We start from the raw sequence: 128,446 nt of genomic DNA, 5'->3' as shown, positions 1-128,446 counted from the left end.
ATAATCTAGATAAGTATTTGAAAGAAATAATCATTCCAAACTTACTTAAATTTCACTATGTACTCATGTTTTGACACTTCCCAAAAGTTCCTGGGGGTATTTAAATATGGGTCCATGTAATCTTCAGACACTCCATTAAGAATCTCTGGTGATTCAATTGACTTCCAGTGTCTCTCCAAAAAGGATATAAGGGGGATCTGAGGTAATTTTTACCTCACCCGACCACTTACTTAGCAAAAACTCGATAACTGTTAAAATCAAATACTTTGAAAACGATTGTTAGAGATTCAGAATGACCAGCATTGAATAGAAGCAATTTATTGAGCATTATTTTCATCACTGATCTTTTCTTATATATGAATAAAAACCTTTCTTGCAATAAATTTATCGTTTCTATTATTATAACATTATTTCTTGCCAGAAGGGTAACTATTTTTATCCTGTTTTCTGTTTCTTTCACTTTTCTAGGGAGTCAATATGAGTAGCCACAAGCAACTAACTGGAAAAGAAGTCACGAGCTTCTTAGAAAACATGAAGATTTACCAAATCTAAGAGATAATGATAACGGCCGAAGATGAGGACCCCGATTTTCTGGTTGTAGAGGACATCGAAGATGAAGTCAAAGAACGTGAAACTGACGGAGAGGAAAAGGTACAAGATGGTCGAACTAAACCTACAGATGAAGTGGAACCACATACCTCGAGTACATTAGACAAAGATGACGTTTGTCTAGAAAAGCGGCGGAAGAGGCCCGTTGCTATGTTCATCAGTAGAGACGACATATTGAAATGGTCCAAACTGCCACCGTCAACTTTACATACTTGCTTCTCCAATATAATATCAGAATTACCTGGTATTAGAGGTCATCTACAGCATTATGAGAGCTGTTCCCGGAAGAAGCCTGGAACAGCCTGTTCTTTAAGAAAAGAAATTGTTCAAGAAGCCAGTAGACTGGATCAAAATGAGAGCCTATATCAACTGCTTTACAAGCTGTAGTGTCCAGATTTAGATATAAGATAGATAAGGTCTCACACAGATGGAATATATAGTAGTTGATTGCGGTAATGCCAATAAAATAAATTTTGTCCAATTTGAAAGCAATTCAGAGTGGCAGTCCAAATAGTTCTTGGCTTGTGCAAATAAACTTTTAGTGATTGTAACAGAAAACTAACAGGAGTTGTATCTATAAGTGAGAGAATAGCCAAAGCCACTGCTAAATATTATACCAAGATTCGAGCTTAGGGGATCAGTATCTTATTTTTGCTCTTTGTCATGGGAGGACTAAGTGACTGAATCAAATCGGGATTGCATCTTGGCCAGAATTCTCAGAACTTTGTCCAAAATTGTCATTGAATAAAATTCAGGTTGTTTCTTTTAATTTCCCTCCTCTATGGAAATTTCATCCACCGAACGTCGGTCTCAAGCCTATACAGGAAAAAAGGATAATATCCCAAATCAACGAATAAAAGCTGAATTTCTTAGAAAAGAGCTACAGAGCTCAAAGATCGACATGTTTACACTGATGGAATAAACCCCCATCCCAGAAATAATAAATCGTCATACCTCTTTGACTACTCAAAAGCCTTTCCACTGGACTTCAAAGTTTTGACGGCTGAACTGGCAGCAATAGTTGAATTACTGAGAAGAACCTGAGAAGGCCCTAATGGTCAACAATAAAACCTTCCAACTTATGTAAGGTAGTAATCTTTTCGGATTTTTAGACTGCTCCTAAACTTCTAGAAACTTTAACCTGGAACGTAAAGGACACTGATTTGCAGAAGATAAGAGAGCTACTCGGTTCTTTATCCAAGATTAACATACCAATGGCTTTCCATAATATTCCTAGCCATGTAGGCATCCGCTATAGTGAAAAAAAGTGGACTATCTTTCTGCAGAGATAGCAAAATCTATCAACCAGCAGCTTGCTCAAAAGCATTCAATCACACTCAGGGATGCAATTAGAAACCATCCTTACAGAAAGCCTCCCCCTGGACTCATATCAATATTCAAAAAGTCTGAATACCATACAGACGGGATCAACATAGTGACTCAAATTGCACACTCTGCAACTTGACTGAAGAAACCTTGCAATGCCTTCTCTTCGAATATACGGACAGTATTCCCGGAATTTATAAACCGTGTGCCCTTTTTCAAAAGCGTCAACTTCCACCAGACATTAACCTGATCGTGGGTGCAACTTTACCAGCTTTGTCTGAAGAACATTTTTCTGAGAGGCAATTGATATTTTCAAAAAGTTAGATGTGCACGTCTGAAAGTCTGATATTGAAGACCTGTTCTGTGGAGGTTGAATGATAACTTTGTATCTTTTTATGTTTTATTATTTGACGAAAAACATGTGTTTATTATGTGCATTGTTAATTTATGCAGAAAAGAGCTTGAGGGAGCGGGAAGAGCCAACTTGTTTGCTGACCGACCAGTAGGCCTTAAACTGCACGGAACAGGTAGCTCGAGCACTTGGACTTTCCACAAGTCAATCAAATTGTGCATTATGTCTTGAAATGTGTTCGAATGTTGTATTATATGTTTTATGCAGTACATTATGAACGTGAAAATGTCCAATTGGAAGTCAAAAGGAGCACGTTTAGAATTCCTGGTGCTTTTCTTGTGATGAAGAAGAACTCCTTTTTTCAGTGGATAGGACCAGCTAAAACCTAAGATCCATTACCCAGACAATGGGGTTAAGTTGACCCCCTTTCTATCAGTCCTTTCTCTCTTTTCTCGTTATGCGTGTCTTACAGACACACACCACACCGCCTCACGACCACAACCCTGAGTAACAAATGTTTTCTGTTTATCTGTCCTGTTCAAGAGCTGTTTGCACTTGGATGATTTTCAGAATCAACTCTCACGATCGTTTAGCTCCAATCAGAGATATACTTAGTGCTTTAATTACACAGTATAGGACGAACTTCAGCACATTTTGAGTATTTGACAATCAACAAAATACCTGAAATTCTCTTCAGGGGATCGACTTGTGTTCAGAATGCAAATCCTTTCGAAGCCAGCCAAGTAGATGTCCGCACCTATTACTTATTCGATATCTTCATATACTTTGGCAAAATTACCAAAAAGTAGACACACAGTCGATTTCTATTCCAACCCAAGCCTCTTTGACAATGGCTGTGCCATCACAAACGACTGGAACTCTTTGATTGAGTTGGCTAACGAGCAGCACGGACAGAGGGCTGCCTACTTTAAAAATCCCAGAAACAACAAGCGCAAGCTCCCAGCAGCGTTTCTTACACATAGGAATCATGAGCCTTGTTCCTCGGTCTTCAATTTTGCTCAGAAGAAGATTATTGCATTGAATGCGCTAAAAAGAAATAAGCAGTAGCTTTGATCTCTTCAATACGAAACGCAAACACAGCAAGCCAGAGATAGTCGTGTTTGATAACATAAATAACTGTGGTGTGTACAGTTTGGATCAGAAATGTGCTAACTACACTAGAAAACCGTTGCTGTCAGTACTGGCTACTTGCAACTGGTCAGTGTTAACCCATCCAACCAGTTATGTAACAAAAAATAAACAAGCAAAACATGTGACGAGTTGAGAGTTAAGATTAGATTTTTATTTAGATACAAGATGCAACATGTTAGATCCTTATAGAGCGAAGCAATCATAATCAGTTTGGGAACATTATTAACATGAGACTTCAGTCTTTCAATTTACTTGCTTTTTTTTACAAGGGTATCCGAGATTTTCCACGAACTTTGGTAAGGAAGGCCTCATCTGACGTGAAAAAATCACAGTTTTCGAATGATTTTATTCGGTAGTGCTATTTTGAGCTCAGAGAACTGAAGCTCTGCTCCTACACTAGAATGGAATAGTAAACGTGTGACTGTCAGAAAATAGAAATCGGAGAAAATTCGAAGGAAGGATTTTCAGCAACATTCTTTAAATTCGCAACACGCTTCCAAGAGTATCCACAGACTGGTTAACATCTGATCCAACCTCACTTACTGTAAAAAGAAGACATCTCCACTCATTGTTAGATATCTCAAAATCGACATGGGGGAAACATTCTTTAAACATCTTAAACGGAGGAACATTAGACCTTACTTGCCAGCACTTTCCGAAGATTGAAAGAAAACTTTTAACTAAATCAAATAAAGCGTCTTTTAAGTTGATTCAGAATTATATCTCAGTTTGGAGCTTGACGTAAAACGCTTGGGAGCTTTCTTTTACCTATTAGGCCAGGTACACACTTGGCGTCTTTTTTACCGAGTTTTCCTCAGAGACGCATAGGACTGTATTGCGACACACCAATGGGAGGGTAAAAAAAAACTTGGTAAATACTTTGGAAGAGTAAAAACACTAAATATATTACTAAAAAGGTTGCAAGGTCTTTGGTTACAGTACATAAGAAACTATAAATGATGAAAATAGTGCAACCATGTTTTACCCTACCGAATGTTAGTCATTCAAACTTTCAAACAATAGTTGTTCCACATATTTGACCCTAATAGTTTTCAGTTTTTTGTTACATAAGTGGTCGAATGGGGAAAAAAAACTATCCCAGAATAGCTGGGATGAAAAAACTATCCAGAACATTCTCGAACTGAATCAGGAAGGATGGTTACCTGCTGAATCATTTGTTTCTTGGATTGTATTTTGGGCCTTTTCATAACTGTTAGAAATGAGTTTAAGAAAAGAAGGAGAAGCAGACATCCAAATTACTTGGCAATACGACACATATTACCATGGCTTTATCCGTGATTTTGGTTCGGAAGAGGAGGGTTCACAAAAAAAGTCTTCCCGTGGACGTATCCTAACTGTCAACCGTGAATACCGCCATGCCAAACCTTGCGAACGAGGATACATCCACTAGAAATACATGCGTATCTTCCAGGGAACTTCTTTTTAATGACACCTTAGCAAACCAAGCATTTAAGTATTTGCACACACAGGTTAATATATTTACAGAGCCAACCAAGAGTTTCTGTAACATAAACAAAGTACCAACAGAACAAATCCTAAACTACCTTTTTTCATCCCTGTTAAAACGTCTGTGACTTTTTCGGGGCAGACATCCATACCTCTGTGGACGGAAACCAAGACTAAATCAATCAGCCTTTCCTGTCCTGTTGAATTTTGGAGTCTTGTTTTTAGCCTCCTAATTGTAGTTTGGCCTCTTTCTAGAGAAGCAGTACTGACAGGCAAGAACAGCCAAGAGAAGAGAAATATTTGGCAAAAAGGCAAAGCTGCATTTGTGAAGAGAAGATACAACCTAAGAAGGCCTTTATGTCATCAGGAAATGAGGTCATGTTGTCAAGTTATTTGTTCAACAGATACAGTCTTCAAAGAGACAAGGATGCAAGGATGAGACGATGGATTCTAGGTAAAGTTCTACTTCTTTTACTTGGGTGAGTCATCTCAAGTCTAGAGTAATTACAAAAGGCAGAGCTTAGCAAAAAATAGGAGCAAAGGCAGCGGCAGCATATTGTTCCATTGTCATTGCTGGGGAGAGAACACTATTTATGTGACAAAAAGTGGCAGCCAAATCGCAGGTAACCTACTGAAGAGTCTTGCACAAGTTTTTCACGACACTTTAGAGACATTTAATGAACTGTGCCTGGTTCATGACGTCCAACATTCGCAAGACTTTTGCAAAAGTTTTTGTGTTGCCATTTCCACCAAGAACTTCAAGAGAAAGCTAAATTAGTCGGTTTAGCTCAAAAAAGCACATAAAGGAATCGTGGCACTCTACTCATTTTGTTTTGCAGTCCGGTTCAGTTCTGTTAGGTCCGGATCAGGTAGGTTGACGAATCTGACAAGATTTCTCTATCTTTTCACTTATCTTATCCGATCGGCGAAACACTGTAGAAATTACAGATTTATAGAACCCGAGATAGTGTTCTGAAGAAATGATTAAAAGATGAAACATAGCAGACAGTCAAAATGACAAGGTTGAAGCAATTTCCACTACAGTGGACATAAAGTGTCTTCAGATACTGTTGGCATATAAGGGCCTGAAAACTCCATAGATGGATGCTCTTAGTTGACGCCCCATCATACCCCCAAGCTTGTTTATTTTAAGCCCAAGGCTTTCAAGAAAATGAAGAGTTTACGAGACGAGACTCTATTCAGCTAGATCCGCAAATGGGATAAAGCCAAGAAAATACTCATGGAGATTTCTAGCAGAAGCATAGTGGACGCAAACACATAGCTGCTCTATATTGGACGTCTGCCATTTCGTCCGCAAGCGCTAAACAGCATAAGCTTACTTTACTTTTTCAATGATGTACTGTTGAAGAATTCCTCCAAAAGGTACAATCGTTATGTTCTGAACCATTGGAGAAACATATGTAGCATTTTGTGCGACAAAAAAATAAATATTTTGCCAGATTTTCGTCACCATGCCTTTCTTCAATCGCAAAAGAGCTCAGAAATCAAAAGAAATGAAGTTGCTTGTGGCTCCAGTACTTTTTTTGCGAAAAAGTTTGTTGGTAATTTGTACAGAAATTAATTTATATTCTTCTAGTTTTTGAAGGGTTTGCTGAAAAGGTTACCTACACACTGTTGGCTGTGGCTTGGTTTTGGATGACAAAAGGAAACAAGATCGTCAAAACCACGGTCTTAAGAAGGAGAATAGGAGAACCAGCTGAAAAGAATCAGCCAGCCAAACTTAAACTTCAACTTTCTTTTCCCAGAGACTGGAAAAGCGCATGCAATATTTATAGTCCAAAGGCTTTTTAACAGGCAAAGAGTTTAAACGCTCCGTCAAGTGACAACGATTGCTGGACGTTCCGTCTAATGTTGTTTAGAGCCGAAGAAAAATTGTGGAATTATGTGCTGTGAAGTGACTGTATTGAGGGGACTGGAATGAGAATCAAGTTTGTAAACAAATGTACCAACTTCCATATTATTTAAGCCTACAGGGGTAGATAAACAATCCGTAGAAGACCCCACAACGGCACCGTCACCATTAAAACCTGTTTCATAACTAAATGTTGCCCAACCCTTTGACTCCAATATATTTGTGAATATCAAAGTTTGTGTATGCAAAATTAGTTTCTTATTTCACTATTAGAAGTTGTACAACGCAAGACCCGTTTACTACTCTTCCTCGCAAGAAATGTCAGTCCAGACAAAATTTCACTCAATTTTGTCGGACCGAGATTTGCCCCAAAGCACCGCCTCCCCTTGTTAAGAACTTAACATGCCACGCAATCTTGCCGACGATCAAATCTGAACGTCTCAAACCAGGGACTGTCTTGTGGATACTGAAATCAGAAATCAGAAGCAAAGCTCAGCAATTAACAAGCCCTTACCTGTTATCAATCCTTGCCTTTTTTTTTTAAATCAGCTTCCACCCAATGCATTTGGACATGAACTATCCTCCTCATTTGGAAATTGTATCTAATCTCACAGAAACGTTAGTTACCACCCCTCCTTCTCTAAACTAAGAAAAAATCCCTTCTTACCACATACTTTCTCCTCCACACAGAAAGGGGTTCTATAGCCTCCCACTCTCCCATAAACTAACGATTTCTTGACAGACCTGAATCATCATTCCCATAATGGAAGCCACAAGGTATCAGTCGTTTAACAGACTATTCCTATGACGCAATTGCCACTTACCAAGTTAATAGTATCTCAGAAAACTATATGCTGTCCTCCTTTTCTCTCAGGCCCTGTCCAACCCTCCCTCCTCTTGATCCCAGAAAAGATGGTTCACCTCCCCCTTTTTTACGTTCCTCTCATTCCCATCAAGCTCCAAAAACCAAAAAAAAACAAAAAACGCTCGTGTTAGAAATTGTTTTACTTCCCCGAAGTTCCTCGTTACGAACGCAAAAAGTTTGAATTTCGACTAATTGATTGAACTAGAGGTTCACTCTCAGGTACACAAAATTTATATTACTGCCGTAACAGAGGCCGAAGAACAGAATCTTGTCTTATAAAAACTATTAACCACTCCTAATTCATAGAACTTCACCCTCGAATTAATTCTTAAACCTTTAGGTAAAATGGGAGGTGGAATATTATTTTTTGTACGAAATCATCTTTTCCCCAAGCTAATTGATACCCCCAACCTTTCAAATTATGATGAAATCGTTTATATAAGTTTAAGAATCCGAAACTATGTCTGTTTAATTTGATTGTGTTTCCTGTTTTATTATTCCCCAAATCAAATCGCTGCACAAAGACAGTGATTCTACCAGTAACTGCCAGCAGTACAGTAGTGCCAGCAGTACCAGTAGTGTCGACTTTATCATCTCTAGATTGCCGAATGCCCCTTCTACTTTTTAGTAGATGATGCTAACGATCAAAAATTAATTCTCTTTGTAATTCCCTTAATTTAAAATAGCTAGTAAAATACCAAAAATCAATAGAAAGCCTACCCTTAATTTGATTTGCACAAATATGCGAAGTTTCTGTTGCCCACCAGTCCCTTTATTCCTTTTATGGGGAAGCAACCAATTTTTTTTTAATGAAACTTTTCTCCAGTTTTAATCCAACATTTTTGTTGCTCAATTCTCTTGTCGGCTAATTTCCAATGATGGCCTTTCCGATTTTGAAAAAAAAAATGAAAACTAGCTGTCATAGGGAACAATGACATTAATGATAAACTCTATAACTTCCAAAATCTGATTAAAACAAAAGAGACAAATTCCTTTTTATTTGAGGAAATAATTAAATATGTTGTGATGGCAAACCGCAAAGTTGAAAAAGGATAAGAATTAATTAAAACATGGTAAAACACTCGAAACAAACTCACCGCATAAATATATTAAAAAAAACACTTTAATCTATCTCTTCATATTATAAGTACCGAGCCAAGAATTTATTTCCATTAGGCCAAAACAATGGTATAATAGAATAAAGAAATGGATGAAAACTCAAAAGAATATTGAGTTTTACCCAATTTCGTAACTTTCCCTCAATTTGAACTCTCTCAATTTCTCCTTTAATTCGTCCTTACACGCGGAGAAAAAAATAAAGAACAAAAATTACAGCAATGGTCTGCTTGACTTTCCGATTGGACTAACTAAAGCCTTTGCTGACAATCTTTCAAAAGCTTTGTCCTTGTTTTTTAATAAAATCACTTCTACTGTGTAATTTCCCTACGACTTTCATGGTGTCCGATCCATTACACTTAAAATACATTGGTAGAAAAACTATTCAATGAATTTCAAGTTGACCAATTTTTAATTAAAATAATTGCGCCTTTCCTATATAATATAACACTAGTTGTCGAATACCTTAATGTATATTCTGATCCCCTCATCATTTGCTATGATTTGCCCAGGAAACTCTCTTAGGCACAATTTAATTTTTCGAAATGATAAATAAACTTCTTGTCAATTTTTGATATTGATGGAAATTTGTTGATGACTAAATAATCGTAGATATGTGTTTCAAAATTTTAAAAAGTAGCCCAATGGATATCCTGGAACAGATATCCGATGAAGCTGTTACTAATGGCATGGCACCAAACCCTCTAAAGCAAACATTTGTTTTGTTACTTTTATGTGAGTCAGGATTTGTTAGGGGGGGGGGGGGTCAACCGGGTATTCCCCCTCCCGGATATAGCATTGCACATGACTGAATTGAATTGTGAAAGAGGAATCGCAAAATTGACCAAGAAAAATATATTTGAGCTTTCTTAGAATACGTAGGCTTCTCCTTATCTTCATTTTTAACAAATCAATATGGGGCTTCAAAGATAAGTTTTCATCAAGGAACCTTAACAAACAGACATGGTGATGAGCTGATCTACTAATAGAGCGTTTGGACAAATGAATTTCAGATAGTTGAGGATAAACCTGAGGTACGCGAGAAAAAACTAAAAAAACTAAATTTAGTAACCTTTAGGGCAAGAGATTCAGCTTTAAACAGTAGTAGAATTCTCTCAAAGAAGTTCACTAGATTTGTAGGAGCCTCAGAATCCATTCTCTCTGAACTAACAATGGTGCTATTATTGGCAAAGCCACAAGAGAACTCAAAGAAAACAAGCAACGATTATGGCCCCAGGGAAATGTTGGATAACACAGACAACAACATTATAAAGCTTTTTTAATTTCTAACAGTGAAAATTAGAACAATAGCACAAATTGAGCACAGCAGTGGCCCTAGTTTGTCACTTGATACCCTGGTCAACTTTTGAGAACTAACGATCAACAGAAATTATTCTAGCTGAGGAATAAGACTTCAACTAAAGAACTTCACAACCTCTTACACAAAAATGCGAAAATTTAAAGAAGAACAGCGTGTTAACAAATCAAAAGTTTTTCGAACATAAAAAAGCAAAGCAGCACGAACCAAATGTTACTACAGTGCAGAATGAGTATAAACAGAAATGTATGAATGTATGAATTCGTGATTCAGGTAAGCCAGAAGCTGTCTTATAAGACAGACTAGTAGAAATTATACTGGCTAGTTGCAAATAACGAGCGAAAAAGCAATTCATTTAAAAATTGACCATACTTAAACTATAATTTTGTTTGTATAAACCAGGGTTAATAATGGCTTTTCGAAAATATTATTCAATTCCTGAAGTGATTGACGATAAAATTAAGGGAAAAATTCTTCGTTAAAGTCATGAACGTGATAACTTGAATTTGCTGCTATAAACCATAAGCCAGAAACGCTTTCAACTAGCGTGCTGGATTCACATCTATTCTTTTTAAACCGAACCAAAATTGATTTTCATCACTGACAGCCAACGCCAACCATTCCCTTTCAGAGAGAACGGTTTTCATTGCCTGTTAGTGATGAAAATCAATTGTATATGTAGGTCCTAATTATATTATTCTTTTTAAGTTGTACGTTAGTTTTATTATACAAAAGAGGTTTGTAAATTATCTCATTCGAACAGCCCTTGTGAAGTGTAATAAACTTTCTAAGCTAATCTAACACACTAATTTATTCTACTTGAGTAAAAACCTATCTCCAATGACCCCTCAAGTGTCTTTGCTCCCTATCGAGAATTTCTAAAACCCTTATAGTAATTCCAATTTCCCAGCTTCATTCAAAAGATGGAAAAAAAAACTTCCAAACGATGATCTAGACTTTGAAGAGAACAAAATTTATTAGTCTTCAGCTTTTACCTTCCCCTTTGCAAAAATTTCTTGTTTACTACTTTTAAATGATTAAGGAGACAAGGAAATTTGGAGCCCTACTTTGCTCTATGAAGTGTCAGATGGTCCAGTTCAATCGGTCCTGGGTAATCACGGACAGCGTTTTTTTTTCATTAATTTACAAACATTTTCAAAGAAGAAGTTTTAAAGAAAAATTAAGGAGCTGCACTAGACCGAAGACAAGTATAAATAAAGTATAATAATAGCAAACCACAGAATAATATAATAAAATTAGTTTTCAAAATAAAATAAAAGACATATAACATTAAATGAAATCAAGCAGTGTGTTTTTATCTGTCATTAAATAAAAAAACAAGTTTTTTTAAGTGAAAGTAAGGAGCAATATTAAAACTTAAAACGAACAGAAATTGCTCCGTATACAAAAGGGACTGTTCCCTCCTCAATGCCCCGCTCTTTACGCTAAAGTTTGACTCTTTCTCTAAACTCTACTTTTTAAAACAGTAAAAACTTTAGTGTAAAGAGCGGGGCGTTGATGAGGGAACATCCCCTTTTATATACGGAGCAATTTCTGTTCATTTAAGTTTTAATATCGCTCCTTATTTTAAGTTAAAAAACTCATTTTTTTTAATTTAATTTCTGAACGTTTTAAATTAAGGCATGATTTGATTTTGGCTCTCCGCGCATGAATAATTAAAACTTAATTTATTTTTATTGCATAATTAATAATTAATTTTCTTCCTGCATGACAAATTCCTCCATTGAAAGATCCCCCCGCATAACCCCCTCACCTCAATCCCTTCCCCCAGCCAAAAAAATCCCCTGAAAGTGTCTGTACACTTCCCGGTAACCATTACTATGTGTAAACACCGGTCGAAGTTTGTAACTTGCAGCCCCTCCCACGGGGACTGTGGAGGAGTAAGTCATCCCCAAAGACATAGTTATTTGGTTTTTCGACTATGTTGAAATAAATGGCTATCTCAGAATTTTGATACGGTGACTTTGGTTTTTCCCAAAAACCAAAACTTTTTTTTTTTGGCGGGGGGGAGGGGGCCAAGGTAACCTCCAATTTTTTCGGTCACTTAAAAAGGGGACTAGAACTTTTCATTTCCGTTAGAATGAGCCCTCACACGACATTCTAGGACCGTTCGGTCGATACGATGACCCCTGGAAAAAAAACAAAAAACAAAAAAAAACAAACAAACAAATAAACACGCATCCGTGATCTGTCTTGTGGCAAAAAATGCAAAATTCCACATTTTTGTAGATAGATGCTTGTAACTTCTACTGTAGGGTTCACTGATACGCTGAATCTGACGGTGTGATTTTCGTTAAGATGCAATGACTTTTAAGGGGTGTTTTCCCCTATTTTCTAAAATAAGGCAAATTTTCTCAGGCTCCTAACTTTTGATGGATAAGTCTAAACTTAAAGAAACTTATATATTTAAAATAAGCATCAAAATGCGATTATTTTGATGTAACTATTGTTATAAAAATTCCGTTTTTTAGAGTTTCGGTTACTATTGAGCCGGGTCCCTCCTTACTTACAGTTCGTTGTTTGAACTGTTTGATAACATCAAAAAAATATATATCATAATAACCAAGATTACTGAAAAGAGCTAATGAGCGTACACTGACTTTTTAATATAGAATGATATTCATTCCTGTGCGCCTCAGCACTTTTATATTTGTTAACGTCATAAAAGAAAAACAAATTATAATACATTTTGCTCTCACTAAAGCACAAATGACACATAGATCTTTAGAAGGCGTTAGCTCTAGTCCTGTTTGCAGCAATTTTCGGTCGTTTTAAGTTTGACTTGATTATTCGTTTTGAGTCTCGTTTATTCATTGATAATGATTTCTGTTCGTTTCAAGTTTGAATTAAACTTCTACTTCATTTCTGCATCTTCAGTTTAATGTAGCTCTTTTTTTTATTTAAAAAAAAAATGATTTCTGTTCGCTTGTAATCATTTTTTTATTGGTTAATAAAAGCAATATTTGTAAAGTTTTTTTTTCAGTTTTTTTTTTTTGCATAAGGTTTGCATATGTCAGGTTTCGGCTTTCATGTTCAGGAGAATATTTTGTAACAAATTCTAATAACAGTCGTCAAAGAATCAAAATTTTTAGCAAATCCACACTAAAATACAAAAATTTCACGCTCAGAATAAGTACAACCACAACGTTTTTCAAACATGTATTGTTCTTGATAGGCTCCCCTTGGTCTTTCCAAGTAAAATTTATGAAATGTACTTTATCTACCTATTCAATATTCCCTCAAAGTTTCAAATGGGGCTATCGACCGGTAATTTATACCCCTGGCAATAATTGAGACACTTCAGATACGCCATTTTGGCAACCTGTATGCACATTGTGAGTTTTGACTTGGTTCAGATTTCCTTCTCAAAGTTCCTTAAAAAACTTCAATTTGATACCCTTAGGCTTTTCTAGGATTTTGCATATAGGATATTTTGACACCCTGGATGCATATAATACCTCCAGATTTAGTTTAACATATCCCTAAACCTCCCCTGAAAGTTTTAACTTAATATTCTTTGGGGCTCCTGGGATATTATTTACACAAATAAAAATTTGTTATTTCACGAGAGACAGAAAAGCATAAAAGTAACAAATTTAATGAAATGAAAAATTACAAAAGAAAAAATCCAGCAAACTAATTTAAAAAGGTCAAGTAGCATAGGACCAAAAAATAGTCAGACATAAACAACGCCATTTTTGGCACTTGCAAATATATTACAAAAATATGCTTCTGATTTATATTCTCTAAATTGAATTAAACTAATTTTGCACACTTATTTCATGGACACTGAATACTAAAAATAAAATCTTCTTCGTCTTCACTAAGAGGTTCTACAAAATGAGAAATTGAAATACTTGCATTTATGCAAGCTGAATCTAGTGATTCTCCTTTGGTCATCACATAGAAGAAGTAATGGAAATAGTCACCATAAGTTGAGTAATTGAAGCTCCAATTAAATTCTGGTTTAGCATAAATTGGTTTCCTGAAATGTGGCTGAGTGAAAGACAGGGATATGAATTTACCACCCTTGACTAGTATACGCGATATCTGAAAATATTTCAAATAATAAAATATTAATAACAAAATAATTACGAAGATACTAAATAATGTTAAAACTTTTGGGAATTCTTACCTTTCTAACCAGTGTATTTAGAGCACTTTAGAGTCAAACATTTCTTTAATCTTTAGCTTTCTACAAATTATCTTAATCTTATTAGTTTCGGGTGCAAGTATATGGCAATCAAAAAATATGTTTTGGGGAGTTAAAATTTTAACTTCAAAGTTTAAGCTTCAGTTTTACTTTTAGTTAAAAAAAACTAAAAGTTTTTTTTGGACCCATTATTTTCAAATGTATACAAAATCAATTAGCTAAATCAAATTTTAACTTGTCAATTTCGCCTCAGCCAAGCACCAAAAAGATTCTTATTCTTTTGGGCAGATTAGGGGGTAGCAATATCGCACTTATTTGCGATGAAAAATGTCTTTTCATTAAACCTTTTAAAACTTATCAAAAAACTTATTTTCAACAGCTTTATTTTTAATCCCGCCCTTTTGAATGTATGGAAAATGCAAGTGGCTAGACAACCTTTTCGATTTAAGCAATCAATTTTAAAACAACCACCTTGAAATTCATCCACACTTTTCAGCGTTGAAAAACTGTAAAATTCAAGTTAAGGCAAATCTCAAAACAATACACATAAACATTTGTTACATTCAGGATTATCAAAAGAGAGGACTGGGCTAAGGGTAAAACACTTCTCCCTCCGCCCCTGTATGATATATGCATCGACAAAACAGAAATGAATTACAGCTAGTCCCAAATGGTTTTACTGTACTTGATTGTATTCTATTTTACTTGACGAAAAAAGACAATATCATTGAATCCAAAAATATGAGAATCTGGAGACTTTTTAGTCTCAAATCATGGACAATGTGAAGATAAATCGTATTTCAGCCCGTTTTTAGATCATGCTTACAACAGAAAAAACATCTTGTAACACAAAGTTTAGTAAATGCTGCTGTTACTAAATATATTTATTAACTGCTATATGCATTAGCCATATATACAGGACTTTATTTTAGAAGGCTCATCTTTGGGAGGAAGGATGGAAAATCGTAGTATTTCTTTGAATTAACGAGGGGTTAATTGTTAAATATGAATGAAGGAAGCATGATAATAGGAGGACAATTTACAGGGACTAAACTTTGATTGAAAACAAGCAACAACAAAATTACAAGAAAACCGGGATACATCATAGGAAAAGCCAAAAAGATTTCACGTGAGGGGGGGGGGAGAAAGGTGTGGATCTAAGGGCATCATATAGCTTAGATGCTAGGCCTAAACAATTTCCGTGTCAATAGTTCCAACTTTGTTTTTAATATTAGGATACATATTAAGAGCAAAACTAAAAGTACTGGAAGTTAGGCCCATATCTGCTGCCCTTAAACCAAATGCATCGAAGCGTAATCCTCCCTAAGAAAGCATAAATGTCGCATAATCTAAGATAATGTAGAACAGACTATAATGTCACATCCAAAAATAAGACGAACACCAAAGATGTTTTTTTCAAATTTTTCAACCAAACTGAAGAAAAAAATTCCGCACAACAACGGACTACAGACCGTCTGGTGTTTTTGGCTACAATCCTTTGGCATGTGGTGAAGAAAAGACACTCACAAGACATTTGAATTCAAAAGTACGTGGTAACGATTTCCTTTTTTAGATTAAAATAAAAAACTTCCTAATATAAAATAAAAAAATCAAGAGAATGTATTCAACGGTTCGTGGTAACGAACTATAAATAAGGAGCAATGCGTCTCAATAGAGACCGAAACTCTACAAAACGGAATTTTGATAAAAACAAATAAAAGGATTGGCTTATTATATTGCTTCCGAGTACATAACGTTCGTTAAGTTTAGTCTTACGTACCAAAAGCTAAGAGACCTGAAAAAATTTACCTGATTTTCGAAAAAGGGGCGAAACACCTCCTAAAAGTCAAGAAATCTTAATGAAAATCACAACATCAGATTCTGAGTATCTAGGAGCCCTAACACAGAAGTTTCAAGCTTCCATCTGCAAAAATGTGGAATTTTGTATTTTTTTTTGCAAGAAGAAAGATCATGGATGCGTGTTCATTTGTTTTGTTTTCCCCAGGGGTGGTCAAATCGAAACAATTGTCCTAGAATATTGACAAAGGGCTCGTTTGAACGGAAATTAAAAGTTATAGTGTTTTTTTTCAAGTTACCAAAAAGAATAAGGGGCCACCGGTCCCCAGCCCACATTTTAAGGGGCAACTGGCCCCTCTCCTGCCCACATTTTCCATAAAATTCCTATGGTCAAAATTTTGAGATAGCCATTTTTTTTCAACATAGTTGAAAAACCCAGTGACTATGTCTTTGAGGATAACATAAACCCACCCACCCCCACAAACCCTGAGGAAAGGTTTTTAAGACACAAAATTTGCCCATTGTTTACGTCTAGTATCTCTTATTGGGAAGTATACAGAGGTATTTCGGGGAAGGGAAGGGGGAGAATTTTCTGTGCTCAGGAAATTTCCAACGGGGATAATTTTGCGTGGGGAGGAAAGTCTCCGAGGAGAGGTGAACTTTCCTTAGGAAATTTTACACTGGGAGAAATTGCCAAGATTCCTATAGACAAGTCTTTTTATTTGTCTTAGTTTCTATTTGCCGACTCAATTTTACATGTGTAGATATAGAGGAGAATTATCAAGGCAAAATATTTACCGAGCTTGAATTGTCTAGAGTATTTTTCCCTAAAATATTAAATACTTATTGGTTATTGGGAAGTATATAGATTGTTTTTTCGAGGGAAGCATTTTCGGTGTGGGATTGGTTATTTTATACGGGGAGATTTTCACATTGAGAAGGTAGTTTATGGAGGCGAACTTTCCCGAGGAAATTTTTCATGGGGGGAAACTTTGCCAAAATTGATATGCAAATTCTGTTTGAATTTTTCATGAATGATGAGCCAAAGTCAAACTTGCTTCAGTTGAAAAACATCGAGAAATTAAATTGATGAAGAAAAGCTTTTCTTACTGAAAGTAAGGAGTGACACTAAAATTTACAACGAAAAAATATTATACCGTATACGAAAGCAGTTATCCCCTTCTCAACACCTTGCTCTTTACGCTAAAGTTGACTCTCTGTCACAACTTTTTTTTCGAAGATTATAAAAAACTTTAGCATAAGGAGCGAGGTGATGAAGGGGGGAGAGCCCTTGTCAAATACGGAATAATTTCTTTTCATTTTAATGTCGCCCCTTACTTTCACATAAAAGAGAACGGATATATAACGGCAGGTACCTGGGACAGTATTCTATTCATTTTTATCAGAATCTCCGAGTTATAGTGCCAGGGGTCTTTTTCTTTGACAAAAAAAGAATCCAAAGTTGCCTTCTCGAGAATAACGTCAAAAGACTCAAAGCTGAAAAACTCTTCGAGTTTATTGATATCAGCAACAACCCATTTTAAATTGGGATACTCTTGATTCATCTTACCAATCAGAACATCTGAATAATCGGAATTCAAAACATATGTATACCCATTAGCTGAAAGATCATTACCAAGTGAACTGTTGCCGCACCCTAAAATAAAAAGATGACATGATTTGAGAAGCACCAAATATAACTAAATACAAATGTTCTTAAAGCAAAAGCTTCATTTACAGTAATATATTTAAATTCATTTTGACAAACCAATATTTAAACTTACTTTTACATGAAGTAATGAAAAAAACTAATTTTTGGGCTCGATACGATCATAGGAGTCTTTTCTCATCAGTCTCTTCTAGAGACACTGCTGAGGCGTGTTACTGGTAATCATACATACAGTGCCTTTTGATTTAGTTTTATAAGCAAAATCTAGTTTTAAAGCTTAATGAACCAACTGCACAATTTTGGGGGGCTGTCGGGTCCAATATCCACACAGACTCAGTTACTGGAACGTTTTACTGAACGTTTTACGTTTTACTGAACGTTTTACGTTTTACTGAACAATTTGACTGTCTAAAAATTTTGACAGTTTGACAGGATATGTTTGGAAAATGAATGAGCTTGGGAGGATGGCTGCTTGCCCTCTAATCTCTTTTTACTCTTAAAAATAACACTAAACCTTTATGATTTAGTATTATGAGAGAAAAAAAGAGTTTACCTGTCTCAGATACAGAGACAGGCAAACAGGCGGTCAGACACAAAAGCACACAGAGAGAGAGAGAGAAACACAAACATACGGAGACAGACATTGAGACAAGCAAACCGACTGTAAGACACAAAGACACAGAGAAATAAACAGACAGAAACATACATAGACAGGCGAACAGACGGTCTGACACACGGGGACAGAGAAAGATAGAAACACAGACAAAGACAGGTGAGCAGCCGCGTGGCGCAATCTACACACACAAGATAGTAAATTATTTTTACATAGATTGCAGTTTCGGCCCATACATAAGATATGGCTTATGATGTTAGTGCAGGAGTATGCCTTTCTTTTCCCCTTTGCTTCCATTTGAATGCTAATACCAGAAATATGGTGTTACATCAACGGGTAATCTTTAAACACCATCAGTAGGAAGCAGTTGGCCTTCATCATCAGCTAATTGTTTTGTGTTTACATTCTCTTTGAGCACTATCATGTCAAGAAATATTACTCTCGCATATCCACCATCATAACAGTTGACTTTTTTTGGTGCTTCAAAGAAATTTAAAATCTCACTGTCATGAAAATGCACCCATACATTTCCAACAAGATCTCCATTATTTTTTGTTTCATAGTTCAAATATTTGTTTTTGTCAGCATTCAACACTACAATAACTTTATCATGCGCACACACTTTCTTAAATTATTTCGTCTTTACTTTTTCTTGTAAATATGATATAAGAGTTTATCCTTTCAGTTCGCAATTAGTTTAGATCAAAAACATACAATAAACCAACTACTCTCGATGACCAACCATAGAATACCACAGGAGCCGCCGCATAAAACATTGAAAAAATAACAAGTAGTTCAATGAAATATTCTTATTAAAATAATGGCATGTACAATACTATACATCTACATAAAAATAAATATGGCGTAATGTAGTACTCCACAAGCTCTTATCCTACTCAGATTACGGTTCACTTTCCTGTGATTAACATTCAATTTCTTCATGATGTACAGTCAATAACAAAAGGGCATATTCAAATATAATTACACAAGATGATTTTCTTCAAGCAAATAGCAAGAAAAAATCACACGTAATATTGTTGAAATACAAAATGAAAATGGTATACATACGCTACTCGTGATTTTTATTTTAGAAAAACAACATTTATAGTGAATTTTTTTTATAGTTTACTTTTTATTTTTTTTAATTTACTTATTTTTTAATTAAATGATATTTAAATGATTTTATCGGCACCGTTTAATATAATACATTTAAAATCCTTACTTTACATTCACTCAGTGAAGGAAACCTATGATTATGTAAACCATTTTCATTTAACCCGCAAATAAAATTTATTCATAGAATTGTCATGAGAATAGGGAATATTAAGTAGGGGAGAGCAGAGTGCATTGAACCAAATTTCAGTTTTGATTTTTTTTTAGGCAAACCAAAAGACCTTTCAGCAACTTTTTTGCATCAAAAGATAGCTTATTTATCGAGCTACCTCTGAGTAATTTTTTCTGTGTCGTGGGTTAATGCTAAATAATGCACCATCGATTTTACGAGACTTGATTTTTTGGTTCAAACTACCCCACTCCCTGGGTACCGTGAACCATCCCATGGGGCATGATGAACCAGTATGATTTATCTTTTTATTGATTGATCTCAGTTATATAAAAGAACGAAATTATAAAAAATCATCTATATAAAAGTAAAAAACACAAAACATCTTATTTAAGTGAAAATGATGCAAGGTTTATACCAATAGCAAACTTCTCTGATTGGAGGGATGTTCCACCGACAGGAACTGGTTTGGGGAGGCGAAGCACCACGTCAGGCTTCATAACAAATGACACCTCATCCAGTGCTCAATTGCTTCCAACACTTCACTTCAATGTCCAAACTGTTGATGAGCAATACCTTAGCAACAAAGTGTGCCGCCAGTGCCTTTTTCAGAAGTGCAACAAGCACTTAGTTCCGACCTCTATCTCAGCATTTCGCAAACTGTCAATGTCTTCTTCTTCGACATCCATTGTAAGACTATCTTCATTTTCACAATATTCCGGTTCATCCCGTTCCTCTGAACAGCTGTCGGACATATAAGAGATAACTTTTCGTGCTTTTACTAAAACTCTGAGTAAGACCCAGCTTACTATGCCCTTATTTGCTGATGATACAACCTTGGTGTATGTTGCCCCTACAGAGGAACTGCTCATGTCAACGATAAATGCAGCAATGAGCAGGATATGTACATGGCTTAAAATAAACCACCTTGACCTGAATATAGATAAGTAAAATTTTGTTATTTTCTCTCGATCTCCGAATTTTTACCCTTGGTTTACAGAAATAATTTCGGAGCGGGGAATTATTAAACGAACAAGATTCACCAAATACCTTGGAATCAATGTTGATGAAATCCTATCATTTAAAGATCATGTGAAGTCAGTTTCGAAAATATTGTCACGTAACTTAGGTATCATGCGGAAATTAAAACATATTTTTCCCCCAAATGTTCTACGATTGTTATATTTTTCCCTGATTCACCCTTTCATTTTGTATTGCTCGTCGATTTGGCTTGGTGCTTTCCCTTCGATAGTTCGTCCAATCCGTGTGATCCAGAATAATGCTATCCGAGTTTTTTGTGGTGTTGGGAATCAGGAGTCTTTGAGGTCTATGTATAGAGATTTAAATATAATGCCTGCGGCTGGATTACGTGATTTTTATACGTTGATTTTTATATATAGGTATTACAGAGGTACCCTTCCTGATTGTTTTACAGGAATATTTTGTGAGAGGTCTGATGTTCACCACCACATTACTCGGATACGAGGTAATGCTGAGGTTCCTCGATTAGTTTCAAGTAGGTCTTCTTTTTCACTTATTTACAGAGCTTCAAAACTTTGGAATAAACTGAGTATAAATATCAAGGAAATAGGTAGCCTTGACCAGTTTAAGTCTGATTTACGTGTGAAGTTGCTCGGTAGGTATGCTTTTGAAACAGATTAACTAAAATAAATTTTACATAGCTTATTCATATGTAACATTTATGTATTTTTTTGTTTTTTTTTGTTGTTGTCTTGGGGTCACGCAAGGGAGTGTATTGTTTATGTTTTTTTTGTTTTGTTTTTTTGTTGATTTCGGTATATGGTCTCATTCTCCATATTTTCTTATTCTCCGTATTGTCTCTTTATTTTCTTTGAATTTAGCACAGCCTCGCAAGCTTCGCTTATGGTGTGCTATTCATTAAGAAATGTTTATTTCGAATAAAATTGTTCTACTACTACTACTACTACTACTCTAAGTGGGCAATTAGCACGATCACTAAATGTGCTCGTGTTCTTACTTCCTGCACTTTTTCTTACTTTTTCTTCTCCCTTTCAATCACGAAAGTAAAACAATTCAAAATAGGGATGATGATGATCTCTATTTTGAACTGTTTTACTTTCGTCATGGAAAGGCAGTGTGGTCTTCGAAGTTACCCTTTCAATCATGTCTGCCATAAGCTGATTCTGAACAGTATCGACTTAACTCTCTTGGAAGCCTTCCCTGGGGCATTTTTCTTAGGGAGAGCTTTGGGATGGGGATGAATGTCTTTAGGAGTCAACATAGTAGCCCTTCCGCTACTACAATCGACAGAGGACGTTGAAGCATCTTAGGCGAAGGATTCAGAAATTCCTTCTTCCTGTAGAGGATCAACAGAATGAATTGCTGACTCACTTCAAGAAGGGTCATCTCTGTCTTTCGTGTGGGCTGCCAAAGAAGAATCTTTGGAGAACGATTCCGGGTTGAAAGACTGGATTCCCGTCTTCTGGAAACCACTCTCGATGTTTATGGGTTGAAATTCTTTTGGGAAAGCAGTTCCTACAATCTGAGCAACGGTATAAATATCAATTACTCTTCCAGGATTGTTTATCATTCAAAAGTTGCAGGCCCTGTTATAAGCTGCTTTGAATGAATAAAAGAACAAAACATCTAATGTATGAAATTTGTTGCTTCTGTGGGGAGGGATAGTGAGTAGATCTATGCCATTGTCTTTGGCAAACTGAAGAGAAGAAAGCGAAATATGGTAGTCGTGGTTGTCCATAACTAGTAAAATCTTCTTCTCTCTGCTACAACCTCAGAACTTCTTGATGTGGGCCAGAAATATAACGAATATTTCTGAAGAGGTCCAGCCACTAGGATTTGCTGCGCCATTCGACCCAGTTGGGACTCCAGTGAGCAAGATCAGCCTGAAATCAACCCACAGGAACACAAGCATAGGGGGGATGGAAGTCCCGAGTGCACTGACAGCAGCAATGACTGTTACCAGAGGCCCACGTTCAGCTCAGGTAGCCTATTCTAACTGCTTAGCTCCCTTACTTGCAAAAACTTTGGGAGGAACGCGAACTGTTGTAACACCGGTCTCAACCATATTCCAAATTTCATGTAGCTCTAAGGTGTTCTTCGAGTAGACTGACCTCAAGCTATGGAAAAACTCCCACACAGTCTGCTCATTAAAACTGGTAGCCCTTTCTAGACTGGTAGCCTCAGGTTTTCTAAGGGAAATCTAAATGTTCCGTTATCTGAAGGCTTTCCCCCAGTCCATTCCAGAAAACTCGTTTTCCTCCCATGTTTCGAGCACCGTTGCACCAATACAGGAAGCAAACTCAAAAGCTAGCCTCCTTGCTTGTTTTTTGTCATACCCTGATGCATCTTGGATGTTGTTAGTAGGTACTTGCTGAGCAAGCCTTTTTGCTCTTTGGTGAATGTATTGTTGGTTTTTCCATAGTCTGGGCAGAAATCATCTTCAGCCTTGTTGTGCTTCTTAAGGTACCATAAGAGAGTAGAATGACTTATGCAGTACCAACGAGCTGTTTCATGCAGTTTCGCTTCTTCAACAACTTATAGGACAACCTTCTTCATCACATTTGCAGGAACCGGGCCTTTAGTGGTTTTCCTTGTAGGATTTCTCACCATAAAATCAACAATTGAATATATGATACAAATTCTTCAATCGTCTAAAAAAAGATAATTAAGAAGAGTAAGTAAAAGGTAAGTTTATAGGCCTATCAGTAAAAGAAAGGCCTAAGGGCAAGTAAGTAAAAGGTAGGCCTATCACAGTGCTAAGTAGGTCATAGGGCACGATCAACCACTGGTTCATCGCTCCCCATGGCCAGTGGTTCATCGATCCCCTGTGTCATAAAAACGGCTATCTAAAAAAGGTTTAAATAGAATGTAAATCACGAACCACAGTCTTAAAGTCAAGGTATCAATTCATTAGATATCCGATAATCAGAAAAATCTAACAAAATCTTCCCTGGAAAAGTAAACCGCTAGTGAAAAACAAAATTTTTACTTTGCCTGCAGAAAACAATCTTTTAAGCATCACAAACAGAGTCCTGATCCAAACTGAATAAAAGTACATCAGAAGGTAAAGAGAATGGGTGCCGATATTGAGTAAAAGGGAGGAGGAATTTCAGCAACAGGAAGTGGGTGATATGCCTCTGGTTTATGGTACCCCTGGTTTGAGGTACCCCACTCTCCCCTACATAAATTATAGTATAGGAGTACTGAGACGTTAAGGTTAAATTTATGATGTCCTCACTCAAATATGCAAATGAGGTGTACCACTTGCATCCATAGGAGATCTGGTTGTTAAGGAGCGTCATGACCGGGTCTGGTCGCTAAGTAAACCGGTTATGTAAATTATGTTCTCACGAGAGTATTGCATTTCATACTACTACTCAAGTCCTTAGTTTTAGTAGCAACAGTAGTAGTAGAAGCAGCAGAATTAATAATAGCAATCTTAGCTTAAGTGCAATTGGTGTCAGCAGAACTAGTATTAACAGTAGCAGTATAAGTTGAAGCAGTAGAAATGAGATGCAAATATTTTCTTTTGATTAGTTCAACCCCCCCCCCCCCAAAAAAAAAAAATCCTGTTAATTTCAACTTCAGGCGACGAACTATTACTAAGATATTGCTGTTATGCCCTTTTGACAACCTGCAAACAGACGGCGTGTTGTGACTAAGCTCACCTCCTCCGCCCCCCCCTAAAAAGTCCTTGAAAATTTCACCTTCACAGCCTTAAGGATAGTTGTAATGGGATTCATAGTTGTAGTCTTTGTATTACTAGCAGTAGTATTAGTAGTAATAGCGGTAGTACTAACAGCAGGAGCAGTATTAACGTAGTGCCTTCACAGGTAGTTGTAACAGAAGTAGTAGTTGAAGCGGTTGCAAATGTAGCACCGATTAAAGTAGTAGTGGTAGTAAACGTAGCAGAAATAGAGGTATTAGTAATAGCGTGCCCATGTTGCCATTTTGTCAGATGATTTTCCCCATTTAGCATTCTCTGAAAGTTCCAACTTGATTGCCAACTAAATTCTTGAGATATGGTCTTTTGACAACGTGCATGTATATAGTGTCCTTTGATTTAGTTCAAATTCTCCTTCAATATTTTAAATGGGTTAGTCTGGTTGTAGTAGCGGTATGATAGCATATAAATATTTCCTTTTTGATTATCTCCCTTATCATTACCTGAAGGTTCCAAATTAATATACCCAGTCATTAATGAGTTATAAGCTTTTGACCATCCGTATACACATTGCAAGTTTTTATTTCGTTGAACCCCCCCCCCTTCAACATCCTATGAAAGGCTCACCTGAATTCCCTTAGTCTTCTTGGAAAATAAAGTCCAATTAACCATACCTCACTCAATAATATATACTATATATAAACAATAAACAAATTGCCTAGCTTACAGCCCTTAACCAGAGGACTATGAGGAGGTTGACATCAAGAAATACACAAGTGCTGGACCATTTAACACTGATAAATAAAATAGTTCTCTTAAAGTTCAGGTGTGTTTTGGGGAATGATAGGCTTATCGGGGAGGGGCTGGTTCTACTCGATTCACTTTTGACTCCTAAAAAGGACACTAGATCTTCCAACTTCCAATCAAATGAACCCCATCCGATTCAAAATTTACACAACCATCCGTTCCATAAAAATTTATATGGCCGAGGCATAACTTGCAACCCTTGCTTCTGGGCTCTGGAGAGTTATGTCCACCCTGAAGGTATTTGTATATGCTCTTTGGACTATTGTGAACAAAATGGATATCTCACTATTTTGATCGGATGCGCTACGGGACAAGAAGGGGTCAGGAAGGGTGGGGGGGCTAGTTGCCCTCCATCACTTTTGATTCTTAAATCAGGATTCTAATCAAAAGTCTCCACTAAAGTTGACGCAACCACCACTAGAATAAGAAGCTTATATTGCCATCAGACTCTAGGGGGGTTGTATCAACCCCAAAGGCCTTATTATGTGATTTTTGGACTGTTTTGAACAAATGGCTGTCGCAAAACTTCTATCGGATGTATTTGAGGAAAATAAACGGTAAGAGGGGGAGGGGGATAGTTACCCTTTAATACTTAAACTCTTAAAAAGAGTTAGTTTAAATTTTCCATCAATATTGTAAGTGGAGTAGTGTGGTAGTAGTAGGATTGTTAACTGTAGTAGCATTGATAGCATACAAATATTCCCTTTTTGATCATCTCTCTTATCATTTCCTGAAAGTTCCAAATTGATACACCCAGTCATTCATGAATTAAGCCCTTTCGACAATCCGCATTCACATAACGTGTTTTCATTTAATTCAGCACTCTCCTCAAAATTCTCTGAGAGGCTCACCAGGATCCGCTACGTCTTTTTGGAAAACAAAGTTTAAACATGCATGCCTTCCTCAATGACATATACTACATGTAAGCAATAAATGAACTGCCTAACTTACAGGCCTTAACTTACAGGCCTTAACTTGAGGACTGTGGGGAAGTTGACATCCCCATAGACATAATTACTGGACGTTTCAATGATACCGAACAAAATACTTCTCTTGAAAGTTTTCTTGGATGCGTTTTGGGGGAATGATAGGCTTGTGGGGGAGGGGCTGGTTACCTTCCATTCACTTTTGACCCTTAAAAAGGACACTAGATCTTTCGACTTTCAATCAAATGAGCCTCATCCGATCTGAAGTTTATATGACCACCCATTCTGTAAAAACCTTATATGTCAGAGGCATAGCCTACAATCCTTGCCTCTGGGACCTGAAGGGCTGTGTTCACCCTGAAGCTATTGTTCAAATGTTTTTTGGACTATTGATAACAAAATGGATGTTTCGAACTTTCGATCAGATGAGTTTGGGAAGAACAGGGAGTCATGGAAGGGAGGGGGGCTAGTTGCCCTTCATTAATTTGACTCTTAAAAGGGAACTATAACTATACATTTCCGATCACGTGAGTTTCCTATGAATTTCACACAACCATCCCTTCCTTAAAAAGCTCATAGCCCACACAGCTTACAACCCTAGCCCCTAGACTCCGGGGAGTTACGTCAACCCCAAAGGCCTTGTTATGTCATCTTTGGACTGTTTTGAACAAACGGCCATCTCAAGGTTTCCATCGGATGTGTTTGGGGAAAACAAACCATAAGGAACCTCTGATCCTACCCTCTGGTCCTTTTGACTCTTAAAATAGAACTAGAATTTCTTATTTCCAATTCAATGAGCCCCCTCCGACGTGTATCCCATCACCCTTTTTATTTCAGCTCTATATGTCCCCAGGGCATAAATTAAGGGCCCTTGCCCTGAGGACTGTGAGCGTGTCGGAGGGGGGGGGATATCCTTAAAAACATATTTCCAGACCTTTTGACTACGCTGAACTAATTGGTTATCTCAAAATTTTGATTAGATATGTTTGGGGAATTTATTGGCGTGGGGGAGTAGCTTCCCTCAGATGACTCTGACTCTTAAAATGGATACTAGAGCTTCTGATTAACAATCCAATAAGCCCACTATGAAGCTTTTACGACCACCCTTTCTAGAAAAAACATTATGTGCCCCCAGGGTAGAACTTACAAACCTTGTCCTGAGGGCCATAAGAGAAGGGGGGTTGTCATCCTCAAAGACATAATTTCCGGACCTTTCAACTACAGTTAACAAAATGGATATCTCAAAATTTTGACAGGATGTATTTGGGGGAATAATAAGCGTGGGAGGGGTAGCTGCCTTCCAATTACTTCTTGACAGGGCACTGGAAATTCTGACTACCAATCCAAACAAGCCACCTCCGAAGCTTATATGACCACCCTTTTTATATATAAAAAAATAATATGCCCCTAAGGCATAACTTACAACCCTTGCACTGAGGGATATGGGTGGTGTCATCCTCAAAGACATAATTTCCAGACCTTTCCACAACTCTAAGCAAAACTACTATCTCAAAATTTGGACTGTATGTGCTGGGGGAAACGATGGGCGATGGCCACCACCCTTTCCATTTAAACCTTATATGCCCTCGGGGTATAACTTACAACCCTATGATTTCCTCTGTATTAATTTGTCTCTAGTTATAAACACTTTGAAAAGGATACTGAACTGAAAATTCTCCATCCTTTTCAGGCAACAGCCTAGTGTTGCTTTTGTCATCTGAACCCTCTAATACCACAGAATCAGCACCACAGATCATGAGAGAACTGAGTTTCACCCATACCCACCATAGGACCTCACTAGTACCATTAAATACCTGCAATTTATTCTTCATAAACAGCTGTTTCTTCATTTTTAGCAAATGAAAGCGTTTGTGAGATGATTGGTTCAATGTATTCCAAGGATGAGTCCGAGACAGTTACTCTCAATCCCGGGGTTTTAGTTTTTTAGCTATCAAGTAAAAGCCCAAGAGTAACAGCCGTCCATGGATACTGAGCAAACATAATCAAGAGCTTTAGTTTCTATGGACTAGGCTGTATTTTCCCACGCGTTTCTAAGGTTGTTAAAAAAAACAATATCTGTTATTTCTATGTTTGCTGTGATTATTGATATTAATTTTTGTTTGTTTTGTCTTTTAGTTAGACTATTCGTTGATAGTTATTTTCATTCACTTGAAGTCTTAGTTATTGATGTCTGAAGTATTTATCTTGAATACCATTCAAGGATAATCCCTTCAGTAGAGCTATTATATTAGCTGAATCAAACTTTTGTTCATAATCTATAAAATTGAGGACTAAAAGTGCCAAATGACTCGGACGCTTCTCAATTAGTGGTATAAGAGCGAAAATTTGATTGACACATTTTTCCCCTTCCTAAGACTACACTGTTCTTTTAAAACTTTATTTACAGCACCTCTAACTCTAAAAAGTATCCTCAAACTAAGTAGTTTGTTTCATACACAAGTAAACTTAATGCCTTTATAATTACCACACCACACATTCAGATCATCTTTCTTATAAAGGGGTGTAATTAATGTTTTCCTCATATTGCTAGGTCTTCCTCTTTTTCAAAAATCATATTCATAGTCTCTTCTATACCATTCATTCTTTTCTATACCATTTCCTGTAACCCTATAAGAGTTTAATACTTTCCCCAAAAGTTCTACCTGTTTCTCTTTAGCAATAGATTGATTACTAATTGAGGTCCCATTTCTATATTTAACTGGGGCAGGTTGACATTGTTGACTCCCTCTTAATTTCTTATCATTGCTAATACGGTATTTTATAATTATGCTGTCTGATTCCATCTTTCAGGTATTTGGCAGCTGTGCTGATTCTTCGTGCAAATTCTTCTTTTTATACTGTGTAAATTTGAAGCCATGGATACACCTGAATTTAAGTGACAGAACCAAGGAAACCATTGCATTGATTATCGATGGTCTTACTAATTTTTAATAGCTAGAGAGGTGAGGTTCAGAAGGTTCTTTAAAAGGCAAGCCGAAAATATATTTATTTAAGCAAACAAGTAGTTAAAATAAAATACAATAGTGTATATAAGATTCTTATAGTAAAATTGTCAATCAATATTCGTTAATATGTAAGGTTGCAACTAGATAAAGGATGGCTTCTGCCCTAAAGAAAGCAAGAAGTTACACAGAAATTTCAATCCCATTATTTGAACAATATTTCCACTCCATGTCCATTTAGGATTCTATAATGGAAAAAAAATCACCAGTGCAACAGCACAAGCACAGAAATAAACGCACACCATAAAAAAATTACCTTATAAACAAAAAGAAAGACAGAAGGGGAAAGGAAGACTGTTTTCCTACTTTAGTAATTAATATAAATCAGTACTTGACCTTACTCATCCATCCAATTACATAGGTCAAACAACATAGCCATACACAATCAACCGCATAGAATAATCCATGGACATGTATAATTATGACATGATAATCATGGACTAATTTTTTTGTGCAAAATTGAGTTCAAAATATAAATAACAATAAGCAATGTTATAAAAGCAAAGAATTGAGGAAAACATCTACGGCATAAAATGAGGCAAAAGAAAATTATTTCAGGCTTCACACATATACTTAATCTTGGAAAACAAGTTTAGCAGTTTCAAGACATATACCTTGAAACCAAACATGGAATTCCAAACACAAGTCTTTTCTGAATAAAGGGCTTTGTTTAGAAATGACCATGCAAAAGAGTGTTGTCAAAAAGGGTAAAATTTTAGGCAAGGTGCATTTATCTATCTTGGAAAGTAGCAAAGAAAGGCGAATGAAACTCTCAGGAATTAATCAAGAGCCTAAATAATTGCCTTTGGGATATTAAGCTTGTTCCTATTTTATCTGGTTTTTTGATGATACTGGACCTGAGGACTCTCCAGGGTTCTCGGTATCTTTTTTTTATCATTATTATTTTATATATATTTTTTATGACTATTTCGCTGAACTTGTCAACGGGTGGTGTCAAACATGCTCCAATGGAATTCCTTATCACTAGTCATACATGAATGGCATGTAGTGAAGTATGGATGCTGTACTTATATAATGATGTTTTTTTTTCATCCCGTACATTGCGAATTTGTCTTGTCAGCTGGGCTCTTGACCTTTTGTTATTTATTTTATTACTAAAAAGAACCTGGGCCTGAGAATGTATTTTGGAATACCTACCTTAAGCACTTACCACCTCCAGAGGGTGGTGATCTATTACAATCTTTGTGGTATTTATAGCAACGCACCCACCTCACACCCCTGTTGGTCCCAGATAGTCTATAGTTCTTCTTCACACCATTTTATAATGGAATTTTTTTGTTAAAATGAGTTTGCTATAATCTTGATCTGTGAAATTCGCTAAGTTGATGTGCTTTTAAAAGAACTGTTGGGTGATATTTAATTTAAAAGTGATTTAAGAATGTAGAGAGAGATGGAAAGAAACATAATAGTCTGATTAATAACAAAGTTCTAGTTTCATTGTTGACCTTTTCAGAGGGAAACACTATAGAATTCTGAAAACTATTTAAAAAATTGTAAAATGATCACCCAATTGTGATGTTCTTAAAACAGCTTTGCTTTACTTTACACCCCCTCCCTCCTAATGGTCAAATATAAAACCTAAATTAAATATTGGCCAAAAATTTCCCCATTCCACAATGCCATTGATGTTGCTTATTTGCCATTAAATTAATTCAAAGAAAAGAGTCAGATATGAAAAATTCGTTGAAAATATATAGGTTGGGCTATATATTTGACAATTAGACAGGGTGGGGGGTAAATAAAGTGAAGCACTTTTAGGAGTGATATAAGTGAGTATTTTATAATTTTGAAGTAGTATCTCCTTCTGAGGAGCTCAACCATTAAACTAGCTGAGTACCAATAGAAACACCCTGCATATTATAAGGTAACAATGTCATTGTTTAAATATTTCTGTTTTTTGTGTTGTATATATCCAAGGGCTATATCTGGGATCGTCAGGAGGGATTATCACAAATTTAACTATTACAGTATACAACAGGACAAAACTAGATCTAGGTTGCATGGGCAACGTGAGGTGTTGCGGCGACCTTTGCTCGGCTTCGCCGAGTAAAGTGTTGCGAGAGCAACACTTTGGTTTTGTTTCCTCGCTGCGACTAAACGCTGAAGTTGTTAATCTGTAAGGATGCTAAAATACATACTAGATACACCAACTCGTAAAAGTTGCAAACTCCTCATTGCTAAAGATGATTGTAGCCTTACAGCCGATTATTACTTACAAGTCCCCTACATGTCTTACCACTGGAACCAAATTGGTCTTACCATCAAATACAACAGAAACAAAAAATAGGTACACCAACTAGAAAGAGTTGCGAACCCCTCATTGCCGAGGATGATTATGAGCTAACAGCCGACTGTTGCTTACAACTCCCCTATGTCTCACAACTGGTATCGGCCTATTTTTGGTTTCAGTGTGTACCTTACTACTGAAGTTGTCAACCCCTTTAAACTTTCAAACTGGTATATCTCATGAAGGAATTTTTGTACAAAAAAATGGATGACATATACTTTGATCAGCTCATCAAAAGCTATCGACTGCCGTCGAAAAAAAATGTATCTGTCTTAGTTCAAAAGTTGACTTTTTTGCCGTAGGCCAACTTTCTAACGTCATTACTTAGAAAGGAGCAAAGGATAAACTCTAATTTCTATAGAAATGAGAGAACTTTTAAAGTTTAAGAGGCACATCTGATACCATTTCTCTACCGCAATCCCAAATGTGAAAAACCGAATGATAAACTCAGCTGAAATCACGAACAGAAATGGGTAGAAACAATAGATGGCAGCACTTTCGGACCCGTGGGAAACTGCCGCTTTTTTGCTTCTCTAAATTTTTCTATTTATCACTCAAAGAAGATATATTGGCTGTGGGGCAGGGTAACTGTCGCATATATTTAACACTTATAGATTTTAGTCCATCTTCAATTTGAAACTGGTGCCTGCCTGCTTGCCAGCTAGAACGGAACTTCCCACTCGAAAGCAGAAACATGGTTTGATGAAACAAAAGCTTGGCTGCATAACTTCAGATAGTCCTCTGTGACATAGGCTATACAACTCCTCTTCACTTCACACACTATAGGCTTTGGCTAAAGGACAAGCAAAAACCATCCTTTTTGGCCCCAGGCAAGAGTTCTACGAAGCTTTCCAAAATGTAAACTCATATTCATCAATCCGGCCTAAGGTCCACACTTTCCGTAAAACCGCAGAGGTTAGACCCTTACCACTTTCTAGGAATAAGCTGAAATCGGGGCGCTAGGAACAAAAAAAAAAAAACACGACAAAACCAAAGTGTTGCTCTCGCAACACAATAAAGAATCAAATGGCACTGCTTATTTTTAGATTTATAGTGTTTCCTCCAGAAGAGCCTTAGGTACCCTTTCAGAGGTACCTTAAAGTGAAACCTTGCCAAAAATAGGCGTCATAAATTCCCCTTGTTCGAATAATCTGAATAATTCAACTAGTTCAGGATTATTCAACAGTTCAAACAAGTTTTTCATGTTTTAGATCACTAATCATGCAACAAAGAAGAAATCCCCAGAAGTCATATGAAACAAGAGGACTTGGCCGAATTCAATTCAGAAACGACATATCCAGCAGATCAAGGAGGCACACTCGTGCCTCTTTAAAGAGGCGAACCACGACAATGTTAAGCGATCTTCGGTTCCAGTGGTCGCAGAGGGATGGGGAGGGATGCATTTCGTAGCCCGAGCTCCAACTAAGAAACCTGCCAAATTTCATCCCCCTCCAACTTTTCCTTCATGGGGAAAATCTGGCCGAAAGTTTCGACCCCCCAACCCCAGCCCCCCCCCTTTAACGTTGTCCGATCGGGCTGAAATTCACAAGTTAAGGTCCCCTAAGGCCCAGGAGCTTATCCGCGAAATTTCAGCTCGATCCGATAACTCCTTCCCTGTTTTCCAGAAACCACGCATAGCCACTTATTGTTCATGTTCTCCTTTTGTTTTTTTCTGCCACGCCTACAGGTCACAGCCGACATCGGATCTGGGTGTACGAAGACTCATTCGACGCGGAATTCTCCGAGTAATTGCCCTGGAAAGTTTCGTCGGAAAATCTTAACCCCCCCATTTTCTAGCTTAGAAAAACCCATTTCCCCATTGAAGGTAAAATTTTCTCTTGTAATAACATCACTTGTTTGAAAAATTCTTACACTAACACCAGCTTGGCGCAGCGGAAGCGTGCTGGGCCCATAACCCAGAGGTCGGTGGATCGAAACCGCTAGCTGCTAACTTTTTAAAATTTGTAAAATTAGGTAATTTTGTCAGTTTGAATTTATTGATACAGAAAGGGAGAAAATAAACATGGAAACATGTGATCAGAATTACATACTGGAATGTTCACAAGAATTTATACTGAAGCGGGGGTAAGGCTTGATGGAAGCAAGTTAAAAGAACCATTTAAATTGATTTCCTAATTGAAGCCGTTGGTGAAATTTTCTATTGTAATAACTTGTTTGATAACAAGCATAACAGCAGCTTGGCGCAGCGGAAGCGCGCTTGGCCCATAAACCGGAGGCGGGTGGGTAAAAACCACTAGCTGCTAAATTTTTAATTAAGCTGCTAAACTATTAAAATTATCAAAATTAGATAATTTTGTCAGTTTGAATTTATTGATACAGAAAGCGAGAAAATAAACATGGAAAATTATTATTAAATTACATCCACCATGGATTGTAGAAAAACATGCAGAAATAATATGAAAAAAAAATTTGTTTTCTTAAAGAGTTAAAGAGGCTGCGTCCCAAAGTCGAACCTTAAAACGTACAGGAATTAGGAGAGGCAGTTGGGGGGCTGCCGCCCCCAAGCCCCCCGCTTTTAAAGACTCTTTTGTACAGGTTTTTTGTTGTGGGGGGGACTTCATTGTTACTAATTACTAGTTTCGGCGCAATGGTTCTCCTTTCCTCTTGTGTTCAACATTTTTCGAAGTTATTCCATTATTCATTCATTTCAATTTTTTGTTAATTAAAAGAGGGCCTTTCTGAAGCCAAGAGCGGGTGGTCAGGGGGGCGGCAGCCCCCCACAACAAAAAACCTGTAAAAAAGAGTTTTTAAAAGCGGGGGTTTGGGGGGCGGTAGCCCCCCAAATGCCTCTCCTAATTCCTGTACGTTTTAAGGTTCGACTTTGGGACGCAGCCTCTTTAACTCTTTAAGAAAACGAAGTTTTTTTCATATTATTGGACAAAAAGCCAAACTGCACAAAAATTTACAAGCTTTGCAAACAAATGGAGAAAGAAATATTGTTATTTGGGGTGACCAAATTGAAAAAAAAAGAAGCTAAATCCCACCCCTCCAACAGAGATGGAACTCAGTGCTTTACAAGTACTAGTGATAATTTTGCTACATTCTCAAGATATTATTATACTATTAGATCAGGGAAAATTGGTTGCTCATCTTGTTCTTAAATATCATCAAATTTCTCATCTCGTAGTAGAATTTGTGGGAAAATTAGTAGACTTAGTGTTGTTTTCAGCAATGTTGACTGCCTAGCTTCAAAGTTTCAAGAAATCAATAGTTATATTAAATAAAAAGCTTCAGACATTTATACCTTCTGTGAAGTAAAACCAAAAAAGACCACTGTGCCTCTGACAGAACAGCACATATGCTAGGATACTACCTAGTCAACAACCTATGAAAAGAGGAAGGAAGAGGAATCCTTGTATATATCAGAGACACTTTCAGGTGGGAAATATTGGTATTAATTCTAATTATGTGCCTTACTTGAATAAGTGTTGGTATTAATAAACATATCTGGTGATCTAATTCGTATTGGTGCAATTTATAGAAGTCTAAGCTCCCCTACTTTGGAAAGATCCCCTTGAAATAATCAAATCTATTAATAGAAAAGCAGAACTAAGCAGAAACGTTTTCATAGCAGGAAATTTGAACCTACCTTCTATCAATTGGATTGATGGCTATGGTTATTTAAAACAGGATTTGGTTATACTGTTTCATGAGGGCCTGGCTAACCTTCCATCTTATTATCTTAAATCATACTTGCCAGCAATAGGATGATCTTATAGTCAATGGTCAGTGAAGATAGTGTGCTGACTTATCATTATCAGGTGAGTCCCAAACTAATCCCCAAGGCTGTTGCACCATTCCTTGTCAGCTGATGATTTGAATGACCTAATACTGGGAAAAGAGACTGTTTTCTGGTCTAACAAGTTCCATAGACTCACCACCCAATTAGAAAAGAATCTAATCAAGCAGTAATTTCTCTCACTAGGTATCAGGATGACATGTTCCTATCATCACTAGACAATGTAACAATCAATTATCTTGAGATGCTCCTAGATGTGGCCCCACAACTACCTTTTGTTGGAAGTGATCACATTGCTATGCAAAACAGTAATCAGAAAAGTCACCCTTAACAAAACACATGAATAGAAATTACAATTTGATGAGGCAAGAGATATCAAGACAGGATTGACTCTTTGTTAGCCTATTGAAATAATGTTGATTGATCCTGGAATATATTGAAGGAAATGCTGCTAGAGGTCTCAGATAAACATACTTCAGTAAGATGAACTAAAAAACTAAAAACGTTACCATTTATGACCAAAGAATTAAAGAGAGTAATGAAAAAAAAAGAAAATACATTGCATATTACAAAGCACAATGTAAACAATAAGAATCACTATGCAAAATATACTAAGGTATGTAACCAAGAATGATATCTATCAATAAGATAACAAAAAAAGCCATGAGGAGTATGTAGAAGATGCAAGCAAGTAAAAACCCCAAAAAAATTGGGATTATTCCTGAGTTTGTAAACATGGTAGACACTCTGTTATAATGCTTGAAGAGAATGACCATGTAGTGGATAACCTACAAAAAACTGCTGATTATTTAAGCAGGCAGTTTACATCTGTATTCACCCTGCCTTAGACTGCACCTCCTTCCCAACTTATGTCTCCAATTACAATCATTAGAGTATGTTGTCATATATATAACATATATATCAATATATGTTGTCAAGACTTTTTCAAAACTCACCCACTCTTCTATTTCAAAATCCACAGATGGAAAGTGTAATCTGCAGACCTGGAGTATAGCTCACCCCTAGATAAAAGGGTTGTACCAAAGAGAACACAAGCAAATATTGACCAATCAGTATAACTCCTACAATCTATCTATGCTCACCCCTAGATAGAAGGGTTGTACCAAAGAGAACACAAGCAAATATTGACCAATCAGTATAACTCCTACAATCTATCTAGGCTCACCCCTAGATAGAAGGGTTGTACCAAAGAGAACACAAGCAAATATTGACCAATCAGTATAACTCCTACAATCAGCAAGCTAACAATAGACACTATTAACACTAAAATTCTAAAAGACTTCACAAGTTATAAACAATTTGTCAATCAGTTAGAAGTTGTGTCCTCCAGGAGACAGTATGGGGTCTCAACCCATTCAACACATATACAAATGGCATGCCAAAAGTCCCTAAGAACAAAGTAAGCCTCTATGCCAATGACTTTTAACCTATCACTGATGTGGACACAGCAGAAAACATTTTGTCAACAAAAAGAGACCTAAATGCATTCACTTGCCAGACTGATACAAAAATTTAAGGATTCAAAATGCAAGACCATATATATTGGAAAGAAAAATTCATGTAACCAGTACTATATGGACTGTAGTGATGGATCCTGCAAAGCTATTAAATAAAAAAAACAAAAAAAACGGGTGTTCTAACTGAAAATAAGGAGCTACATTGAAACTGGAAACAAACATAGATTATTCTGTTTATAATGGGGCTAATCCCTCAACAATACCTTGCTCTTTATACTCAATTATTTGAGAATCTCTAAAAAGATTCTTATACTAATTAAAAAGCCCTTAAATTAAAAGAAAAAGTTTTTTATTCAATTTTTTATTGTTTTTCAAACAATGTCGGAAAATCCAGCTCCCTTCCATGGAAAATTCTTCGTAAAAGTAAAGTTTCTCTCATGTAAAATACTCTTACCCCTCCTTAGAATTTCCTCCCAGACAATTCCATCCTTGCTAAAAAAAGAAAAAATTCTTGCAGACAATTCATTCTAAAAATCCTCCTTACCATACTTTCATTTGAAAGACTAATTTCTAATTGTTTTTCAAATTATACTGGAAATCCTCCTGTGGATAAAATTTTATCCAGAAAATTTTATGCCACACCCATTGGAAAGTTGCTTCCATAGAAAATTCCTCAATGGAGAATTTTTCTTGCAGAAAAATACCCCATGTAGAATTTCTCCTAAAAAAATCCTCCAGACAATTCCAACCCCATTAAAAATTTCCCCCAGAACATTTCAACACGTTAAATATAGTGTGCAAAGACAAACTTAGACAAACAACAAGAATTTTATATAGGATATCTGATAAGTTCCCCCAGTGTAAAATTTCCCCTGAAGACGTATGTCCCCATAAAAATTCTTACTATGGAAAATACCTCCAAGAAGAAATGCCCCTCCCCCCAAAAGAATATGTCTGTATGCTTCCAAAGAAAAAATATAATATAAAAAAACAATGGTAAATTTTTTAACTTACAGCCCCTTTCCTATGGGCTGTGGGGTTATGTTATCCCCAATGGCATAGCTATTGGACCTTTCAACTATGGTGAATAGAATTGCTACCATATTTCAAAATTTTGATCAGATGACTCTGGGGAAAAAGGGGGATGGGAAGGGGCGAGCTGCCCTACAATGTTATTGGTCACTTAAAAATGACATCAAAACTTTTAATTTCTGATCAAAAGAGCCTTCTCCCTATCTTCTAAGATAACAGGTTCAATATGATCAACCCTAGAGGAAAAACAATTAAACATGCATCTTTGATCTTTCTCCTGGCAAAAACTACAAAATTTCACAGTTTTTTACATAGGAGCTTGAAATCTCTATAAAAGGGCTCATTAATTTGCTGAATTTGAATTGATTTTCAATGAAATCACTAGACATGTTCAGGCATCCCCTTTTTCAAAATTGGCTAAATTTTCTAAGACTTGTAACTATCAATGGGTATCATTAAACTTAGTGAACTTTATGTAATTTGAATCACCATAAAAATTCAATTCTTCTGATGGATCTATTGTTATTGAAACTTTGTTTCTAGGAATGTTTACTTACTATTTAGCTGTATTGCTCCTTCATTACAGTTTAAAACCAAAAACTATAAGATCTATAAGATCTCAATAAGACATGCAGAGAGACATTGGTGTAGGCTACAGGCTGATGACAAGATGAAGTTTAATTTCCACTTTAACTTGACAGCTCAAAGAAAATAGGCAGTCACTTCCAAAAGTTTTTCCAGAAATGAGCAAACACTATGTTGAGAAAAAAAGGCTTCTCCATTGGAGTTACCAGCCTTTAGAAATCTCTTAGTGAAATAACAGTGACCTATTCTAGGGTGGATGCATTCAAGTCATAAGGAGTGGCTGATTAAGCAGAACACAATTTTTTGTTTGTAAATTTATACACATTCATATAATTTAGCTTTGAAGCAACTGAATACACTGCTTGATACCTTTTTCATGCTCTTTCCAAATTCAATAATTGCTTTTAGAGCAAATTCCATCTTGAGTCCTTAAAGGGGCTTAAAACAGCTCATTGTAACCAAATTTTAAAAATGTGTTTCTAAAATGAAACTGTCTAGTCAGAAAAAAGTGCTATTTGTAGCCTCTTTGAGAATGATAGTTATTATTTTTCTTAGTCTTATCTATGTTGTCACAAATTCAATTTTAAGCCCTTTCAAACCCTCAAAGATGATACCTTATTTTACCTGAAAGTTGATTCAATGGTGACAGCAATGAGAACCAATAAATGCATGGGAAATACATAATATGGGATAGGCTAGTTTAGAAAGTATATTTGGATAAGTTTAGTAAGGTTAGATTAAAACTGAATTTGTGACAAAAGCAATTGTTATTTTTAGAAAGAATCACCAAAAAGAATAGAAAAGCCATTGAGCAGTATGTTTACTTTATTTTTAGGTCTGAAATATAGAATGCTCTATATTTACCCTAATGTGTTCTCTTTTTCTTTCATTAGAAAAATAGATTTATCATGAAACAGTAAGTTTGAGACCATTGTTACACAGTCTAGTACTAAATTTTTAAGCTTTTTTATACCCCATATTTTGGTCATTTTCAAAAGCTCAAAAAGTGCTTAAATTTGAATTTAAATTCAATAATATGAACTGCAAAAAAATTACCAAGTTTTGTTGTACTTCATTAAAGCAGATCTGTTTTGCAAGGTTTAATTTTCATAACATAAAGATTGCATGCCTAATACATAGGATTTACCTTTGAAACATCATATTTTCAGGAAGCTATAAGCCATGACCCTAGGATATAGGCTACAGAACAAACCTAAAATCAGTATTCTGGCTTTTTTAGATGGAACCTCCCTTTCAAAGTTCAGTTTGAAAGAACTGTATCCCAAGCACCATTCATAATGCTTTTCTGAGGCGTAGCGTTGATTCCAATATTCTAACTTCGAATAGTCAGAAGTCATCTTGATCTTAAATGTAGTTGCCTACTAGTAACTATGATTTTTTATGGATTCTGTCTGTTTCGAATTTTTTAAAGGACTGTTGCAAGGTTGCCAAAACTTTTTGGGACTAAAGTGTCAAATTCAGCAAAAAAGGGACACTTTTAGTGTCCTCCAAGAAAATTAGCCAATATACTTTAGAAAATGACAAAAAGGCTTTAAATGGTTTTCTCGCAACTCAAGGGCCAGATTTACATTCTTCTTTTTCAAGTAAAAGCAAAGCGGTTCTTCAAATAAGTAAATCCCATGTAAAACCTCAAATCGCCTAATACGCGAAGAAGAAAAAGAATTCAGTACAATTTCTCAGGTTCTCTCGAACCTTCGGTTGTACTAGTTATTCTTCTTCCGAAAACTCAGTAGAGCCCTGTTTTTATTATGGTGTTTTCTGGCACCAGAACTGGCTTTGGCGCTTTTTGGACGACAGTTTTCATTTTTGTTGTTTTTGACAAAAAATTCGAAAGCGCAGTCTTGTTTTAGGAACTGCAGAAGATTCTGAATCATATGTGCTGCGTTTGTTTGTGTTACAGGAACGTAAAGAAAAGTTGGAGTACAACTAAGATGAATGACAAAATGTGTTGTTTAGTTTTTAAGTTTTCAGCCAAAATGTCTACTCTGTACGGTGAGAAAACGAAAACGGCGATAAAACCTGTCTTCACTATGAGCCTCCCCAGCCGTCTCGGCCGGAAAACGCCATTATGAAGACAGGGCTTAAAAGCTTAGCGCCAGCAGACCACAGATACGATGTCTGTCGCTGCCGACACGGCTTAATTGCCCTTGCTCCCTCTTTTCCTTCATAGCATATCAGATCTTCTGCAAAACTTTGTCAACAATTTCCCGCAGACTGATATCGAAAAGCGGGTGAAACGCACTTGGCTTGGAACGTGCTTCACATCCTTTTCACCTGGCTTTCGCCAGCGCGTTTGGTAACGCTGCTCTCGCAAAAATACACAACTACATCATTATTTCATCTGAACATTAATGTATTCATGAGACCAATTAACTAGGAGATCAAACTTGATAAGGAGAGAAATAATGACAAGACAAATATCACTTGTTCTGTATAAAGCTGATTTATTCTTCAAAAAACAAAGAAATGTCATATTATTTGCAAATGGTGACAAGATAAATATCACATGTGCTGAATCAAATGTTGAAATAAAAAAATAAAAAGCACAGACAACCAAAGAAAAAGGCTTTTTGGTGTCAAGAATAGCTACGGTTTCTTGAGGAAAATTCGTTTCTCTCTGCCCACTCTCTTTCTTCTGAGAAGAGGTCGACGGCATCTATAAGAGAAAATGGAAATGCTTATTTAATCGCAATCCTTTTTCACCAAAAGCAGAATGGTGCAAAACAAATGTCTAAGCAAATCCGAAATATTTTGCGTTAGGCTTTTGCCATCTTCGTGGCTCAAGATGGATTGAACCAAAAAACCTAGACAGCATGAAAAGACCTTTATAAGGGAAAGACTGTGCTGGATTTCACATACGCTGCATTCAATGTTATGAAGGCCTACGAAAAGTTAGCAGATACAGAATGAATCGGATTCCAATTCAGAAGCGCCCAGCCACACCCTGGGTTCAGAAAAGGCCAAGTTTTTCAAGAAAGAACAAGAATGTGAGAGTATGAAGGGAAACTTTAATGCAGAATTCCTGTACAAGAAATCTGTTTAAAGCTTCAGCTTTCGTTTTTGAAAAAAAAAATCAATTTTAAGTGGTTAACCATTTTGGAGAAAAAAACTTCGGCTGCAATCTGATCATCAGTTATTTGGTTTTCTGATTGGTCAGTCAAATAGGTCAGGTTCAGATTCATTCTCTATTTGCTCATCCTTTTCGTCAGCCTTGCAGTACCACCTCGAAAAATTGTTAAGTGATATTGGCGGAATCTGCCACCGATCCACCGACACAGCACTACGAGTTACCATCTGCTTTACATGGATGAGGGAATCCTCAGTTTTCACTTCCAACCAATTTGGCAACTTAGTTTTAATGTTTGTTAGTTGAGAAAACTGTCTTTCAGCACCAGCACTTGAGTGAGGTAACGTGCATAAGTTCAACAAAAAGTTTGATAGTTCAAAGAATTTGGGAGTGCTGTTGGGAAACTGCACATCTAGCAAGAGCTTCCAAAAATAAGATGGCGAGGACACTAGCTCTTCACCACCAGACTTCAGGATCATTTCTTCTTTGAAATCTGGCAGGCTCAGCCACTGGTTTTCGAGAGTGTCTCTAAGAGACTCTATCTTGCTCTGACTTTTCCCAAGGAGCTCGCTAAATCTGCTGGTCAAAGGACTAATCGTTTCAACAGTTCCATTCACAGCAACTTTCGGGTCTAAGTACTCGAGAGCTTATAACATCTTATCTTTATGATTGACCCACTTTCTCATCTACTTCGCCAGTTCAATGTAGGATCCAAACACGTCAGCCTAAACTGTTCAACAGCTTTCCCTGATGCTCCTTCTTCATTTAGATAAGCTTCTGTGTTGGGACCACACAACACATCTTTGTAGTTTTGGGGCTCAAGAGGCAACTCAAAAGCACCACTTCTGTTCAAGATTTCTAGTTTCACGAAGCTCTTGTTGACTTTCAATGTCGATCTGAAGCTTGTTATCAAAGTGTGGATCATTGTGTCCCAAGACTGGAACTGTACATTCGAGGTATTTACCTTACCAAGCAAAATGGTAGATCACCAGACATTGGCTGTCAATTGACACTCAGTTTATCCCCAAAGGCTGTTTATACAGTACATAGTGATGTTTCCAGTTCACAAAAATTTGTTAAGATAATCCATAATGTTAGATATAAAATTCTGTACATTGAGGGTAGATTTAAACAATGGCACAAGAGTCAGAACTTTTCATAACCATTGTCAGAAAGATGAGAAAAACCAATGTTTCATCAGGTCAGCAATAACCACAAAAAAATACTGTTGATGTGTCAGATTTTACAGCTGAACTAGCAGGCCTTCCTCAGCAAAATTGAAACCTCACTTTTTCACATCTTCATGATAATAGTATAAAGAGGTCAATACAGAGTTCTTCCACATTTGAACTTCTTATGTTTAGGGGTGTCAGAGAATCACAACTGAGACATTAAGTGGTTACACAGCTACTTCAATCTGAAAAGCTGTCCTAACTGAAATAACTGTGTAAACATTATGCTAAAAAAAAGGGTGACCACATCTTGGCTAACTACTAGGTTTATAGGCATAGAATCTACATTACTCATACAATGAACATCTGGCCTATACCCTCATGTAGAGATGCATCAAACTGTGAAATGAGGAATAAACCCAAGTATGTCAAGTTAGCATTGACTTCGCAAAACCTGCTTGTTTACATATCTGTGGTCGACTTTAGATGCTTCATGACTTGTTTTGTGTGCATAATCTTGGAAAGCTTGGTTGGTTAGTGCAGATACGATAAAAAAATCTCTAAAACGAAAATGAACCTGAAAAAGACAAAGCACAAATTAAAAGCAGTTGCAGCTAAGAAAAGCCTGAAAACAAATACATATGGTGTTGATTTTGAAAAAATGCCTAAAAGTGTCCTTTTTTCCAAAAAGGTGCCTTTTTTCACCCAATAGTGGCACAGTGTCACCCAGAGTGAAAAAGTGTCAAAAAAGCACTAAAAGTGTCCCTTTGGCAACCCTGGACTGTTGTCCAATCGACCTCGAGATCAGTGTTTCCGCTTAGATGGGTTTTTCCGTAAAAAAAACGGGTTTTTTGGGTCTTCGGCGGATGCGAATTTCATCTGTATTTCCGGATTTTTGACGAATTTTCTAAGATTTCACGTAAGAATTGAACTTAGGTGTTTTTATTCTCTAATCACACCGATCTTTTTAACCAAAATCACATAGTAGCAGTTAGAAATTTGATTTTAGCCAGTTATTTGATTTTATCAGTGCCACTTGATTTTAACCATACCGGCAGAAATCACCTTTTAGCCGGTATTAACCGGCTGGTACTTTTGCCACTCAGGAACTCTGAACTACAGAGGCTGAATATATTGTTACGGTGGTTGACCAGCTAGTACCACTTGTGAAAAGCCTGCCAAATAAGTCTGTAACTGAAAAGATTGCTCTTGGAAAACAGAAAGCAACTCACATTGTTCGTCAAAGGCTACGGACTTATTTTGATGATATTCTTTGCGAAAAACTCGAGTCAACTCAGTTCAAGGTTATTATCGATGAGACAACCGATGTCAGTGTGGTGAAACAACTTGCTGTTGCCGTCATATTTTGCAGCTCAGAACTTGAAATAGAAGTTGACCTGCAGGACATGGTCGGAAGCCCTGAGTCAAGAGCAGAAACAGTCTTTGAGCTTGTCGAGAAAGCTATCAAAGATAGAAACATACCACTCGAGAACTGGATCGGCTACTGTTTGGATACCTGCAACATCATTTTTGGCTCTGACAATTCTGTTGTCAGCAGGATCAAGGCACAGTATCCTTGGATCACCTGTGTAAAGTGTAGCAGTCATATGATACAGCTAGTAGCATCTTATGCCTGTAAGAAGCTAACAAAGAGGTTAGAAGATTATGTCGTACCATGTATGCCCATTTCAACAAGAGTGCTAAGAGCGACTTTGTGTCCTTCCCTGGCACGTACACAGGGGGGGGGGCCTTCGCGCCCGAGCCCCCCCTAAAAACAATTTTTTGTGAAATGTTTAATTTCCCCATGGTTTCTTGGGATTTTTGGCAAACGTAGGACATTTATTAAGAATTTAGATAAATGTGTGAAGCCTTTTTTGGGGGATTTTACAGCATGCAATTATCCGGTCTAGTTAGTGCCCAATCATTAACCCATTTTCTATCTAATTTTTTACCCTCTTTGAAGTAATTAGCAATTGTACTGTTATTTTTTTTGTAAAGAGAGTTTGATTTCCACACCAACATAGAATTATCCTTGATATTAGGGCGTTTATCCCCCCTTTTCAGGACAAAGTACAGCTTTTAATGGATCAATTTTGGAAACAATCATTTTTCTTTAAAATATACGTTTTTGCAATAGAAGAACTACCCCCACAGCACCCATATTGCACTGTTAACCCTAAAATTTCCCTTTGAGTGGGATACAATAGATTAATTACTGGTTCTAAATCGCTATGAACATAACCTGAGCCTAAAACGTTCTTTTGAGGCTTTAGTCTTCTTTCCCCCATCCGCTACAATACTACAGATTAAAGTTATTCTGTATTTTTCGATATACGTGCTTTTTGCATTACTAAATAAAAAAGTGCTACTTTATATCTGCTGTTTTGAAGGTTTTGCCCCCCCCCCCCGAAAAAAATTCCTACGTACGTGCCTGGTCCTTCCAAAGATTTACTGACACAGATATCCATCGAATGCTCTCGCCTGGGCAGACGTGTTGGCTTTCACTTAAATTGTGCATTGATAAGATTCTCGAACAGTGGAGTCCTTTGCAACTCTACTTCCAAGGGCCAGCTCTCGAAGACTCTACTCACGCTAACGATCGAGCTGCACAAGCGTTGGCTAATCCACTTCTGAAAATCTAGTTGGAATTTAAAAGCTATGTTCTGGAGTTATTCAATGATTTTAACAAAACCTTCTAGAGCGAAAAGCCGCTCTTCCGTCACTCAGCCAGAAGTAAAGTTGCTGATCCGTAAATTGTCAATAAACCTTATAAAAGGAGCCTACGTCAGAGGGACGTCTGCGCTAGAGTTGAACCCTGAAAATGTCAGGGAATACTTTGCTTTGGAAGAGTTATATCTTGGGATACTCGCCTGTGAATCTCTGGAGACGTTGCAGTCAAACCAAAGAACTCGCACTGAAGACCTTTCTGTTAATTTCGTATATTTGTTAGCCCGTTGTCTTTACGTCGAGGCGATTAAGCAGATACAACAAAGATTCGTATTTGACGACGAAATGTTCGTATACGCTGATCTGTTAGACCCTGTGATGGCCACCGACTCGACAGTTCCAATAAAACTATCAAAATTTCTTCTCAAATACAAACTTCTGAACTGGAGTGCTAAAAGCATTCATGACGAGTGGCGGGAAATGCTGGTCTCAGACCTTCCCAAAAGTACTGAAACTTTGGGCTTCTGGAAAAAGATTTCCGAGATCAATACTCCCACTGGAAGTCGAAGGTTTGCAAACGGGATGGTCGTGATTTGGTATTTGCTTTCACTACTATTCTTATATGCCGTCGTTGAACATTTTTTTATTGTCCTAAAAACATCAAAATTGATTCTTGGAATCGTCTCTCATCCATCTCGCTAAGGACTGCGATGCAAACAAATGCATGGATGAGAAGGATAAATGTTCACTCCGAATCGATCATCCTGAACCAAAAGCGGACCAAAAGAATTATGTCGGTCAAGGCAAACATGACGGTTGAAGAGTGTCAAACACTAACTAGTTTACAACGTGAAGCTCTTGTTTCTGGAACTGATGCCGGCGCCGACATGCAGTGGTAGCTGATTCCATTGTATCCCAGTACCCCAGAAAATGGTTGTTTTTTTATACAGCATTATATATTATAGTTAATCGATATCTGTATCCGTTCTAGTCACTAAGCGTGCATTTTCTCAAAATTTAGAGGCTTTCAAAGGAGTTAGCTTCCGAGTTATTGGCCTTCATGAGTTTCCGTCGAGCTCTTTTAGCCCAAAGTAACTGCAGATCGTAGTCTTTCACGATAAAAGGGCAATTTTTATTGAGTTAGCCTAGCTGTCTAATAATTTAGACAACAGGCTGATTTGTATACCACATAACAGAATATTGTATATTTGAGCTGTACGATCATATAGGAAGTGTAGTCTATAGACTGATAAACGAGCGTTCTGATATATACTCTAGTCCAACTCAAGCAGAAGTGTCACTGACGCATTTGGTTTCACGAAGTTGTGTTCTTTTTCACAATGAGATAGTTGCGGGATTCATTTAACAATTTACAGGCAACGAGATACTCGGCGACATTCTGGACCATATTAAAAATATCCATGAACTGTTAAACATCGGTCTTAAAACTCTTTTGGTATCTTTTTGGGAGGGGGAGTCATCAGTTACATTAAAAAAACAAAAAGGGAGAAACGTGATGTGAACTCGAAATCTTTAATTTCTGGGAGGGGATTAATGATGGGAGGCGATAAATTTTTGGGGAGGGGATTTAAAATTTACAATAGAATTAGAAGAGGATAATAAACTCCCTTTTCTGGATGTCCTTCTTTTAAAAAATTAAAATAGTCTGGATTTTAAGATTTACAGAAAACCTACTAACAATAACAGATTTTTGTCGTTTTTCTCCGGTCATGCTCGCCAAGCAAAAATTGGTTTAATCATATCTTTAACTGACCGCATTTTTAGAATTTCTTCTCCAAAATTCATTGAGGAGGAATTATTGTTATTAAAAGAGATTTTAATAAGTAACTATTATCCGGGTTGGTTAATTGACCACACTTTTTCGAAAAGAAGGAAAAAATTTCTAGAATGTTCTGACGATATTTTGGAAACAACAGAAAAGAAAGATATTTTTTGTTCTCTACCATATGTTCCAGGTTTGAGTGAAAAACTTAAAAGAATTTTACAAAATAATGGTTTAAAGGTAGCTTTAAGAGGTAGTAATACTTTGGCTAGTTTTTTAAATTCTAGAAAGGATCGGACTTCCGTAGAGCAACAAACTGGGGCTTATAAAATCCCATGTACTTGTGGAAGCTCTTATGTGGAACGTACTAACCCGAATTTAAAAACGAAATTGCTACAACATCGTAATTCTATTTCATCATCTTTAAAGCAAAATACCAAACCTGAAGATTTCGCGTCGGCCCTCTCGGAACATATCTTTAATTTCCAAAATCATTTTATTTTGTTTGAAAATGTTTCTTTGATTTCTAGGAACTAGGGTTTGAGGCAAATTTTCAGGGAAATCATCGAAATTAAAAGATTCTCTTCAAGAATAATTCCATAAACAGAGATACAGGAGAATTTGGATTAAACTCAATTTATGATAATTTACTGAGGTCAAATAAAGTAAATATCACCTCACCTAAGAGCTATGACCTCTGTCCACGTAATATGTCAGATAATTCTAATGAATCGGAACCGAAAAGGTCAAAGAGATTAGCCTCCGCTGTTGCATTGAAAAAAAAGAGCAATAAACTATATATAATTAGTTTATTAGGTATATATTTTGTTTATTTTTATTCATGTCTTTTAGTTTTACTGCTGATGATGAACACTGTATATGTGTTCGAAATATCCAGTTAAAAAATTTTATATCTATTCACTGTCAATAAAAAGGTATCATCCCTATTTTGAACTGTTTTACTTCCAGGAAGTGTTTCAACAGAGCACACTGTTCTGTTTGTAACAACTGCTTACCACAAGAGTTCTATTTGAACATATTTTTTTGTGGATTTTTAGGATTTGTTAACGGAAATTTTGAAGGATTTTTCATTCTCAGTCGTCAGAATTTTATGGATTTTCGGTCTACCAGAACGGAAAAATTGCCATGATGAAGTGGAAACACTGCCTACATGTCTCGCAATCGGTATCGGCTTATTTTTGGTTTCAGTATGTACCCTACTACTGAAGTTGTCAACCTATCTCATGAAGGAATTTTTGAATCAAAAAATTGAATGACATATACTTTGATCAGCTCATCAAGAGCTATCGGTTGCCGTCGAAAAAAAGAAATTCTATCTGTCTTAGTTCAAAAGTTGATTTTTTTTTGCCATAGGCCAGCTTTCTAACGTCAACACTTAGAAAGGAGCAAAGGATAAGCTCCAATTTTTTTTTTAGCAATGACAGAACTTTTAAAGTTTAAGAGGTACATCTGATAAAATTTCTCTACCTCAATCCCAAGTCCGAAAAAACAAATGATAAACCCAGCGAAAAACACGGCAGCACTTTTGGACCCGTGGGAAAATGCCGCTTTTTTGCTTCTGTAAATTTTTCTATTTATCATTCAAAGAAGATGTATTGGCTGTGGGGCCGGGTAACTGCCGCATATATTTAACACTTACAGATTTTAGTCCATCTTCAATTTGAAAGTGGTGCCTGCCTGCTTGCCTGCTAGATCGGAGCTTTCCCCTCCAAAGCAGAAACATGGTTTGATGAAACGAAAGCTTGGCTGCACAACTTCAGATACTCCTCTCTGACATAGGCTACATAACTCCACTTTACTTCGTACACCATAGGCTCTGGCTCGAGGACAAGCAAAAACCATCCTTTTTGGCCCCAGGCAAGAGTTCTGCGGAGCTTTCCAAAATTTAATGCTATATTCATCAATCCGGCCTGAGGTCCACACTTTTCGTAAAAACCGCAGAGGTTAGACAGTTACCAGTTTCCAGGAATAAGCCGACATCGGCGGCAAAGAAAAAAAAAACTGGACAAAACCAAAGTGTTGCTCTTGCAACACAATTAATTGATTCACCAGTGATTGGGACAAAATTCTGTAGCACAAAAAATAACAATATGCTGACTAGCTAATACCATCTTTACCTCTTGCAGTTTATTTGTAATATAGTCCAGATTTGAATGCATCACTTTCAAAAATCTTGTATTTCTTCCTGGATTACTTATTGCCTCGCCGCACTGGGGGTACATTTCATTTCCTTCAATCAGCGGCTCCGCAGAGCGTGATGCCATATCTGCATTCATGGATACTGCAGTGTGGTAAGAGCAACTTAATTCAGATAACACACCACTATCGGATTACTACTGGTAACAGTAGTAATTACTAACATAGTGGTAACACACCACTATCGGACCACTACTGGATATTCCGATTTATTTTTCCTATATATGTCTAAATTTGCCACTGCTATTCCACCAATGGAGTGTGGTGAAATTTATTATATGGAAAATATGCTCAAAATTGTCAAAAAACGAAGACTTACAGGCCTGGAAGTATTAAAATGACCCCCCGTCATCATCAAGATGCAGTATGTCTGGTATTCGAATTTCTTCTAGCTCTAGGCTTCTTCAAGCTGGGAAATTAATATCTCTTTCAATAACTTTGATCCAACAAATTTAGCCAGTGTTGTCATCCAGTGTTGTCATATTGACAATTCTAGATTTTTTGGACCTAATAACTGCTTATCATACAATCGGATTTATCCAAAATTCAAACGTGGGCTGCAGACCAGCAGCTGGAATTTAGCTATACAGTCCTTGGCTTTGGTAATAGTAATCCTTGTTATTTACACAATATGTTTAACTTCCAGTAAGACTCACAAATCTATTGGAAACCAGTCTGGATGGAACTGATAAATGAGTTTTGCATTGATGAACAATTAAAATTACATTAGCACTGGTAGCTTAGGGTATAAACTGCCTTTTCTACTGTTGTAAACAACTTTTAATCACCTCCGCAACGTCAGCCATTTATTATGAGCTGGTTTTATTAAACGAATTCCGAATCAATAAAATAGTCAAAATGAACAAAAGAAATAGATGAAAGGAAGTGGTATTTGTACTGGCAAGAGTAGCGTAAAAAACAAATTTTTAGAACTCTATTATTCGAACTTTTCAGGGATTGATGATTTACATAGAAAATCAAAAGAACATGATTTTACTGTAACAAACCTAAAATCAAAGAATTGTTGCAAAATCGAAATATCTATTCTCTACACCATCCAGCTTATCATACATTTAAAATTCACAGTATTTAAGACCAGTGGCAAGCAGATTTGGTTTATATGCAGCAGTATAAAAGTGAAAATAGTAATTGTAGTTATAGTCTTACAGTCATCGATTATTGTAGTAAATACGCTTGGTATATTAATTTAAAGGATAAAAGGGATAAGGAAATTATTAATGCCTTAATTGGTTTATTTAGAAATAGAAAACCTCTAAAGTTACAAACAAATAAAGGTAAAGAATTTCTTGTGAAAAATGTTCAAGTATTTTCTAGGAGTCATGATATTTATTAGTTCTCATCTGAAAGTGGATTGAAACCTCCAATTTTTGAACGGTTTATTAGAACAATCAAATAAAAATCATGGAAATATTACCATCTTTCCTTGACAATTATAAAAATTCTTATCATCGATCAATCAAAATGAAACCAATAGAAGCGATTAAAAAGGGAAATGAAAAAAGGGCTATATTAATTTATTTCCTGACGTCGAAGTTCAAAACCATCCATAACCAAATTCAATGCTGGTTCTTCGGTTAGAATTAGTAAAAGTAAGGGTGTTTCTTATAAGGGTTACTTGCCAAATTATACAACTGAAGTGTTTCAAGTAGCTGCAGTGAAACATACAACCCCAATGACGTATGAACTCGAAAGTTATTCTATAAAAACCTTCATTCTATAAATGGATCCTATACAGTTAAATAAATTATTAGCGAGTATAGTGAAAAATAGAGAAATACAAAGAAATATAGTTCAAGAATGTTTCTTAGAGCAAGCTGGATTTCGTGACTATACTGAAAAGTTGGGTGCTCCAATCATTGAAGCAGAACATAAAAATACCAATATGATAACTGATAAATTACATAAACATTACTTAAGTTTAAGAATACGATTACAAAGATTGGATCAATCTTTAAGCAGCCCATTAAGCTTACAAGTAAAAAATCAAGCTCACTCAAGTCAACGTACTTTACCCCAGAATAAGAAAAATTTCATTGCTAATGTCGATTATGGGATAGATGATGAATTTTTTTAAGACAAATTAATAAGGACTATGATCCTAAGGAACCCTATTTTGAAATACCTAGTTTTTATTTAGACAATAATCAATATTGGAAAAAGGCAATAGATAAATCAGGAACACTTAATCAAAGATAATAAGGAAAGCTGAAAGGTGTGAAGTTTAGTGAATTAGAAAAAAAACTCTCAGTTTATAAAAATCTACAGAAGGAGGTTATAAGTTATTATCACAATTAGTGTAACTAATCAAACAGTTCGTGGTAACGAACTGTAGTAAGGAGCGACCTGGCTCAATAGTAACCGAAACTCTAAAAAACGGAATTTTGATATCAATAGTTACACCAAAAGAATTACATTTTAATACTTATTTTGAATATATAAGTTTCATTAAGTTTAGTCCTACCCATCAAAAGTTACGAGCCTGAGAAAAAATTTGCTTTATTTTAGAAAATAGGGGGAAACACCCCCTAAAAGTCGTAGAATCTTAACGATCACAAAATCACAAAATCACACCATCAGATTCAGCGTATCAGAGAACCCTACTGTTAAATTTCCAAGCTCCTATCTTCAAAAATAGAATTTGTATTTTTTACCAGAAGCCAGACCACGGATGTGTTTTTTTGTTTTTTTTATGGCACTTGGTATTAACCAAGTGACATATAGCAATCGCAAATTATGTCGGTATGTCTGTCGGTCTGTCTGTCGGTCCCGGTTTTGCTACTTTAGGCACTTCCAGGTAAGCTAGAACGATGAAATTTGGCAAGCGTATCAGGGACCAGACCAGATTAAATTAAGATCGTTTTCCCGATTTGACCATCTGGCGGGGGGAGTGGGGGGCCGGTTAATTCGGAAAAAATAGAAAAATGAAGTATTTTTAACTTATGAGCAGGTGATGGCATCTTCATGAAATCTGATGTTTGGAATGATATTGTGTCTCAGAGCTCTTATTTTAAATCCCGATCGGATCTGATGACACTGGGGGGGGGGTTGGAGGGGGGAAACCTAAAATCTTGGAAAACACTTAGAGTGGAGGGATCGGGATGAAACTTGATGGGAAAAATAAGCACAAATCCCAGATACATGATTGACATAATCGGAACGGATCCGCTCTCTTTGGGGTAGTTGGGGGGGGGGGTAATTCTGAAAAATTAGAAAAAATTAGGTATTTTTAACTTACGAACGGGTGATCAGATCTCAATGAAATTTGATGTTTAGAAGGATATCGTGTCTTAGAGCTCATATTTTAAATCTCGACCGATATCGTGAAATTGGGGGGGAGTTGGGAGGGGGAAACCTAAAACTTGGAAACACTTAGAGTGGAGGGATCGGGATGAAACTTGGTGGGAAAAATAAACACAAGTTCTAGATACATGATTGACATAAACGGAACGGATTCGCTCTCTTTGGGGTAGTTGGGGGGGGGGGGGGTATTTCTGAAAAATTAGAAAAAATGAGTTATTTTTAACTTATGAACGGGTGATCGTATCTCAATGAAATTTGATATTTAGAAGGATATCGTGCCTTAGAGCTCTTATTTTAAATCCCAACCGGATCTCGTGACATTGAGGGAGAGTTCGAAGGGGAAACCTAAAACTTGGAAAACACTTAGAGTGGAGGGATCGGGATGAAACTTGGTGGTAAAAATAAGCACAAGTCCTAGATACATGATTGACATAACCGGAACGCATCCGCTCTCTTTGGGGTAGTTGGGGGAGGGGTTAATTCTGAAAAATTGGAAAAAATGAGGTATTTTTTACTTACGAACGGGTGATCGGATCTCAATGAAATTTGATATTTAGAAGGATATCGTGTCTCAAAGCTCTTATTTTAAATCTTGACCGGATCAGGTGACATTGGGGGAAGTTTGGGGTGGGGGAACCTGAAATCATGGAAAACGCTTGGATTGGAGGGATCGGGATGAAACTTGGTGGGAAAAATAAGCAGAAGTCTTACATACGTGATTTACATAATTGGAACGGATCCACTCTATTGGGGGGGGGGGTTTACTTCTGAAAAATAAGAAAAAATGACGTATTTTTAACTTACGAAGGAGTGATCGGATCTTCGTGAAACGTAATATTTAGAAGGACCTCGTAACTCAGATCTCTTATTTTAAATCTCAACCGGATCAAGCGTAATTGGGGGAGAGCAGTTGGGGGGACCGTAAGCCTTAGAAAATACTTAAAGTGGTGAGATCAGGATGAAACTGGATGGGAAGAATAGAAACCGGTCTAAGATACGTGACTGACATAACCAGACTGGATCTGCTCTCTTTGGTGGAATTAGGGGGGTGGGGTTAATTTTGAAAATTGAGGTATTTGTAACTTAAGAAAGGGTGACCAGATGTTAATGAAATTTGATTTTTAGAAGGATCTTGTGCTTTTAAGTTCTAATTTTAAATTCCAACCTGATCCTGTGACATTGGGGGGAGTTAGAGGGGGAAACCGGAATTCTTGGAAAACGTGAAGATTGAGGTATTTTTATCTTACGAATAGATCATCGGATCTTAATGAAATTTGATTTTTAGAAGGAATTCATGTCTCAGAGCTCTTATTTCAAATCCCGACCAGATCTTTTGACATTGGGGGGCAGTTGGAGGGGGAAATCTTGGAAAAACACTTGGAGTGGAGGAATCGGGATGAAGGTTGGTGGATAGAATAAACAAATGTCCTTGATACGTGATTGAAAGAATCGTACTGGATTCACTCTCTTTGGGGGGTTGGGGGGAGGGGTTCAGTGATTTGGCGAGTTTGGTGCTTCTGAACGTGCTAGGATGATGCAAATTGGAATGCGTGTCAGGGAGCTGCCCAATTTGACTTGATAAAGTCGTTTTCCCAGATTCGACCATCTGGGGGGCTAAAGAGAGAGGAAAAATTAGAAAAAATTAGGTATTTATAACTTACGAATGGGTGATCGGATCTTAATGAATTTTGATATTTAGAAGGACATCTTGACTCAGAGCTCTTATTTTAAATCTTGACCAGCATTAAGCCTCTTATTTTCCTTTTTAAATCAATCTATTGATTCATGGAATTTTGCTAGAGCTCATACCATATGATCTCTTGGCTCTTAGCTCTTCTCGCCTCGTCACAAGTGCCATATGAGCTCTTAGCTCTTGTTTTCCCAGGGGTGATCGCATTGACCCAGTGGTCATATAATGTTGTAAGAAGGCTCATTCTAATGGAAATTAAAAGTTCTAGTGCCTTTTTTAAGTAACAAAAAATTGGAGGGCACCCATGCCCCCTCCCACGTATATTTTTGCCCTAAAATCACTTGATCAAAATTTTGAAATAGCTATTCTGTTCAGTTTAGTCCTAAACCTAATAACTATGTCTTTGGGGACGACTTAATCCCCCACAGTCCCCAAGGGACGGGCTGCAAATTACAAACTTTGACCGTTGTTTACATATAGTAATGGTTATTATAAAATGTACAGAAGTTTTCAGGGGGACTTTTTCACGCTGGGGTGGGAGTGGGTCGGAGGAGGTGTTTATGTTGGAGGGGGTTACATGGGAGGATCTTACCATGGAGGAATTCATCATGAGGGATGAGAATTTTCAGGAAGGGGGCGCAGGATTTTCTAGCATTATTAAAAAAATAACACTGAGAAACTAAATAATTTTTTTTCTCCGGGTAGTAATGAGTAGCATTAAAACTTAAAACAAACATAAGGTATTACGTTTATAAAGGGTGTTGCCTTCCCCACAATACCTTGCTCTTAAGTATTTAAGTAATCTAAAGTATTTCTAGTAATTTCAACTATTTATTCTACGGCATTTGTGATTTAGGGGTCATTCTTAAGGATTTGGGATACAATTCAAGCCTTAGTGTAAAAAGCGAGGTATTGACGAGGGGTTAAACCCCCTCATATACGTATTAAAAATACACAATATATAAGTTTGTTACGCAAGTATATTCGTAAGGTACGTATGTTTATTACTAACAAAAACGTTCGTACAAAAATTTTTTTTTTTGCATTTTTAAGTAGCCAAAAGCAAGAGGGCAACTAGGTCTCCCCCCCGCCCCTTTTTCTTTATCAAAATCAACCAATCAAAACTATGAGAAAGCCATTTAGCAAAACAATTAATGTGCAAATATCGTTTTAATTATTCATGTGCGGTGAGCCAAAATCAAAACATGTATAAATTCAAAAACGTTCAGAAATTAAATGAAAAATCAAGTTTTTTTTTTAACTGCAAGTAAGGAGCGACATTAAAACTTAAAACGAACAGAAATTACTCCGTATATGAAAGGGGTTATCCCCTCTGCAATGCCTCAATCTTTACGCTAAAGTTCTTTTATTGTTTTAAAAAGTAGAGTATTGACAGAGTCAAATATTAGCGTAAAGAGCGAGGTGCTGTGGAAGGGATAACCCCTCTCATATACGGAGTAATTTTTGTTCGTTTTAAGTTTTAATGTCGCTCCTTGCTTGCAGTAAAAAAAAAACTTGTTTTTTTTTATTTAATTATATACAAGCCTCAGCAAGGATCCGGGATTTAAATGAATGCAAATGATATGATTGAAAAATTATATAGTTTGCTGGGTAGCAGAGCTGCTATGGAAATACATCTGATGAATAGAAAATAAGGCTATTGACCAGATCAGTTTATTAATCAAAAACAAAATTATTAAGAAAAATTGCTATAATACTATTTACAACAACTATCTCAGAATATGAACTTTATGAAGAAAAATACTTTTCTAATTAATAGCTTTCATTATTATTAGTGGTAACAAAAGTGAAATCGAACAGTCTTATACGAGTAATATGATCACTTTAGATCGAAACCGGGATTATAAAATAGCTTTTACTCCATGTACACTATGGTACTCATGGTATAATTTTAGTGATCAATTTAAAAACATTACGTTTAAATACAGGGAAAAAGATAAGGATGATTGGGTTACTGTTGTTATTCCAAATGGGTTGTATGATCAAGAGGGTTTAAATTACTTCTTAGTTCGTTATTTCAATTCATCCCTAAATCGATGCCCATTCAGTATATCATCCAATCTAGCAACAATGAAATTTGTTATTATTTTGAAATAGAACTGTTAATTTCGGTTCAATAGTGATCTATGTTTTATTTTAGTATTTGAAAATGAAACTGAACTAAGTAGTAAATTCAATGAAGATACTAAAGTTCCTAATATTACAAAAAATGTTGAGGAAATGCATATGCACTGCTCATTAGTAGATAGTTCAATTGTGAATGGGAATGCGACCTCTGATGTGGTATGGAATTTTGATCCAAAAACAGAACCTAGAACGCTTCTTCCAGAGATTCCCACGGAGAGGTAACATCTTCTAATTAATCAAAACGAATATATCAACACCCTAAAAATGACTATAACTGATCAATTAAGTAGATTAATTAATCAGAATGGAGAGAACATTGAATATGTTGTGAATTTGAAAAAAAAAGTTTAATGCAATTATTTAATAAAATTTATCTATAATAAATGTTGATCAATAATAAACAATTATTGTATACAAGACAGTTTGGCAGCGGGATTGGCAGTTTCTTTAAAAATATCGTCAATTCTCAATTGTTCAAGAAGTTCATAAAAAATATATAAGATAAAGCTCGTTTCATGTATAACACTATGATTAAACCTCAACTGGAATTATTTAAAAATAGAACGATTGAACATGGAAAAGATAGGATAGATTATAAGCAAAGAGATTTAAATGATTTGAGATCTCTAAAAGATATCATATAATAAGTTTCAAATAATAAGAGATGTTTCAATAGACATCTTGATGAACAGAGGAAAGGCTTATTGGATACGATAATTATAGGGAAGGGAATTTAACTACATCCCCGATGATGCACTTAATGCCACCCTCAGTGACAATGGAAGATCCACCTCCCCGGTTTAAAAACCTTTTAAAGTTTATTTGATATCTTTTTCCGTATAGAAATGACAGTGAATCAGGCTGTCGCTCTTTATTGGGAAATTTTTAAAAAGCCTATAATTGATAATTCTACACCCACATATGAATATATAGAAATTAGAGAGAACAGTGTGAATTTATCTCAACAATTAAATTATAACTTCATTTTAAAAGGTGTGGAACCGTGTATTTTTCCAATTGATTGTTACTTTTATGCAAAAGCTAATATAGCACGACTGGAAGGAACAAATATACGGAAGGATGAAGCTACTTTAACAAACAATGGATTTAATGCGTTTAGAAATGCTGAATATATTATCAATGGAAAATGTATTGAAAGTATAGATTATTTAGATGTTACGACTACTGTTAAAAATTTATTAGACTGACTATAGTTGAAGCGCAGCTACTAAAATGTTTTGGTATGATGATAAAACCCAATCCGTTGATTCTGTTACAAAAGAAAATGGGTTTGAAAGCACTTTTAAACCTGCTACAGCAGATGGTGGAACCATTACAATAAAACGAATTTTTAACCATCACAATAAAACGTTTTTAATAGTGGTTTATTAAAAAGATTGAATAAAACCAAAGAAAGTCATCTGGTTGGAATGACTTTACCTTTATTATGATTATTTGGATTTTGTCAAGATATTAATCGTGTTTTTAAAGGCGTTGCACATCAAACTATATTAAAAAGAGGCGATATTTCGAATACGATTATAGAATCTGGAGCTCAAAATTTTAAAGTAGGTGTAATGCAATTATACCAACCTATAGCGTCCATTAATCCATAAAAACCATATAGCAGCAATTAATTTAAGGATAAAAGACCAAAGATTGTTTAGGATTTCCACACTAGTTTTTCTTGGTCAACACTCTTTGTGTAAGCCTTTGTCTTCCTCTACTGCCAAACAAAGTTTGAATTACAGAGAAAATGGTAATATATATTTTTAAGAAAAGATTATTTTGCGCTGACGCATATAGCAGATGTTTCATGTTCTTGGAATTCGCAATATTAAATTTTCAAGTAAATTTCAGTTTTTTGTATAAGATTCATATTCAATATTCCTTAAAAATACATGCAAATCTAGCCGCTACTTGTATTTCTCTGGAAAAAAGTTCAAAATTTTAAAGTCTAAGTAATACATTTATCATGGATGTTACCTGTATTACATCCACGTTTACTCATAGCGACTCAATTTGTTGCTGGATTAACGAAGAAGGGAGAACAATTGAAACCTGGATTAGGAAAGGGCAGCTCACTTGAATTAACGTGGGAAGCGTGTAACACCTATAAAAGGGATAATAAAACCGATAAGGATTTTTTACCCAAGACCAGTTTTGATCTTAAAGCTCAGGTTTGGAGACTGTAAAAATGTTAGCAATTTTCATCTAAAATGGGTGAATTCAATTGAAAATGGGACAAATTGATTGGGATGATCTAGGTAGAGTCTAGAACCCGTGTTTTTATTGTGAAAAAGAATAAAATGAGACCAAATTTGATTTCCGAGGACCTGTTTTTGTTTTGAATGTTGAGTTGGAAGATTGTAAAAATGCTGGAAATTTTCGTTTAAAATAGTGCAGATTCGATTAAAAAAGCGGTAAATTAAATTGATTTGATGATTGGTCCCAAACATACATTTACTATACTACTATTAACTAAAAATAAAAAAAAATTAATTTTCGAAAAACCCCTCCCCCTGGCTGTTATCTATTTTCTGTTTTCTAATAAATTATTTAGGTTTTTTTCAATAGATAAATTAGTTGAATATACATAAACTAAAAATTTAACATAAATATTTTTTTAATTTTCATAAAACCCTTCTTCCAGGCAGTTATCCATTTTTTTTCATTTAATAAATAATTTACATTTTTTCAATAGGTAAATTAATAGGATACACATAAATTAAAAATTATATATACATTAACTAAAAAATACTTTTTTTTGTAATTTTTGCAAAATCCCTCCTCCAGGCCTTTATCCAATTATTTATTTTGCATTTTTTTTTGGTATTGGTGATCTCAAATCAGCCTGGGCTCTGAGGCAAACCCTGCTGGGTTTTTTAGGGATACTGGCTGCTTCTTACTCCTCTATCTAGGCCCCCTGGTCCGATCGTTTTGACATCATCAGCTGCTGCACCACGTAACAGCGAGAGTCAGGATTGAGTTGATATTTATTGATATTAGTTGATATTTTAATACTTTTTCCAAATTCTTTACACTCCTTTTGTTTTTATATGATCTATTAGATAATTATTGTACAAGTCTCTTCTCCTTTCTATTAAGATACAGCTTTTCTACTAATATTCCTAGCTACAATCTTAACTTTCTTGCCTAAGACACCATCAGCAACTTCACAGATTGTTTTTATAAAGTTATTCCAACCATCTTCCACATTTTCAAATTTTAAGCTCTCAAGTTTAGTTTTCATCTGTTTCTGGAGAGTTTCTCTCTAGTTCTCATACTAGACTCTAATAACATCATTACATCCTGGAAGATATTAACCCTTCCATAATTTCAGCTTTGACTTAACCCCAGACACTACTAAATGGTGATCTTTACTTCTGACATCTTTAACAGCACTCCTATATACCCTAGCATCTGGTATCAATGCTGCCGATCTTCGGTTTACTATAACATAATCAATAAGGTTTGCTCTCTTGCCATCACGTGAATACCATGTCAACTTATGGGTCATTTTATGACAAAACATCGTACTGGTTATAACTAGATTGTTATGCCTACAAAATTGCAGAAATCTGTAGACATTACAGTTTTCTTTATTTACACCAAATTTATCTAGGGTAGGATAACATATATCCCTATTTCTATGCACCTGGGCATTAAAAGCTTCTAGTAAAAACACCGTATATCTACCAGGAACCCTGTCTATTTGCTCCTGTAACTGTAAGTAAAATTCAGAGTCACTAGTAACTCCGTCAGTCAGCTCAACAGGGGCATATACTACAATAACTGATAATCTGAACTTTTTAGTCTTGAAGTATGCAATTCGTATTTTATTATTACTACCCTCCCAGCCTAAACAAGACTTAGCTGCTTCCTTATTCATAACGACCACTACTCCTTTTCTATGTACCCCATCCTTCCTGCCTAAGTAAACAAATGCTGAATCACCTAATTTCATGTCTCCTGTCCCTGAGTCATGAGTTTCTTAAACTCCTAATAAGTCCAATTCAGATCGTCTGAATTTGTCAGTCAAAATTTCGGTACAATAGTCATTTTAGATAACTTCGAAGACCACACTGCCTTTCCATGACGAAAGTAAAACAGTTCAAAATAGGGATGATACCTTTTTATTGACAGTGAAATATAAAATTATTTAACTGGATATTTCGAACACATATACAGTGTTCATCACCAGCAATTTTACTGCTGATGATGAACACTGTATATGTGTTCGAAATATCCAGTTAAATAATTTTATATTTCACTATCAATAAAAACGTATCATCCCTATTTTGAACTGTTTTACAATAGTCATTTTTTAACGTCGCAACATTCCAAGTTCCAGGTTTCATGTTCTTCAAATCATTAAAGGTGTTTTGGCCTCAAGAAAAGCAATGATCCGGGATTCCAGTGCAGGACAGGGATCAACATTTCTTCTCAAGTCTATACCGAAGCGTTTAAACCTGCTTAGAACCGGACTCCAAAAAGCACCTGGGACCTCCAGCATGAATGGAGGCTTTATCTAATCCTGGGCCGATCTTGGTCACGACATGGTTTTCAGCGCTTGGCGACGCTCTTCTATCAACAAGATTCGAAATCCTGCACAGACTGTCCCTAGCCTATTACCTCTAACTCACTATATATTCATGCCAACAAATATCATGCTACTATCGGGAAATGTGGGGAAATGCCGAATCGTAAACGGACCAGTTAGAGATGCAAATGGCAAAATTGTCTCTGACCCAGCAGGAATACCCGTAGTAAGGGCCTTGCATTTTGAGAAGTTTCTGAAGAGACCCCTCCTAGTGGATCTGTCAGATATCCTTGCAACCCCCTTTTAAATCTTCAAATCAGCACCGAAGAACCTTGTGATGTAGAATTTCGACAGGCAGCCCGCAAGCTTAAGAATGACAGAGCAGCAGGAACTGAAAGAATAACAGCCAATATGATAAAAATACCACTGAATACCTGTATGGATGTGTGGCTTAAACTTTTTGCTAGTATCTGGAAGTCTGAAAAGGTACCAAATAATTGGAGAAAAAGAACGCTCATTAAAATTTTCAAGAAAGGAGACGCGGAAAATTGTGATAACTAGAGTGGTATCAGTCCCCCTATCTATTCCAGATAAATTCTTCTTACAAATTATTCTTCAGCGCATCCAGACAGTCTTATATAAATACCTACAGGACGAACAGTACAGTTTCCGGCTGCCCCGTTCTTGCACGGATCTTATCTACCCACTATGGATGTTGACTAAGGACTGGAATGAATGACGAAAAAAAATGTACAGGATTTTTGTACACTTCGAGAAAACCTTCGACTCCATCGACCAAGACTCTCTATGGAAATCCTGTGATACTATGGAATTCCTGATAAAATTGCGGCCCTAATTGTTGCATTATATGAAAACACAGAATGCTGTGTTCGGACCCAAGAAAGAAATACTAGATATTTCTGTATCCATGTGCAGCGTAAAACAGTGCGGCATTCTTTCTCTGTTCCTCTTTTCTCTCGTTATCAACTAAACACTCCTTGATTGTACAGGGTTAAGTATACTCCTATTACCGCTACTACTACTAATACAACACTAACTATCAAACAGCTACTTCTAATATCACCACAACTACTCTGTTACTATTACTTTTAATAATAAATCTATGAAGATAAAATTTAAGAGAATATTAATGGCAAATTCGAACTAACAAAAGCCCCTATACGCCCTTAGACTGTCAAAACAGCATATCTTAACAATTGATTTGTGTATTAAGTTGGAACATCGAGTGTTGAAGGGGATGTTGTAAATATTGCCACTAGAACTATTGTTACTACAAAAGTCAAGGCTACTAAGGTGATGCTTTCAAGGAATATTTAGGTTGATGTTAAACTAAATCAAAACGAACTATGATCATTTAGATTGTCCAAAGGGTGACAGAGTAATATCACAATAACGGCGGCCTACATTATTAAGTTAGACCTTTCAGGGTGAGTTGAGGTAGATTTTGAACTAGCCAGAAGTCTCTATGTATACTTTTAATACTACTTCTACGGTTACTGTAATTTATTACACTATGGGCAATAAGTTGAAATGTTTAGGAGGAGTTTTAATTAAACGAAAAAAACTATATGCATGCCTGTATTAAAAGGACATATGGACAATATCATAGGCAGCGCTGCTCAAAGGTGAACCTCCAGTATTTTTATTGGAGAGAGGGGGCAAGAGAGGTACACATCCGGATAGTCAAGGGGCATTAGATATATAATATTTTTTCTCCACATCATTAGGGGTAATATACCCCCCCCCAAACTCCGTCCCTGGCCCTGCTCTATCTTATCTATTAATATAACTGATATTTTAAAGGAGCTAATTTGATAGGAAATTAAAAGTTTTAGTGCCCTTTTTAAAAGTCAAAAGTGATTGGAGGGCAATCAGCTTTCCGATCCAGTTTCCCTGAAAAAGGCTATTTCAATATAAAACGAACAGAATTCATTAAAATAAAATTTCCACAAAATAACTGTTTCAAGTAAAAGTGAAGAACTCCATTAAACCGAAAATTAGCGAAAAAAGAATCAATTAATCTACCAAGCGCAAAACTACCATAAATCAGCATAAATAAATGAATGAAACCCAAAATTAACAGAAATTACAGTAAATAACAGTCAAACTCAAAACGAGCAGAAATTAACATGATTAGGGCTCACAATCCCTATGCCTTTTTAAGGCCGGATCATAATTTACACTTTACTGAAAAATTCAAACATTTTTAACTTTTATATGTTTAATGTATCAAAAATTATTAAGATTTTAAATTATCAGAAAAATTTCTTTAAAAAAAAAAATACCACTTTCTAAATGTCATTTCAGGCCATAAAACAAAAATTAGAAACAATAAGAAAATTTTGACATACAGTGGAATTCAATTCAGTGAGTATTCTGATCTTATGTCAAAGAATATAGAAAAACGGCCGCACCAGCATAAAGACGACATAGCATTCATTTCTAATAGTTCTAATAACCCCTTTGATTCTGCTTTTGCTTGCCATATATTGAATAATTCCAACCACACAATACTTTTTGAAAAATCTTTTCTCATTAGTAATGATTTTGGGACAAAACAGATGGTTCGGGAATCAATTGAAATTATTCTCAAAATGAATAATAATATTTCTTTAAATAGGGATATTGTGGAATATTCACTAAATTCTTTATGCTCAAATTTAATTTAAATGATCTAACAAAATATTTTATTAATTCTTAAATATATATACTCAAATTCTACTTCCCCTGAAACTCGCCATGATTACTTGTGAATACAGTCACTACGCGCTATTGAACTTAGGACTTCTATATGACAGTACGACTACAAGCCCGACTTTATTACTAATCTGGTTATATTTAAGGCTTGAAAACTTAAATTAATTTGTTTAAAATAATTTGTGAACTCTCTGGCCCGAAATAGATAGTTGCATTCCTATCCGCAGAAAATCTATGTTTTACAAATTTATATTTATATTATGAATATTTATGTTTATGACTATGTGAAGACATATTATCAGTCATACAATGATAGTTGATGAACCAAGAGTCTTGGGTAACTGAAACATCTGCAAACTGCATCTGTACCCCAAAAAGAACAATTACTTATGCTGCTTCATTTGAGATAGCGCAGAATGTTATATAATTAATTTTTGTTTAACGTTCAGTAGGAGAATCGATGCCCCTAGTAAATAGCTCAAACTTCGGTAGAAACCAAAGAACGGTTAAACAGTATACAATAGATAATAAGATTAACCTCATGAAATAACCATCTAAAACAATTAAAAAGGTATTTGGGACAAAGTCTTAAAATAGCCATATGGGACAGGGCAAAATGAGGTAAAATCTGTTCACTGGAAATGCCCCCATCCATTGAAACTCTACAGGTAATTTCGTAAATTTAACCGTTAAATTTCATTTACAAACTATTTGTGCAGTAAGGTAAAAGCTATCCTCCGCAGGGATGTACTTTTGAAATAGAGGACTTGGGGAATAGCTTAAATATAACCACATTAGAAATAAAGTCGTGGTTGCAGTCGTACCGTCATGTAAAAGTCCTAAGTTCAATAGTAAGTTGTGATTGCTTTCACAAGCAATCATGGTGAGTTTCCGGGGAACTAGAATTTGAGTATTGTCACTTACATATTGCCAGAAGTATGGAATATATCTGTAAACTGTAACCTTGTACCTTTCATGTATAGTAAGTCGCTCTTTGCTGGGCAAGTCTTGCCATATCATTGTTCAAACCCACCGCCTACATCTCGGCCTGTCACTAACTGGTACCTGAAGATACATTCCAAGAACAAGCATCGGTACATAGTATGTAAATAGCAGACTGCAAATACCAGTAAGTTAGATCTTACTCCATAATCTGAAGGACCTTTACGAAAACCTGAACGCTCCGGCAATAAAATGTGCCTTTTCAGGTTTGAGGTTTTCCCTACCCCCAATCAAGATTCACTGAACTTTTCTGTGTTATTTCCAATTCAACTCTATAATGATGCATAATCGGTAGCATTTTTGCATGAATAGTAATTATTTTGCGAGAGCAACAAAGTGGTAAGGGTCTAACCTCTGCGGTTTTTACGGAAAGTGTGAACCTTAGGCCGGATTAATGAATATGGCTTTGCATTTTGGAAAGCTTCGTAGAGCTCTTGTCTGGGGCAAAATAGGATGGTTTTTCCTTGTCCTTGAGCCAGAGTCTATAGTGTGTGAAGTGACTTGGAGTTTTATAGCCTATGTGAGAGAGAACCATCTCAAGTTATGCAGTGAAGCCTTCGTTTCATCAGACTATGTTTCTGCTTTCAAGTGGAAAGCTCCGTTCTAGCAGACAAGCAGGCACACACCAGTTTCAAATTGAAGATGAACTAAAATCTATAAGTGTTAAATTTATGCGGCAGTTACCCGGCCCCACAGCCAATATATATTCTTTGAGTGATAAATAAAATTTTTTACAAAAATAAAAAAGTGGGGACCGAAAGTGCTGCCATCTATTGTTCCTACACATTTCTATTCGTGATTTAAGCTGAGTTTATCATTCGGTTTATCGCACTTGGGATTGCCGTAGAGAAATGGTATCAGATGTACCTCTTAAACTTTAAAAGTTCTCTCATTATCAAAGATATTGGAGTTTATCCTTTGCTCCTTTCTAAGTGGTGATGTTAGAAACTTGGCCTACGACAAAAATGTCAATTTTTGAACTAAGACAGAGAGATTTTTTTGACGGCAGTTGATAGCTCTTGATGAGCTGATCAAAGTATATGTCATCCATTTTCTGGTAGAAAGATTCCTTTATGAGACATACCAGTTTGAAAGTTAAAAGGGGTTGACAAATTCAATAGTAAGGTACACATTGAAACTAAAAATAGGCTGATGCAGAAATGGTATCAAACATGCCTCTTAAACTTAAAAAGTTCTCCCATTGCTACATAAATTAGAGTTTATCCTTTGCTCCTTTCTAAGTGATGACGTTAGAAACCTGGCCTACGGCAAAAAAGTCAACTTTTGAACTAAGACATAGATTTTTTTTTCGACGGCAGTTGATAGTTCTTGATGAGCTGATCATAGTTCATAACATTCATTTTTCGGTAGAAAAATTCTTTCATGAGAAATACCAGTTTGAAAGGGGTTGATAACTTCGGTAGTAAGGTGCACACTGAAACCAAAAATAGGCTGATACCAATTGTGAGACATATGGGGGAGTTCTAAGCAACTGTCAGCTGTTAGCTCATAGTCATCTTCCGCAATGAGGGGTTCTCCACTTTTGCTAGTCGTGTACCTATTAATTGTTTCCGGTGTTTGATCGTAAGACGAATATGGTTTCAGCGGTAAGATATGTAGGGGAATTGTAAGTTATAATCGGCTGTTAGGCTACAATCATCCTTAGTGATGAGAGGTTTGCAACTTTTGCTAGTTGCAATGAGGGGTTTGCAACTCTTGCCCCGGGCAAGAATGCAAAGAAACAAAGAAGAAACAAAACAAGAGTTCAACAAGTACTTGAACAAAAGTTCAAGAGTATTTCACTGTAATTTTATTTTCATTTTAGATGCTACAATAACCGGAAAAGAAAATATTTGTAATATAATTCGTTTTCAGTGAAGCACCAATGACGTAGTAGGCTTTAGACTTTTTCAGTTAGGGAAGGGGGTAGCATCCAAACTCTTGGCTGTAGTGAAGTTATATCTTTGTCTTGAACAGTCTTGGGAATAACTAATACAATTCAACAGAAACTTTGATACATAATGGTTTTAATAGCTGAAAGCTTATCAGTTCAAAATTTAGTTTTACAGTAATTTTTGTGTTTATTTTTAATGTTGCAATAAGTGCAAAAGGAAATATTTCTAACATAATTCGTTTTCAGAAAAGCACCAGAATTTAAGACTTTTACAGTGAAAGAAGGAGGCAAAACCCAAACTATTCTTTGTAGAAATTTTTATTTGTTTCATGCTGGATTGGCATATTCAATTTAGGCTTCACTCGTGTTAAGATTTATTTACTCATTTATATTAATAACTATTGTTTGTTTCTTAGCAATGATTATTTATTTAATTTCTAGTCGTTTTGGGTTTCATGGATGCTTCAATAGCAAAACATTTTGTTCGTTTAAGCTTGATTTGCAAATTCAACGTAAGCTCGTTTTGATATTTATTTATTCATTTATATTGGTACCTGTTCTATGTTTTTTTGTATGTTCTATGGTCGTTTATTTAATTTCTGTTTTGGGTTTCATTTATTCTTTAAAAGTAATTCCAGGTTGTTTTAATTTGAGTTATTGTAGGGCTTCTATATATTCGATCTTAATTTAATACGGCCTTCAATTTTCTTCAATTTTCAAACTTCTATTTCGAAAAGTTTTTTTTTTTTTTGCCAAAGTTTCAAGTTTTTGAAAATTCGCCATTTCAAATTGTTTATTATTCCAAAATAAATTAACAGTTTTGGTAAGAACTATTAAATTAAACTGATTATTGGATATATAATGCTATTAATTGCTGAAAGCTCACCAGCTCAAGATCTTGTTTCACCCAGGACAGATTTAAAGCTTTGGCGCCTATAGACCCAAGCATTTTTGCCGCTCCGGTTTTGCAAGATTTTCGGGTAAATCCCCTTACCTTTGGAAATTACGAAAGCCGCAGGGCCTAGTTGACTTATTGGTAAATCCTGGTCTGGTTTCATTGAAATTTTCATTTGATTTTCAGTGTTGTAATAAGAGCAAAAGAAAATATCTGTAATATAGTTCCTTTAAGTAAAGCAGTAAATACCTAGTAGGCCTTATGCTTTTACCGTTAAAGAGACGGGCAGCAACCTTGTTCTTGTCAGTAGTGAAGACACCGTTCATTAGATGTACATAGCCCCATCTCCCTGAATACGACCGCGGTCCAAAAACCAATCTTTAATCAAATTCTCACTTGTCTTTGAATTCTCTTCTCTAAATTACTATAATAAAAAAAAAAAATGTTAAACTAATTTTGCAGAGCTTTCTAGCCACTTAAGTAAGAGAATGATAATTCTAAGCAAGAGAATTGGTTTTTTTCAGTAAGAAAATAATACGTTTACTGTTTAGTAAACGGGCAGCAGCCATGCTCTTATTTGTAGCAAAGACACTACTCATTAGAAGTACATAACCCCAATTCTTTCGAAAAGAATAGGGGAAAAAACTTATGGAAAGTTTTTTTAAATTATTTTATTTGTTTTTTGATTGCAAAAAGTTTCAAGTTTTAAAAAACTAATTATTTCAAAATATGATTTTCTTTTCAACATCAAACGTTCATCAAAGTATCAAAACTAGTATCAAATTAACAATGCCAAAGCACCAAAGTATAAAACTAAAGAAAGGATTAAAGTTAATAAGGTATCAAAGTAAACAAAGTAACAATAAGTAGCCTGCACAACTTACCGCCCTTGCACAGTAAATCCAAGTTACCACCTAAATCAATAAATCCAATAATCAAAGTAACAATAATTAAGTTCCGTAGGTCAGAACCACTCTCCTGATGCTGGGAGGTTAACTCCGGAGGCATAGTTATTTGGCCTTTGAATTATTTTGAACAAACTGGCCATCTCTAGATTTTGATCAGATGCCCTTTGGGCAAATGGGGCGTGGGCTAGGTGGCCAGTGATCACTTTTGACTCTTAAAAAAGAGCTAGAAGTTTCAATTTCCGATGGAACAAACCCTCTCCAAAGTTAATACGACCATCCCTACCATAAAACCTTCTATTCTAATAAAAGGCAACTTACATAAGTTACAATCCTTTCCCCAGAACTAGGGAAGATTCTCAACCCCTAAGTAATAGTAATTTAAATTTTGGACTATTTTGAACAAAATGGCTATCTCAAAATTTCATCAGATTTATTTGGAGTAAAGGCGTGAGGGGGGGGGGGGATAGATACCCTTTGATCACTTTTAATGACTTTTAAAAAAGTAACTAGAACTTTCAATTTGCAATCAAACGAGCCATCTCTGAAGTTTATGCGACCACCCCTTACATAAAACCTTATATAACCTTGGAGCAGAGCTTATAACTCTTGCGCCCAGGCTCTGGGGGATGTATCGACCTTGGAGTTTTTGTTATTTGATCTTTGAAGTATTTCGAACAAAATGGTCATCCACAAATTTGAATTGGATGCAGTTGGGGAAAAGGGGCCTTGGGGGAGGGGGTGCTAGTTACACTCCGATCACTTTTCACCCTCGAGAAAGGCACTAGAAATTAGGATTTACAATCGGATAAGCCCCCTCCAAAGTTTATACGAAATCCCTTCCACGAAAACCTTATATTCCCTCAGGGCACATTTTACAACACTTCCCCCCGGATTCTTGGTGGGGGGTGGTGGCTGTTTTATCCCTGGAATTTTTGTAATATTATATTTTCTCTATTTTGAACAAAACGACTATATACAAAATTCGATTGGGCGCATTTGGGGAAAAGAAGATTGAGGAGGGGGGCTAGTCACCATCAGATCACTTTCGACTCTTGAAAGGTGAATTAGAACTTTCAATTTCTAATCATTTGAGTTCCCTCTAAAGTTTATACAACCACCCCTTCCATAAGAACCTTTAATGCCTCCGCGGAATAAGTTACAACCCTTCCCATGGCTATAGCGGGGTTATGTTGACAACTAAAATTTTATTATCTTATTGTTGAACTATTTATAATAAACTCGCTATCTCAAAATTTTCATTTGATGGATTTGGGGAAAAGAGGTTGTTGGGGAGGGGTGGCGGTTGGAGTATATGCCCTCCGATAACTTTTGACTCATAAAAGGTAATTAGAACTTTCCATTTCCAATCAAATAAGCCACCTTCAAAATTTATACGACCATTCATTGCATAAAAACCTTATACGCCTCTGGGGTATAGCTTAAAATACTTGCCCCCAGGCTTTGGGGGGGGGGGGGTGTCGGCTCCTGGGTTTTATTTATCTGATATTTGAACAACATAAAAATGGAAAATCTCAAAATTGAAGGGAGGGGGGGCTAGCTGCGCTTGGATATCTTAAATCTTAAAAAGTTACCTAGAACTTTCAATTTGTAATCAAATGAGCCACCTTCAACGTTTATATGACCAACCCTTAAATAAAAACAATTACCCCTGGGCCCGGGGGGGGGGGTGTCGACACCGGAAGTTTTAGTCATCGGATATTACAACTATTTTTAAAAAAATGGCTATCTCAGAATTTATGTCGAATGGGTTCGTGGAAAAGGGCTAGGGGGCTAGTTGCCCTCGGATTTCTTTTGACTCTTAAAAAGTGAACTAGAACTTTCAATTTCCAATCAAATGAGCCCTCTCCGAAGTTTATACGAGCATTTCCTCCATAAGAACCACATATGCCCCTGGAGTATAACTTACAACGCCTGCCCCCAGTCTCTTGGGAGTTGCATCGAAAAAGGAGTTTTTCTTATTTTTAACAAAATGGCTATCTAAAGATTTGTATCAGATGGGCTTGGGGGAAAAGGGCGTAGAGAGGCTAGTTGCCCTCGGATCTCTTTTGACATAAAAGTGAACTAGAACTTTCAGTCTCCAATATAACGATCTGTATCCAGAGTTTATACGAGCATCCCTTCGATAACAACAACATATGGCCCCAGAGAATACCTTACAACTCTTAAACGCCTGCCTCAGGGCCCTGGGGGATTGTGTCGACCCCGGTGTTTCCGTTATCAAATATGGATATCTCAAAGTTCTAATCGGATGGGCTTTAAGAAAATAGGGCTTAGAGGAGGCTAGTTGCCCCCCTATCTCTTTTGACTCTTAATAATTGAACTACAAGTTTCAAATTTCAATCAAATGAGCCCTCTTTGAAATTTATACGAGCATACCTTCCATGAGATTCATTTATGCCCGCAGAGCATAACTTAAAACGCCTGCCCCGGGCCCTGGGGGGCTGTGACGACACAGGAGTTTTTCTTATTTGACCTTTGAAACTGTTTTAACAAAATGGATATCTCAAAATTATTATCAGAAGGCTAGTTGCAATCTGATCTCTTTTAGCTCTCAAAATTGAACCTAGAACTTTCAATTTCCAATCAAATGAGCCCGGTTTGAAGATTATACGAACATCCCTTCCATAAGAACCATATATGCCCCCAGAGCATAAATTACAACACTTGCTCCCGCTCCTTGGGGTTGGTGTCGACACCGTTTTTTTATATGATATTTGAACTGTTTTTAACAAAATGGCTGTCTCAAAATTTTTGTCGGATGCATTTGGGAAAAAGGGGCATGGGGGGAGCTAGTTGCCCTCCAATTACTGTTGACTCTTTGAAAAGGACACTAGACCTTACGATTATCCATCAAATGAGCCCCCTTCGAAGTTTATGCGACGACCCCTTCAATGTGAAGTGCTTCTGGATAAAAAAAAATAACAATAAAACATTGGAGCCATATGGCCTTTACAATAGCCAGCGCTACCTCTGATCTCTAACGTAGCCTCTGATATTAATATATTACACAACTTTATACATTTTTCTGTTGGCAGGGATCAAATATCATATAACAACGACAAAAAGGAAAAACAATGCATCATATTACTGAAATAAACACAACTATTCTTGTCTGCATTTATTATTAAAGAAATAACAGACATATCACTCCAACCTTCCGCCAACACACGTTCATTACGAGACATTACTATCTTAACAATACCAATTATCAAGCTACAGTGGGGAGGGAGTGCAGAAAGACCATATCCAAACAATCACAAAATAATACAAATAATAAATACACGACACCATCCTTCACCAAAATAAGTTTTTATTTTATTTTTATTTTAAACCATTCAATCAACAAAGTTCATAGCCGATATCTTATGACACTAAGAGACAACGTTAGATCTATAGATGCAACGAACTTCGACCAAATCAAAGGAACCATATACCGCGCTTTAAATCTTGACTTCTCACATTTTAGCAAAGGGATTAAACGACGAGGCCCAAATCAAGTAGAAATAGGTATTGTGGAACATGAAGAACACGGGTTCATTTGATAAAAATATTTAGGCAGAGCCCCACGGTTGAACTTAACTTTAAACACAATTATAGAAAAAAAAATTGTCACAAGAAAAGTTGCTTTCCAAAAAGAAAAAATCACGAGTAAGATACTTATACCATTTTCATTTCATGCTCCAAAAAGTTTTTTAGCATAACTATTTTATAAATATACACAGTGTCATTTAAAGATATGGCAAAACTTGGAAAAATGCTCAAGTTAAAAAAGGGAGAATAGGGCAAAAAAGTTAGGGCTTATGGGGCCCATGGAGGGGGATGAGGCTCATGGTGGTGGGGGCATGAAGGATCAGATGCTTCCTTTCACATTCCCATACTAACTCTTCATCAAACTTTTTTATCCTAAATCAAGGTCAAAGACATCAGTTCAGCAATAGCGCCAAGGCTCCGAGTATTCATACGGAATCTTGCGCAACAGGAGAGGGCGCCATTGTATGGATAGAAACTATAAGTAGGACGCGCTTGTAGTTATTATGGCCCTAGGTAAGGCGCACTTGCAGTTATCATGGCCTTACAACTTATACTTAGCCATATTGTAGACTTATAAAAGTTCAGAAACGAAACGTTGTCACTGTTTTCCGGAGTATAGACAAAGTCTTCTGCGAAAAAAAAAATTGTAATTGCACACCATCTAAAACGATATGGTTGCCTTTTTTTTTACCACAAACTAACAGAGTGAAGAAGAAGCATAAAAAAGGAACAAAAACATTCGAGTGGAGAAGGTAATTTTATTTAAAACACAATCCGCAGCAACATATGCCAAAACTGTCATTAAGCATACCACCAAAATTAACGATAAATATAAAAAAGATGAAAACAGAAAAAAAGATGAAAGACAACAAATTATGGAATCACCGTCTTAGCTTCTTGAGATTCTTCTGGCTTCACGATCTGATAGGTGATTAAATATTCTGGATAGGCCTATAACAAAATAATTTCTGAAAACTAAGTCGCACAAACTAGATCTGCACAAAATAAATGGTTTGGACAATTTGTAGCTATCAGCATTCACAATATACCACACTTTTGTGAAAGCTATAATATTGTGACTATAGTGATGAATAGAAATAATATTCCTTTAGCTTTGAATTTCACGAATAGAATATAAAATGATAAAAATTTGTATCATTTTTCAGAGACAATAAAGTGCAGGTGAAACTGAACGAAAAGTCCTAAAATGTGGTGAGAAAAAGTTGTAATAAACAATTTAAGGAAAATACATTTTGTAGAAAGGGGCAGAAAAGAGCATGGCTCCAAATATAAAGGAGGAAGGTGCTTGTGAAGCTCTTTTGAGCTAAGGAGGTTTAGTGTTGCAAGGAATCATTAGCAATAATAGCAGCAAAAAGTGCCCCCACAAATGTAAAAAGTCCTACGATAGCTCAAAAAGTGACATTTATTGATAGTCTGAAACCCTTGAGTTACAACATCTTCGATCAAGTTTTGCCACAATCTTTCACATATCATTACTTGTATCTTTAGCTATAAAAACAAGTCAAAAATGTAGCTTAGTTAAAAGCAATGATATTTTCAAGAAAGTGCAGTTGAAATAAATCAACTTCCTTTCTTTTTAAACCTAGGGCTATACTTCTTAATATGATTTGACCTTGTCCAATTTTGAATGGTGCAATTTAGACAAAATAATACAAAGTATTGTGATAGTTTCAGAATAAGAAACTATTATAAACCTTCATGAGCAAATGCAATAAAAAAAAGATTCAACAACAAGAGCTAAAAGGAGCTCTGAGTCAGGAGGTCCTTCTAAATATTAAAATTCATTAAGATCCGATCTCCCACTCGTAAAAAAAAATACCTCAATTTTTCTAATTTTCCTCTCCCTTCAGCACCCCAGATGGTCGAATCGGGTAAAACGACTTTATCAAGTTAATTTGTTCAGCTCCCTGACACATCTACCAATTTTCATCGTCCTAGCGCGTCCAGAAGCACCAAACTCCACCAAAGAGAGCGGATCCAGTCCGGTTACGTCAATCACGTACCTACGATATTTATAAGCGTTTTCCAAGATTTACGGTTTTCCCCTCCAACTTCCCTAATGTCAAAAGATCTGGTAGGGATTTGAAATAAGAGCTCTGAGATATGAGTTCCTTCTAAATATCGAATTTCATTAAGATCTGGTCACCCGTTCTTAGGCTAAAAATACCTCAATTTTTCTGATTTTTTTTCAAATTAACAACCCCCAGCTCCCTCAAAGAGAACGGATCCGTACCAATTATGTAAATCTCGTATCTATAATCTGTGCTTATTCTTCCAATCAAGTTTCATTCCGATCATCTCCACTCTAAGGGTTTTCCAAGATTTCCGGTTTCCAAGATTTCTGTTTTCCCCCTCCTACCCTCTATGTCCCCGGATCTGATTCGAATTGAAAATGGATCATCTGAGACATAAGATTCTTCTATATATTATCACCCGTTTGTAAGTTACAAATACCTCATTTTTTTTCCGAATAACTCCCCGTCCCCAACTCCACCAAAGAGAGTGGATCCGGTCCGGTTATGTCAGTCACCTATCTTGGACTTGTGCTTATTCTTTCCACCGAGTTTCATACTGATCTCTCCGCTTTAAGCGTTTTCCAAGATTTCCCCCTCCCCTAATGACACTGGATCCGGTCGGGACTTTAAATAAGAGATCTGAGTTTCGACGTCCTTCTAAATATGAAATTTCATTAAGATGGCCTATAATAACTCTTCCGTAAGTCAAAAATGCCTGGTTTTTTCTAGTTTTTTAGAATTAACCCTCCCCGCAACTCCCCCAAAGAGAGCATATCCGTTCCGGTTATGTCAATCCCGTGTCTAGGACTCGTGCTTATTTTCTCCACCAAGTTTCATCCCGATCCCTCCACTCTAGACGTTTTCCAAGATTTTAGGTTCTGCCCCCCCCCCAGCTTCCCCTTCACCGGATCCGGTCGGGATTTAAGATAAGAGCTCTGAGACACGATATCCTTCTAAACATCAAATTTCATTAAGATCTGATCCCTCCATCGTAAGTTAAAAATACCTAATTTTTTTATTAATTTTTCAGAATTAACCCTCCTCTCCGAACTCCCCCAAATAGAGCGGATCCGTTCCGGTTATTTCAATCACTTATCTAGGACTTACGATTACTTTTACCACACAGTTTCATCCCGATCCCTCCACTCTAAGCGTTTTCCAAGATTTTAGGTCCCCCCGAACTCCCCCCAATGTCACCGGATCCGGTCGGGATTTAAAATAAGAGCTGTGAGACACCATATATCCTTCAAAAAATCAAATTTCTGTAAGATCCGATCACTCCTTCGTAAGTTAAAAATACCTCAGTTTTTCTAATCTTTCAGAATTAACCCTCCCCCCCCAAACTCCCCAAAAGAGAGCGGATCCGTTCTGGTTATATCAATCACGTATCTATGACTTGTGCTTATTTTTCCCACCAAGTTTCATCCCGATCCCTAAACTCTAAGCGTTTTCCGAGATCTTAGGTTCCCCCCGAAATTCCCCCCAATGTCACCGGATCCAGTCGGGATACAAAATAAGAGCTCTGAGACATGATATTCTTCCGAACTTCAAATTTCATTAAGATTCGGTCAATCCTTCGTAAGTTAAAAATACCTAATTTTTTCTAATTTTCAGAATTAAACCCCCCCCCCCTCCCAACTCGCCCAAACAGAGCAGATCCGTTCCGGTTATGTCAATCACGTACCTAGAACTTCTGCTTATTTTTCCCACCAAATTTCACCCCAATCCCTCCATTCTCAGCGTTTTCCAAGTTTTTTGCCCCCCCCCCAACTCCCCCTAATGTCACCAGATCTGGTCGGAATTTAAAATAACAGTTCTCAGACAAGAAATCCTTCCAAACATCAAATTTCATTAAGATCCCATCACCCATTCCTAAGTTAAAAATACTTAATTTTTTCATTTTTTCCGAATTAACCGAATTAACTTGGTTAATACATAAAAAAAAGCTGACGAACAAGAGTGAAAACATACAAGCGAAAAGCCTAGGTAATTTAGAAAAAGTTTTATTCCGACTTTTAATGTATCGTATATAAAATTGCGTCTTCCAAATACTGATTATTGAAGCAAAATATTACAAAAAACCCAGCGCAAGAATAACATTGACTGCTACCTTTTGATTACAGCAACAAAAACTGTATTTGTCACTAAAGTGGAACAAAACAGAGACAAAACGAAATTGTTGAGCGTTCATTTTCACCAGAAAAAACTCAGGGTAAGATTTAGTTTTTCCACACAAAAATAAGAAAACAAAACAAAACGTACCTTCCTCGGTTAATCCTTAAACACATTTATTAATTTTTTCTTGTTTAGGATTGATGGCCTCGGTTTGGATTGACACTCATATGATGATTCGGTGTTTTTTAAATAAAAAAAAAATGTATTTTTATCTTTAACCAATTAATTATTTGTAAAGCTTCCACCTAAAATCGCAGAAATCAACAATTGTAGCCCCCAAAATACCCCTAGTATGCAAAAGAGGTTAACAGTGTGGTTCATTCTGCTTTTATTATATTAAAAATTGCTTATTATTTGAAATTATCCCCTTGTCTTGAAACAAAATGGTATCCCACAGTTATCAGTGATGACAACTAAATTGTTGAGCACATCTAGACGGTTCTATTTTGACTAGAATTAACTTGACAATCCAGTCACTATCACTGGACAGAACTCTACCTGTTTATTTTTTCCCTTAACACCAAATTTATCAAAATTAAATACATTTTTACACAATCCGTGCATCTGATTTGTTTTCTCATCTCGTACAAAAAAAAAAACAACTTCATGGTATAAACTATATTCTTGAAAGACATGCAAAATCTTTTCTAGATGCAGATACAAATACAAATTCGTCGATATGTATTGATTGCAGCAATGGAAGGGAATCTAATCCTTTACTGATTTAACTTTTCAGTCAATATTTCTGGTAGTGTTCATACTATGCAGTATTATAAGCCAGTTTCACTTTCCATAGATATTAGCACTTATCAGTTTAAAAACCCCTAAGATAAAAGTTATCGAAGATATTACCCTATAAAGTAATAGCAGAAAAAAACTCCAACCTTTTTGTTTCAAAACTGCAATGTAATCTAAGTAATGCCTAAGATATAAAATTGAACTCCTATGCTCAAATGAAATTAGATAATTAATTTTCTGAACAAAATATTGAAAAAGACAAATGTATGTTCTTACTCAAAACTCGTATGCTCAAATGAAATTAGATAATTAATTCCATGAAAAAATACTGAACAAGACAAATGTCTGTTCTTGCTCGAAACTCGTATGCTCAAATAAAATTGGATAATTAATTTTGTGAACAAGATACCGAACAAGACAAATCTCAAAGACGATTTCATGCTCAAAACTCGTATGCTCAAATAAAATCTGAACAAGATAAACGTCTGTTCTTGCTCAAAACTCGTATGCTCAAATGAAATTAGCTAATTAATTTTCTGAAAAAGACAAGTGTCTGTTCTTACTCAAAACTTGTATGCTCAAATGAAATCAGATAATTAATTTTCTGAACAAAATACAGAACAAGACAAATGTCTGTTCTTACTGAAAAATCGCATGCTCCAATGAAATTAGATAATTAATTTTCTGAACAAAATACCCAACAAGACAAATGTCTGTTCTTGCTCAAAGCTCGTATCCTCAAATGAAATTAGATAATTAATTTTCTGAACACGATACCGAACAAGACAAATGTCTGTTCTTGCTCAAAACTCGTATCCTCAAATGAAATTAGATATTTAATTTTCTGAACAAAATACTGAACTAGACAAAGGTCTGTTCTTATTCAAAACTCGTATGCTCCAATGAAATTAGATGATTAATTTTCTGAACAAAATACCCAACAAGACAAATGCCTGTTCTTGCTCAAAGCTCGTATTCTCAAATGAAATTAGATAATTAATTTTCTGAACAAGATACCGAACAAGACAAATGTCTGTTCTTGCTCAAAACTCGTATGCTCCAATAAAATTAGATAATTAATTTTCTGAACAAAATACCGAACAAGACAAATGTCTGTTCTTGCTCAAAGCTCGTATCCTCAAATGAAATTAGATAATTAATTTTCTGAACACGATACCGAACAAGACAAATGTCAGTTCTTGCTCAAAACTCGTATGCTCTAATAAAATTAGATAATGAATTTTCTGAATAAATACAGGACACGACAAATGTCTGTTCTTTGGTGTTAATGCTATTGAATTTTAAATTCTGGACATTGACTAAAGGCACTAGTTTCTATCCTACACTAGGCCACACTTACCTGTTCTCCCCGGTATACTACATATTCAGGATAAACTAAACCTCCGTCAGTTGGTTTGCCCACAATAGAATGGTGTCCGGGAGGTGCATGCGCCATTCTCATAGCACTGGATTGCAGAAATTTTTTCCCGAGAGCCACGCGGCAAAGTATTAACTGCCTAGAAGATGGTGCTATTCAGCTTAAGATACATAATTTCTTACACTACGCTGCTTTTCCGTTTACAAAATTTAAGAGAGAAAAACAGTATAGTGTGAATAAAATAGTGGAACAAAAACAAACCTTTAAATAATAAAAATCCGAATATTTTTACTTTACGTCTGGGACATGAATTAAATTAAATTTTGATTTAAAAAGAATAGTTGTGGGCATCACGTCATGGCTAATTGTATAAAAAGCCAAGACAGATAATCCAATTGAGTGAGAAGCAAACCTGGCATTAATCCCTCTCCCCCTTATTAGGATTGTATAAAAATGATGTTAGTTCATGTGTTAATACAACATATAACGAAAAGAGAAATCACCAATGCAACAGCATAAACAAATTTAAAAAAAAAAAAAAAAGGAGAGAAGGAGAAAAGGAAGAAAAAAGACAAATAAATCAGAGGCAACAACCCAACACAAGGGCTCATCAGGAGAATACACACTTGCCTATAGGGTTTCGGCACTTTAAATTCCCTACCCAGGCAAGTGGCGTGCCTACCATAAATTCGCTATGGTATCCCCGTGCTAGGTATCACCCCCAAAATATATGCCTATGAAAAAACAAATGTAAAACAACCAAGTAACACCAAAACAAACTTATCATACCTTGGTTCTGGCCCTCGTATATTTATATTACGAATTCACAATCTATATTAATACTAAACAATTATTAAAATTTTTTCACTATATCAAATATTCTCTATTGATGAAAATATGACCTAGATAAAAATAAAGGAAATTAATGCAAAATAAGATATATGCAAAATCCTCCGGAAATCCACTGTCAAATATTAGGGACACGCCAAACTCAGAAACCTCGACAAACTGATACCTAAGTAACTTAGTCTAGGAAATTGGTATGATATAGCAGGGATCTGCACATCAAGATATGCACATCTTAATGGGAAACAAATATGGATTATCTGATTCGCACAATCTCTCTGGCCGTAAAACATGAACATTATTCTTCTAAAGACAATTTTCAACGATCGATTTAGCTGGTGAACTATAATACTATTTAACAAAAATTTGAATACTTTGGTATCTACATTGGAAGCTTAAAAATGTAATGCGCTGGGTTAAAAAATTAAATAATAATTGAATTATTAATATGTACAACAAATATTTACTAGCGTAATTCAAGTATGTAATTTACATAAAAAAAATGCAGAACTGTAGCCTAAGATTTGAAGTTCTCAGTCCCTGTCTAAATCAACGCTACTCAACTCGATCCTCGTTCAGCTCATCCTCCGTTTAACTCAACCATTATACAATTCAACCCCTGTGAAATCAAACCCTCATTTAGCTCGACCCCAATGCATCTCAGCCACCATTCACTTCAGAAGCCGGAACAGGTTAGTTCGTATTTAGCAAAAAGTAAATTCGGAGTCATTCGCCAAATCTAAGGGAAACACGCTAATAAAATGAAAATAATATCGTTAGATTTCTTACTTTATGCTCAATCCAAATATCTTGGTAGCTTTTCTGGCAATGTGACCCATTTTCCCGATTGTATTGAATCTCTTGGCAGAAAGCCGCTGAGAAGGAAAAACCAAAGGAATTTATATTAGGACTATACTTGGAACCACTAGCTGGGGGGGTAGCATTGTTAGAAAAGGGGCCATGATACTTGGGAAGAGTATAAAGTAAGGAATTCTTTAGTTGAACAAGAGTTGAGTTGGAATTCAATAAAGCAAAAAAAAAAAAAAATAGATTTTTACCTATGACAAACATAGCAGGATCTGTCTTTGTGAGAGGGGCATCCAGTACCTCCACCGATTCCATAAACGTACTGATTACTTTTTGACGAATTTTCAGCAAAATAAATCCCTGTAAGAAATGACAGCTAAAAGATTTCTAATTAACATATTTCATATTACAAATACAAACCAACACTTCCTGAAAATTCACTAATGGTAACAAAAGTCAACACTAACAATTTATTTGGTAGAAATAAAAAAATTCTTTCTACACATGCTTAATCTATCCAAATGGAGCTCCCAAGTTCTAGATACTTCGATAAGCATGTGGCTAGTAAAATATCAAAAACAAAAGAAAGCGTTTTAATACTTAAGCTAATATCGCATAATACTATTTACAATCATAGGCAGCGCAATAGCGCTACCTAAGTAAAGAGCGATGTGGGCACAGACACAATGTATTATTTTTTTTTGGGGGGGGGGAGTTTGTTTAGATCAGGCATTTTGTATCGAAGGAGAAGTCATAGAAACTTCGGAAAGGACTTATTCGGTTGGAAATGAAAGGGCTAGTGCCCTTTTTAATAGTCGAAAGTGATTAGATGGCAAATAACCCCCCTCCCACGCCCACCGTTTCCCCAAACACATCCAATCAAAATTTTGAGAGAGCCATTTTGTTCAACATAATTGAAAGGCCCGTAAATTATACATTTGAGGATGACACCCCCCTACAGTTTTTTTTTAACTGAACAGTTTTTAGAACTGACCAAGGAAGCCTCTGTTTCATATATGCTATTTCCGTTATTTGGCCCTTTTATCCCTGGGATTAATATTATCATGTCGCCTCCATAAGCATAGTTCTGCATACTTTTGGACTATTCTGATTAAAAAAAAAGTCTTGAAATTTTGATCCTCTGCCTTATAGGGTCGGAGTGGGGGGGGGGGATCGGGAACTGCGGTATCTGGGACGTACGCAGGGGGGAGGGGGCCTTCGGGCACGGGTCCCCCAAAAATTTTTCGAAATGTTTAATTTCCCCATGGTTTCTTGGGATTTCTGGCAAAAGTAGGGCATTTTTTAAGAATCTAGATACATGTATGAAGCTTTTTTTGGAGATTTTACAGCATGCAATTATCTGATCAAGTCACTGCCCAATTATTAACCCATTTCCTGTCTAGCTTTTTACCCTCTTTGAAGTAATTAGCGATTGTACTGTTATTTTGTTTTGTAAAAAGAGTTTGCTTTCCACAGCAAAATAGAATTATCTTTGATATTATGGCGTTTTCAGGATAAAGTACTACTTTTAATGGATCAATTTTGGAAACTATCATTTTTCATTAAAATCGACGTTTTTGCAATAGAAGAACTACCCCCACAGCACTCATATTGCACTATTAACCCTAAAATTTTCCTTTGAGTGGGATATAATAGATTAATCACTGGTTCTAAATCGCTATGAATATAACCTGAGTCTAAAACGCACTTTTGAGGCCTCAGTCTCCTTTCCCCATCCGCTACAATACTACTGATTAAAGTTAATCTGTATTTTCCGATATACGTTCTTTTTGCATTTATTTAGTTACTATATAAAAAGTGTACTTTATATCTGCTGTTTCGAAGGTTTTGCCCCCCCCCCCGAAATAAATTCCTGCGTATGTGCCTGTGCGGCATCTAAGAGACGGAAAATTGTTCTATCATCAGTTTTACATCTTTTATGCCTTTTAGAACCCTTTTCTTTAAGTGATAATAATTGAAAGATACAAAACAGATAAAAATAAAATCCTTACTTCTCTTTTAAAGCATGCTATTCTCTTTTTCTTCTTCTTTTTTTTTACTGCTTTGCTTAATATATTGAGATATTCCAACCCCGAAAGCAGTGTCTGTACTAATACAGAGCACAGAATGATGCCGGCAAAGCATAGCCTAAGCACAGGAAGCATGTGCTTATACCTATACTAAATCGAAGAAATAGATTCAAAAAAAAAAATAATTAAAATTTAGCTTATTTAAAACACGGAAGCTATTTTGCTCCTCAATCATCCGAGCACTCTAGCATAGCTTGTCCTTTTCTTAAGACACTTAATTCAAACAGAAAATGGGATGGTTTTGAGCTCAAATTCACAAGCCACAGTAATTTTCGTTTTGTACAGGTACTTGTATGGAAATATTAGATAATCATTCTCTTTATTTGTAGATAGATAGTAACGTAAGCAATCAGTAACAATTAGCAATAAAGCTAATCTTGTTAAATGAGTCTACAAAGCTCATAAGTTTCTAATACTAAAATTTTGATGCTCACAAGTATGTAAACCGATAGCACAAAGCAGAAATGTTTGTCTCATTAGCTCCCTTCTGTTTGAATCGCAGTCGAAAAAGGAGATGGCACTAAAACCTCGGGTTTTTAAACAAGATAATTCTAGGTTTGATGTCCTCATGATTGGTCTACTCCGTCTTAAATTACTGGAGCTTTTATTTAGTCTAACCATATGGCGCAATTTCAAAACGATTGCAGCTAATTCCAGACCAAGATCGTTTCCCATTGTTTGATTTTTACTGTGTTATTCTCAATTGTCGTAATATGAACGCAAATATGTTTTGATATCGTTCACAGCGTTTTTGGAATGCCTGAACCTCACTTTTCCCTTTTTTCTTATTTCATCAAAACAAATCACACGAAACCCTTTAAAAAACCTAGTATTTTAAGTTCTTATTTTAGTACCTGCACGATTTTATTGCTGAAATTTTCTTCGTTTTCTATTTTCATTTTTCAAGTTTTATAGTTTTAAAATAGTTTTAAATCTATTTCTTAAATAACTTTGATTTTGATAGTAAGTTGTTTTTTTTTAATGAACATATGAAGAAGTGTCTCTTGACAACACATTTTTCCCTCCCAACTCTCAAAATATCACAGTTTGTAACATCGGTGACACAGGAAATACCTTGCTAGGCGTTAACCACTATCATATACAAACAAAAATTCAACAATTCTTGGCTATTGTTACAAAAAAAAGAAAAAATACTAGGGATATTCCTCAATGTATTCTCGTCTTTTCCGAAAATTCCTCCGTACTTCCCAAAATGCGATGGAAATATACCCCCCCCCAGACAGCGTTATTCAACAGAACTCAGATCCAGCTATTTCACTAAATAAAGAGGTATACGGACCCATTTTCTGATGGAAAAGTATGCTAGCTTTTCCTTAAGAATACTATTTTATAGGAACGTTTTTTTTTCCATGAGCGTCAGTCAATGTTTCCCTGCATTCCCAGGAATCAAATACGAAAAAACTCACCTGCACCAAACATACCACCAATGTAAGCATGCCGTTCATCGAAACCTTTTTGAACTATAGCATTAATAAAAGGCGAACCATGAAAAAGAAGCTTTTCGTTAACTTGTCCTGTATTTTCATCACCAATCTCTTTCCTCCGATGCATATACCGTTCCCAAACACGACGATTTTTCACTTTTTGTATCTAAATTAAAAACAGTAGCCAGTTAAATTAGATCCTTGATGGCGTGAACACGTCCAAAGTAGGTAAAACAAAGTATTCCAGAGAATGAAAAAAGTATTCTTAGTACATTTTGTGTCGAGATAGCACAAAAGGAGCGGTTTAAAATTATTTTTCTCATCCTGTCATGCTTAGTCAGTGTAGTCTCAAAAACTTTTTACATTTTGTGTGGATCATGGATTTGACTTTTGAATGATTTGAATTAATATATACAAATTTGAATTAATTAAATTATTTTGAATTGATAATTATTTGAATAATAAATAAAATAATTATTTTAATAATTATTTGAATAATAAATAAAATAATTATTTTAATAATTAATTGAATAATTTGAATTAAAATTATTTTGAACATGAATAACTGAATTCATATTAGATAAATTTGAATTAATATATACGAATTTCATTATCATTTTCCTATGGCAGAATAAATAGAAAGCAAAATTAGAGTAGTCTTGAATTAGCCTCTGATGGAAATTTAGTATATTATTCTGTTAATTTGCCAGGTCTTCAACTCCAGCACTTTGGAGTTGGATATTAAACAAAACTCTAAACTATTTTATGGATTTGAAACCTCAAATTGTAGTTTAATACTTAAGAAGTTTGAGAAACAAGAACATTCTAATTTACTAATCTAGAGCTGGTTATAGCATCCTTTTCCTTTCCCAAAGCCACGCTGTTCATCTCCTGAGACTTGATCTACGTCGTATCATCATGCTTAGTAATTTATTTCCTTCCGAGAGGAAGCGAATACCTTTATAATTACTACATGCACCCACATGACCTTTCTTATTTAAGGTTTCAACTAAAGTTTTTCTAAAATCCTTAAAGACCTCCCTTTTAAAAAAATCGTATTTTTAACTTTAAATAGCTAATCTCTAACTTTGCAACCGCCATGTTTCATAAACTCGATTATATGTTAAATAATAGAATTATTTTAAATATAACTTGATTATACTCAATTCAATCTTTTTATGTCGTTTGCAACTCCTCCGTACTAAATGCATCTTTCTTCCCCTTAAGATAATTAAACAATCTTTCATTGTCTTTTATATTACTTCCTATAAGTTTACCACAGTCTGACAAAATACAAAAAAAAAACTCAATCCGTTTCTCCCTAACACCCTCATTTTCAAAAATGGAGATTGGGACTAGCTCGGATATACTACGTCCCGTCCGTTTCTTGACATGATAGTAAAATATTTTGCTGTTATGCCTTCGGGCATAACATCTCCCAAATTCCTACTTGAGCATATTTTCTACTTCTCTCTTATTCTCACAACATCTACCCCTCAGCAACTGCTTACGAACCTCTTTTTCACCAGACTTAAAACCTTTTCACTAATACTCCTAGATTGTTTTTCAACTTTCCTTTCTAAACATCCTTAGCTGATTTGCAAATTAGTTCCTGTGAAACCATTCCATCTATCTATTAAGATAATCAAACCCCGTCCTCTCAATCCAATATCCAACTTCATTGGGAACGTTTCTCTAAATTCTCCTTATATTTCTATCAACGTTTAAAGCCGTCTGTTAATTATTTACCCTTCCTGGATTTCAACTCCGAGTTATATGTTCAAAGCTTTCAGCTTTGAGTTATATGTCCTAAGTAAAAAAAAAGAAGGTAAAGAATGCGACATTGGACCAGTGCTTTCGCACACTCTTATTGTTTATCCTCTCTAGATTTTCCCGGTACCCTTGAAGAGCTGGGTTAACTCTGGCTTAGCTTACAGATTAGTTATAGTGTCAAGCCATTGACCCCTGTTCCAAACCAAATAGCCACTGACACAAGGACTCGAACCCACTTTCCTCACGGACGAAGGGTTTCAAGTCTAGTGTGCAAACCACTCGGCTAGGACGGCTTATATGTCCTTGACTTACTTTTTAAGCCAATAACAGCAGCAACATTTTAAAATCAATAGCAACACTCACAGATCCAGCCACTTTTGATTTATAAACACATAATCGATAAGTTAGCCGTTTTGTCATCACGCGAGTGTCCCGTTAACTTATGAAGATATATTGAATTTTTGATGTCAAGACTCAACGAGAAGATGTTAATGGTTTAAATGAGCCTGACATTGATTGATCCCCAAAAGGTTACTTCAGAATTATGATAGTTTCGGTGTATTTTTTTATACAATTTAGAAGGCAAGAAAAAGTGATTCTACCTTTTTCCTAGAAAACTAGTAGAAATTTAGCAAGCATCAGAAGAACTTCTGCGATTTTCTTTCGAGTTTCAATCTCTTAAAGGTACCGATCGATAGACCAGTAAGGCAGTAATTTTTGTCCACAGCAAATTGTCACGTTTTTCCCCCAGTTATTTAAGGTTAATCGAAAAAATACAGGAATAAGAAAAAGTTTTGCTAAATACCAGAAATTCCACCATGTTTTTACCTTCAATATGTGATATCTATTGAAGACACCACCAGCGTATCCATTATCTTTATGTTCCATAATTGTTTTCTGCATTTCTTCCTCTACTGCTAGATATTCTTGGTCTTCGGCATCCAGGTCAACCAGTAAAGGATTGCTGCCAAGAGACGAGGGTGCTGGGTTGTTTGAAAAATTAGGCCATACTGGAATTGATCAAGTAAAAGGTAACAAGTGTAAAAGGTACACAAATCAGTAATAGGGATGCATGACAACGCAGAAACGACCTTCAATTTGGTATAAAATTTTCAAGCTAACATAGTATTTATTTATTCTTTTAGAACAGAAGTTAAGGAGAAAAAAGTCAAACTCTCAATGATGTTAACACTGACGCACTAAAATAAAATTTCCCAGTCGGTGTCAACAGCCATATGGCCTGACAAAACATTACCGTTAACTCTTTTCTTCGCAAAGCTGCTCTTGATTCGGTACGGTGGTGTTTGCAACTTCGTCCATTCCACAGCGTCATTTCAAATAGAGTTTTGGTTTTCAATAACATCTTACCTTATTTTTACATGTTACAGTTATTCCCGTAGTTCAGATATTATTTTGAAAAATATAATTTTATATTCGTCAATAGCCAAAAAGGTCCGCTAAGCTTGACACTTTAGGCCAACAACCTTCGGTGAGTTCTGGTCTTTAGCCTTAGCCCTCCCCCCCCCCCTGTTACGAGAGATAATTTCCACTTATGTTGCCACTGAAAACAGATACAGGGCTTTTAAACCTTGAAAATATACCCCCGTGTCATACCCTCCACTCACTTCGCTCGCTTTAGTCAAGAGTTCTGCCCTTGATACAACCTTCTCCTATTGTGACCTCACATTTTCATTCTTACGATTCTCAGCGAATAAGTATGTGTTTTTTAAAACCTATATTCTTTCCTCTTAGTCTTAAAATAATTCGGGAAACATGTCAGCTCAATTGGTCCAATCGTTTTGGAGCACAGAGTAAATGATATAAAAAAAATAAACCCCTCAACAGTAGAGTCGGCCAGCTTGGCTGGTATTTTTTTAAGCCCTTCATTCACCCTGACCTTCAGTCCTCAAGAATGCAGCATGGTACCACCTCTCTTCGTTCATTTTACCCAATACGGTTAACCACTAATGCCTTTTGCTCCCACACGAATTTGAAGTCATCCTGACTTCAAATTTCTACTTTTTATTTGCATTCTCATTTTTTATTTTCTAGCAACACGTTCGAAGGAAACATTACTTGAGAGGCGGTTAATTTTCATTGTATAGATATAATATATACACATTTTTACTAGAAAAAAAATCAGCTTCAACCGGCTTTCCATTATCCCCCTCCTCTCGGTAGTTTTTGTTCAAGAAGCTAGACTTGGCAGCTTCGGCCTTTGGCCCTCTCAAATGTAGCTAGACGACATCTCCCTCCACTGATCATGGTCAGCAACTCGGGCATTTCAACCCTCACTCTATGGTACATATCTTAGACATCTCCCTATGGCGTCAAATTACCTTTCTTTTCTTGAAATACTGATCAATAATCTTTGAAGAGAAGACAATTGTATGAGCCCATTTTTCCTGTATAAAAAATTATTTCATGAAGCATGTGATTTTGAAAATTTTAAGAACCCCTAACATCGCTCTTCAAAAGACAACTTTATTGGTTGACGACGTAGAGGCTAGTATTCAGACCAAGGCAACAGAAGGAGAGGGTTCTAAGAAGCATTTGTCACTTCCGAGCCCAATCCACCTTCAAGGCTAAAGTGAAGAGTTAACAACTAGTGTATAATCGATGGAGGAGGTAAAAAAAAAACGAAAAAAAAAACCCAAAGTGTTTCTTCCGTCAGACTTCGGTTCGCAAAGCGGATCACAGATTGCTGCAACACTGTACGTTGCACAAGCGACGTAAATCTAGTAATTTTTTTTCGAGGGTACTATTAAAGCTACTATTATCACCTATGTATCGCCAAGCGACCTAAGATTTTCATCCTAATCTATTTAAAGCCCCACTATTTATCCCCTCCCTCGAAGCTCCATTTTTTTAAATTCTTTCTTTTGAACTCTCCCCCCCCCCAATTGGGGGACGACCTGCATTTCGTTCGGCCCCCGGAAAGATGACCAATAAGCTAAATCTTCGTAAATAAATAATTAATTTCCACAATCTTCATGACAATCTGTCATCCTTTATCCATGAAACATGGCCTAGCCATATAAACCTTTCTTTCTTTATAGCCCTAGACAGGGGGATCATACAACACTTTTTTCGTACAGCTAGTTGGTTGATGTACGGTCAGCCAAAGGAGAACCTAAAACTATCCTTGGACTTCTTCAGAAAGTATTTGAGAGGTCTTCCTCTGCCGTTTGAAGCATCCGCATTTCAGAGCCATACATGACCACTGTCATCGTCGCAGCTTCAATATTCTAATCTTGACTCACAAAATTATGTTCGGATTCCTCCAAACCTTTTCCAACTGAGAAAAACATCCTGAGCCTAGGTTATTCTACTTTTTACATCTTAACTACAACTACCATCTTTACTTAAACTCTGATTATCGTCAAAAATCATTAGTTTTGCCAATTTTTATCTAGGACATCCAAACCATTTGTACAATCTAAGACTAGGAGAGTTTTACCTTTCCACAGGACGAATTTCCATAGGACAAAGATCATCAAAACAATCAATATAAATGGCGATACGACACAATCCTACTCAACTTACAATTTAACATCGAACCAAGCATTAATCTTACTTTCTAACTTCATTACAGTAATATCATTCTCGCACATAACGTTAACCAATTTAGTGTATTTATCTGGTAGACAGTACACAGACCTAAAACTAATCTAAAACTAAGAACTAAAGGGTTTTGATGACTCAGACACTTCTGAATTATTAATCTATGAATGAAAATTCAATCGACCAACCCTCTCTCTTTTCTAAGACTATACCGTTCTTCTCTCACAAGTTTATCGGCAGCACCTTTATCTGTATAAGTATTATTATTCAGGAAATAGTTTGCTTCTTACAAAAGTAAAGCTAGTGCCTCTAAAACTACCACACTCATTCTCCTTTATAAGGGGCTTTAATTAGACTTTTCCTAAAACCCTTATGTACTTTCAATTAAATGATCCAAAACAAACAATAACATATTCATAATCTTCAGTAATTTATTCCTAAAAAACCATTATCAGAAACTCAACAATCAGCATTAGAGGCCTAATTATTATAATTTTTCTTGTACTTCAACAATTGTCCTTTGCTCCTGTCTGCAAAATAAACCTTTACTCACTTTCAAATTGTCGAAATTTTCAGCGTTGAGATAAAAAAAAAAGGAAAGTTGAAGATGTTTATCACTTTTAGTAAAAGGCACATGAAAGAAAAGCCTTTAGGGGTTTTAGGGGATGGTAGCCCCATTCTTAATTAATGAAATTACTGGTTTAAGGTTGCATATATTCATAAATTGTCATTTGCGATTGTTTTGAGTTTGGTTAAATTATTCATTTTTATTTCTGTTCGTTCTATGTGTCATTTATTAAGTGATTGCAATTTCTGTTGGTTTTAAGGATGACTTATATTATGACTTTATTCTTGCTTGTTAAATATTTTATTATGACTTTTTTACTCTGGTTTTCTCTCCTCTTTTTTGGGGGGAGGGAGTACGTTTCCTAAATCAAATTAAAAGTAATGGTGAAAAAATTAGAAATTAAGAGGCAAATGCAGAACTATTTCCGCAAATCTAAAACTTTCAAGTCAACTTGCAGCAAAAACAGTGAATAATCATTGGATAATTGCGACATCAGTAGCTAGTTTTAGCATCCCTTTTGATTTTTACTTTGAGTGGATTTTTTTTATATTCTTAATAAAACTGTCTGAAGTCTACTCAATCATGTAGGGGGGACCTTCACATCAACTAGATACACCGTCAATGATTGATTCCTCTAAATTAGGTTGTCGAGCCAAATGAGGAGCGGTAGTTAGGACCGTTACAATTAATAGGAGGTAAGAGTCTACCCCCCACTTTTCTCAGTTTTACATATACTTATATTTTCCATATATTCAGTTAATAAAGAATAATCTACTCACGAGGTGAGCCAGGTCCACCCAAGGTATTGAATAGTTTTTCTATACCCTTCAAAAGTCTATGTCTATGGCCATATGCATAGACGCCTATTTGTTTGAGTTCTTCGTGACCCATTTCTGAGAGTATATCCAAAGTTATTTGTTCTCGCTCAAACACCTCTTGAAGCTGATCTAACCCAAGACTGAAAGACCAAATCTATGATTAAAAAAGATAAAACAAAAGAGGCTGATAAAAGCAGGATCATACACAGGAATTTATCCTACAAAGTAACTTCGATATTCTAAGAGGGAAAATTGAGATTAAAAAGGTAAGATATTTAATTAGCGCCATCTCAGGAAAATCAGAGTAATGGGGACAGTTTACCCCCACAGTCTGTAAGTTCTGAGTAGGGGGAGGGAAATATTGTAATAATAAAAGAAACACTTGAAAAAGCCTTGACCATATTTTTTTTCTGAGAAGACATGGATACTTTCAGGTCGTAATAGCTATAAAATAAAAGGTTCCACAAACAGCACAAAAACTGATACCCATTATGGCTCAATCAACCCATAGTACACAAGTTAACTGTCTAGCTTGAAATGCTAACGGTGGTCTTACGAAAAAAAAAAATGATTCTAAACGTGCATCACTCCGCTCTTTAAAACATACGATCATACCCAAAAACGCTTGTTATCAAGCCATAATCTAAGCTTATGCCCAGTTAGCGACAAAATCATGTGCTTTTTGTGCCAGCTAAACGAAGAAATAATTAAGGTGATAAACCCTCTGGTGATATCGTGGCTTTGGTTGCATTTTCCTTTAGCTTGTTTATAGTTGTGATTGTTTAATTACCGTTTGAGTCTAGGATTATATTATTTTTATTGCATATTTTCTCACCAATTACCAAGATAAACATTCAGAGTGTAAATCTACTCTGGCTTCAGAAAGGCTAAACAATTGCACTGAAAAAGCAGCAAGTCTTGAAATTCCTTATTTGCTAAAGGATGACTTCAATTGCCTTCCTGCAGTCACCCAGTCTGTCACTTAGAGCGCATTTTCTTTCTGTTGTTTTTGAAACTTACCTCGAACACAATCTTACAGAAAATCCCAAAGTAGTTAAAAAGAATAACAATTTCGGGCAAATAATTCCAGCATAGCTTCAGATCCAGATAATGTAATTCTACCTCCTCGAAAACAAGCAACTCCAGTCAAGGACGTTTCGACTATTAGCATCTGATCACTTTCCAATTATAACCTTGATTCTTCTAAGTGGTGTCAGCTTTGGGTAATCTCTGGCTGCTCCCTATCACCATAAGTTCCTATGCGATTGGTCCAAGATTAATTGTAGGCTCTTTTCAGTCATATCTTTTTCAGTCCTTGCGAAAAATTGCCATCGCGTCTTTTTTATTATTTATTCACCTCGAATGGGTTCACTTTCAAATCAGAAATCTCTCTTTCAATAGCGATTTCTCATACAATTTTATCTACTAGAAAACTGGTATTTCCTAAGAAAGAAATCCCCAAAGTTCCTGTCTATGGTTGGCTTGCGATTTCCACCTTTCCCCAAGTCTTTAATTCTGCAAAGATTTGGCTAACCCTTTGAAAGGAATGTGGATGATGAATGCATGACTGGTGGCAGTGAATCGGGAGTGAGTCATTTTACAAAGGGAGATTTTTTTTTCAACAAATAACTCAGAATTTTTATTATTCACTTTATAAGATTTCCTTTAAAAGTACATTTCCCCGGAACCTCCTCTAGAAAGGTCATTGATTACCTATAGCCTAAAAAGTATTCCAGGACTGACGGTCAATACTCTGCATCTAAAAACAGCGTCGGTGCTTTGACAGAGCATCTGACTTTAGGAAGCCGAACCTTTGACGTTAGAATATTGGAGATCTTAGTTCCATCCCAAACGAGGTAAATCAGTATTATAATGTACTTACGTCCACGCTATTCTGGTTTTCACAGCCCTTTATAGATTTTTAGAGTCACAATTTGTTGATGATTTGGGTTGAAAAGGTTACATAGCCCCCCTCAACTTGTGTTTCAACGCAGTATCGGGTTCATTAAAGCTTTATCAGCATTTGCAAATGCATTGATTGATACCGATGCTTCTTGTTCTGAATCGGGCCTGGCTGGACACAACCCAAAGCATACTTTCGATTCCGTTATTTTCGAAGCTATATTGCTCTAAGGTGCAAAACATAGTATCATTCATCCAATCCTTAGACCAATAAAAACAATGTATTTGAGTCTTGGTGTCTCAATCCAGAAATATTCCTTCAGTTGCAAATAAAAGACACCTTTGTTTGCAAACCAGCCAGGAAGGGGGCTATCACTTCTTCCACTCTGTTTAATAATTATATTTTCGATACACACCCGAAATGCCACACATATTGCATTTCTAACGTCATCAAGATGTCTGAACTTTCATACGCTGGTAATATTCCCGACTTGGGTTGGAATATTGCCTGTATCTCCGATAATTTTCCATCATTCCTGATAAATACTGTAATCCAAGCTTTAAATTCAATTAAGAAAAGTCAAAGGTTATATTTTCTTTTGATAATTTTCATTACAGGCTATAGGTCCCTTTGTGCCTCCGTTTTTCCAAAAGCTGACTGCATATAATGCTTCGGCCTTCTTTTCGGCTCCTCTACCCACCACACTTTCAGTCTTTTCATCGCAAACATTTCTCACCAGATATCTACCTTCCGTACTTCAACTGTTTCAGAGAAACTCTTCTTCAACCGTTTTCATCTCCACAGACTTTACAACGCTGTTGCGCCATCTCATATCCACTATTCTAGGCATTTTTGGAAGATATTTACTAAAATTGACAAAGCAAAAATTCGTTAATTTTTTTTTGTTTTGCTAGATATTTGCCCCACTCACACTAGTTCGAACACGAAGCAAAGGAATCACCAATACACGAAGCATCACATATGTAACAAGCGCAGTATCACTTTATTTAACATATAAAGAAAACCCCAGGTCACTGGTGGTTCAGTTTCCTTTCTAATTTATAAACTAAAATAAATTTCGTCGTTGTTTTTGTTAATGTATATGTTCGTTTTTTTCTCCTTTCGCATCGATTCTTCATCCTCTCTATGTTGCTGGAGAGGAGTTTGCAAAGAAAACAAATAACAGTGAATGAAGGAAAGATTCAAAAAGGAAAATAAAAAGATGATAAAACAAGAGCTAAGAGCTCATATGGCACTTGTGACGAGGCGAGAAGAGCTAAGAGCCAAGAGATCATATGGTATGAGCTCTAACAAAATTCTATGAATCAATAGATTGATTTAAAAAGGAAAATAAGAGGCTTAATGCCGGTCAAGATTTAAAATAAGAGCTCTGAGTCACAAAGTCCTTCTAAATATCAAAATTCATAAGATCCGATCACCCACTCGTAAGTTATAAATACCTAATTTTTTCTAATTTTTCCTCTCCCTTTTGCCCCCCAGATGGTCGAATCTGGGAAAACGACTTTATCAAGTCAAATTGTGCAGCTCCCTGACACGCCTACCAATTTTCATCGCCCTAGCACGTCCAGAAGCACTGAACTCGCCAAATCACTGAACCCCTCCCTCCAACTCCCCCAAAGAGAGTGAATCCAATACGATTCTGTCAATCACGTATCAAGGACATTTGTTTATTCTATCCACCAAGCTTCATCCCGATTCCTACACTCCAAGTGTTTTTTCCAAGATTTCCCCCTCCAAATCCCCACAATGTCAAAAGATCTGGTCGGGATTTGAAATAAGAGCTCTGAGACATGAATTCCTTCTAAAATCAAATTTCATTACGATCCGATCATCTATTCGTAAGATATAAATACTCCAATTTTCATGTTTTCCAAGAATTCCGGTTCCCCCCTCCAACTCCCCCGAATGTCACAGCATCTGGTCGGAATTTAAGATTAGAACTTTAAAGTACAAGATCCTTCTAAATATCAAATTTCATTAAGATCTGGTCACCCTTTCGTAAGTTACAAATACCTCAATTTTCAAAATTACCCCCCCCCCCAATTCCACCAAAGAGAGCAGATCCGGTCCAGTTATGTCAATCAAATATCTTAGACAGGTTTCTATTCTTCCCATCCAGTTTCATTCTGATCTCACCGCTTTAAGTATTTTCTAAGATTTCCGGTCCCCCCAACTGCCCCCCCCCCAATTACGCTTGATCCGGTTGAGATTTAAAATAAGATATCGGAGTTACGAGGTCCTTCTAAATATGAAGTTTCATGAAGATCCGATCACTCCTTCGTAAGTTAAAAATACGTCATTTTTCTTATTTTTCAGAATCCCCCCCCCCCGCAATTGAGCGGATCCGTTCCAATTATGTAAATCACGTATGTAAGACTTCTGCTTATTTTTCCAACCAAGTTTCATCCCAATCCCTCCAATCTAAGCGTTTCCCATCATTTTAGGTCTCCCCACCCCAAACTTCCCCCAATGTCACCAGATCCGGTCAGGATTTAAAATAAGAGCTTTGAGACACGATATCCTTCTAAAAATCAAGTTTCATGGAGATCCAATCACCCGTTCGTAAGTTAAAAATACCTCATTTTTTCTAATTTTTCAGAATTAACCCCCCCCCCCCCAAACTACCCCAAAGAGAGCGGATCCGTTCTGGTTATGTCAATCATGTATCTAGGACTCGTGTTTTTTTCCCCACCAAGTTTCATCCCGATCCCTCCACTCCAAGTGTTTTCCAATTTTTAGGTTTCTCCCTCCCAACTCCCCCCCCCCCCAATGTCACCAGATCCGGTCGGGTTTAAAATAAGAGCTCTGAGCCACGATATCCTTCTAAATATCAAATTTCATTGAGATCCGATCGCCCGTTCGTAAGTTAAAAATACCTCATTTTTTTTATTTTTTTCAGAAATACCCCCCCCCCCCAACTACCCAAAAGAGAGCGGATCCGTTCCGTTTATGTCAATCATCTCTCTAGGACTTGTGTTTATTTTTCCCACCATGTTTCATCCCGATCCCTCCACTCTAAGTGTTTTCCAAGTTTTAGGTTTCCCCCTCCCAACTCCCCGTCCCCATCACAAAATCCGGTCGGGATTTAAATAAGAGCTCTAAGACACGATATCCTTCTAAACATCAAATTTCATTGAGATCCGATCACCCGTTCGTAAGTTGAAAATACCTCATTTTTCTAATTTTTAAGAATTACTCCCCCCCCCCCCAACTACCCCAAAGACAGCAAATCAGTTCCGATTATGTCAATCATGTATCTAGGACTTGCGCTTATTTTTCCCATCAAGTTTCATCCCGATCCCTCTACTCTAAGTGTTTTCCAAGATTTTAGTTTTCCCCCTCCAACTCCCCCCAATGTCATCAGACCCAGTCGGGATTTAAAATAAGAGCTCTGAGACACAATATCATTCCAAACATCAAATTTCATTAAGATCCAATCACCCGCTCATAAGTTAAAAATACTTCATTTTTTCCGAATTAACCGGTCCCTACTCCCCCCCCCCAGATGGTCAAATCGGGAAAACAACTATTTCTAATTTAATCTGGTCCGGTCCCTGATACGCTTGCCAAATTTCATCGTCCTAGCTTACCTGGAAGTGCCTAAAGTAGCAAAACCGGGACTTTAGGTTTCCCCCCTCCAACTCCCCCCAATGTCGTCAGATCAGGTCGGAATTTAAAATAAGAGCTGTGAGACACAATATCATTCCAAACATCAAATTTCATTAAGATCCAATCACCCGCTGATAAGTTAAAAATGCTTCATTTTTTCTACTTTTTGCGAATTAACCGGGCCCCCACTCCCCCCCAGATGGTCAAATCGGGAAAACGACTATTTCTAATTTAATCTGGTCCGGTCCCTGATACGCTTGCGAAATTTCATCGTCCTAGCTTACCTGGAAGTGCCTAAAGTAGCAAAACCGGGACCGACAGACCGACAGAATTGGCGACTGCTATATGTCACTTGGTTAATACCAAGTGCCATAATAAAAACAAATAAAACCACCTAACGGTGTTGGCATTCAAAATTAGCTCAAGAGACAAATGAAGGTGAAAAGAAGTAACCTAAAAAAGATGTAAGAGAGGTTTTATGTTTCCAAATCGAAATGAGAAAAAGTTAAAAACGATAGCCGTGTTCAACTTCATACGATATAAATTTTCTGTCCACTCTATCCGATAGCATGATCACATTGACAGATGTTATAAACATTCAAACTTCCAAGTAAACTGACATTGAAAATGGACGAAAAGAGGTTGCGCAAGAGCAGAGTTTTTTCGAAATGAATCCACAACCGAGCCCTTCGAGTTGGTGACAACCTTTAGATTTACCCCAAGGCCAACAACAATCTGCGATATAAGAAGAAAAACACACACATCCAATTATTTCGTTTTTTGCAAATATGTTTCTGTTTCAAGATAATTGGTTCATTATGTATATCTTACAAATACACAAAATAATCTGTCCGAGTGCAATACCTGCATATATTTTACAGTCATGCATCAGTGCCTTATGGGTGTCATTACCATATGCCCAATTATATTTTCTAGAGTAATAACAGCAGAGCAATGTATTAGGGAACTGAAAACAAATTAGCGAGAAAAGAAAAAAAAAGAAAAAAGAGGGAACGGTACCTTGTAAGAAAAGATTTCATAGTTAAGATGGCAGCACTACAGCTCATTGTCTGCATCACTGAAATGTCTGTAGAAACACTAACATTGTCCAAATCATGTCGAGGATGCGGTAAAGGTGCAACTAAATTAGGTACTGTCGATGTAGTGGGCTTTAGTATTAATGCTGCAGGAGGAGGTACCGGCAATACTGGGTGGGCTGAAACTGTGAGAGTTGAACTGGCAGGCGCTGCGATAGGTAATGGCGGAGGGATAAAATTAACAGCCTGGCCAGAAGGCAATACTATGCAGTCAGAAGTGTGGGTAGAAGCTGGAGGAAGAGACGGAATCGGCGATACTGAGGCTACACCTGTTTGTGTCATTGCATCTTTAAGAAGACTGATAACATCATCGGCAACAGCCAAATCAAGAGGAGTTTGACCATCCTGGTTTCTCATGAATGGATCTGCTCCATGATTAAGCTGCAAAAGGACGAATTAGGATAGTTAAATAAATAAAATAAGAAAATAAAGAAAACCTGAATATAGAAGAGTTTGAAAAAAAAATTATAATACATCAAAAATATAAGTATGAATAATAAGTAAATCTAAAGAAATAGGCATCCGAATTTGCCATTGCCACAACTATATATTCATTTATGTGGTATCCGTTACATCTAGAAATACCAACACAGACTTCTTATTCAGTAGAAATTAATAAGCTAATTTTCATTGGTTCCCCTCCCTTCTGGTTTGACATTTGATTTAAATTCCGATGGATTGGTATCATGTCAATACACATATGAATGTAACATATTCCAATATGATATTTGTACTGAAACGAAGTAATTTCCAGCAGTAATTTAACAGTTAATTTCAAGCAGAACTGATTATGAGGAATTTTTTTTAGCATAATTATCCTATCCGTGTTTTTCTCTTTGACTAGATTATGAGCTCTAGTACAAACTCTTAACATGATTTTTTTTAAGCATCAGCTAAGTTACTCTTGGAAAAACCAGAGAGAACTACTTAGACCGTTAGTTCACTTTTTGATAATCATGATAAAACTGTATAAAACTCACCACACCACCAAGCCACCTGTGGCCAACACAGCTACACACACTCCTTCTCCATCACAATCCTTTCAAAGCCTCCCTCTTTACACCCTCCTAGGAAAATCACATTTCCTTTAAATCTTTATTTATGACATCCTCCCATCCCAGCCGAGGACGACCAGCTTTCTGTTTAGCCCTAGATGGATGGTCGAAAAGGACAATCTTAGACAATCTAGGAAGGAAAAATGCTAAGATTTGTTGAACAAGGAATTAATGGCTGATAAAGCATTGCTTCTTGGAAGTAACGGCGGCTTGATTTACTTTGTGAATCTAGGTTACCCCGAAGCTTTGTACATTTTTTTTTTTCAGTTAGATTAATTTTACTCCTCTAAAACATCAATGTCTTGGTTGCAGTCCTTCAATTGATAGAAATGGCTCATCAAAAATAAATATTCCTCTTCTAATGTCAGATCCCGTTTAAAACAAACCTTGTGCTCCAAGAGGGCTTTTGTGGACACTTCTCCACGAGAAATTTGACATACCAGTACTTGGGCACTGCGCACTTATTCCTTTAGAAAATCGATACAATCACAATATCTAAATGATTTAAGATGATTTTACGGCTAAAGTCAACAAAATAAACAATGTAAGTGAGTAATTTTCATAAACTGCACATCACAAAGTTTTTAAAAGCTGCCAGAAAAGAAAAATAAGCACTCCCTTTGAGGGCTTGACTTGAATTTCGTTGGACATGAGAGTTGGCTATACAGTAGTAGGCTCAATAAAGTCAACTAAAGGAAACATCAAAGCCCATATTTCTAAAGAGGAACAAACCAATATTCCTGTCAAAATGGCTTAAAAAGTCCTATTAGTCCTAGTAAAAGACTTCAAAGCTCCACCTCTATCTGTGAAAAAAGTTCCTATAGAATTCTAAAGTTAGAAGTAACTAAATAAAGCAAAATTCACTCATTCAAGTTCTTTATGTTTGAGCAGAACCCTATCCGATGGAAACGGGATTTTGGTCTGTTTTGCAAAAGATAAAGATTACTTTTAAAAACAAAACTTTCGAATCTGTCTGTAGAAATAGTAAAAGAAACGTAGATACTCTTTGTCATTTGATATTTTATTCTCAGAAGAGGGCCAGCTAACCATTGATTAAGCAACAGATGGACATGCGTATATCTAGCATGAGCTATACGTTTTTCAAATATATTTTTACTGATAGTCTCTCAATTGATCTATTTTTTCAAGTAAGTAAAACATTTTTAGCATCCATTATGGACCAAAAAAAAATCTTTCATATTTATAGAAACCTTCCTATGATGACACCACCGTTGTAGCTCGATGGGAAGTATTGGAGGTTCAAACGGTGCAGGTATTCCCGTACCATAGCTATCTGTTTAAGAGCGTAAGCTACTACCCCCTCAAAATTCCAAATACATCTTTAACATTTGCTATTAATCATAAATTCTCCCCTGGTTGCGCTACTGATACGTTCAGCAGTGAGAGGCTTTGAGGTTGCATCCTGGGTGGAGATTTGCCCCCACTGGGTGGGAGTTATCATCTGTTCCTTTTTTTATCCCTATCTTAAAATTTTAAGCATTCTTTCTCAACAACTTATGGCTCTTACCACCCTCTTCAAAATTCTGGCCTTCTTTCTTTTGGTATATTGCGACAAGCTTGAAAGCTTACCGTATTTGGTATTAATAAATAAATAAATAAATATGGACAAAAAACTGAAGATTGGTCTGACATTTACGATCTACCAAATCTTGATGAAACAATTACTTATTTCCACAAAAAGCTTATTGATAAATATCTAATTTGTTTCCCAGAAAAAAAGATTTAAAAGGTGCTCCAGTGATAAACCCTTCATTAGTCAACCCATAAAAACATTAATTAGAAGCAAATTCAATCCTTTTAAAAATGAGAAACCGGATGAAGCAAATAAACTAAGAAAAACAATAAAAAGAGAAATTTGTAAATCGGCTCGATCCTACTACAAAAATAAGGTCGGAGAACTGTTTACTAACAAACCAAAAAATTGGTATTCCAAGAATAAAGAGCTGTGTGGCAGGAGGCTAGATCAGCTTGACTTGAATCTACACGAGTCCCCTGACATTACTGCCCATAATCTTAACAAATTCCTCGCTTTTATCCTACAGAGCCTTCCAGCATTGCCTTAACAATTACCAACAGGCGATGTTTCCCCTTCTTTTCCCTCTGCTTCCCCGTCTGAGATAGAAAGAAGAATGGGAAAACTAAGAACAAGAAGTGTTGTCCTTTGGATATCCCGTTTCCTCTTATTAGCGGTTTCAGTGATTTTCAGTCAAAGCCTTTGTCTGTCCTTTTCAACAAGACTACCGAGTCTGGGAAAATTCCAACGATATGGAATAAGTGGTTTCATAACCCCTTTGAAAAAGAAAGACGGAAAGCCTGGTTTTGAAAGTGTTCGTCCTGTTTCTCTCATTCCTATATTTTTGAAACTAAGTAAAGGATTCCTTGCACATTGGCTTCAGGAGAATATACTATCTCTTACTGACCTGGAAGAATTTATGAACCTCAGATCCACTTTTACTTCTCATTACCTTGTTTCTCTTATCGAATACATTGGGAAAATCTTCGAAAAGTGTACATGGGTAAATTTAATTTCTATTGACCTTCAAAAAGATTTTGACCTTGTTAACCACAATAAATTATTTGATAAATATGCCAATGAATTCAATAATAATACTTTCCTGGTGAAATTGGTTGCCTCCTTCTCATCAAATATATCGCAGGTATACAAATACCAGCATCATTATTCTGGCTCCCCACCTCTTTTCATTTATGATTAAAAAGCCCCACAAACGAGTTTCCTGACAGATGGCAACTTGTCGATGGCCCAAAGGTTGTAGAAATTTGCTTCCGAAATTTAATAAGCAATCTTATGAGCATCCTAAATCCAATTAGAGATGATGCCTGATGAGAGTAAAGCCCTCTAAGTCCATAATAGTGCCAAAATGTTTCCTCAATTCCTCGCCTTGCTTTCTTAATCATATCCCTCTTGATATTTCAATTTCCTCCTTTAAATTACTTAGCATCACAATTTCTTCTAATTTAAAGTGGGAACCCATGTTAAAGATATCATTCATAGAGCTAATGCGTCTATTCTTCTCATTAAGTTCTAAAAAAAATTAAACTTCTCCCCTTCTCATTCCTTAAGGATTTATAGTATTTCTTAGTCCACCCGGATCTCGAATATACTTGTCTAGTTTGGCACCCTGGTATCTCCCACAAAGAATCAGAAAAAATTGAAAGCATCCAAAAAAAAACCCTGCGAATACTTTTAAAAGAAGGCTATGTGCCGTACTCTCTACCTATAAGAAATGTTAGGTTGGAAAGCCCTGAGTGCAGGAGATTTGCGAAAAAAAATGCAATAACAAACCCTTGCACGGAAAGCGTTTTCCCCAAACGTCACTCCACATCCAGATCCCGGCCACATCGAGCTGTTTCTAAACCCATTTCTATTTCTCCCCTATTCACTGCTTTATCTCAAGATATAAAAAAACATTTACCTCCTTTACTACAAAAAAATAAACAAAACAGCCCGCTAGTTTCTTTTTTTATTGGATAGTGTGCTTCCTACATTTTTCTTTTTTTTTATTCGCTTGTTTTGATCCCCCCTCTTTTTAGTGTCCCTTTTAACTTTTTTTTATATGTATTTATTTCATTTTTTTAGTTTAGTTTGACCGGTTTTTATCTCTTTAACTTTTTAATAGACATATTCTAGTTAAAATATTGACTGACGAATGATAATTCATGCTGATTTTAATTTTTTCATCGTCGTTTTGGCATTCTTTGCCAGTTTTCCAGTTTCGTATTTTTTTTATGGTATTTTTTATTCCGAAATTCAAATTCAACAATTCGGGGCTTGTGATAGCAATTTTTTGAAATAAACATCATAAAAATACTTCTAAAATTACTATAGCAATCGCCTCGAAAGAAGAGAATCGGTTAACATAAGATTTAAGAAGAGTCCGGATATGACTGAAATATCATCATTGACATCTTAGTATTGTAAAGCACTGCAGGTGAATAATTCTTATTTAGGGGGAAGATGTTTAACAGAATCATGACACAGGAAGTTCTCAACGACACCTACGATTGCGAGCCTATTTCGGTGTCCGATCCAAATTTAGTCTTTATACAGCTCAAGCATAATTTTTCACCGAGATCTAAGTAATAAATGTAACAGATTAAACATTTTAGTAAATAAACTTACTAAAAGGGCACAAAGCTGCGTTCTTCCTTTCTGTGCAGCTTCATGGAGGGGAGTAAAGCCCCAGCGATCCATTGCATTTACATATGTATTATGCCGAATCAACAAAGCTGCGATGTCCAGATGACCATACGAAGATGCATTATGCAGAGGAATCAAACCACCCTTGTCCTGAGCATTAACGTCAGCCCCATTGTCTAATAAAAATTCTGCAACTTCTAAATTATTGTAGCCAGCTAAATACAAAAAAAAAAAAAAATCACTAATGGAGAAGAAGCAGTTAGTGAACATTGTAGTTTAAATGAATCAATACACCACTACAAGAACACTTTGAAGTTCCGCTATTTTTCTGCTGTTCAATCTTACAGTTTCGTTTCTTGAATTTTTGGGCAATACTTAGCAGGAGAGAATAAAATCGCCGTTGGTCTTTCAAATAATAAATTAGATAAACAAGGTAATTCCCAACCAAAAAAGATTTCAGTTTTTCTCTTAAAGCTGAAAAATAATGTAAGAGTCATAATTTAAGGATTAAATATGACAGAAGAATCAAAAATATATCATTAAAAAAATAAACAAGCAATAAATAATAAAGTAGCACAGGTAAAACCAAAATAGCACGGATGCACTGATATCTCAGGAGCTTGACAAGTTTTGAGCTAAGCGAATAAGAATCATAGGACGGGTTTCCAAGCTTAAGATAGAATTCAAGGCAAGGCTGTATCCTGGGGAGGGGGTTACCAAGTTTACTTCCCCCCAATTTTGTCCGACTCGTAAAAACGTAACTTGAAATTGTATAAACAATTTTTTATGCCTTTTTTGAAGTTTTTATACCCTCTCCCCCACCCTCGACCAAAAGTCCTGGATATGCCTTTGGTCTGAGAAGACAGATCCAAGCTCTTACTTTAAATGCCCCCCTCCTTATAGACCGGACGGTCCCATAAAGGCAGGTCCTAAATAAAAGAGTACAGAACCTGGTTCAAATCCTGAGACCTCCCCTGCAGAATGCCAGAACAAAGGCTTGGAAGTCAAATTGAAAAGCTAACTTTTATTTCTTCAGGCTTACGAAGGATAAAGATTTTTTGTCACAGAAACTTCACAGCTTTACAAGAAGGGAAGGGATAAAAATAGAAGATTTAGTACATATTCCAGGGTCTTGTTTGAAATGTAAACCTATACCACAAAAATTTCGCTCACTTGGCATGATATATCCCAATTATAGTGAAAATTCAATCTTCCACACTTTTGCCAAATACTTTTAATGCAAATTCTTGCTAAAGCAACTAATTGGCCCATAGAAACAGAAAGCGGCGTCAGACCCCCTCCCCCTTGAAGGTTCAGAAACTGCATATACAGAGCAAAATATTGAAGTGGTTAGAGGAAACGTTTTGATTTAAAAAAAGAAGATATTTTGTTCTAGAAGAGAAGTTTTTTTTTGTTTACAAACAAGTAGCTTAATCAACTCATCCAAAGTTGACGAAACTTTGGTGATTACGAAGGAAGAAGACTATGTACTCAGTATACATACATGTACATTGAATGCAGCTGATTTTCGAAAAGAACAAAAAACAACATTTTGCATCATACCTATTCAGGTAATCACGAGTTCAATAGCCTGCGGAACATCCGGTGTTTTTGTGTTTATTCATAAGCCTAACTTTCTTAATTCAAAGTCTGCCTGAGTTGTAAACTCTTTGCTTGTGTCTGTTTTCTTTTTTAATGTGGACTCGGACATCTATCCATTCAAAGGGTGACTTTATTGAAGCTAGAAACTAGATTTATCGTCCATGTTAATGCAGGGACTATTGTTGCATAAATAACCAACCTGCAAGGTGAAGTGGCGTCGAATTCCTTCCTTGCGAGTCCCGGCAGTTAATGTTTGCAGCAGTGGCAAGTTTTCTAACTCTCTCTAAATTTCCTTTTTTGGCAGCATCAAGAAGAGCAGAATCACCTCTTAGTAAATCAGCAACATCTTGGTCTCCCTCACGACATAGATCAAGCGGGCTATGGCCATCACGGTTCTTCTTGTTTGGATCCGCCCCATGAATCAGTAAAAGTTTTACGATATCTGTTTTCCCTTTTGCAGCTGCTTCGTGCAGGGGGGTAAATTTCCATAGATCTGATACGTTCACATTTGCGCCAGCTGAAAAAGGAAAACAATTTTTTAAGCCATTACAAAGAGAGAAAGAAGAGAGAGAGAGAGAGAGAGAGAGAGAGAGAGAGAGAGAGAGAGAGAGAGAGAGAGAGAGAGAGAGAGAGAGAGAGAGAGAGAGAGAGAGAGAGAGAGAGAGAGAGAGAGAGAGAGACCGATAATTAATTCTAGAGGAAGAGAATTAGAGAATGCAGAGAGTTAGAAACCGACAGAGAATTAAAGAGAGACAGAGAGTTAGAGAGAGATATAGAGTCAGAGATAGAGGGAGTTAGAGAGAGATAGGGAGTTAGAAGGAGACAGAGAGTTAGAAAGAGACAGAGAATTAAATAGAGACAGAGAGTTGGAGAGAGACATAGAGTTAGAGATAGAGGGAGTTAGAAGGAGACAGAGAGTTAGAAAGAGACAAAGAGTTAAAGAGACGGAGAGTTAGAGAGAGACAGACAGAGAGAGCGAGTCAGATAGGGAGAAAAAACAAGGGAGAATGAACTTTAGTATAAAGAAAAAAGACTACCTTTAACAAGCAGCTCTGTGACTTCATAATGTCCATAACTACAGGCATTATGTAATGGAACCAGACCTCCCTTATCCTTGGCATGAACATCTGCATCATGTTCCAACAAATATTGGACCACGGCAACTCTGTTATACCCAGCGGCAAAGTGAAGTGGTGTAGAGTGTCGGCCATCAATATCGCGACAATTTACAATCTAAAGAGACAAGAAATTTACAATCTAAAAAGGAAATAGGTCTAAGGCTGACGGGAAAAATGATTTAGCCATATTAAATATAAGGTATTTTTATTAGATGACCTTCAAAGATACAGACAAAACAGTTTTCCAAAAAGAATTCTTTTTCAAAGAAAAGTAAAGAGCAATAATAAAACTTAAGACAAGGAGAAATAAAGTCATATAATAATTCAAACTTTGATTTACTAATAATGAATGAATAAAACCCAAGGCAAAAAGATATAAAAGTCAATAATAAAAACAAACACAAATATAGCATACTGCTGTAGATGAAATTATGACTACAGAAAACGATATGTATTTCAACCAATGTATTTTTTAACTGTCATTAGGTGAAAAATTAGTTTCCAAACAATAAAAAAAATCCTTTCTATAATAATGAAATAAAAAATAAAATATATCACAAGGTGAATCAAGAAGTAAAATGAGAGTGTTTACCAACCCCCCATTCCCCCAATTTGAACCGTACGAGCAGCTTGAGTTTCGTTTGAATTTTCTTGAATCTGATTTGTATTTTGAAGGGTGTAGTTTTTATTTGCCAAATTAACACGTCGACAAAAAAAAGTCACAAGATTAATCAAGGGTGAATGTTTGCCACCACCCCCTTCCCCCAGTTTAAAACCCAACGAACGACTTGAGTTTTGTTTGAACTTTCTCCAAACCGATTTGTGTTTTGAATAGTGTGGTTTTTGTTTGCCAAAACAAAACGACGACAAAAATAAATAAATAAAATGAAATGAAATTACCCTAATAATTAATGTTACTGGAAAGAACTGATGATAGTAGACGTATTGTTTAATATGTAATTACATAAATTCCTGGGAATTTCAGCAAGTTGTGATTTATAAACGACTATATTTTGTTTTAACAAAAGCGCAAATGACTTTCTGGCCTTAAGAAGGTCTAAGGAACGGTAACCCTACTCCTGTTTGTGAGAATTCTTTTAAGTTAGACTTCATCAATTCATTTTGACTTTTTTTCTTTTCGGGATTCATTTATTCATTCAGAGCGGTATCTGTTGTCTTTGTTTGATGTGATTACTTATTTTAATATATCGTCGTAAAGTTTGAATTACTATATGAACTTATTTGTGTTCAGCTTACTTTTATTTCCTATGATTCATTGAAAAATTTCTTTTCAGAAAACACTTTTCAAAATTATTCCTGTTCGTTTGTAATTGGTATAGCTTTATTATTGATAAGCAGTTTTTCTGCTGAAGAATTAAAACAAATCTTATTCGTACTTCAGATTGCCAAACAAAATTTTGATAAAATCTAAATATTCAGTCAAAATTTTAAATCATCAGTATTCATCAGTAAGTTTTTATCATCAGTAAATTCTTAATGATTTCACTGTATAATTCGGTTGGAATAAGAGGGGAAGTATAATCCACATAGGTTGAAAATCTGCGTAAACATTGATCTTCTACAGGGCTGAAGTCATCCTAGTCTCCCTGTAGGGCTGAAGCTATCCTTAAACCCATCTTGTAGACACCGTTGAATATTACACATTTCTTAATCCATTATTTCACAAAAATTAAAAATAAAATATGTTGCATTATGTTACCATTCATTTAAATGTTTAGGTAATTTATTAAAAAGAGTTCTTTCAACAAAAAAAGAAACCCACAATAGTACACAAATTTATTTCCTCAAAAAAATATTTATCGGATCAATTCAGGTTCTCTTGGTCCTGAATTTTAGTTTATGTGTCTGTATAGTTGGATATTTTTAAAGCAGTTCTGACTAAGAAAAAAAATCAAATATTTTCAGGCTAAGAGTCGATCTAACCATATTTTTCATCCAAAATGTATTGCCCTCGATAACTTCCATTTGGTCAAGTCTACTTAGCCTGAAATTTTCATAGTGATTGGAAAGATATATTTGGCCGATTTCGGGCTTACACGATTAGATACAACTCGTTTTTGCTCAAAATCCTTTTTCCTCTTATATTCTTTTGCTCAGTATACATACCAGTAAGTGCGTGTGGGGGGCATGACATTCCTGGAGGCATAGCTATTTGACTGGTTTGAACAAAATGACAATTACAAATTTTGACTATTCTCAAGGAAAGGGGACATATAAAAAGGGGCAAGGAGAGATAGTTTTAATAGGTTCATCATTGATCTATTGACTTTCTATAATGAAACTTTGTTGTTGTTTATTTAAATTTCTCAGTTGTTTGTTTTTTCTTTCATTCATTCTAATTTTTCAGACAGAGATCAGAACAATAATGTTGTTGTTTTGTCTTTTTTTTTAACTCGTCTTTTCAAATCAAGATTTGCTTATTTTCAGCAATTCTTGTTTTGCATTGACTTTATTTTTGTTTTTACTAGAAATACAATTTCTGCTATGTCTACTTGTAATAAGGCATTTGGAGAATAAAACCTAAATTTTATTCTACCTAAAACAATTTTGAGTATATTGACATCAAGTTTGATAAAATCCATACCTGTGGATGCGCCGTAACAATCTTTTTCACTAGATCAAGATCTCCAGCTTTTGATGCTTCTAACAGCTGATATTCAACATCCACTGAAGATGGTGTTTGATTTTCGTTCAAAATTTTTTGAACAGCTTCTGTTGCCACTTGAACTGCTGTGTATCCTTGTAAGGAGACGATAGACATGTCTGCACCATAAGATAGAAGCAGACGACATCCGTGAGTATTTCCTTCACGTGCAGAACGATGGAGGGCTATAATGATTTTTAACACGGTTAAAACAACATGAATTTAGTTCTGTCAGAAATACCTTGGTCGTCACGTGTATATTCGGTACGTTACGTATATATACCACGTGTAAGACATAAATCTTTTCATAAAATAGCAGCTAGACATGTTTTAGTCAAGGTCTGGTCCCTGCCATTCCTTGCGTACACAATTTTGATAACTTGACTGAAAAAAAAAACAGCTGATAAAAAGGATTGGGATTTTGAGGTAAACTTTTTAAGATTTATTTCCAGAAAATCTTAGATGAAATATAGATTTAGATCTATAGCTCTCGATGGTATAATTTCACAATCTACATGAATCTGAAGCAACGTGATTCCCAAGAAGTCAAATTTCGGAAAAATTGCTGGAATTTTTACAAACTTCTCTACTTCACAATCTCAAAATTGGAAGATTGCTCTGAATTGTTACGGCTTGCCGTTTTTTAAGCTAAAGCAAAAAGATGAAGGTAAAAGGAAAGGTTCCCTTTTTCCTGAATATATTGAACGCTTGCGATCTTTTCACTTTTTGTTATTTTCATTTATTGGATTCTATTCAGTTATACTTCTAGTCATGTTATGCCGTTTTTTCCATAAATCGTTGCTTTGTTTCATTTGTTGGAATGCTTTTGCAACTTCATTTGCTTATCTTTTATACTAATCAATTTTGAGAAAAATGATCATACAAATAATACCATTAAAGCTAAAATTTGACTATGTGCACACACAAAGTTGGAATCATGGGAATTACAGTAGACTACAAAAACTTTCGCTTTTTTAAATAAAAGCAAGCTTAAAGATACTCGAACTTATTGTGGTTGCCCCCGCCCCCTCTAAGGGGTAGCCTAGTAAAGAGCGAACCACAACCCATATTAAACAAACTTTTAAATACTGTAAACAAAACTATCTAATGAGATTTGACCACAAATCATGATTTGATTATGATTTAAGTCATGATCATGAGCTTTGATAAGCCAGCTGAATCGAGGAGACTCAAGTTCAAATTACCGCACGCTAACAACATGACAAACTTAGCAAAGTCTTTTGCAAGAGCTGAAGGCATAAGCCTTACCTAGCTAAGGAAGAGCTGAGCTTGGTGAGACAACATCATAGGCCAAATAATGGCACAGCGGTAAGTTGAGAAAGGCCTACCACTCCTCAACTGCGCCTTGACTTTAGCCAGAACCTCCTTTATTACTTTAACTTGCAAGAACCAAAGACCCAACTCCCGAGCAAAGCAAGGAACCATAGTCCATGATGTGGGCTTTGCGTAAAATAATCACATAGCAGACCTTTTGCTAGCTGAAAGACGACAAGGCCCGCTCTTTGCTCAGTATATGCTCAGATCGAAGCTTGTGAAGCTTTGTTTGTTTTTACATTAAAAAATATCTTAACTACTCATACTAGAAGACTTGAAGCTTTATAGACATAAACTTTTGGCTATCAAGATAAAGAGCCAATTCAAATTTAAAGAATTATCATTAATTACGATAATTCAGACAAAGTAACTCAAAATGAGGTCAAGAATTTTCATCCATCTGTCTTAGAATTCTACCTGAAAAGAAAAAATTGGAAAAGAAAAAAAAGAAGAAAGAAAGGCGGTTGTTTTGTATTGTTTTTTTTCTGTCAATAAAAATTCAAAAAATAACTCAGAATGAAAAAGCTAGTACTTCGTTGATTCTCTTAGGTGAAAGAGGTCATTCATATCAATTAGTTGACAAAAAAAAATTTATTGCAAAGGAATTTTTCTACCATCAAAGCTTCAGCAAATACAAAATAGTATGGATTACCTGACTGACCAAGAGCATCCAAGCTATTTACTTTTGCACCGTTTCTCAATAAAACATCCATGACATCTACATTTGACTTATGTGCTGCTACATGTAGTGGCGTAAGCATATCTTTATTCTTGTCATTTACTGGAGCTCCCTTACGAATAAGCATTTCAGCCAATTGCTTTCTCTTAGGGTATGTTGAAGCAGCAACGCAATGCAGAGCGGTATCACCTGTGTAAGGATTTTTAAAACTGGATATATCAGGGGTAAGGAATTTCTTTGTTCTGGTCAGGTCTGATTGACGTGTTGCTTCTAATAAACAATGACCTTTGTATTCGTACGATAATATTTCTTGCAACTCTCGAGATGCAACATCAAGGGCCGACTTTGCATGGCAGTTAAGAAGCGTTGGATCAGCACCATTCGCGAGGAGTAAGCTACATACTTCCCGTCTTCCTTTAGAGGCCGCTTCATGAAGCGGGGTAAACTGCCACAAATCACACGCATTCACATTTGCACCATTCCCAATCAACAATTCTGTAACTTCGTGGTGACCATAGCTAGCGGCATTGTGAAGTGGGACAAGACCACCTTTATCTTTGGCGTGAACATCAGCACCGTTTTGCAAAAGAATTTGAACGATCCTAGTTCGATTATAGCCAGCTGCTAAATGAAGTGGCGTGGATTTTCTACCATCACTTGCATGACAGTTAACATTCAGGGGGGTAAGCGAAGAGATAATCTTTTCTTCGTTACCATTCCGAGCGGCTTCAAGCAACTCATCTTTTCGAAATTCACCCGTAAGAACAGATTTTGTTGTTGCTGGATCTGCAATATCAAGGGGTGTCTTTCCTTCTGCATTTCGAAGTGTGACATCAGCCCCATGTTGCAACAGAACTAAAAATAATTAAAAAGGTGAGACAAAAAACAAAGATTCTGAGTTTTTGACAAGAACAATAATTATCTTTAAATAGCAAAGCGAAATTTAATAAAATAAAGTAGAGAGCGACATTAAAATTTAAAGCAAATCAAATTATATATTTATGAAGGAATAACCCTCTGTCTTAAAGCAAATCTTTTGAGAATGCTTAATCAAGAATATTAGGGAGTTAGCCTTACTACTGTCAGTAGTAATATACGTTTCTGATCGTTTTAAGTTTGGCTTGATTATTTAAATTTTTGCTCTTTGTGAGTTTGGTTTACTTATTTATAGTAATTAATCTTCATTTTACTCTTGAATTACTATCTGATTTTATATTTGATCGTCTAATGCTTAATGTAGCTCTATACTTTTCTTTGAAAAACTTCTGTGGAAAAAAACTTTTTCCAATTAATTTATAGTTGTTTTTATGGCCATATTTTTCTTAGGTTTATTGAATTTTTCAATAGGCAGTAGTTTAAGTTGTAGTCAAAGCATTCGTTGTAGTAGTAGCCGTAGCAGTAGTGGTCCTAACGGCAATAGTCATAGAAGTAGTTATAGTAGTAGTAGAATTAGTATTTGCAAATGTAGCAGTAGCAGTCGCATTATTAGTAGTAGCAACATTAGTCATAGTAGTAATAGAAGCAGTTGTCATAGCAGTATCCTAGTAACAGTAGTAGCAGTCGTAGCATTGGTAGAGGTAGTAGTAGTAGTAGTAGAAATAGTTGAAGTAGTACTAGTCGCAGTCTTAGTAGTAATATGCAGTGTCTTTTGATTTAGCTTAATACCCCTTTAATATGGCCCGAAAGTTTCAAATTAGTACTCTAAGCTGTTGCTGGGATATGAGTGATACGGCCTTTTGACAAACTACATGCATGTAGAACGTTTTGATTTTGACAATTTCGATTTTTCGACATTCCTTAAGTTTCACCTTAGTACCTTTAAACTTTTTCGAGACTCAAGTTCACACAACTTACACCCCTTGCCCCAAGGGCTGTGGGGCGACATCTCAACCATGGACCTTTCAACTATTTGGAACAAATCTCTATCCCAAAATTTTAATGGAATATCTTTGGAGGGGAAGGGGAGCAAAAGGGTGTAATAGCGTTGTCTATAATTGAGGGTTTGTCTACGCAGGAAGGGGACTGTAAACCTTTTCATCCCATAGTATTTACACCAAACTTTATACTTTGGATCATTCTGCCTATGAAATAATAATCATCACCGAAAAAAGTACCCCTTACCCAGGAAAATTTATGGAGAGGGTGCATCTGAAATGCCAAACAATTTCACAAGCAATTTTTTTTCTGAAGCTAGGAGGGTTCACCAGAAAAAACTTGTTTCTGGTTAATTCCCTTTAAACTTCTTCAACCTCAATGAAGGTAATCCTATAAATACCTGTATTGCATGTAGAGTAATTTTACACAAAGTGGGGAGTCGCCACCCCCTTTACATTCATATATTGTGGTTAAATACATTTCTCAGAAGATCTGAACGACTTCAAACAAAAAGTTCAAAAAATAGGGCTAAGAACGACCACTGTTGGACCACTAAAAGATTCAGTAGTATCCCTCCAAGCAGTTTGTGCACAACTATGCCATATCATATAACAATTAGCATTATGATCGTGGTAACATGGCCAATGAACATGTGAGGTAATTTCAATAGCTGTAAACCGATTGACTATTCCAGAACTTATCTTAGTAGAATTTTGGCCCTAATTGGGCCAAAACTGTAGTTTAACGACACAAAATAGCAGAAACATGTCCTTCGTTACATTAGCTTTCTTTTGCTTACTTAAAAGAACATTGGAGTTTTATCTTTCCCTTTAAATTATTCCTCTTCTGATATTTTAGGATTGCAGGTACGATAAAACCAACCTCTGGTGAAAGAAAACATGATAATTCTTCTGAGAAAGCACAAAAATCCCAATTCTCAGATAAAGGGACTTGAAATCTCTAGAAACAAAATTTTCAGACACATCGAGCTGGATGGTATAATTTTCGTCAATATCACCCCTCTTTTTTCTGAGTCGCTGAATTTTTTTCTGTTTCCACTTAAACTATTGTAAATGAATTTTGGATATAGCAATTAAATAATGAGCAGTGATACAGGGAGTTGAATCTTAATTCTAAACTCGGTTTTTATCTAATAAGGCATGAGCGGAAGAAACTTCAAATAAAAAACTTCTTTCAAGTAAGTAAAGAACGATATGGCCTCTATCTTTTGTTTAAGATAAATATGGTTATAGGCCTATTTTCAGCTTCCCACTTGTTACTAATAGTTTCTTGTTAGCTCACAGAAGCATAAATGTGGAATAACAAACAATTGTTACAAATATTAAAAAAAAGAAGGGTACTAAAACAATTTGATTTGATGTATCAGTTGTATAATCAGCATAAAAAAGCAATTAGTTTAGCAAGGATCAGTAATTCATACCCTGCAAATAAAAACTTCAACTCTTCATTTTAGCAAGTTTTCTAAACAACAGAAAACCCTGCAATGCACAACACCAGTTAAGTCGCTACTCATACAATCAAGGACTGTACCCCAAGTCAAACGAAAATCGGGCCAAACTTGAAAAACTTAAAAGCAGACGTTCTCCTTTTCGTGAGATGTATTTCTGTAGTTAGGGTGAGGAATAAAAGTTTAGGGATTGACAGTTAAAAACAAACACAAAAAACTTAGACGGCTATAGCAAGACAAACTAACAAATATTTTCTGATGGAGGATGAATTTTTTGTAAGGAAATTACAATTACTGTATATACAAAAAAATAATTATTCAATAATTCCAAGGATAGAGTTTTAATATTTAGCCGAAATAACATGCGAAAATGGTACAATCTTCGGCCGCTGGTATCCAAGCTAGGAAACCTATGGACAGAACAGAAATAGAGGTTTTTTACTTTTTCCCGATTTCTAATATACGTAAAAAACTTCGTCCTTTCCTGTACTTTATCTTACCTATACAAACGTCAATTTTTCCTTTTACAGCAGCTTCATGTAACACAAAAAACTCCGATGGCTATGGCAAGATAAACTAAGAAATATTTTCTCATGGAGGATAAATTTTTTGTAAGAAAATTACAATTACTTTATATATAAAAAAAATAATTATTCAACCATTCCAAAGATAAGAGTTTTAATATTTAGCGGAAATTGCATGCGAAAATGGTACAATCTTCGGCCGCTGGTATCCAAGCTAGGAAACATGGGTTTAAAAGCTAGGAAACCAATGGACAGAACAGAAATGGATGTTTTTTTTTTACTTTTCCCTGATTTCTAATATACGTAAAAAAATTCGTCCTTTAAACTAGTTTTTTTGTACATTTTCTTTCTTCTGTTATACATAAATATTCATATCAAGTAAAATAATACTGTACATTATCTTACCTATACAAACGTCAATTTTTCCTTTTACAGCAGCTTCGTGTAAAGGAGTAAAGGCCCAATTGTCCTTTGCGTTTGGATCTGCACCAGCCTTCAGTAACAAAGCAACAACTTCAGCATGTCCAAATGAGCACGCATTATGAAGGGGTACAAGGCCACCATCATCTCTTGCCTGAACATTGGCTCCAATCCCTAACAAATGCTCGAGAACATCCCTACGTCCAAAGCCTAAAAACCAGAAAATTATAAACAAAATGACCAGTTAGTTATTTACATAGCCATTCAAAACATTACTGAAAAAACAATTCATTGTTTTAACATCTGAAGATATACTTAATTTTTAGCTCGAATAATTTGGTTGAATACTCAGACCTCGAACACACAAATATTTAATTATATACAGAAAGATAACCTGATATGGTAACACAGCCCATATTGGCCGAATCAGAAGTGCCACACGTCGGTGGCTGAGGAGCCCCCCAATGCATTTGACTGGCTGGTAAAAAAAAATAGCTTGTAAAATTGGATACATGACAATAATTTTCCCATATCTCATTCTTGGTCAGTACAGATGATCCATTCTTACATATATCACACATAATGCTTGTTTTCCATCAAAGTTGGTATTTGAGGGTCATTTCAAGCCACATTTTATAAATATAGGGATAAGATTGTGATTTTAGCACCATGCTGGAAACGCAGTTGTGACCAGTTATTTACATTGGGACGAAGGTCAGTCGCGTGACTGTAATCTCAGCCAGAGTCGACCCAGCTCTAAACGGGTACCTGGAGAAATATGGGGAAAACGTTTTCCCTTCCCACGTAGGGAAAAGAAGCTATTAGTTATTTCAATGAGAACATCAAAGCAACTGAGGAAAAATTATGAAAATTGAAATTAAGTTAACTATTCTTTCGCAACTTAGTTTCAATTTTTATAATTTAAAAATTAAAAAAGTAATGATCCGAGAACTCGGAGTACAGATGTACAGATTGTGATTTTAGCACCATCCTGGAAACACATGCTACAGATTTCTGGAAAATCGGCCAAATTATACAGTCTCTTTAAAAAAGCTTTGTTGATAAACTTTATTATAAACAGCTTTTAGAATATTCCAATTAGAGTAGAATTTATACCGTAATGAAATTGAACACTAATAAGCTAGCATTTTGAACCAACAAAACAGGAGCCCTTAATTACGCAAATAGCCGTTTCAAAACAAAGTTCTCATGGATAAATTTTAGTAGAGCAGAAAGCACGTTCTACCTTTTCAAGATTCGGAGCGTATTTCATTCTGCATCTTTGCACAGCCATGGGGGCTAAGTCATCCATGATCACCCTTCTCATCTTCACAAGAATATACATGTTGGACTTTTTTTAGACTTTTTCCAGGGACCGGTTTTGGAACAGTGCAGAACAGTCTCGAATGATTCGAAGACTGTACAATCCAACAGATTTTATTAATAGAAAAAAATTTCTCTCGTGTTTCAACACACATGTAAAAAAGATGAGGAATCCTTTTGCCTGTGCAATTGCAATAACAAATCAAGATCATGGATCCAGAGCCAACCCTTCACCCCAATCTCTGAAATATAAATAACTGCACCTCTTTCGACTCGTCTTCGTTATAAGATCAATTAGGACTTACAATGGGACGTTCCAATGCAGGATTCATGTCCCCCATTTCAACTTTGTAAAAATAAACAAGTCGCAAATTCACCCCAATCTCTAAAATATAAATAACTGCACCTCTTTCGACTCGTCTTCGTTATAAGATCGATTAGGACTTATAATGGGAGGTTCCAATGCAGGATTCATGTCCCCCATTTCAACTTCGTAAAAATAAACAAGTCGCATTTTTTTCAAAATGTGATTTTATGGATCGTTCAGGGAATATTCTTTAGTGATCAATCAACTTCCCTAAGCCAAAAGATACCAAGCAAATATTGAACACCCTCAGAATCATTTCCACCAAAGTTGGTATTTAGGTTGTTGATCATGGTTACAGTGATTGCTGCAACCAAATAAAGAACGAAATTCACCTCTACTAAGCGAATATATAAAAATGCTAGTAAAAAGGAGAAGGTTGGAGCCCCCCCCCTCCCAAAAAAAAATGTTTGTCTGACTCGTAAAGTGTAACAAAAATTTAAATGAATAAATGTCTCATGTTTTTTTGTAAATCCCCCTTAATCCTCCCGAAACCCCCCCCCTAAAAAACCAAAATCCTGGCCTCAGCCCTGATATGATATGGTCCAGATATTGCCATGATGAATATATATATATATATATATATATATATATATATATATATATATATATATATATATATATATATATATATATATATATATATATATATATATATATATATATATATATATATATATGTATATATATATATATATATATATATATATATATATATATATATATATATATATATATATATATATATATATATATATATATATATATACATATATATATATTTATATATATATATATATATATATATATATATATATATATATATATATATATATATATATATATATAAATGTTTTCAGAGATGCAGCTTTTGTTTTTCTAAAGCTTTAAACCCCCCCCCAAAAAAAACAAAAAAACAAAAAAAAACAACATATTACTCAAGTAAAATGAATTTGCTTGCAAAAAATCCATAAAATTATTAATCCTACTGAATCTGAATCTCCTTAAAATCTGAGGCCACTAGCATTGGGGTATGATTTCAATCACACAGAATGGCCAAAAAAGTTTACAGAGAGCCTATAATACAGACCTGCTGCAAAATGCAATGGTGAAGATTTTCTCCCAGCTGTATCCCGACTATTCACATTCTGCTTTGTAGCAAGTCTTTTGACTGTTAAAATATCACCATTACGGCACGCTTCAAACAACTCTCTTAGAGGGTCATTTAAGTTTGAAATACTATCAAGACCTTGGCTAGATAGCGTAAGGACCGATCTTCTAATACATGAACTGAGGTGCTTCTCATCAGAAGCTTCAACCATAGTTGAGGAGCCAAACAAAGTAGTGATTCACTCTATAAAACCAGCTGCTTGTCCTGAAAGATAAGCATATATGTTATTAAGTTAGTTGTTTTATTATCATTCTTCTACACATGAGAAGCTTCTGGGGAAGGTGCTGATAAAGATTGATTAGACAACTCCCCCCCCCCCTCAAACTGTTTTTGGAAAAACACAATAAAATGACTGAACAATCTTCGTATTGCAAACTGAAAGTTACAGAAATAAATCTGCTGCTCAAATGAGCAGGGTCAGATCAAGATTTTTTGCAGGGCCCTTTCTGCATACTAAATATTTTAGTACAATTTTGCATGGCCCTTTCTACATATTAAATATTTTAGTACAATTTAAATTCAGTATAGGCTATATATATATATATATATATATATATATATATATATATATATATATATATATATATATATATATATATATATATGGCATTCAGCACACAGAAGACTTCTATATATGGATTCTCACTGTCACTTGTCTTCAAACCGCAGACAGTATGAGCCTTTTCTTGAAGTCATGACGTCCAAATAGACCTTTAATTAAAAGTAGTGCCTTTGTAAACTTACGTTTTGTTCTTACTGTACCTTTAACTTTTGCCTCGGCTTGTCCTTTGTCATTATGAAAGACATATCACTGGACCTAGGTTTTTGTTAACAAAGGTATGGTAGGAATAGATGACTTTATCCGTATCAAAATCCTATATTTCTTTGATCTTTACTTTCATCTTGAATTCTTTCTGATCCTTGTTGTTACACGTCTTGTAGCTGTAATTTTTCTTCACTTTTGTTTTTGCCTTGTTGTAATTCTCACTGCCACTTATCTTTTAGCCACATATTTCTTTGTTTCTCAATTTTATTTATCATCACTTTAGAAATCTTTCCAGCAATCATATATTTTTTTTATTTCTTCACTTTTGTTTTTGACCATTTCAATTTTTGCTGCTGCTTATCTTTCAACCATATATTTCTTTGTTCTTCACTTTCATTTTTGACTCATTGTAACAGTCATTTTTGCAAGTATTCTAAAGCAAGAAAAAAAAAAGTACAACAACAAAACGTAAACTGAAAAAACATTGAAATTGATTATTTAAGAGAATAATCACAATGCCTCATACCTACCTGGACAAACTGTTCAATATTATTTATACCTAACTAACACCTACTTTTCAAAATTTCCAAAATCCATTCTCTCCCCCCAATCTTCCTATCAAATATCAAAATACGACACTAGAAAAAAATTGTAAATTTCCCATGCATCCCTGCTAAATTAGAACAAGAGCTAATAGCTCATATGGCACTTGTGACAAGGCAAGAAGAGCTAAGAGCCAAGAGCTCATATGGTATGAGCTCTGGTAAAATTCTAAGAATCAATAGATTGATTTAAATGGAAAATCAGGGGCTTAATGCTGGTCAGGATTTAAAATAAGAGCTCTGAGTCACGATGTCCTTCTAAATATCAAAATTCATTAAGATCTGATCACCCACTCGTAAGTTATAAATACCTAGGGGAAGTGTAAAGAACACTGTAAAGAACATCCCTCAATCTAGCCCTCCCTAAATATATCCTTCATTCTCCAAGAGGCATAAAATTCACCCTTACAGACATTGTCCATTTCAAATCTTCCAATCTTAATCCCTAGATAAATTTCTTTGCCCCAGTTCTCCTTGACCTCAGCATATAGCCCTAGGGACAAGGCAGCAAGGCAGCACTCTCAGCTTACCAAGCCTGAACTTCTTGAGACTCAAAACCTAAAAGCAACAAACTTAGACATGGTCCCTACCATATTAAACTTGAGACCAGTAGAAACAAGTTCTTAAGATAATAAAAATAAAGAGGTAACTAATAAATTATAACAGTGCATTTTAATTCTTAAGTCAAACACACAAAAACTGTAGGAATACTCATTTTATAAACCAATAAAAAAAAATTGGCAAGAAAAACAAACAGAAATTAATTTTAAAAATTCTGATGAGGAACAAAATTTGACCCCTTTCCCCACCCAGAAATTTAAAAATTGCAAAAAAACTCATGCAAGGCAATTTAGTCATAACAAACACAACAAGTTTGCAAAGAACATGATGCTTTCTGAAATACCTAGTTGAGAACTTTACAGGCCCTTGATGACTAAATAGTTTGTGCATACAGGGTAAAAATAATGACATTTTATGGATGTGGCTTTTGGCTGAACTTACACTAGGTATTATGACTTCCCTATCCACCCTCAATTTGATTTTACAAATTTTCAGCCCAATTTAGACTAAGTATTTTAACTTATTCACCTTACACAGAATGTTATTATATTTCTTTGCATCAAAGCTTACCATGTTTGGTATTAATAAATAATAATTGGGTAAAAATACTTTTCACCCCTAACTTGAAAATAGTCACCCATAACTGAAACTAATTTAGAAATGTCCATTGTGATAATACTGTTCTGTAAATCACAGGGAGAATATGAAATTTAATGTCTCAATCTATCCTTGTGATACTTCAGACAAAATTATTGAAATAACCAAGAAATATATAACTGTTTTAACAAGTTCTATAGTGCCTAACATACAGTGAATATCCATAATTTTTTCCAGAAGCCAAAGTTCACTTGCCCTAAATGACTAAATTCAGTAGGTTAATTCAAACCAGAATAATAGAAAGATTATAAAATAAGCTGTGGAAGTATGAACCCATATACAGGGGTGGGTCTGACTATTGAAATAGAAATTTTCCTGGAACAATAGAACCAGGGAGCTACAAACTCATAGGAATCATAGAACACAAAGGACATAAATACCATCCTTTCAAGTCCAAATGGTAACTCCAAAGCCTGGAAAAGGGATCTCTCTCCAGGAGAAACCTTTACAGGAATTAAGAATATTTGACCATTTCCAAAAAAATAATAAAACATAAAATTGTAGTGAAGAACAAGATCTAAGAGCTCATATGGCACTTGTGACGGGGCAAGAAGAGCTGAGAGCCAAGAGCTCATATGGTATGAGCTCTAACAAAATTCTAAGAATCAATAGATTGATTTAAAAGGAAAATCAAAGGCTTAATGCCGGTTTCGGATTTAAAATAAGAGCTCTGAGTCATGATGTCCTTCTAAATATCAATATTCATTAAGATCCAATCACCCACTTGTAAGCTATAAATACCTTATTTTTTTTAGTTTTTCTTCGACTTTATCAAGTCAATTTGACGTATCAAGTCAAGTCAACGACTTTATCAAGTCAATTTGTGCAGCTCCCTAACACGCCTGCCAATTTTCACCGTCCTAGCACGTCCAGAATCACCAAACTCGCCAAATCAATGAACCCCTACCCCCAACTCCCCCAAAGAGAGCGAATCCAGTAAGGTTACGTCAATCGCGTATCAAGGACATTTGCTTATTCTATCCACCAAGCTTCATCCCAATTCCTCCACTCCAAGTATTTTCCAAGATTTCCCCCTCCAACTCCCCCTAATGTCAAAAGATCTGGTCGGGATTTGAAATAAGAGCTCTGAGACATGAGTTCCTTCTAAATATCAAATTTCATTAAGATCCAATCACCTATTTGTAAGATAAAAATACCCCAATTTTCACGTTTTCAAGAATTCCGGTTTTCCCCTCCAACTCCCCCCAATGTCACAGAATGTGGTCAGAATCTAAAATTAGATCTTTAAAGCACAAGATCCTTCTAAATATCAAATTTCATTAAGATCTGGTCACCCTTTCGTAAGTTACAAATACCTCAATTTTCAAAATTACCCCCCCCCCCCACTCGGCCAAAGAGAGCAGATCCAGTCCGGTTATTTCAGTCACGTATCTTAGACAGGTTTTTATTCTCCCATCCAGTTTCATCCTGATCTCTCCACTTTAGGTATTTTCTAACATTTCTGGTCCCCCCTCCCAATGACGCTGGATCCGGTTGATATTTAAAAAAAGAGATCTGAGTTATGAGGTCTGTCTAAATATGAAGTTTCATGAAGATCTGATCACTCCTTCATAAGTTAAAAATACGTCATTTTTTCTAATTTTTCAGAATTAACCCCCTCCTCCAATAGAGCGGATCCGTTCCAATTATGTAAATCACGTATCTAAGACTTCTGCTTATTTTTCCCACCAAATTTCATCCTAATCCCTCCAATCTAAGCTTTTTCCATGATTTTAGGTTCCCCATCCCAAACTCCCCCCAATGTCACAGATCCGGTCGGGATTTAAAATAAGAGCTTTAAGACACGATATCCTTCTTAATATCAAATTTCATAGAGATCTGATCACCCGTTTGTAAGTTAAAAATACCTCATTTATTCTAATCTTTCAGAATTAAACCCCCTCCCCCCAACTACCCCAAAGAGAGCGGATCCGTTCCGGTTATGTCATTCATGTATCTAGGACTTGTACTAATTTTTCCCACCAAGTTTCATCCCGATCCCTCCACTCTAAGTGTTTTCCAAGATTGTAGGTTTCCCCCTCCCAACTCCCCCCCCCAATGTCACCAGATCCGGTTGGGATTTAAAATAACAGCTCTGAGACACTATATCCATCCAAACATCAAATTTCATTAAGATCTGATCAACCGTTTATAAGTTAAAAATACTTCATTTTTTCTTTTTCTTTTTTTAATTAATGGGCCGGGACCAACAGAATTTGCAATTGCTATATGTCACTTGGTTAATACCAAGTGCCATAAACAAGCAAGGACAATAACAGTCAGTGAAAAAAAATTTGTAGATATTATGGTCTAGACCTCTGCTTCACCATCCTAAGTGCAGAATTAAACTAAGTGCATATGAATAAAATATAAACAGTCATACCTTAAAACAAAAAGCAAAACTAAAGTAATATGACCCTTTCAGAGTAACAATGAAAGGGTAACTGGATAAAAATATACAACTAAATTGCATTTCACAATATTATCTTATATAAAGGACTCTTAAAAGCTAATCAATTTCTAGGTAGGGTATTATCAGGGATTGTATTTGATTGCAGAATATAATTTAGTGGACAGTTGTAAAGCAATCAGAATTAACAATGTCATCATAAATGGGACCTAGAAAAGTTTCTCTAGTGTCTCTATTGAGGGCAGCCTTTAGGTGAATGAACTTCTTTATTTCAACTCTTTCTTCATTTTCTCTCTTCTTTGAAATTTTACTTTTGTCATGACAAGCTAGTGTGGTCTTATAAATTATTTACAAAAAGTGTTTATTTTGTTGGCAGCATGGGGACCTTTCCAAAGCAGGGCCTGACTGGACCCATTTGCTCCAATCACCCTTTATCCAGTCCTGTAAATGAGGCACACAGAGAGCATCTTGAGCCCTGGAACTTTGCTCAATTTTGACTTCAAATGTATAAAGGATTTATAGATCCATCTATTATATTAAAAAAAGCCCTAACATAGCTTAAGATCTGGCTAAAATATGAATTACGGTAAGGTTCTAACTCATGGCTTTTCAGAAAGAAACTTGATAGAATAAAAGAGAGGTATTTTAAGATTGCCAATTCTAGGCTCTTTAATATAGTCAAATATGTATTTGCAACAATCCACCCTCACCCCCCTGATCATCCCATATAAAACATTAGGATATATAGGCAGTTAAATTAAAAAAAAACTAAATGAAATTATTACTTTGTAATAGCCTAGGCTATGCAGCATATTAGTAATCATAAGATTATCCTGCTACTATTTAAGTTGTTAATTAACTATTCTTCAAATTATTGAAGATTTACTATCCAAATTATTACCTCATTTAAAATTGTATTTTTAGCAAATGGTAAATGTATGACAGTTCATATTATTGATTTACCAATAAAGCGAACATACCACTTGAAGCATTTTTTTATGCTCTTTATGAATTTAATAATCCCTTCTATTGCAAATTCAAATTTAAGCACTTTTTGACCAAACCTAACATTATCATAAATAATTTTGGCACTGAGAAAATGTATTATTATTTTTTTGAAAATGAGCAAGAAAATGGTGCAGAGAAAACATAGTATTATTTTGGCAGAAAATAACCAATAGCTCGTACTTTAATTGAATATTTGTCATTTTTAAGAGCTCAAAAAGTGCTTAAGGTAAATGTTTACTTTTGTTCCAAAAGCTCTGAAGTGCATATTACTGCATGTAGCAAAATTCTGATGATTGCATATTCTTTCTTTGTCATTATTAGAGAAGTGCATCTATGTCTGGCTAACCCTCCTATTCCATGGGGCAAACTAAAAATGTGTAAAGTGGGCTTGCTTACAGGTTTAACATCACCTATAGAGCAAAGCATGTTAGACCATGAGCCCTGGGTTTGTGATTTTTTAGCCATGAGCCAGAGTGAGGTTTGTATTCTATATTTATTTAATAAACCTTGTTTGAGTTTCTTTTCAGTTTTATCACTCTTTGTGGAATAAATATAGAATACAGACCTTGCCCTGCTGCCTGCAGGGCTCATGGACCCATACACTTTACTCTATAGGTAATGTTATCTGTAAGCAAGCCCAGTTTACACATTTTTAGTCTTGTTGAAGGGGGAGTTTAGAAACATAAAAAATGGATGTGTTTCTCTAATAATAACAAAGAAACAATATGCAATCATCAGAATCTTGCTGTATGCAGTAATACACACTTTAGAGCACTAGTAATGAAAGTAAAGATTTACTGTGCTTAAATTTGAATTTTCAATAGAAGCAATTATTATATTCATAAAGAGCATAAAAAAAGCATCAAGTGGTATATTCACTTTATTGGTAAGTCAATAATATCAACTGTCATACATTTACCAAAAGAACAACAAACAACAGGGATAGATTGTTGGGGTTACAACTAGTGGATCTTATGGTTCTATTTTCATTTTAGCAATCTAAAAATGATTGTTTGTTCTTGCATGTCTCCTTCTGGACAGCTGCTATTCTGCAAATTTATACCATTTTCTCAGAAGGTCCTGACTTTTTATAACCTTCATTTTACAAAGATTAAATGTTGATAAATAGATCTACTACTTGAAAAAATGGTAATTGTTTAGTTTTCATACTATAGCACTTAGAAATGCTAATTCTAGAAGGGTATCCAATCTGGTTGACCCTCCTCCTCCATTGGGCAAACTAAAAATGCATAAGGTAGGCAGGGTTTTGAAGCTGAGGGAAAAGTTGAGGTTGTATAATAGGAATGAAATTATATTTTAAATAGTAATTCCAGTTATCACTGGTAATTTCTGTAGGCTATCATAAAAAGTCAAAAGATAGGCCTAATTGAAAAACTCATGCATTCATTAATCTTAATATCCAAGATGGTTCACCTTCACTTTTGAGTTTAAACTAGCCAGCTGTTTCTGAACAAAACAAAGGTCTGATTTACAGGTAGCATTATAGAGCAAAGCATATTAGTCCATGAGCCCTGTAGCCAGCAGGGCAAGTTCTGTACTCTGATTGGTTGAATTGTTAGTTGATATTTGTAGTTTGAGGGTTTGACTTGTTCAACCGATGGGTCATATACATTAGTTGATGTTTAGGATGTAATTTTTGCTTATTGGTTAAGCCTTGTTTGTTATGGTGGTAAATGTTTACTTTTGTTGCAGGTGCTCTAAAGCTACATGCAGATATTTCTGCATATAGCAAGATTCCAATGATTGCATATTGTTTTTATGTCATTATTCATTCATATCCTCTATGGATATGAAGCTGGTATATCATACAAGCTCTCTGAAGAAACAGTTTCTGCAACTTCAACCAACATGTTCAAGTCCCACCTTGATGCACTTCTGTAATAACAACAAAGAAACAATATAATCATGAGAATCTTGGGTAAAATTCTAGTTTAGTGACTTCTTGCTATCTTGGAAAGGGGTAAGGTTAGGAAAATGAAACTTTCAGCAATGGGTCTATAGTCTAAAGTATATCCTGGAAAGGTATTTTAAAGTACCCGTCTCTACTCCTTCTCTCTCTAGGGCCCTGAAATTTACCTACATGACAGGTCTATGCCTATTGAAATTTTGAAAAACAACATTTTACCTTAATTTTCAGTTGCAAGTTGCTTTTTCTCTGCCTTTAGTTCTGAAAATGCAGTTCCTGTTATTTGAGTAGAATTCTAAGCCATTTCAATGTTGTTGTTTTTTTTTTTAATTTAGGAAATGTATTTGCATATCTTTAAAATCTTATAAATTGAGATTGAGCAAACTTGTGAAGCTGAAAACAATTTTGTTGTACTTCATTCAAGCAGAAGATCTATTTTGCAAATTTTCACTTTTATAACACACACATTCTTAAAGGTCAGGACCCCCTAGAGGGAGAGGGAGTGGAGGTAGGTACTTCAAAATACCATATCAGGATATACTTTAGCCTGGAGACCCATCCCTGAAAGTTTCAGTTTCCTAACCTAGCCCCTTTCCAAGATAGCAAGAAGTCACTAAACTAGAATTTTACCAAAAAAAGTTTTGAGACTCAAATCTGTCCTCAATTCTGATTGCATCAATAAGGTTTTAAAAACTTGTAAATCCTTTTTAAATCTAGGACAAAATCCTTGATATGGCTTAAAACTGTAGGCTACTGAATTAATTGGAACTATAATTTCAAAGCATAGCCTAGTCAATGAGAGATACAAAGTCCAAAATTGTAGAAACATTTTTAGTTAAAATTAGGATTGGTTAAAACCAATAGTGTAGGTAAACTCTTAAGCCCCAGAACTAAGGAAGGGGTAGGGTAAATTTATAGCAAACTATATAACTGGCTTTTGTATAAAGTGAATATACCACTTAAAGCCTTTTTTATGTTCTTTATGAATATAATAATTACTTCTACCTTAAATGGATATTTAAGCACTTTTTTAAATCTCAAAAGTGACAAATTTTCAAAATATTATGACAGTTCATATAGCTAACTTATCAATAAAGCAAACATACCACTTGATGCCTTTAATATGTTCTTTACAAATATAATAGTTGCTTCTACCACAAAATCAAATTTAAGCACTTTTTGAGCTCTTAAAAATGATGAATTTTCAATTAAAGTCCAAGTTATCAGTTGTTTTTGACAAAATAATATACTACATTTTCTCAGTGCAAAAAAGAAAACACCATAACATCAGTAAAATTAATTTATCCAAATTAATGTTGGAAAATCAGTACTTATGGACTATATAACATTAAACAAATGTATTTATAATGAAACAGTAAGTTTAAGATCAATGTTTTAAAGTTTGAGACAAATGTTTTTAGCCTTTTTTATACCCCAAATTAAGGTCATTTTTAAGAGCTCAAAAAATGCTTAAATCTGAATCTGAGGTAGAAGCATTTATTATATTTGCAAATTGCATAAAAAAGGCATTGAATGGCAGCCCATATTCACTTTATACAAAAGCCAGTTATATGGTTTGCTATAATTTTACCAGGGGTAGTTCTAGTAGCTGGGTAATAGGCTACTGTTCCAGACGTATTTTAGACCCTCAATTCATTCATGAAAGTTTTATTCACCTAACCATATTACTTTCCAAAATAGCAAAAATGCCCTCAACTAGAGCTTTGCCATTCTTTTATATAATTAACAATTTTGCTTCAGAAGTGATATACCACTAGGCTAAAGTAGCCCAGTATCAGAGCACTGAATACTTGGCTATGATAGGCTAATATCAGTCCAGTCTATCAATGATTGTAGCCTACTGGGCTTATCTCTAACCCATCACAATTCCATTTAGACACAAAATCAACGGCTTATTTAGCCTACCTATGATCCAGTAATAGTTTCTTGTCATTTGCCACATATGGGGCAAGCACGTTAACCTTAAAGCCTAGCTTGTGCTAGGGTCTACGGTCTAGGGCCAATTTGCTGGTCTATTAGCCAAGGCTTGTTTTTATCAAGGCCTGTTTTATTTATAAGGCTTTATTCCCGTTCATATCGCATTTTTACATTTGTGCCTTACTTGTACCTGTGCTGCATCATGGTTGCACCATATATTTATAATTTGAAATAAATAAATGTATTTATTAATTTGTAAATATTACTATAAAAATTAAATAAATAATTTATTTATAAAAAGGTTTATTCATGATTTTAAATAAATTTAATAATACGTCTTTGAGTCACACTTTTCGATAAATCAAAATTACGCATCACAACAGCGCCAATTACTCACCATTCGCAATTTCTCGAGTTGAATATTGTTCAAAGTTCAAGCATAAATTTCTTGACTGACCAATCAGAGTCAAGGTTTAAAGCATACTTCATAAAACAAGAAAAGACGGAAACTTAGAACAGAGGTTTTTCTGTCTGAGAGATGAATCCGACAAAAGTATTTTAGTAAAGAACAGTTGGACAGTTCAAACCATTTAAACTATTTTCTCGAGATTTTAATTTTTTGCTTTTGAAATAAATGCGTAAAGCTGAAATCAAGAAAATTGACACATCATACATGATATTTGGCTTTCTTTATCGATAAATATGACTATGATGTGGAACGAGCATTAGTTAACAAAAGAGGAAGAAGCAACCTTTCCCTATTTTAGTAAGGAATGATTAATTTTCTGCTTTATAAACAGAGGAATGATAAACTGGCTACAGTAGCAAGTTCTGAGGCATTTTTCAGTGACAGTCCATTCAGACGCGTAAAGAAAACGATGAGAAAAATCCATCGGTACTAAACAAAAAGTGTTCAAACGATAAGTTCAAGATTTATTTGAAATGCACAGATAACATTTACTTGTTCGTATTTTTTTGTGGCCAAAAGCTTAGTGAAAAATTTAAAAACATATCATAAATTGAGAAGGAGTAGTCAATCCATATTTGTCCCAGTGAAAGATAGGAATGGGGCCACAATTGTTGATAAGCAAAGAGTTAACAAGAGGTGGATGGAACATTTTGATAATGTGCTAAGCCGAGATACAGGTACAACAAAAAAAGTAGAGAAAAATGAAAAAGTCTGCAATAGCTTGTATATGAAAAAAGATTTATTTTGTGAGGAAGAATTAGCGACAGTACTAAAAGGATTAATAAATAATAAGGCTCCAGGTGCTAATAGTATTGTAAATAAGTTTCTTAAATATGATGGCTCTAAGGTTAGGTATAAGCTATTCAGAATTATGAATTCGCCATTTTTGAAAAAGGGGAAGTGCCTAATGATTTTAGGAAGTCTTAATTAAATCGCAGTATAAGGAACGTGATAAGAGTGAATGTCATAAATATCGAGGCATTAATCTGGTCTATGTAGGTAGCAAATTACTTAGTAATATGATACTTTTTAGACTGAGAGATGCTGTAGACAAAGTTTAAATAGAAGTACAGTGTGGTTTTAGGAAAGGTAGAAGATGGGTCGACCAATTTTCACTCTTAGGTTAATAATTGGGAAGGGTCTTAGTTGTCAAACACCCTTTGGTCCTCAGTTTTATAGATTATGAGCAAGCATTCGATTCTATTGATAGTTGAGCTTTAGCAAAGGTCTTATTCTTAGATGGTATACCAGGCAAATACATTAAAGTGATTAGTGCTACGTATGAGAATAATATTGCTACGATTGAAGTAGGAAATGGGGTTAGAAGCTGGTTTTGTATTAAATCAGGAGTTAAGCAAGGTTGTTTCCTATCCCTTTTTATATAGAATATTTTGATTGACTTTGTCTTAAGGAGCACAGGAAGGGGCGATGGAAAAGCACAGAGTCAAATGGGGAGGAAAAACTTTCATGGACTTAGATTATGCTGATGATTTAACCTTATTAGATGAACGTGTGAGCAAAATAAATGAACTTTTAGAGGTTTTGCGAGTTGATGGTCCTAGGATAGGTTTGAAAATTAATATTAAGTAGACGCTAAGGATAAGAATAAGTGAAGACGAAAAGGTGACGCTGGGTAACGAAAAGATTGATCAGGTGGGCAGCTTC

At 35.7% G+C, this 128,446-nt stretch overlaps 3 protein-coding genes across 5 annotated transcripts; all 3 read right to left on the bottom strand.

The window, feature by feature from the left end:
• Positions 1 to 13,681: 13,681 nt before the first annotated feature.
• Positions 13,682 to 58,006, bottom strand: LOC136026457 (EEF1A lysine methyltransferase 4-like). 2 transcript variants are annotated; one of them, XM_065703055.1, is made up of 3 exons: positions 57,878 to 58,006; positions 17,426 to 17,706; positions 13,682 to 14,149 (listed from the first exon to the last, which is right to left on the bottom strand). In XM_065703055.1, exons 1-3 carry the CDS (start codon positions 57,888 to 57,890, stop codon positions 13,880 to 13,882), a joined length of 564 nt encoding a protein of 187 aa, XP_065559127.1. In that variant the 5' UTR covers positions 57,891 to 58,006; the 3' UTR covers positions 13,682 to 13,879. The 2 variants fall into 2 exon arrangements, with proteins under 2 accessions (XP_065559127.1, XP_065559126.1); XM_065703054.1 differs by lacking the exon at positions 57,878 to 58,006 and adding an exon at positions 39,412 to 39,636.
• Positions 58,007 to 59,606: 1,600 nt separating this feature from the next.
• On the bottom strand, positions 59,607 to 60,251 carry LOC136025774 (craniofacial development protein 2-like). The gene has a single exon (XM_065701761.1). The coding sequence runs from the start codon at positions 60,249 to 60,251 to the stop codon at positions 59,607 to 59,609; it is 645 nt and encodes a 214-aa protein (XP_065557833.1).
• Positions 60,252 to 72,534: 12,283 nt separating this feature from the next.
• On the bottom strand, positions 72,535 to 126,665 carry LOC136026456 (poly [ADP-ribose] polymerase tankyrase-2-like). 2 transcript variants are annotated; one of them, XM_065703052.1, is made up of 15 exons: positions 126,648 to 126,665; positions 116,363 to 116,647; positions 113,571 to 113,795; positions 109,272 to 110,153; positions 107,225 to 107,469; positions 104,539 to 104,734; positions 103,701 to 104,018; positions 101,882 to 102,114; positions 96,588 to 97,045; positions 89,996 to 90,174; positions 85,913 to 86,094; positions 83,294 to 83,477; positions 80,028 to 80,136; positions 78,106 to 78,262; positions 72,535 to 72,747 (listed from the first exon to the last, which is right to left on the bottom strand). In XM_065703052.1, the coding sequence occupies exons 2-15, from the start codon at positions 116,592 to 116,594 to the stop codon at positions 72,670 to 72,672; spliced, it is 3,678 nt and encodes a 1,225-aa protein (XP_065559124.1). In that variant the 5' UTR covers positions 116,595 to 116,647; positions 126,648 to 126,665; the 3' UTR covers positions 72,535 to 72,669. The 2 variants fall into 2 exon arrangements, with proteins under 2 accessions (XP_065559124.1, XP_065559123.1); XM_065703051.1 differs by lacking the exon at positions 126,648 to 126,665 and adding an exon at positions 126,301 to 126,456.
• Between the last annotated feature and the right edge of the window lie 1,781 nt (positions 126,666 to 128,446).

Source organism: Artemia franciscana, chromosome 4 (assembly GCF_032884065.1).
Source record: "Artemia franciscana chromosome 4, ASM3288406v1, whole genome shotgun sequence".
NCBI lineage: Eukaryota > Metazoa > Arthropoda > Branchiopoda > Anostraca > Artemiidae > Artemia > Artemia franciscana.
This window is presented reverse-complemented; position numbering and strand designations above follow the sequence as displayed.

What these genes read in the sequence shown, in the direction of transcription:
- LOC136026457 (XM_065703054.1), bottom strand. Translation starts at nt 39,556, where the DNA reads ATGACTTCTGACTATTCGAAGTTAGAATATTGGAATCAACGCTACGCC. An exon ending in AGCCAGAATACTGATTTTAG is followed by an intron (nt 17,707 to 39,411) that starts GTTTGTTCTGTA and finishes TTTTTATTTTAG; the next exon opens with GGTGCGGCAACAGTTCACTT. An exon ending in TGAATAGAATACTGTCCCAG is followed by an intron (nt 14,150 to 17,425) that starts GTACCTGCCGTT and finishes AAATATTTTCAG; the next exon opens with ATATCGCGTATACTAGTCAA.
- LOC136025774 (XM_065701761.1), bottom strand. Translation starts at nt 60,251, where the DNA reads ATGAAATTAGGTGATTCAGCATTTGTTTACTTAGGCAGGAAGGATGGG.
- LOC136026456 (XM_065703052.1), bottom strand. Translation starts at nt 116,594, where the DNA reads ATGGTTGAAGCTTCTGATGAGAAGCACCTCAGTTCATGTATTAGAAGA. An exon ending in ATAGATATCACATATTGAAG is followed by an intron (nt 83,478 to 85,912) that starts GTAAAAACATGG and finishes TTTTTAATTTAG; the next exon opens with ATACAAAAAGTGAAAAATCG. An exon ending in TGGTGGTATGTTTGGTGCAG is followed by an intron (nt 80,137 to 83,293) that starts GTGAGTTTTTTC and finishes CATTTCTTACAG; the next exon opens with GGATTTATTTTGCTGAAAAT.